We start from the raw sequence: 144,179 nt of genomic DNA, 5'->3' as shown, positions 1-144,179 counted from the left end.
TTAAATTATAAAGTATTATAAAAACCTTTTGCTCTTAGCATTAATTTTCTTAAGCTCAATCCCTTTGGCAAGGAGAATAAGAAGCAGAGGTATCACCTGGAACAGGGAGGGAGGGAGCCATCCAAACCCATCTTTCTTTGGCATATTGATGTTTGGTAAATTTGCAGGAGTTAATCTAAATCTTCTTGCTTAGGTTACCGTCTGATTTGATGCTGTAGTAAATGAAGAGGAACAATTTAGGCTGTTTCCCCCTCCATGGTTTTTTGTGTGATGCATCCCCTTGAGATGCCTTGCAGTCATTTAGGTGGTGTGGGATCTTTCAGAATAAAAAACAACAGGAAAAAGAAAAGACTGGAATAAAAACATTTTGTTCTGTAGTTAGCTGAAGGATTGGATAGGAAAGTTTGAGATATTAGTAACCTTCAAAAAAGTATTAAAATCAAGCAGGAGGGCCTGGAATCAGCTGTGTGTGTAATGTAGCAGCTCACACAGCTCTGCAGCTATCAAAATAGCTCTGTATATACTTGGTTAAATATTTTGGTTTAAGTCTTCCTCGTAGCCATCTACTTACAGAGTGCTCCTTATTCCTTCCTGTCAATAAAAGGGGAAGGGAGCCCCGGAGCACAGTGTGCATCTCTGTGGGCTTTTCCAACTGCTGATGAAAAGACAAGCTTGTACAGATGTGGAGTGAAGGGGAAGCTGAGCTGTTCCCCCAAAGCACAGCCTCTGCTCTGTGGTGTTTTTCACCACAGTGCCCTTATTGAAATTTGTGTGGGTGGTGTCAGTTTAATAGGCTCAGCACTTTTAGGGGACATTGACAGAAACTAAATTGGAAAAATGCAGCAAATGTTAGGTTTTAGCAGAATATCGACTTAATACAGATTGAACCGGGAAGAAAAATATTGTGTGGTGTGCAACTCGAACTTCACATTGTCTCATTAAAGAGCCTGCAATGGATAACACTGCCTGCCTGCCTTGCCCTCAGCTGTAGACCCAGCAGATCATTCATGTAAGGAGTAATAATACACCACTCCATGGCACCTCTCTGCAACTGCTATGAGGTATTTTGAAGATCTGTTTTTATTACTTACCAAAATCTACACTCGATTTATTTCTGTGTAACTGTTTTCTTGCTCCCTCCCCACTTCTGCGTGTCCCCACATCCATTTCTTATTCATTTGTTTGACCCTAATTTCTTTCTCGTGTACAGCCATCAATCCCTTGAAACTCTCAAGTCCCCAAACCTGGGTGTGTATTAAGATGCATTTGCATTATTTTTCCCCCTTTAATGGTGTACCTACAAAAAAATGAGACAGAAGAAATATTAGTTTCTATCAATGAGAAATTTTGCCTGCTGTCTGGAATAAGTGGATTGACTGAAAAAATTAAAAACTGGGCAAATCAACTTAGATTTTCACAAGAAAAAGCACTAAATCTCACAAGATAAACACAACATTCAATTTTATTTTTCAATCTTGACGTGTTTTATGTTATTAACTATGAGTATCGGGTTTAGAAACATATAAACTGTGGGTTGAGGGAACATCACTTCTGTCATTGATGTGAATCAAAGGCAATTGAATCTGATACCAGTAAAACACCAGTTAAGCACATAGTAGCAAAGGTGGCTTTGTCAGATGGACAGCTGATGGTTTGGGTGGTCACTGATGGACAGCAAAGCCTGTGGCATGTTCCACTTGGCTGTGGGGCTGCAGGGGATGAGGAAGTTGTTCAAGAGCAATTAGTTTGTGGTTAAGTTTGTTGGGGTTTTTATGGCTTTTTTTCCTCCCCAAAATGAATTGCTTAATATAATCCTATTGTTTACTCACCAGAGAATAAAGGAGATGGTATTTACCAACTGTGCAAAGAGTGGGCTTTCGGTGGGAGGGACTTGTGATGTATTTGTGGCCTGAGTCCCACAGTGGACTGTGACTGTGCAATACTGATATTTAGTGCTTTCCATTTCCTAAGCAATAATTCCACAGGACTCATTATTTATATTCAGCAAGTGCCAAAAGCTTTTTTTTTCTTTTTTTTTTTTTAATGGCTCATAATATGAGTTTGCTCAATAGCCTCTGGAAAACTGAATTTTATCCTTTCAGTGCAGGAAAAGCTGTTTGTCTCCTTTCAGAAAGCATCCAGGTTTGACCCTTCATGGCCAAAATATAATGTGAATGTTAAATTCCACAGAACCCAGAGAAAGAATATTAGTATTTCTCTCCACATTTCTCTTTTCATGATTGCAACACAAGCACTGAATGTCATTTTCCTGTCTTGAAACAAACACACCAATAAGTCTATCTGGTCTGCCAAGAAAAGATGCAACATCCAGACAGTTCTTTGTACTGTCAGATGAAATGAGGCTATTTTGACTAGTGTTTAGGATATACAACATATGGCATGCTGCTGATTTTTGCTTCTGAAGGATCATATTGGATTCACGTATCTGATGGTATAATTCTAACTGCGCCCCACAAAATACTGAAATGGCAACTCAGCATGTTTTTTTTGAAGGTGTCAGAACCATAAAAAGTTGTTGCTGGCTCAGTTCCAGCACTTTCTTCTTTTATTAAAGCTAATTTCTTAGCTTTTGACTAATCACAGCTGTCTTTGAGGACAACAAAATATGAGTTAGGCAGATGGGGAGGTTGTTTTGTGTTTAGCCTTTCTGCTCCCCTCAGCAGACATTGACTGTGGTTTCAGTCTTCTGATAACTGACCTGAAACCCCACCCAGAACAGCACCCCCTGAGTGTTGGGGAAACAGCTGCTCTGGGACTCGCTGCAGAGCAGGCTTTTGGCTGGTGCTGAAGCCTTTGATTCCCAATTGCGCTGGTGTTCAAGGGCTCAGGAGAAAATCAATCTGCTCTGCTCATGTTATGTCATCATTAACCTTGCAGCACTCATCCAAAGCCACTGCTCCTGGGTTTGGGCAACAAAGAGATCATGGGTGGTTTATATCTTTCATAAGTCATAGAATCATAGAATGGTTTGGGTTGGAAGGGATCTTAAAGCTCATCTCGTTCCACCCCTTGCCATGGGCAGGGACACCTTCCACTAGACCAGGTTGCTCCAAGCTCCTGGCCTTGGGCACTTCCAGGGATGGGGCAGCCTCAGCTTCTCTGGGCCTCACCACCCTGACAGGGAAGAATGTCTTCTAATATTGAATTTAAATCTATCCTCTTTCCATTTAAGGTGATTTCCCCTTGTCCTGTCACTACATGATTATATATTACAATGCTTTACTAAGATTCGTATTTTTCTAGACTCAGAAGGTAAACAAAAGTGACATATATTCATTGTATCTACATGATTTTCAAGCTCATTCCATGTTGGGCAGGTTGTCTTTTTTGGCACATGAACAATATGATTTAAGATGTCTAAAACTGGACTATGAAGTGTGGCTTTGTGGTTAAGGAAACTCCAGGCTGTGATGTAGTCTTTGTTCCCCCTGTTCCTGTGGACTTTAAACCACATTTTTGTTGGCACGAGAAAATATTCAGGGGGCTTGTCCAGCTCTCTGGTGTAGCTGGGAAAGTTTCATAAGGATTCATTTTCTTTACCTCAGGAAAACAAATAAAGCTGAGCAGCAGCTGAGCTGTGTGAATTTTGTTCTTAGAGAGACAGTGGGCACCAGCCTAATACACACATTTGGACATCTGTGTTGATCCAAGTCCTGTATCTCTGAAGAGCATTGTACTGCAGCCCAAACTCACCCAGCAGAGGCAAATCTGGTTTGGATAATGCCCTTGTACAGAACAGATTAATCACCTTAATTAGGTGGCTTTTTGTTTTTGTTTCTTTTTAATATCATTTTGAGGTACCAGGCATTATGCATGGGAGCACTTCCCCTGTGCTCTGGTGTTGATGGTCACAAACAATTAGTGCTTCTTTCAAGTCACCTGTGTGATCTAATAAACATATGTGATTCTGCCCATCACTTGTCTTCTTACACAAATTTAATATTCCTGCTACAATATTTTCTTGCGGTCTCATTTTCTGGTAACTTTCAATTTTTATAGGCTGAAAAGTACCTCAGGGAAGGAGCTTGCTGATTGTTTTTTTGACTTTTTTTTTTCCTTGTAAAAAGCTATTTTTATAACCCCTACTGTTTTTTCTCTTTTTTCAGTGCTTGCTTTTTCAAAAAGAATAGCAAATTGACTGTATTTGAGAGCTGATAGGCCGATTTTGCTCATAACTTTTAGCTGCTATTTCCTTAGAAATTTCCTGACGATACATATGGTGTGTATGAACAAGCTGCCCTTTCTGGATTTCTTTTTATTTCCTTTTACCCAAAGGCTTCTTGTTCCTAAAATTTTTATGTAAAAGCATTTTTTTTTTGTTTGAAATCGGTCTCATTCTCAGATGACCCCTAACTCTGTTTGATTCAATCATTAAATTATAAGGGGCCACCTTGTTATTTCTGTCATTTCCTCGCTGATCCACAAGCGCACGACCTGAAAGTGAACTTTCACCTTAAAGTCTTTTGAAAATATTTCTTCTTGGGATCTGCTGCTGTAGCTGGTGTCTGACATGAGCTGCTGCTGTTCTTCCTTTGCTCCATTTCAGTGTGGCTGCAGGAGCAGAACCCACTTGGGTGCCCATGGGGGTGGGCAAGAGCTGCACCAATTCCAACCTCTGGGCGCATGAGGATGAGATTTTTAACAGATATTCACACATTTGTGACCCCACTGCTACCTTCTCGATGAAGTTTCCTGTCCCAAATCATATGGGATTTGGGCAGGTTAAAAACATACTAAGGGAAATTGAAAATACTTTGTATATATATATATAAGTATAATTTTTCAGGACCTTTCTCAAAACCAGTCCCTGGCAATGAGACTGCCCCACTATAAAAAAATATTAGGCTGGGATTTTCTGGGGAAAGTGCTAAGACTTGCAGTGGGATGTGTGAATTTAGGCCCATGCTGTGGTATCAGGAGCCTGTGACTTCAGCTGGCTCACAGGAATTAGATAATTCAGACTGAACTGGTGACCAGCGTGGGGCAGTCTGGATTGTTGATCGTCTCTGCAGCTCTGCCCATGAGAAACCTAAGGATGAGACAGAGACATCCCAAATTAAAACACAGGCTGGGCTGTGCTTGCTGCTATTTGAGCTGGATTGCTTGACATAATTTGAGGAGAATATTTGTTTGGGTGTTTTGGTGTTCTCCTTGTAGATTTTCCCTAGTGTGGTCTCCGCACATATTGCCAAGATATTTTTAAAGTAGCTAAATTGAGTGAGATATATAGAAATGAATCTGAATCAAGCAAAATTCAGTGAGTTCGGCAATAATATTTCTGGCAAATTTATCTCCATGGAATGTGAGGGTTGGTGACAGGCAGACAGACTGTTTTCACATAATCTCTGCATCTTTACTCTCTGCCTTCGAGTTTTGAAGCTATATGGCTGCTGTGTATTAAGAGTTAAAGAAGAAAAAAAAGATTGTTTAGTGGTGACAGCTGTGACTTTAACAGCTTGAGCTGGAAAGGTGAGGTCATAAAAAAAAAAAATGCAATGTCCTTATGTCTGCAGTGCTGGCCCTTTGCACATAGTCTGGAAGCCTGATGGTAATGCATAAAAATAATGGCTATATGTGACAGTCTATTTTGAGGAACTTCCTATACTTAGTGACCATTAGACAGTACAAAAATTATTGTTAGACTTTTCTTGTTTGTGCTAAAACAGGATTTGGAGAACTGCTTAATGAACATTTACTCTTTTACAGCTCTAAAACAACTGCTGAAAATGTATTCTTTCTCTTTTTGACTTCTGCCTCTGCTGGTTCCCTTTGGTTTTGATGTTATCTATTTAAAACTAAATCTGATAAGGGATAATGGCTGCATTAGATTTGAAGAACTGCTTTGCTTGATCCGTCTCCAGCGGCTCTGGAGCAAGGTCTAGGGACTATCCTTTGTGATAAACACTGCCACAGACAATCCCTTAATTTCTCAATCAATTTACTAGTGAGGTGAATGTTTCCAGCTTCATCATTTCCTGGACCAAACTCAAGTCTGAGGATATGTGGGCTGTGAAAAGAGACACAAAGAGGTTAAAGGAGCAACCTGCCAGAGTCAGTGAGGAGACTCACTGGGGGCTGATCCTTGCCAGGGAGGGAGAAGCAGCCCTGCAGATGGGGAGGGAAAGAGGAGGAGGAAAGATGCCATTCAGGCTTCTGCAGGTACTGCAGCAGGAGCTCTCGTTGGTACAGCAATGTTATACCTGTGTGCCATAAATGTGGTGTCTCCTTCAGCCATCAAGGTCCTTCATTTACTGACAAGTAACTGCATTATTTCCTTATCTATTTCACAGCTATCTAGATAGGTGTGTATATATATATATATATATATATACACACACTTATCTATGTTTACACATGGCAATATGTGTGAAACTGATCTTTATACAAAATATAGAAAATCTATGTATAAATATATATACACATAGATACCTATTTATAAAAATAGTAGTTGTGCCTCCTCTTTGCAAGCTAGGGAAAACAAATGTGTATGTCCAATATTTATTGCTGGGAATAATGACCTAAATTATTTTCCTGTTAGAGTTCAGATAGCTTCATTATTATACAGTTTTCTCAGAGCAACTCTGAAGAGTTTTTTGTATAAACTGTACTTATTTATCACAAGGCTCTTTATCTGTGTTGTAATTACAGTATGCATACTGTTTTTAGACAGCAAGAGAACTAAAGCTGTTAAAAGAGTAAGGATAAGTCTAAAATAAAAAAAAAAAAAGGAGCCACCAAAAAATAACTTCAGTAATTCATCTCTTAAATCATGAGGTTCCTAACTCACAAGTTCTCTGTTTCATAAATCATAACTTAGGAGCAAACCAGTTAGTTAATGGATGGGGGAGAGGGCTCATCCTTCCCCCTCCGCCACAGTGCGGGGCTCTCCTGCATCCCACTGGGAAGCGGGAATGCCTCAGCAGTCCCATAGGATTTGCTTTAGAATGCTTTTTGGGCAAACTGAAATGCTGACACTTTCCAGCTAGGAAGAGTGGCCTGCACCCTTCCTGTGGGGCAGCAGATCCCTTGTGCTGTCCTTGCACAACCCCCCGTGTGCAGGGTGACAGCAGGAGGGGACAGTGAGGCTGCAGTGGATGGTAGCTCCACAGTGACCTTCAGCCCTTCTGGGCCATCGTGTCCTGCTCCTGCCTGCCCCTTGCCCTCGCCTGGATCACCATCAGCTGAATTATGGCTCATTGAGGGAACAGTCACAATGTGGTCTTTGTTGTTGTCCTCTCAAAATTAGCTATAGATGCTTATAAGATGTCTAAGGGGGGTTTCTTTAGGCCTAAAAACTTATATTGTACAGTTTTGGCTTTTTTTGAAACACTGAGGTTCACCTGTGAGTAATTATCTGATGAAATTAATCTAACTTTGATGTTTGATATTGTATGATATTGAAGAATTCAGCCTTTATTTATTCCATAAGCGTTTTAGGAAGAATGTCATGCCAACAGATCTAATTAAGAGGGAGAGCTGCTTTATGCTGTGACATTACAAGATGGAAATAGAATGGAGTATGTGGTAATTAAGGTGCTGATGGCTTCTCCTAAACAAATTTGGGTATATGGTGAACTTTGAATATAGTCCAGCCTTATTGTTTGATGGAACTTTAAATATACATCTGTGGCATGATGGCATTAAGCTAGGATATGACAAAGTAAAAAATATTGACTCTACTTGTATTAATGCTGTACTGAAATGTACTTTGCACCAGAACTGTTTGAAATGAGTTCAGTTTGCTAGCCCACTGTACATATGACATTTTTCTAATTAGGGCAATGTTTAATTTACTGTCTCATGGCTTTATGAATAAATATAAATTGTCATACTAAAGTGACAGGTGTAAAACCCTGGGTAGCTGTGTTAGAGAGGTTAATTTGCTCTTAATCAAATCAGTTCTGCTTCACTTTCTCACGGGGAGTGAGAGATAATAGGCCTGTTTAACTGGAGATTAGGCAGCCTTTTCCCTGGAATTCCCAAAGGGTTTACCTGAGACTTATTGTGTCATATTCTCTATAAAGATATTTGAATACATCAACATTTAAAGATGTGCTACATCTACTCACAAGGGTATTTTGTTGCCCGCATTTGACTCAGCAGCACTGAAAGGAGACCTAGGACTAGAAGAGCTGTGGGAATGTGGTCCTGTGGAGAGCTGCATTATGCCACCTGAGAAGGAACCCATCCCCTCCCCAGGTTTGGAAAAGAGAGAGGGGTCAGGTTTCTTTAATTATTTCTTTTTCTTTTCTCTTACTGAGCTGAAAAGGGAGAAAAATCCTCACCCCATCTTGTATTTTGCAGTGAGAAAGTTGTCAATATGTACTGCTTGAGAGCTGATAAAAGAGCTAAGAAACACAAATGAAAATGAGCAACATGGGAATCCACTGGGGGAGTGTGTGAGCATAGGAAAGCAGCTTGGTTTGTGGGATCAATAGGTGAAGGCTTTGTACCAGAAGGCCAATTGCTGCAGTGCCTGCCAGGATTCGGTGGGAAGAGGCAGTCCCCAGCGAGACAACATGAGCATCGTGCCATGGGGGGTGCAGGAGGGGCCGTACAAGCTGAAAATCATTCAGCAAAGGAGCTTGGGGTGGTGTGTTAGGAGAGAAATCCAGTGTGTTACAGAATATCTGAGGCTAGGGCTAAGAGCAGTCTCAGCTTTGATTGCCTGCCATCTCTGGGATGAGAGTTTTCAGCATTCAAGGCAAGCTGGCATCTTATTTTTACGATCTTCAGTGTAAATAACTCCACTCACAAAACGGAAATGAGGTGGTCTGTAGACTGAAGTTGTGATGCTTCCTTGTCACAATGTTTTAAAGCAGTCCCATCTTGTCTTGTGCTAGCAGTAAGGAAAATGAAATAATCACCCTTGCATGGCAACATCTGTGCTGAGGAGAAGCCAGAAGCACAAATTTTCACAGCTCCTTGTGCCTGGTGAGCGCAGCAGGCGAGGTTCTCTCTGCTTTGCCAGGTACAGCGTGGTGGGATCCAACACAAGGAATGGTCTTGGTCCTCACTCTGCTGCAGCATCAGGGAAAACCATCCTAAATAACATTAAAGTCTTTGGGCTGTAAAGATAAACACATGACAGTTGGATCTGGAATTGCTCCACTGGGAGACAAAGGAATGTCTTGACCAAATGAGTGCATCAAGGAGAAGCAGGAAAAGGTGATACACCTCATACAGAGGTCTAAGCAAATTCCTCCCTACGTTATTGCACATGAAGAAGAGCCATCTTCTCTTTAATAATTTAGGAGGTAGGAAATTAATCTTTTGTAGTCCCTGGCCATAGATGAATGGTGCAGTAAATTGAGACTGATTTTGCTTGTGTGCATCTTTTGTTCCTGAATTATCACGTGCACCTGTGACTTCTTTTCTCTTTATTTGAATGGGCTTTGTGTAAGCTAAGTACTGAGAGAAATGTACCTTTTTGATTTTTTTACATAGCCTATATTGTATGTAAAACAAGCAAATCCTCTGACATGTTTAGAGTCCTGTATTCTGGATGTGCTGGGCAAAATAATAAGAAGGATAGATACTATCACTCTTCTATTATTTATGGGCTATAAAGTCTTTACAGTGGCATTGACAAAGGGTTTATAGTCAGTACACAAGCTGGTTATACCATAAATTGTAATGTTATATGATAAACTGGAAGTTTATAGCAGTAGTAGATATCAAAGAAAAAAATGAATTTTGGTTTGAAATGATCTATCATGGGATGGAGTTGCTACACGTTTAAATATTCAACCATTTTTGTCTTCATTTATTTTGAAGCTACTGATAATTCATGTGCTACAGAACAAGGATTTATAGGTTTATTTAGAGACTGCTGTGGGGGGAGGTAGGAATAGACCCTTTAAACTCAAGAACAACACATTCTGGCAGGGTAGCTGAGAAACACTGATGCAATTAAATTGATTCAAGTCTTTGGTTTCCAGCCCTAGAGATGGCAAACAGACCTGTTGCTACATATTTGGTCTGTTGCTACAGGGCTCCCAACAATGCAATAAAATAGTTGGATTACTATTTCTAGGAATGTAAATGGAGACTACTTACAGCAAAAATGTCTTAAACATAATTTAATTGCGTTGAGTTTACATAAAGACTAAAAGCAGGAAAATGTCAACAAATGTTAGTTCCTCTTCCTTTGTGAGTTACATTCCTTCCTTTAGCTAATGATTCTGTAAACAAGAACCAAAATATTCTTAGTGTTTACTTACAACACTTTAATTTAAAAAATCTCATTGTGATTTTTCCCCTTGCAAGGAATTACTATGTATTAAATTCTTACTCTTTATTAAATTCATAGTTTCTCACTGCTCTTTTCTCTCTTCAAAGCTTTTCTGGTGTGTAAGTACTTTGTAGATGGAATGGCACTGCAAACTTAGTTTTACCTGCAAATTATTAGTTAAGTTTCTTTGTTTTATAGTTTCTAGGACTGACTTACAATTATCTCAGTCAGAGCATGGTGCTCATAATGCCAAGGCCATGGGTTTGTTCCTTGTATGGGCCATTCATTTAAGGGTTGGACTTGATGGTTGTTGTAAGTCCCTTTTAACTCAGACTATTCTGTGAAGCGTAGTGGACCATAGGAATTGTCAAGCTTTGAAAACCAGTCTGCTGTCTTAATTTTGTAATGTGCTCAGCACTCAGGTACAGCCAGGATTTTGGGAAGCTTAAGATTAGACACAAAACCAGAGGGAAACAGCTTTTTCTGTAAAAATGAGTGCTGCTGACTTGTCCTTGGTGGTGACTGGCATGTTGGCAAAACAGAGATTTGCCTAATTAAGCAAATATTGCTGTGTTTGGCCGTGAGCAGGCTTGAGAAGGAGTGGCTCAGGTGAGAGTGTGAGTCCAAACAGAACAGAAGGGATGGGTTGAAGCAGGCAGCATGTTGTGAGCCCAGAGCATTGAGGTGCAGGGCCAAACCAGCCCCTTGTGGGCTCCTGAAGCTCCCTGTGCCCCCTCCCAGGAGACGGGCATTTCTTCTGGGTGTTCCCATCCCTCTGTGTGGCTGACAAATGCTTCAGGGATGAGAGCGTGTATGTCATGAAGGGAGAGGCTTGAAAACCTCTTCACCAGTCAGCAGAATGGCATAAGAAATTATGCTCAGGGAGTAAAATATGAGCAATATTTCAGTCTGTCCCTACTGCCAGGGGCCCAGGTAATGTCTGAGTGTATGCACAGCACATCCATGGCTTGTTTCCAAGCTCTGCTCCAGTCTGACTAGATAATGAATATGCATGAAGGGGAAAAGAGGAGGTGGGGGAGGGTTTGTCTATTTGTTGGTTTGTTTTGGTGATTTTTTTTGTTTGTTTTTTGGAGGGGAGGTTTATTTGTTTAATTGTTTTTCTAAAGAAATATTTTTGTTTCTGGGGGGGAAAAACCTAACTGCTGTTTACCCCTGAAGTACAAGTTTTGCACTGTGTACGTTGTTAAAGTGCAACGCTAAGGATGAAAAGATGTATCTCCCCAAGCGATTTCTTGAGTTGTTTTTCATGCAACATAACAGTTTTCAATTGTACCATGTAGCAGTCAAGTGGTCTTGTTTATTTTAGTTATGCCTAAGGAATTCTTTGAAGAAATTAAAAAAAAATAAACCAGCAAACCATTTCGGGGTTAGACACTCTGCTTGTTTTTAGCCTTCTCTGGTCTTTGACACCCCTGCTAAGAGATTGAAAAATTGGGATTGGTAACGTTTCCCCGTCTGCAGTGGCGTAAACAAGCACATATCGTAAGGCCCTGCCTGATTTTTGACATCTGCTTCTTTATCACTGATGCTTTAATTATGAAATAGTTCCACAGGAATTTCAAACAGCAGAGCTTTATGGGTGCTTTGGCCAGTGTTGTGCCCCATAAATGCTAATAAAGTTGTCATTAGTGTCTATAGGATGGGTTCTTGCAAGATGGACATCTATTTTAGTCTTTATGGTTGCCACTGCATATCAGCCCTGAATGTTCACGCGGGACAAACTGATTGTGTACCAGAGCACTGGTGGAGAATTGTGGGCAGCTTTTGTGGTGGGGTTATTGATGGGAGAACAGCCCTGCAAGGATCAGCTCTTCCCTGAGGTGGTCACAAGGGCTGACCCCTCACAGACTTTCTGGGGGCCTGTTCAAACCTTGTCCCTTAATTTTCTTCAAGGCCCAGAGAGTTCTAATGAACCTTTAATTGCTCCAAGCAGCCTCACTTGCTTTTGTCCCACGGCCCAGGAGTGGTGTTTGTGCTCAGGTGGGCCTGGGACAGAGTTTGCTCCCTCCTGTCACCTGCCCTGCTGCATCACCCTTGCTCAAGTATCTCTAGACTGTGCTGGGGTGTGGGGTGGCCTTTGGGACCAGTCCCAACCCATGCCAGCTGCAGTGGGCATTCCCAGCAGAGCTGGATTTCAGTGTCACAGGAATTGTACAGGTCTTGTGCAGCTTCCCAGATGTGCCTCCTCCCCTGCTCAACGTGCTGATCAGTAATGGGGGTTTCAGGTGGCTTTGCAGAGTAGGGGTTTTTTTTTGTTATTTATTTGTTTTCTACTGAAGTTTCTGCCTGATTTGTCCAAGAAGTTGCATAATTCATCTGCAGCATAAAACTGCTCCCTTTGTACAGCACAAAGAATGACATTTTCAGTTTACTGAAAGAAATAAAAAATAGGAGAGGGGCTTGGGGGGAGTCAGGGACGTGTTTACGTGCCAGTGGCTCTTGTTTGTGCCTGGCAGGTAAAGTGAGTGAACTGTTAAATTACTGTTGTGTTCCTGTATGAAGTCATCATTGATTTCTATGAAATTCTTTAATGTTCTTACTAACTCCTCAAATCTATAGCAAATACTCATTGGGCCATGTATATTTCTGAGGATTTATGAGCCGTTCATGATTCATTCAATCACAAACACAATATATATCACCAAAATATGAAAAATTCTTTGGGTGGTAATTTTTCCTTTTATATTTCCTGAGCAGAGGTACACCCTTGTAAGCACAATAGCTGTTTCAATCTATCACTATTTACAGTAAATAACTAAAAATGAATTTAAGTTTTTAGCCTCTTATGCAAACTAAGATAACCTTAAGCCTTTGGTATCTCCCCAGTATATGCTTGCTGAAATGCTTGTTTTAATACAGACTTTTAGCTCTGTGTAGTGCTTTGATATCCAGTATTTGCTCAAACAAATAGAGTTATATATTCTAGATAACTAAAGGTACCTCCAAGTCTGGACTATTGAAATCTAGCTGGTGCCTTGTCCTAGTCATGACTATTTCTCCTCATAAATACGGTAGAGTTCAACTGAGTTTCTGTTGGGGAGTGCCAAAATGGAAGTATGTATTAAATCTTCAAGTGAGGTGAAGAGATGTTTTGTACTCTCACTGTATGTGGAGCTTGCCTTGTGTATGGGCTCTTTGGAAAGGAAAGGGATTGGTGATCTGCCTGTGCATGGCTGGAGCCTGTGCATGAGTTTACTGCCCGGAGTGCAGCATCCCAAACCCTGCTGCAGTGACACCTTTCAGCTGTGCATAGCAAGAAGGATGAGCCTCTGCAGCTGCACAGAGGGCACTTACAGAGATTCTCCCACTTCTCATCCCTCACTTTCCAAGAGCTGTCTTGACACACTACTTGAGCTGGGATTTTAGTGATGCAGTTATGCTGTCAAAAAGAAATAGGAATTGTGATCCATATTGGAGCTGTTTATATTTTATTTACAAAATACTGTATTTTTTGATTCAAGTCTAGACACATATGCACTTAGTAGAGTATAAGCAGAACTTAGCCTTGAAGAGACATGATGTTAGCTTACATTTTAAAATGAGAGTAAGTGTTTGCCAAAGATATGTGCATGCTATACCTGGAATGCACGTAGTTCCTCTTAAGTCTTCTCGTAGTGATTGTGGCTTACATAGCTCAAAGCTAATTTTGCAACAAAATCCTGCAAATGTAGTATTTGGAAAACCAAACCATGTTTACAGGCAGAAATCAATCCTGGCTGTGGAAGGTCCTTGGTACAACTTAGGCTTTCCATTAGCAGCTAAAGTGGGGCTCCTGACTTGGAGGTAATTTCACACCAGTGCAAGAGTACTACGGTGAGAACAGCCTAAGCAGTACAAAAGGGGAAAAGCCTGAGCAGCCAACTGTTTCTGATCACTGCAAGAGCACTGTGGCCAGCCCATCACACAGAGCTCAGGTAATGCAGGACCCCTGCTCAGAGTAAGAATCCAACATTGATTTCAAGACATTTATTTAAACAATTTCTCTCATTTTTTTTTTTCCTCCTCATCTCTTATTGTCTACAGTGTTCCTCCTTCCTTCCTGAGGTCCTAAATGAGTCCTTGAAATAACCAAATGAGTTGTTCCAAAATGGAAACACACTTATTTTGTGCAACTATGGCACACATAGGGAAACTTATTTGTAGGGAACAAGCTTTCCACCAGGTTTGTCAACACACCGTTCTTGCTCAGACTCTTTGTAGAGATGATTCATCTACATGAATCATAACTCATAGTAGGGATAAGGTAGTTATAGGTGGCTTCTGAGCTTTTGTCTACGTACAAAATAGATATTGAAGAGATCCAGCTGCATCTTTAAGAATGAATGGCAGTACAGTGTGAAGTTCTGCACCAGCTCTGAGTAGCAGAGCAGGAAAGATCACGCAGCCCAGAGGACAGGTGGCCTCTGGACCTACAGTCATCTCACTGAATCAGACTGCTGAATTCTATGTAGTTCTGCATTATATGCAGCATGATCTTGATTTGCCATCTTGTTTTTGTCTCATACTCTTTAAGTTCATGAATTATTTTTCTGAGCAATCAGACTGTTGAGGAATGCTTGCAGCACAGATGTGTGATGGTCAGGCTACTGTTATGATCCTTTGAGCTCCAGTTGTTGTTTGACCTACAATTACATTTCTAGTGTGTTTGATAAGAAGTAGCCAAGAGCATGAGATTACAGATGTGTATGTTGCTGGCATTATCATAATTGAGACATACTGGCTTGTTTAAAAAAGATGTGGTGAATGTGCTGGAGCTTTCAACTGCCATAACACAAACGCCCTGTGTTTACTTTAAATGTCTGCATTTGCATCTTATGAAACCTTGACTAAAAATTCCTACAGTCTTCATGTTTTTGGATTCTTACTTAGAAACATTTCTCTTCATCTATGCTAACCTGCTGCCTGAGGCAGAAAGCAGATTTTGATTCTGTCTGTATTTTGCTCATTAGTAGAGGAAGCAAGATCCAAGCCCCTCTTGAGCTAATACCTCAGCACGTGTCTGGCCTTAAACAGTGATGGAGGCACCCTCAGCCCTCTGAAGCAAGTGGTAGCTGAACCAGCACGAGGAATAGAGAGAGCAGGTCTCCGTTTACCCCTCAGGTGAGGTTGGAAGCAGTGCAGAGGTCTGTGTGCTCTCCCAGAGCTGTAGGAAAGCACACAGGCAGCCCAGGAGGCTGAAGCCACGAGCAGGGATCTCCTGGCTGTATGGCAACAACTGACTTTCAGCCTATTCTCTAGGGGAAAAGAGACTTGCACAATTCTGTTGCCATTTTATCTGCCTGTCTGGCAGATTTAGTCTTATAACCACGTGAAATATATGTAAAAGAAAAATTTCAAAGAGAAATGGAAGCTTATGATTTGGGGTGAGCACATGGTAGAGGAGACCCAGGGAAAGAATAACCACACAAGCTTGCTTCTTGCTGGGATCAGCAAAACCACATGAGAGAAATACTAGAAATGGCCAAACAGCAGGATGCTGTTCCATCAGAAGTGACAATGAGCTTCCACCACATGTCAATCAGGTTTCATTATTCATGTAGTTTTGCTGTCTCAGTATCTTCAATACCGAGATGTACGATTTAGAAATCCAACCCAAAAGCTTGCTCTTTGTGGGTTTGGTAGCTTATTTCTGTAGCTTTCGTACCACTTTGGGGTTGTTCAGTCAGTCACACCACCTACACGTTGGAAGCTTTGCACTGTTTGGGTACTTTCCAACTATCACTCTCGTTCTACCTTTTCCAGCAGTATAAAAAAAATGGTTATGTGATTTTTATTTTACTGCTTTGTGCTATGCTTAACAGCCTATGTGAATACAGAACTTGATATAGGTAAGGTAAAATAAAGAGAGAATATTTCTCCACAATAAGTAAACCAGCTTAGCTAATTATCTGTTTTGTAATCATTCACCACTCAGCATGTGTGCATAATTTTTGTTGCCCAAATTATCCAGAGGTTAAACTAAAGCTTATATATAAATAGGAAATATTTCCCATATTCAACTGTGCAACTCCCTGCAAGGCAGAGGAACACAAATGTGCATATTTTACAATACCACAGAGCACACATTTTTCATTCTTTTTAAGTCTCTGTCGGTTTATGTGGCAGTGACCGTGGGCCTTTGATCAGGCTGGCTGTTTGAAATCTCGGAGTGGCTAATAGCTCCCTGTTAGCGAGGGGGAGGAGATGAGCACTGAAGCTCACAATCACAGGCAGTCACTCGGTGAACTCCTGAACTGGAGTGTTTTGGAGTGGTTTTGAAAGCAGGGGTTTGAATTGACAGCGTTTGAAGTTTGCATCAATATCAGTGCCTGGGCACGGAGACGATACAAAGGCTTTTCCATGGAGTGGGCTAGGGATGGAACTGGAGAAGTGCATAGGACACAGACGTGTGGAGCTGTTCAGGTCCACCAGAAAAAATTGGTTGTGTTGATCTCTGCAAGGGAGGTCCTTATTTGAAATATTGTGCTACTGAGGGTGGGAAGAACCTTCTGTAACTGTCCCAAGCCCATAGAACTGCCCCCTGCCTACTCAAAGGCTGGGAGCTGCACTCAGCCTCGAGGAGAGGGTAAGGGATGTGTTTAGTTAACATTGTTCTGCAGCATGGGGTAACTTGGAGGGATGTAATGTAAATGTTGGAAAGAAGGAAAAATCCAAGTAATGTTTTTAAGTATCTTTTCTTTAAGATAACTGAGATGAAACGTGAAAAGTTGTGAATGTAAAATACTGGTATGTTATACATGCTGCTGGTTTTGAGAGTTGGTGCTGGTGTTGTAGGGGAAAAAAAAAGGTACTGTTCAGGTGGCCTATAGATCAATAAAGAAGTGAAAACTAGCTTCAGAATGGGAAAAGTGACAATAAATTAATACTTATTTTGAGTAAAAGCATTGGTAATAAAAAAAAGGGCAAGGCTTACAGAAATAAAATTATTGCATACCTTGTATCCCATCATTAGAAGGCTGGTTCATAGAGCCCTAAAGTCTCTTGCTGAAACAGGTGACAGGATTTACATGACTGAAATGTTAGAAACCAATAGCTAGGACTTATTTAGGAGGGATTTGGTGGGCATAGAGAGGTAAACAACTATTGTAAAAAATCGTATTTCCAATTAAGATATACTGAAATAAAATTATCCTGAATGGATATGAATCAGCAGCTTCTCAGCTGATGCACTACCCACAGTTTGTTTAACAATGGCTGAATTCCAAACGAGAACTGGATAATTCCCTTCCTACATTTACTTGCAATCCTCACAGTGGAATAATTTGCGGAATAATTATAGTGGCTAATTTGTCAAATTTCAGTTTAGACAACGCTGCTGGAAATCAGTGCTGGAAAATGGATACTGCTGCAGCTTGTACTTGATTATATCTATCCTGCATCTAAATATGAATTATCTTGCCCAAGCTCAAAGTATGAAGTTGTTTGGGAAGTCCAGCTTGCCTTCCTGGGCAAGCTTGATTTTCCAGCTTTTCAGAAAGGGTGCTGAGTGAAAGGGGAAAAGGCAGAAAATAATCACCTTTCTCTGAAGGCTTTTTCTATGTTTTCCCCCAAGATCTGTATCAGTAGAGGGTGTTTTGCTCTTGGCCTGAAGCAGGGTTTTCATTTAATTTTTTTATTACTATGTAATCTTAATAAAACCTCAGAATGTTCAATATCTTTAAAACCAGTTTGCCAAAGAGTTTCTAGGAAATCAGTCTGTTTTAAGACCTTAATTTAATATTAAGGTATGAGAAACCAGTAAATAGATGCAAGAAATGCTTTAGAGGACAGTGTTTTCTGCAATTCCACAGTTCTCATTATCTCCCCTTTAGCGATGCATCCCATCCATGACTGTCAGATGAATTGGATCTTGCATCGCAAGAGGCATTATCTCCCATTGGGATAAATGTTCAGGAGGCATCAAGGAGTACTCTGAGAACAAGAGCATCATTTAAGCAATGAGTAGCTGCTGACTCACCAGAAAAAAATTCTGCAGAGGCAGCTAATTTCCACGCAGAGATGCTTAGCATTTGTAAACAGGGCCGTGCATCTCCCGAGCTGTGCAAACATCTAATCACAGATCACTTACACAGATTACTTCTCTGAGCCACTTCGGACTCCTGCATTCCCGAGAAACATCATCCAATCTGTACTCTCGATTTCACTTGTTTGTCTTTCCTTGAAGAAGTTTTTCAGGACAGGAAAAGGGAAGTAAATGTCCCAGGATTTTCCATGTTGCTTGGGAGAGTAGGGATCCAAGTCCTACTGGACAACAGAGTACCTGAGGTCTCAAATGCCTCTGAAAGTCACTCCTTTTAAATTAAATATCAATCTCACAGGAGATGATAACAGACATGTCTGTATTTCTGACGTGTAAAATGTGTTTATCACTCTGAGATGCCCTGTGGTGTTTACAAACGCCTCCAAGAAATGGTTGGGCTGAGAAGGGACATGCAGGTTGAGGGCCAGTTGAGGAGAAATAGACATTTGCTCTAGATTTGCATTGATATTGCTCTGTAGATTTAATACTTGTCTTTTCAACCCTTTGTTAAATGATTCATGTTATAGATGGATGAATGAAATAGTCAGAACTTTTTAGACCTTTTCATTATATTTAATATTATCTTAGACCAATGAGGCTTAAAAGGAGCAAAATAAGAGCAAGAGCTGAGTACTTTTTATGTCGTTTTCTTGATGCTCAAGTTAAACTGAACTAGAAATAAAAAGACTACTTTACTTTTAAGGTAATTTGCCCCAGATTTGGGGAGGGCATTAACTTGTTGTATTTGGCAAATTAATTGCTAAACACATAAATACATACCAAACATAAATACAAACCTGGGTGAAGAATTGGTGTTCTTCCAAGTGTGTGTCTATATATATTTATTCATAATGTGTGCCAAGTGTGTGTCTATATATATTTATTCACAATGAGTGTGTACCCATATGATGTACAACCACTGCTTCTTTCCTTCTAATATAAAACTCAAATCACCAACAGTGTGCATGAAATACAACATTTTGGTTTCTAGTGTTTCTCAGTGAGTTCTGCCTTTAAACCTGATGTATTTTTTAGCAGCTCTGATGAGCAGGGCATTGGATTAAGTGCCAGAGATTCTGGGTTGGATTTTGGCCTCAACCATGATCTTTCATACATTGTTTTTGTTATTAAATGATGGTTTAATACAATGCCATATATTCCTGAAAATTAAATCTTAGCAACAGATTAATAGCATTTAAGACTATAAGTGTGCATGTGTATATGAAATTAAAAACTCCATAGTGTGGAACAGTAAAAATGGAAGGGTCACAACGAGGAAATAGATTAGCAGAAGAGTAGCATATAGCAGCTTGTACTAGTAGGTATCAAAAAAATGCACGTCTTGACTTTATTCCATTTTCTTCTTCATAAGCAGAAGTTGGTAATAGACTATTTTAATACTTTTTCAAAAGCTGCCTAGGAACCCTAGCTACTAAGCCATAAAGGGAATGGGTAAGTCCCCAGAAGGCTTCCTTTCTTTTCTTTTATAAATGTGTAGGGGGAAAAAGCAAGATATAAAAAGACGCCCAGCTTCAAAGTTAGATGTAAAATAATTTTCCTTTATCTATTATCTTGCCTAGTGCAATGTACTAAAGCAGTTTTCTGAATGTCATGGAATTAAACGTTAAACAAAAATAAGCAGAAACAGAAATCTGTTTTAATTTCCCTCTAATTACTTCCTCAGAACCAATCAAGCTGCCAGTCAGGGGAATTGAAGACAGCACACAGATCAACACTTTACCATCTTTGTTTTTACAAAACTTAGTTGCTTTGTTAATGGAGAAAAAAAGAGTTTGTTGAATTTGGTTTTAAATGTAGGTAGCTGATTATTTCTTGAAATAATATTTACATGATTTTGTTTCAAGTTAATTTTGAGATTGCTTTTTTCCAGCACAATCAGTTAAAAAAAGACACCTGCCAAATCTCAGAGAGCTTCTTCTGAAGCTGCTGAACAAAAACCTAAATTAAAGTAACAGTGATAATACTTCTATTTATTGAAAATAAGGATAAGAATGCTGGGCGAAAGAGCCTTTAGAACAAATACATTTCTAAAGATCAGAAATCAGTTTGAAACTGATTTCTTTTGCATCTGCACTTGTGTAGTCTTGCACACAGCACTAAAACTCTCACAATTTCTCCTTCTCATGTAACAGGAAGCATGGGCTTAATGTTTTCAAAGTGTTACCTGTGCCCATAGGAAAAGTACAATATATGCTTGGATGATTGTATTTCTTTATGCTATTGTATTTCTTTATGCTGGATCTGGGAAGCATGTGATTTGTTTTCAGAGGAAACTGTACTCCTAAATTCCTTTGAAAAATCTCTCTCACTAAATCTGTTATCACCCTAATTCTTTATACAGATAACAAAAGGCATCTGTCCTGTCTTTTCTTTGTATGCTTGACAAAAATAGTTTGATTAATTCTAAATGACAGGCATGGTAAAAGAAAGTGATATAATGAATCTGTAAATGGAGAGGTTTTTGTTTGGTTCTTTCTTTCTTTTGTGTTTTGTTTTTGGTTTTTTTTTTCTTGGATTTCTTTGTTTGCTTATTTGGGGAATTTTGGGGGCTGGTTTTGGTTCCTGCAGCTTTAATAAAGTAACCTGCAGGTAAGGAAGGGAGTGGTTTTTATTTACGGTATTTGTCTGGAACACAGAAGGAGTTTACATCTTTCCCTGCCTGAGATGTTTGTTTCTGAGTTGGATACCTATTGTTAGGTTGGAATATTTCTGCAAAACACTGAAATCGTAACATTCCTGAAATTCTCAGAAATGAAGATGTGGGAAGGAAAGCAATGCCTACACAGCACTTCAGTTTTTGTTTAATTTCTTGTCAAATAATGTTTGAGTTATTTTTATTAAGACCAACAAGCAAAACAAAACAAGGAACAGAAAAACTTCAAAGTTCAGAGACCTCAGCTTTAACCCCTTTCCACTCCCTTAATTTCAAACTCTTATGTAAATAAGGATGCACTTGACTTGTGGAAGGATGCCTGAGGCCAGGATACAGCTTCTGGGAGAGGTGGGGAGAGGAGGGAAGGCCCTCTGACATTTACTTACACGTGGACTGTAGCCAAGTAATTATTATTTTGGTTTTTTTCTTCTTATTGCTTTACTGCTTATTTTTGTATAGCCTTTCTTCCTTGGACAGTATTCATCATTAAGTTGAACTTAGTTGAACATTTTAAATAATCTTTTTCCAGTTTATGATTTTTTTTCATGAAAAATTGATTTTCCTTGCTTACCCTCTCTTTGGATGTGGTTATTTAGCTCACTTGGTGATGAGTTCTGCTTACAGACAGAATTACTGAAACATCTGTGGAAAGGAGACGTTCAAATGGCAGCACAAAAGTTCTCCTTGTGAACATGAGAATATTTACATGGGCATGAGAGGTTTCTGAGGGCCCAGAAGGTAAAGCTTTGTTGTGCAAGCTCATGGCACAGAGAAAAACTTTATTTTTCTGCAGCATTGTAGTTTTGTTTCACTGCTTCAAACCCGTATTTTTCTTGGTTTCCAAGTCCTGAGCAAGAACTATAAATGTCACAATATGCTGAGTTAATGAGGGAGCACCAGGCTGGGCTCTCTGCAATACTTTGCTTTGTGGTTTTAAATCAGAAAATCAGAGCCTTAAATTTATCTGAACATAGCCTCCTTTTTGCCTGTGTGGTTTAATGTGGCTTAATTAACTAATGTCTGAAGTGAGGATTCAAGTACCCATGTAGATTAAATGAACCAATTTAGGATCCTGCAGGAGCTGAGTCCCTCTGAAAATACATCTCTTCCACAAAGGAATACAGAAAAACACTTAGGAGGCTGTATTGGTTTAGCATGGCAGGGGGGCTGTAAGGATTGTTTCTGTGAGAAGCTGACAGAAGCTCCCCCATGTCCAGCAGAGCCAAGGCCAGCAGCTCCAGGATGGACCCACCACTGGCCAAGTCTGAGCCCAGCAGGGCGAGGGCAGCACCTCTGGGACAGCAGATTTAGGACTGGGGAAGAGCTACTGTGCAAGGAGAAATTGCAGCCTGAGAGAGGAGTGAGAGCTGTGAGAGGAACAGCTCTGCAGAGCCCAGGCAGGGCAGAAGGAGAGGCAGGAGGTGCTCCAGGGGCCGGAGCTGAGATTCCCTTGCTGAGCCCCTGCAGTCCATGGAGGTGCTCCAGGATGCAGAGATACACCTGGGGCCCGTGGAGGACCCACAGTGGAGCAGGTGGGTGTCTAAAGGAGGCTGTGACCTCCTGGGAAGTCCATGCTGGAGCAGGCTCCTGGCAGGACTTGTGACCTCCCAGCTAAACTGCAGAGTTTGTTCTTGAGGGAACACCATGGGAGGGTCCCTGTGCTGGAGCAGGATAAGAGGGTGAGGAGTGATCACTCCCTCACCTGGTCTCAACCCGTGAACCTTTCATTACACTATGATGTTTTCTCTCCCCTGTCCAGCTGAGGAGGGGAATGACAGAGCAGCTTTGGAGGGCACCTTCTTCCAGCCCAGGGCTGCTCCCTGTGAGTGCTCCGTGAGGGGAAGGTCAGCCTGAGTGTAGCAGCTGCTGGGCAGCACCAGGAATGTCCTTCACAGGGCCCAGGTACAGCCCCACCGCCCCAGACCTGGGGAGGAGCTGCCACAGACAGGCAAGAACTTCTGGAGAGGGGCTGGGGCTCCCCAGGGCATATCCCCTGTCCCCCCAGCAGCCCTGACATCACCTGGGGATCCCTTGAGGAGTGAGAAGCAGAGCTGAGGTCACAGGTAGAAGCCAGCAATACTTCTGTGTATCGATTTGAGGAGTGTTAACCCCATAAACATCAAATGTGAGTTAGCTCGGACAGTTGCACTCTGGAAACCTGGCTGAGCAGACAACAACTTCTCGGGTTCCTGTCTCCTCATGCAGTGCATTCCCTGTTTGCCTTTCCCTGGATCATGGTCCAGCCCTGCCACACACCATCCCAGCAGGGCTCCTGCTGCCTCTTGCACACATCACCTGCAGACAGTGTCAGGTGCTGGTCATTGTTTAACATCAGAGGAAGTTCGCACTTATTTTCTTGTATGTGTTTATTTTTACATGGTTGAACATTCACTGCAACAGCAAAACAATCTGTTGTGCTAAGAAGACAAGTTCTGCACAAATGAGGACACAGCAGAGTCAGACTTAAGTAGAAATTCTTTAAAGAGCTAATTCAAAGGAAACATCTTGCAATGCTTAATTTCCACAGGTATACCACACAAGACAAAGGAGAGAGAGAGAGATGTACTTCTTAACAGTCACCATAAACAATCATAATAGACGCTGGATTTAGAATAATTGAGTCATTAGAATTAAAGCTATCCAAATCGGAATCAGAAGACTTTTCCGGATTTAGCAATTCAGATAATATTACTGTTGAAATAGGAATAGTATTGTATTATAGGAGTTAAATGGTAAGCTCCCACGCAGAGAACAATTATAAGTTATTCCAAACTCTATCTGCACAAGGGCATTTATAAAAATGCAGAGGCTCATCACACCTTGTATAGACTCTGAGGCAATTAATGATGAAGGCGTCTGGAAACAGAAATGAGACTTGATAAGTAATTGCTAGATAAACATTATAGAAATGCTGAGGTCCTGGGTTTAGAAGTGAGAAAGGCTTCTAAATGTCTCGGATGCTCCTGTGAATGTTGCTATTTGTTATATCTCTGCAGCATTTCAGTGTCTAAGTGCCCATTTTAAGATACTTTGGGCCTGATTAAAAAATAATAATGGCTGAGCAGTTGAGATACCAACACAATTCAGTCAAACTGATGCGAGGCTGGGTTGTGTTATGATCAGAGTCAAGACTCAGTGATTAGTTTGCCAATTGGTATTTTAATATATAAATAATAATTAAGAGCTGTTTTTGTGGCTACTGAGGCTTTTTTGCCTGAGTGCTGCTTGTTCTGCCTCATTAGAAATGGGCATCCCAGTGCAACCTGGCCTCTGGAGCTGGGCTGGCCACCACGGGTTCAATTCCTAGATGAGAAGTGCTTCTTGCTGCTCTCTGAAGGATATGGATATGCTCTTTGGTTTCCCCTCTTTCAGACTCTTCTTTTTCTCCATGATGAAGAGTGGAAAAATGTTTTAAATTTTAGCATTGTTTATGATACAAGAAACTGCTCCTTGCTCTGCTTCATTTACAGCCATAAGAAAATAATAAAGTATTTTGGTGGAGAAGAATTGGTACCCTTAAAACATTTTTAGAAAAATATTTTTCCAGACCATTAATACAAAGAATCAGCTTACATGGATGTTTATTGTGAATGTTTTTGCATGTAGTTGTTTTTATGAAGATATTTTGGTGTTCCTGAATGCTCCTGCACAAAAGAAAATATTCTCATTTTGTTAGTCACTACTTATGAAAATTACTTTATACAACTTATTTATAACCTAAATATGCAGGGTTGTGACTTTATCTTGAATGTTATGCCCTATTGGAGTAAAAATACAGTTATATACAGTTGTACTAAAGCACCAACAGAGGAAAAAAAGCCTGTGCTTTCTGTAGGTTGCTATTGCACTCTCTATTTTACTGAGTTGGCTTACAAGACAAAAATGTTCATTCTTTATTTGTGTGAACAGCCAACTGTAGCAGCACCAATGTCTGTAACTGGATTTCATTATGGAAATTCAGCTAAAAAGGGCCACAGGCACAAAAATCCATTAAAATGTTTCTATTGCTTTACATATTCTTCTGTGATAAAAATAGCCCTATATTTGAATTTAAGAAGCTTTAGCCTAAAGGGTAGCAGATGGATATTAAGGAGATTATAATAAAGAAGGGTATTATAAAAAAAAAGGCGGATGGGGGAGAACCATTCTTCCATATTTACGGAAACCATTTGTTAATAGCAAAGGTATTGAGAAAATGTGATCTGTTCATCTGTTCCTTGGTAATCAATAATGACTTGTTGATTCTTTATGTTTCTCTATGAGGTCCTGATATAAAAATAGTCTTGTTTTGTAATAAATTGATACAAATGACAGCTAAAAAAATTAGACCTATCTAGGGCACTTGCATTGTCACTGTAACAATGTAAAATATGACGAGTGGCTGCCATCTGAGCATATTTTGAAATAAACAGCAAATGCTCTTTGGCTTATTAAGAGTCTTAAAAAGCAGCCTTCAGAAGTTTCTGAGAACATGCAGCCTTTGCCAATTCTAGACCCAATTTCCTTTCCTGTAAATCTGCTTTATATCTGAACTTTTTTCCCTATCTCTGCAAATTTGTCCTGGCAGATTTAAAGGTTTTGTCAAGTTTCTTGAACATTTCTGGTCCCTTTGGAGTCCAGACAGAGCCTTCCAGCAGCCAGATCAGAGTTTCTGCTTCAAACACCTAAGTTCCTGCCTCCTGTGGGTGCACAGCACACCTGCAATGAACAGCTCAATACCTGTGTGTTAAGTTTGAGACACATCAGACTGAATTGCCATTTTTTCATAAGGGAAGAGTAAATCCATGGCATACCTGGTAGTTCCCAGGGTTGTTGGATTGAAACATTAATGATGGACAGGGGCAAGGCTACAGCCAAACTGTCCAGCAGCACTGAGCAGTACAGAAGTGGCTTTTCTCTTCTTGGAAGCAGACAGGCTTCCAGTAGTTCAGCAGGCTGTGTCCTGCATCTCTGCCCTTTGGAAAGGGGTGATTCTTAAATTGCCAGGGTTGCTGCATCACTGGATGTCTGTGATGAGAGGTGGAGGAGCTGACAGGAGGGGGAAAAAAAAAAATCCCACGTGTTTCCTCTCAAGCTCTCTGGTGTGCTGGCTGGAGGTGGCCCACTTAAATCTGATGGGATTAACTGGCTTCAGTGGGCTTGACATCTGTGTGAGTAAGGTTAGACTTTTCCTTCAGTTTAGCTGGCCCTAATAACATTTCAGTGATTGCATTCCCATTCTTATACTTTCCATGTCTCGGTTGAATATTGTGAGCTGTGTTATAAGGATGGATTTGTTAGCTAGTGCTCATGCTCTTTGAGTGAGCCCTGGGACTTTTCCAGCAAAAGATAAGGGAAGAAAGGAACAGGGGGGAGAAAAGAAACAATTGCAGGTCTTAATAGCTAAGAAGGGTTAAACAAAGAGATAACTGCTGCAATGCCTAAATGTTTTTGGCATTGCTTTAATGTGAAACCTTTTCATCTGTGTTACACCTTCAGAAGTCAGATCCCGCTACACTCCCTTTGAGTTCTGTGCTTCCATTTCTGGCCTAATTACCTCTCTCAGAGTGAGATTGCTCTTCTGCCTTAGAGGAGGGGGATTTTTTAATGCAGTGTTGTATTTTTAATGTATAAATATATATATGTGTATATATGTCTAGAGAAAGTCGGATTCGAATCTTTTGTTCTTGGCACTCACCATATGCTACTGTTTAATATTTAATCAGCCCCACCTCATCAGAAACACTGCTGGCCTCATTAGATAATTAATGGCTGCCTGCATCTCATTTGCTTCAGTTGATACATCTGCAGCCAGTAATTAGAGCAGGAGTTTATTAGTTGCACTGGCTTAGTTTATTTGTGAAACAATCTCTCCTTTGATTGAAGCCGCTGGGATTGGCATATGTGGACAGCCTGCCTCCCTGTTCAGTAGGGCTCTTTTGTTTACATTTTTGCTACAGTTTTGCAACACTGCACATCCTGGCAGTCCTAGGAACAGTTGGTGGCGAAGATTTGCCTTTTATAATTTAGAAGATAATTGGGTAATTCAATGCAGTAAAGCTACTGCAAAGCAATTCTGTAACTTTGGGGGAGGGGTGAGGAGGGAAATCTGGTAGACAATTTGTTCTCTTATAGTTTTCATTTTTTTATTATTATTTTTTCAGACATCTTGATACAAATCCTCTCTATCTGAAGGATCTATGTGCATAGCACAATGTGTTTGGAAAGCTTTCAATTCACAATTTTTTTCTCTTGATATATTAGCTAAAATAAAACCAGTATTCTTAAATATTGGTGAGTGATGACATGCCAGTGTCAGTAACCATCCTCCTTAATGAATTCCCATCTTAAGCCTCTCTCCTTGGTCTGTCAACTCATTTGCATTTGTATAAAATGTACTGTGGTATTTTCTTCTGGCCCTATGAATTTATGACAAGTCTCTCACTGAATAGTCTGAAGGAAAACCTTTGTACAACTGACCACATTAAAATAATGAGACGAATTGTTCTTGCCTCTGAGAGAAAGCACCAGATCTCATCAGGATCGTCTCTGAAAGATCCTCTCCTATCATTATACTCTTAATCCTGATTAAGCGGGGGTTTTTTTCCCTGAGAAAATAAGTCTCTATAGTTCTTTCTTTTTCTTTTAACAAGATTCCTGTACCAATAGTCATCTAGCCAGGCAGAAGTTTGAATGGGGAATTCTCCCTCCTCAATGCCTATTTTTGTTTTGCATGTTCACTGACAACCTTGCGTTGGCACTGCATTTGTGTGCAGAGGTACTGCAGAATTCCACTTTGGAATGGCAGGCGTGTGTTTGACAGCCTCCAGCAACACGATGCAAGAGTTAACTGTTAATGTGGGGAAGAGATCTACGTCAGATTCAATTATCTTTACCACTAGAAAGGCAAGCTGAAAATTGGTGGGGTTTTTTGCATATTTATTCTCCAAAGGGCTAGGTCAGCCCTGCCAGCGCCGATTTTTTTTTTGAGATGGGAAAAGGTGATTTGGGCTGATGACTCTGACTCTTCTTTGTCCTCAGTGAGGATTCTCCTGCAGTGAACATTTCTGGATAGATCTTGTTCCAAGATTAACACATCAGCCATCCTTGCCCATGTGCAAGAATTCCTGCAATTAAGAGTAATTTCTCTTACAGTATCTCTATTTCTACCAGCATGTGTGCTCCTGAAAGCATATCCTAAATATTCTATATTCTGGGATGCTCTTTCTTCCTTGTTGTACCTCTCAAAACCAGGGGAAGGCAATTGTCAACGATTTTTGCCTTCAGCCTTGCTGCAGAAGAGACAGGTTCTAGTCAAAATTAAACTATACCTTCTTTCAACCTGTCTGCAAACGAGGTAAATTTACTGCAGGTTGGAGGAATCCTCAGCCTCTAGAGGACTGGGTTAAAAGTAATCCTGGCTGGGTTGTTCTGGTAAAGACATAAACTGACTGATAAGACCTGGGGCTGGCAACTCCCCACCCTTGTTCCCTTCCTGCAGAGGTGAAGTGGCTGTAGCTGTCTCTGCTGGGATGCCTTATTTCCTTTATTGTGTGCATCTGGGTGTGTTTTTTATTGTTTGTTTTTTCCCTATTTTGTGAGCCACAGTTTGTACTTGAGTCACAGAGCTGATTTTGTTCCCCGTTGTTTAGAGATTTAACCCTGGAGAGGAGCTAGAATTTGTGATAACCACATCTTTAAAGGAATGGTACTAGGCAGTCTGGCGGCACAATTGGAAGGGGTGTCAGCCAGCAATAGTTTTACTGTAGCTCCAAGCAATGGTTTCCTTATCAGTCTTCAAAACGTTAAAAAGTCTTTTCTTCTACTAGATAATCCTTTATCATGCCTCTGTAGCTCCACTTAGCCTACACTGGCAGATGCAGTGTGTTTTGACAGTTCTGACCTGATGAAAAAGCCTGCGCTATGTTTGTAATTGATTGTACCCATAAATGACTCACGGACTCTATTTTGTTTCTGTTGTTCACTGTGTCACTTGAGCTTTTTGTTTGTGTTTCTCTGGTTCGATTTCTCCACAGTGAGAAGAGCTTTGCAGAAACAAGTTTAGATTCTCATTCACAAGGTGGTGTTGGGCTGCCTCTGGGAAGAGGGCAGGAAGGAGAGACAGTCATCAGTGTTTTCTGAGCACAGAGCAAGAGTCAAATGCTGGCTGCTGTACTCCGGGGGAATGCACAGGCTGCCTGGAGATTTGGATCACACCAGTTGGTTAATATGCACTCCTTCCTTCCGACTTTTCTGTCACTGCTTTTGATCAGTTTTAAGTCCTCATCCTAGTAATGGTTAACTTATTCTTTCCCGTATGCCTGGTTACAGGCACGTCTACCAAACCACATTTGGGTTAAATTTCTAAATAGCAGCACTAGATGTGCCTACACAACTAATTTTAATGTGCATTTGGCTAGAACAGTAGGGATCTGTATGTCTTGCCTGTACTGCTGCATGGATATTATATAATTGTGTTAGTTGTGTGTTTGCAAAGTTTTCCAAACACCAATTTTTCTCTCTGAATCTTCCCAATGTCCTATGAAGGGTGCTTTAAATGCCAGGTTTCTGAAAACTGATTATTTAAAGGTGTTTTATTCAGAACAGCATGTGGGTATTTAACTTCCCAAGCTGCCCTCAGACATCACAGTTTTATGTTTTGAGTCCTAAACCTGAAGTTTTAGAGTTTGTGTCCGGGATTACTTTTCTATGTTCAGAGGACTCATTATTGTGCATGTATTCTTCTATATCGTGACTTTTTTTCACCTTTGTATGGTGAAGTCTGAAGTTAAAGACAAGGGCTTATGTTACTGATTGTTCAGAGAGCCAAAAGTATTTTTACTTTTTTCTTGTCTTTTGTTGTTGTTGTTTGTTTTTTTTTGATTGGTGTGGTTTTTTTTTTTGGTTTTTTTTTTTTTTTCTTTTGACCACTGACACTTTATGGCAGCTTACCCTTGCACACCATCTCTTCAGGTCTGGAAAGTGTGATTCACCCATTTAATACGGAATTTACAAGGCTACAAAACAGTTCTTAAAAAAATCATTAGAAAACGAAAATTTTCCAGACTACCACAGTCTATCAGACAACTCATTAAAGTAATAAATAGATGAAACTTGTTCACATAAGCTGAATTGTAAGAGAAATTTAGCTGATATATATAACAGTGAAAGAGACGCTGGAACACACATTACTTGGATTGCAAAATGATGAAAAGTTACAATAAATCTCCCTGTATATGCCTTTTCTTTCCCCTTTAAACATTCTAATGTCATTGTTGTCAGGTTTCTATATTCAGAGTCTATCTCCTTTCAGTAATCTCGGGCTCGCCTGCTCTCCAAGGGACACAATTATGTTAGCTCCAAATAAGGGCTCTTTGATCTCTTTTTATTCCTCCTTTGTTTCTGCACAATGAAAGCGAGAGGAACTCAATTAAAGTGACTTAGTCTGGTCTCTTGACAGAAATTGTTACAAGTAAAGGGTTTGATTCTCTCCTCAGTTAAACTGGTGTTTTGCCAGTGTAGCTACATTGACACTATCAGAGCTGCATTGATGGAAAGCTGCTGCCATGGAAGAAAGGATCAATCCTCAAGTTTCCCCAAATAGGCCATTTGAAGGAACTAACACTTGCTTTTTCTCAGCTGAATTGAAAGCAATTTAATTGGCTTTCAAAGTAGGCTGCTCAGTGAAAGAAGCCCAAACTGAAGGTGACCATGATGGTAAAATGAAGGAGGCAAACATCTTGTGATGAAACTTTGTTCTGTATTAAAGTCTGGTAATCCTTTAAAAGCAAATCTTAAGAATAATGTGCCCATGGCTGTCATTGTTGTCAGACGTTAAAGGAGGCATGTTGCTCAGTATTTTTTCAGAATAAACTCATGTCTTGAGCTCCCTTACCACACACCACATGTTTACCATTTCTTTTTTTAGGAAGGCATAAATTCCAGCTAGTATGTACTCAGCTTTTGCTTTCAGTCCAAATAATAATTGCCATCCTCAATATGTGTTTTAGGTCTTAAGTCAGTTTTTCTCTTGAAAGATCCGGAGATTTGTTAGAGCCTGCAGGGATTATGAACACTTGGTAATTGCTACAAAATGAGATTCTTCTATTGATAAAATGGAAACCTTAAACATTATTATACGTGTTGCTTTTCAGAAAGCAAGTTCGGGACAGAAAAACACCACTGGAAACTTGAAATATTCCATTGAAAACAGAGTACGTGGGCTCTTTGCCCTTTGTGAAATATGGTCATAAGTGTTTTATGTAACTCTGGGGCTTTTTTGCATAATATTTGGCTTTCTTTATATTTGGATAGACCATCATGGTTAAAAGAGCTGTGTTAATACCACAACGGATATTGAGTATTACTTCTCCTTTGCTGCTTTTATTTTGAGCCATTGTTTCCTAAAGAAATCCTTGACGGGTTTTTGTCATTTGGTGGAGTTATTCCATGCTCAGTTGTGCACCAGCCTTATTCATCCTCTAATGCTGCTGTGAACTTTGTGGTCCTTGAGTTTTCCAGCTTGTTAGAGGATCCTTGTCAAGCTTTATTTGAGAAACCATCTGATTTGGCTTCCTTTTCACTTTTGTCAGGATTCACTTATTCCCAGTGTGCAAACTGTTTAAAGCTGGTTTTCCCATTAGCCCTCAGAGGTATGAGAAATGTAGTTCACAGAGTCAGGTTAGTTACTGTCTCTGAAGTCACTCTTCTTCTCTGCACCTATTTCCCACTCCTGGCTTTAACCCCTTTTTTTCTCAGCAAATCTTGTCCAGCTGGAAAGTCTCATTACACTGCTTTGTGGGGCTGCCTGTCTTGCCAGGAGTGAGGGCACATTTTCTGACACAGAATATTGAGGTAGTAGTGGAGATTGCTGTCAGAAGACAGTCTCAGAAACATAAACTTTGTTTTTCTGAAATAATTCTTTGCTGCTTCTCATGCTTCTAAGCAAAAAGGATGGAAACAAAGGCAATGTTTTTGTTACCCAGAAGATGGAAATTACAGGCAAGCCAGAGATGAAGAACAAGCAAAGAATGCAAGTGTGGGAGGTATTGCTTTGCTCTCCAGTGTCACAGACAACCTGGACTTGTCTAGAATGGATCTAATGATCTCTGGGATATTTGATCAATTCTTATTTAAGCAAATTCTCTCCTTGAATTTAGAGGTGATTCAGTGATTAGGGAATGCTGTAGACATCTCTATTTCCTTTGTGCTTTTTTTCACCGCATGAAATTTTTTAGTGCCAAAGAAGAATGATGGTCTGCTGAGAGATGTTATTTAGACAATAAAATAGGTAGACAGCAAAATTAGAAGTCTTCCAAAAGATATTTTACAATGATGATCCACTGCTGGATCTGGCTGCTGTTTCATGCTGTACCTCATGCTCGGGGAAAAAAAAAATAACTAAAGAAAACGTAGGATACAAGCGTTCCTGAAAAAAGAATCATACCATAGGTAAACCTGGCTGCTATATAACAAGACTATTGCATTTTGAACATATGGAAAAAACCAGAAATTGATCAGTTAGTGATATTTTCCCTGCCCGTAGCTGAAGAACGGTAGACCAGAACGAAATTCAAGGGCAGGAATTCTTAGAGTGGAAAGAAATTCAAGGAGTGTTGGTGTCTTATATGGCTTGTCTGCATTCAGAGCATCCTATATTAAAATACAGCTGTGACTGAGATCAAGGTTAGAGAGCAGAGCTATTTCTAAGACTTTTTGATTAATACTACTTAATTAAAAATTGCTATCACTCACAATTTGGGTATTTGGGGAGATGGGGGAACTTTTCTGAACTCTCGTCAGTTCTCTTGCTGGATTTTCCTGTCCAGGTTTCAGCACACTTAGGGCCAGGGCACAGGAGTCCCATCTTTGAGAAAGACTCTTAGGAACTCCACTTCCATCATCTTAACTAACAATTTGTGCCACTCCTTGGACTGTGCTGATGCTTTCAGTGTGCTCACCACTCAGAGACACTCAAACTTCCATTTTTTTTTTTTACACAAAGAAAGTAAAAGAATATTTTTTTTTTCTCCCTACTTTTGGAAATAATACTGCTAAATCCTCTTTTTCTATGACAAATACTTTTATAGAGAGCGAAAGTCTTTTGATGTCAGTCTTTTAGGTGACCTGCATACTGAGCTTTGACTATCTAATTTGTTTGCTTATTAGTAAAATCCAGAATGAGTTTTGTGTTCCATAATCCTGCGTTTTCAGTAGGGCAGGAAAGTCACCTGATTGCCAAGATCTGAATCTGATGATATGTAACACTGGAGTGAAAGACTTGTGCAGTAGAAGCAGTGCTCTGTGCTAATTCTGCTCCACTGATTTCAATGGAAAATACCAACCTAAAAATGACGACAAGGAAAAAGATGAGTTATTACTCAGTTCTGCATATGTTCTTCCATATGCTACCGAGATGCAATTAGGTTGAGGTGAAGCCGAGGCATTATTTTGTATCCATCTGATTCTGCTTCTACCCATTCACCTGAGCAGGGTGGGGGTTTGCTCTGTCCTTTCTCTTTATCTGCTATGCACAGTGTAGGTGCTGCTACAGGAAAAACACAAATCTTTTTTAGTCATGTGCAGCCTCCCATGTATTTGGGCCTTACTGTACAACAGTTTTATCCCCTCCACACATACCCTTGGTTTTATCAGGCTCTCGAGAGGAGGTTTATCTTAAGCTTGGTGTGAAGTGGAGGTCTAAATGCTGAGCTGTCTCTAAATCAATTCACTCTTCCCTGGTAGGAAGAGTGCTATTCATGCCTGGAGTGGAGATAGCAGTCTTTTCAATATTGGTTAAATGTTTTATCCTTATTTATCTTATTTTAATTCAACTGCACTAAAGAGCTTTTTGAAGTAATCAGGTATGACGGTGCTAGGGTTAATTAACAGTTGGTGTGCTGCCAGCAGCTTCCCCGTGATGGTACTGATGATGATACTGATCTTATCTGATATGCTTTGCTAGGAAAAAACCATCGAGAAAGAAGCAAAGGCATTATGATATGAATATATAAGGACAGTAGGTGTCCTTCCTGCCATTTTATGGATGCGTCTGAAGGATTTCCTTTGTTAGAGAACAGAAGCTCAGCCTAACCCTTATCTGTATTACACCACTAAAATCTATCTTCAAATGACATCAAAGCACAAAGCAGAGAAGTTAAAGCACAGTCTGAAAGCTCATCTTGCTGGTGGTGCTGAAGTAGTATGTCCATGTGATTTTGAAGGTCATGAGTAGCTTGTATCCATGGGCTTTGAACTTGCCATGTTTTGGGTTTCCAAGTGTCAGCTCTACACGTATACAAACACAGAGACATGCCAAGGCCTTTGTTTTATGAATCTGGGAATTTTGCAATGTCTGTTTGAGGTACTGCTGTCTGAGAGGCACTTTTTTCTTTTGCAGTGCAAGGTTTTGTTTGTTTCTGTTTGCCTGCCACGAATGAAATTGAAACTACGATGCCGATAAATTCTCTAAGAAATTTAAAAATGAACAGCAGAGAAGTCTCACAGAAATACATCACTGTGATAAATGCTTGTCATGCCTTTGGGAGAGATAGGAAAAACTGAAATCCCACAGGTGATATTGGATGAAACCAGATGGCCCAGTTAAGACCATGCTTTTAAAACCAGTGGTAATTAGATTTGCCAAAAGCAAACTGCAAACTCATGTTCCTTTACCAGTGCTCAAAGTCCTTCTCCAATATTGACCAGCTGTGTATAAGGCAAACAGTCTGAAAATCCACACATTTTTACACAGACTACAAGAACTAATGTGTTTTCATGTAGTCATCAATCAAATTTATGTACTGGGCTCTGTGTGTTTTCAGGGCCGTGTAAAGGAGGAGTCACTCCAGACTACTGGAGCATTGTCACTTGGCAGAACTATGAGGATGAAAAGTCAGTGTAAAAAGGCAGGTGAATACACAAGGTGTTAACCTGGCAAAAGTTGTCATCATTTTCAGGTTCTGACTAGTGATTACTGTTTGAGAACATGGTGAGAATTAGAGTCAATCTGATTTTGCTCCTTAAGATTGCAGTAAAATGAGTTCTGCTCTCCAAAGGGTTTGTAGTTTGGAAAGTAAATAACTTACTTTGAGATAGCTTTGAATTTTTTTTTTCTTTTTAACTTCAGCCATGTAATTGAGAAATGTTGGTTGAGTTAGATGATGATGAAAATGGATAATAAAAACTTCATTCAAAAAGTAAGGCAGAAATTTTTTTGGGATCTCTGGTATTTCTGTAAATACTCTCTTTAAATCTGCCAAAACCCATTCTGTGTTGTTCCTCTCACTTCGAAGATACAGTGAAAATCTTGCAGGTAAGGATTCCAAATTTTTCATAGTGTGATGACTTCTTAAACTGACAGGGATGCTGGGGAAGCAGTTGGACTGAATACCTCTACAACCTACCAGTTCCTGCAATCCAGTCCTATGAGAGCACTTTATAGAGTATTAGTCCTGGTTTCCTTTCTCCCAGCTGAGACCTGTTCTTTGTGCTGAGTTGGTGTTGTTTAGGTACTGCTCAGATATTGTGCAAATCTTTGGTGTGCACCAAGGTGTGTGTAGGTCTTGAGTTGGCTGATTGGTGTGTGAGGCTCATCCCACTTCATGGCTTTAGCATTGCACAGAGCAGCCACTTCAAACAGGAGTGCTGTGTAATTGGTCTTTGAGAGAGTATTATCAAGATATTTAATGCGCCCAATTAAAAATAGGAAAATAGAAAGAATTTTTAAGAGCTATAGAATTACCTTTAAGTCATTGTAATTATGGTTTTTTTCTTCCTATGTAAGTGATAATGTCTGACCACAGGTCAATGCCCCTGTTCTGTTCCTAGTGATTTTGTTGTCAGCAGTGATCCAGGTAGCTGATGATCTCTAGTAGGATGTTCTTTGCTGTCATGGAGATCTTCACCCCCGTGCTCTTTGTTTAAAAGAAAAAAAGTCATATCTGGTGGCAGTTCGTGCCTCAGTATTTCCATGTGTACCTGCCTGCATATTTGGGCAGAGTGTGACCTTCCAGAGCTCCTTGGGTCATGTTGTTACTTTGTAGAAATCATATTTTTCCTGTTTGTGTTTCTGTGTGCATAAGCAAAGGCTTTCATATTTGTTTGAGCAGAGGGTTGTTAAGAAAAAGAGGTGGGTTTTTATGCAGTTATTTCCTTTGTTAGGCATTGGTGTTACTACTCATATCAACATCGTTTTTGTCCTCTTGAACAGCTCTGTAAGCTTTGAGTTTTTAGGGAGCTGTGGTGCACTTAAATTTTGCTGCGATTTTGTTGTGGCAAACTAACCAAATAATCCAACTTCTTTGGAGCAAACCAAGCATTTCTCTTTGGAGCTGCAAAACTCTGTGGCAAGATCAGTAAAGAAGGAATTTGTTTGACAGTTTCTTGTTACAAGGTTTTTTGTTTCTTGGGGATATTTTCAAGGAAATGGACAAAACAGTGGTTTTTCTGAAGGCTTAGTGTAGAGAACAAGTGATAAAAAGATTAACTAAAACATATCTTGAATTCACTTATGGAAAGTTTTGGCAGTAGCTTGCTGTATGATTTCTTGGACTCTAAATTTTTGGGAAGCCATTGCATCAAGGATTTTGTTATTTCCAGGTTTCAGTCATGCAAAGCCTCAGAATGCTGTAGGGCAATTTGATATATTGATGACTTTGGTCCCAATGTGAACTAGGTGAGGAAAACAGGAGAGATGAGCGACACAGAAATGAATTAGATTTGACTCATATTTTTAATATCTTATTTGCACTGATTTGTTTTGTGGTATTGGTTTAGACCATCTGCATTTGGGTGGAACAAGCTGCATAAAGCAAACAAAATCTTGACAAAAGGATACATGGTATACATAGTTTTGGAAATTTAGTTTCAAGTAAATGTACTTCAGCTTTAAAGGAACCTTTTCTTTTAAAATATCTTTTCCTCTAATTTTCTCCAAGTGTAAGAAAACAAGCTCACTTTTTGCTCAAACATACGGTACTTTATCAAACTTGTATATAAATTACTTGATTCTTCATACTGCTGATATTCTTACAATTGTTTTAACAGACCATAAAAATGGTAATACTGTGGTAAACCATTAAATGCTTTAGCCCAGCAGTATTCCTAGTTTAATAGTTTTACTCATTTAACACTTACGATTTGTAACCGAGTAAATCTAATTTTAAAGTAGGTTGAGGAAGTTAAACCACCTCTGGGGGATAAATCTACACTCCCTTACCTGGAGGGCAATACTAATTGCTATCCAGACCCAGAACAGGCTCAAATGAAGTCAAGCTCCAAGGATTACTAATGAGTGAGGCTTACATTGTGTGAGCTAAAAGTCTTTGAATGCTATTTTTTACTTGAGAAAGTGGCTGAACAAAAGTCTGAGAAAATCCATGCAATCAGTAAGACTGCTGGTGCTTTTAAGTATTAGTAATTATCAGCCTTCCTCCTTGGGATGTTAATGATAGTGGTTTGACCTTACCCCACTATCTCTATCTAAATGTGTAACTTAGCCATCAGTTCGCTTTAAATCAAGCACTAAATCTCTCTGAGTGCCATTTCATATGGTTATTAAAAAAGCATCAGGGTTTACTCGGCTTCTTTTGTCAGCTCAATCTTGGACAATTGTACGAATAAATTAATGGATGAAACTGACCTCCTTTTAAAAATTGCTGTATAAGTTCTGTGTCAGTGTAAGTGAGGAGCGCATCTCAGTAGCTGTTTCAGTGCAGAGGAGGTATTTGCAGGCACTATTAAGGTGCATAATCATATCAGTGGTAAGATGAGAGAGTTGTTTTCTGTGGAGATCTTTAGCCTTTCTATCAGTTTTCCACCTTACTCATAAATCTTGATTGAGCTTTTTCTGAGGTTGTCCTTTTATTTTTCCTCCTTAACTTCTGTTCCCTTTGTTCTGCTGATATATGGCAATGGAAATATCAGGATTTGTTTAAAACCCTAACAAGCTACATTTAGGTCTTTTCAAAACAAAGTGTGAAAGTGTTTGCAATGATTAGCTAGACACGTGTTAACATGAATAAATTGTAATGTAAAACACTTTGCAGGGCATAAAAGAATGGGAGGGAAAAAGATTAGGTCTCTGTTCCCTCATTTAAATCCTGTTTGAGCTCAGAGGGTTTAATAGGTACCTAAGTGGGGCCTCAGAGAGTGGGATTGAGACTTACAGGAGCAAATACCTTCATCTGACTTTCTGCTGCTGCTGAATTTTGCCCCCAATGGCCAACCTTAGTAAGATGCAGCTATTTTCTTTGAATAATGAAGCTGTGGAAAATCCAGCAAGTACGTGGAAATCAGAAGTGGGAACAGGCTCTAGAGGATTTTTAACCTAAATAGAAGAGGCTGTATCACCAGCTCTGAAAGCTGTTACTGTTTCACTATTCTTTCTTTTTTGCCTCTGGGATATTCCTGAAATGTGTGCATCTTCGGTTTTATGAGATGTACTTGCCTTCCTTAGATGTAGAGAGAAACAGGAGGAGGTGGACGATGGCATGGCCTCCAGCACTTTGTTTATGAGAACATCCTTCCAGCAATTTTATGTCTGCATGAGGCAGAAAAACCATTTCCAATGTGCCCTTGAGCTGTGGATCAAGCATTTTACTTCTTACTCTTTTCTGCTTTAAAACTTGATATCCCTTTCCCAGAGTCTTTAGACAGATGAGGTTTTTGTTATTTGCAGTGGCTGAAGCACTTTCAGCTCCCTTTCTTTTTCCCAGCCCTGTTTCCCAGCTGATTGAGCTCGCATCTTGCGTTCCTCTCCCTGCAAAACAGCTCTCCTGGGAGCAGGCCTGGCATGCTGTCTGTGCTTCAGGATACCTGTAGGACAGTGTTATGGTGCAGCCATTGCCTCAAACTTTTTATTGCAGCTCATGAAATGGGGCTGTTTGGTCTATTAGGAGGATTCTGTTCCCGGGCTGTATTCAGTGGGTTTGTGTACAGAAGGCTTGGGGAAATGAGCTGACCACTGGCTGGCTCCCTCCTGGGAGAAAAGCTGATTTACTTGCTCATTCTCCAGTCTTCCTGCTGCTAATGCTTGAAAAATCCTCAGTTTCTTGCCCAAAAAACTCCAACAAACTGAAAACAAATACTAACCTAACTCCTAGAATTGTTTATTTCTTTTTTTCTACAAATTAAAGTAACCTGACGAGTGATCACGACACTGGGGATCATTTAGTCCCAAGGAATGTGCAGGGCACCTTGGACTCTCAGACCCAGGGCCGGGGCACCTCCAGTAAGGCAGCACTGCTTGCATGCAGACCTCCAGCTTTCTGGCTTTACATCCAAAGTACCACAGACAAAAGCTGTATTTGCTCCTGGAAATTAAACATAGTCCTTTGAAAAGCTGACGCAATTATGTATGAATAAAAATAGATTTTTTTCTTAGGAGATTTATGTCCTCTCTATGTGGTGAGGGGATTTTCTGAGTCCCATACTCTGAGGAGCTGCAGGTGCTGCTCTGCTGTAGCTGTTGATACCGGGTTTAGTTCATATAGCAAGGCAAAGGAAAACCTGTTGCTCAAATAGCAGTGTGTCTTCATCTGGCAGTGCTGGTTCCTGCACAGCCATGTCTGTATAGAAAACAGCCTTGTTTATCCTATTGCTAATTTACAGAAATAAATTTCTTTCTCCACTGAGCGTTGAGATACACATGTGCAATTCACCAGTTGTAACTTGTGTTATTAGCTCTTATCCCTCCACAACAATTTGCCAAAATAATTGCCTCACCCACAATGACCTTGTTATGTGATGTTTCTGAGTAAGATGTGCAACAATTTATTTCTTACTGGAGCTCTCTTGTTTAAATTAGCATAATTTCTTCTTAAAAACAAACAGATCCGACTCCTCCATTGAGCAGAAGTGCAGAGGGAAATTGTTTATGCTGTTTTTACTTTGTTGTTCTTTTGGGCTGAGTTTTTATTGTCTTGTGGAAGAGAACTAATAATAGATTAGGAGGTAAACAGCTGCTTTCCTGGAGCCATGTTGTCAGCATGTAGGTCACTTCTGTTAGGATTGCCTTTTAAATATCAGTGTCAGAGTGAAATTGATAATGAGGAACACTTTACTTTGGGGTTGCTTTTAAAGAGCCTATCTGAAAATCTGTGCAGACAATAGCATACACATAAGGGCATTTCCTAGCCTTAGTTTCCTGTCTTTTTACCAGTTATTAATCTCCAAGAGAACTTTTCTTCCTGTTCCAAGACCAGTCTTCACTGAAGGACTGTGTCACAAGTTTTGGGTGGGGGGGGGACAGCAGTGCACTCTGTTTGTGGACTGCTCCTTTTGTCACTGCTTTCACTGGGAGGCCTGGGGAGCCCAAGTTCCCTGCAGGAGGTTGATTCTTCCAAAAATCTTTGACTGATGAGGTAAGCATCTTAGTCTTTCATTCAGCTTTCTACCAATATTCCTATTCCTGAAGTCAGAGTCCCTGGGCTCTTGATACTGTGTTTATTATCTTTTGGTCTACTTGTGTTAGCTCTAATTTAAATTGTAGGCTGCAAACCACAATTAGATAATCACAGATTTTATACCTGAGATGCCTTGGAACTACAGGGTGTATATTATGTGTTTCTATTCATTTTGTCCATTTATTCTAAAAGCTCCTAAACAGGTTAGTTTGAGGGAGTATTTTGTACTCATCCTATACAGAGAACCTCTTCAGTCCCAAACACCAGTAAGGCTCTCTGTTGGAAAAGGGGATGCGTAGGAATCATTCAATTTGCCTTCCTTCTAAGTTCTTCATGTACCATGTGCTCAAACAGGCTGGCTCCTTCTTATGGGTATTTGAAATCTTGGTATTTTTAATCTTTAGCAAGTTACTTCATGAAATCTTATGGTGGTTTATTTTATTTTTTTTTTTACTCCTCCCTGATTCTGATTCAACGTTAATCTTGTCAGAGTTTGTTATTTTCAATTTTTTCAGGTATATGCAACTTCTACCTTTTGAAAGATGTCTTTTCGTGTTTAATAGCCTCTTTTACTCCGCTATTTGAGTACACTGGTATTTTTTGGAAACCCATTTAAAATTATTTTTGAATGGTATTATACATGTACTATGAGCTTTTACAGTGGTGCCTTTAAAGATTCTCTATGCCAGTTTATATAAAAAGAAAGCTTTAAAATATTTATATGAATATTTTAAAATTTTAGCTGATTCTTTTTAATTTATTTTTAACTAGCTTTTTCATATTTGTATCATTCTTCTTTTTCAAGTTAACCAAGTTAACCTTTCAAGTTAAACCTCTTGTGGATTTCCTTTTGGGCTTCTTTTTGGCTTTTTTTTCCCCTCTCATATACTGGTTTGGTGTCTGAGTGTGGAGCAGTGTCTTTTCCACAGTTTTCCTTGGATAGCTTCATCTTAAGCCTTGAGCTGATCCAAGAATTGCTTCTCATCTTGTGAGTTTTTTCATTAGCTGCTCGCAAAAGTGGTTCTTTTAAGTTGAGGATGTCCAGCAAACGTGTTATGTCACCACAGTGTACTACGTGGGGGCAAAATAAAATCCTGTCACTGTTATTGTGCTTTGTCTTCACAGCTTTTCACTCTCCCTGGAAAATCATAGCTATAGTGGTCCTTGTATATTTTAGATATATTTAATATTTCTGTTTTAGTATACCTTGCTTAGGGTTCCTAGTCTTTGTGGGGAAATAGGAGAAATTCCTCTCAGTCCAGTGACAAGATGTCTTTCCTTCCCCTGCAACTCTGGATTGCACAATCTCTTGAGTAATTGAGGGTTTCCAGCTGTGTTTTGTTCTCTCAATAACTTTTCATCTAATTATACCAATTATATTGGTGCTTGGTTTATCCTGCATGGTGGTTCCACTTTTTAGATCTTCTGTAACAAACTGCTTGTAAATTGCTCTGCTCTTCCCCTTGAAACCAGGTCAGTGGGGGTGGTCAGGACTGCACCTCCAAGTGGAATGCTATACAAGTCTTCATGAGTTTCTCCTAAACAATGAGAGAAATTCTTCATTTTAGGTATTTCCTACCATCACTTTTAATCACACAGACTCTCTTATGGGTTTGTCCATGCAAAGCTCTTTTAATCTGTGATGATTTCTCTTTTCAGTTGTGTCTTACTTTCTGGACTACTTGAAATACCTTATCCTTTCCTAGCACTTTGTTTTCTCTACTTAATCAGTTGAGCCATTTTCTCAAACCTACTAGGAGTTCACTCTTTGCTTTCAATCCTTATGTTCAACATGGAAAATTTCTTCTTCCCAACTATACTTCCTCTTTCTGAACTTCTCCTCAGTTACAACTTTATATGGCAATTGCTCTCACTCTAATACACTATGGACTGCCTCACCCATTGTGTGCATGACTCTTGACTAATTTCAGTTAATTGCAAGTTAATTACTATTTAAGAGGTTTGGTTTTCTTCATTATTTGCTGAGTTACATATTAAATTACACTGTCTTTCTGAGGAAGTAACTTTCCACCATTACAGATCTATGCCCTGCTCAAACCATTTGGCACTGTTAGATGTGGCCATAAAATTTTGGCTGATGTTGCTATTTTGTTTATTAGAAAGCACAGTTCTGGAATATCGATTACTTTTTCACTCTGATGCTGCTGCTGTGTCTAAGAGTACAAAAGGTTTTCCAAGACAATGTCTCTAGAAACTTCATTACAGACATGCAAATCTGGGAGAAGTATTATATGTTTTCTTCTTTCTTGTGCTTCCGTCTAATGGCATTATTTGCACTGTGGCCAAGTAAACTTTTTCGTAAAATTGTGCAACATTTAAAAAAATAAAATTGAGATGGACTACCCCGCATAGGTAGCAAGGAGCAATGTTTTACTTTAGCTTTTATAGGACCTCTATTTGATGGTGTGATTCCTGCAAAACGTGGATCACTGAAAATATTGATTAAAAACAGAGACATCGTCTTGGAGTATATTTTGTAACTGAAACTGATTTTGTCTTTAAGTACATCATGAGTGCTTGGTTAGCACTTTTAATTGTTGTGTTATGAAGAAAATTTTTGGTGCACAAAGATTTAAACTGTTTTTATAGAGGATCCGTGTCATTAGATACTGAAAAGAAAAAAATAAGCTTGATGTGATTACTCCAAAATTTTTGTTAAAACCTCTGCCTCCTAAAAAGAAATTTTTTTCCTTGTTGGTTTGGTTTTCTGATGTTTGGTTTTTTTGTTTTTTTTTTCTCTCTCCTGCAATCAAAACATGCCCATTAACCTTGTCTCCTTTTTTGTTTTTCATTTAAGTCGAGTATGTGAGGCAGTGTTAATGATTCAGCTACAGTTTGATGGAGCTGCTGTACTTTTGTTATGTAAGTTTATGGCTAAGAAAATTCAGGGGTTTTCAGTTAATTACTTTTCTCCTGAAAACCCCTACATTCATTCCTCGAAATAGAAGTTCAAAACCCATGCATCTTCTCCTTGACTGCAGCCTGCCTCTTGTTGTCTAACATTTTTAGCCATTAGATATTGAAAATCTATGAAAATTTGCTTAGAGGACCTATCCGGTCCACTTTTTATCACTGGGGGTTTTCCTCACATGCTCTCATTTAGTGACTGGCACCTGCAACTTATAAACAGCCCTGAATTTTGGTCTGTATTTAATGACAGAATTAACTTTATTATGTAATTTTGAATCACTGGCTGAAGAGGCTCTCCTATATTTGTGCTTTTGAAGGAACAAGGGTTTCTAAGACTTCTGCTCTTTTATTGAGCCCCCTCCTGCTCCATTCAATACCTGAATGAAGTCTAGGTAGGCAAGCTTTCCTAGGTGCACGGTGATCTTCTGTGTTACTGAAATTAAAAAGATGTAATTTGGAAAGAAGAAAGCTTGCCTGTGGTAGTATATTAATTCCTTCTGATTGTCTTTTGCCTCCTGAAAAGGCGAAAGTAGATTTTTCTGTGCTGTGAGCTCAAACTGTAACTTGATCTCTGCATGAGAGGTGAATGTTTGTGGTAAATGTGGCTTTCCTAATGAGGACCTGCTGTTCTGCATGAAACACTGTCACAAACAATCATAAACAGCACCCAGTTTCTGCCTCTGCTGTAGGAATAAAAACTGGGTAGTGAATCTTCCCTCCACAACTGTGTCAACAGCAGGTCCTCATTACCTGTCCACGGCTGCTGAAACCTGATGGTCAGAATGCTGCCCAAGCTCCTTGTTTTTGGTGAGGTTTTTTGAAAAGCAGAAATAAATATTTTCCTCTTTTAAAAGGGTTTTGTTGGCACTCCCTGAAACTGCTTTTGCTGCTTCCAATCCATTCAGTTGTTAATGGCCTTTGTGGACACAGGGCCTGTGAGCTGTAGGAATTGCAAACACACAATTCCAGCTGAGCTCCTGAACTGACAGGTGATCATCTTATTAGGAGCTGGGAACTCACATTGTGATTTCTGCCAAAGAAGATTTGCCTTATTGTTCCTGCTTTTGCAGTAAATGCCTAAGAGCCTACTTTCTTTGCGGAGAATACGAGAAGCTCTGTAGTTTAATTATGAATAATATCACTTGCCTCAGTTTTTTCATTTTCCTGTGTGCTGTTTTCCTCTGGAGCAATCTACAGTTACTCTGCAGGAAGGGAGCATAGGAAAAATAGTGGAAGAGCCTTTGACTTAAGAGGAAAGAGCAAATCGAGGTCTGGAGGGGGGTAACCACTTAAAGGAGGTTACCGTTTTAAAGGGAATAGAGATCTTTAGTAGTGAATGTTTTGTTTTGGTGATGTCAAAGAAACAGAGAAACCAGATAGGAGGAAATTGTCTCTAATTTATCTCACAGTTCAAGGTAGAGAGACACAGGTCTTCCCACAGGTGCAAGGTGAGACAGCTCGAAACAATGTTTGGGCATGTTCTTGTTGCTCTGAGGGATCCTTCTGACTCGTGGAGTAGATAAGCAGTAAGGACAAACCCTTGTGGCAGAGGGGACTCCGTGTCACTTGGCCACATTTATTTATTGCACTTTGCACTTCTCTCGTGTGGTCATGATCTCTAAACAGAGCGGAGCTGCTACTGAGGCCCCTGGGGCTCCTCCATCCAAGGCTCCAGCTTTAAGTTGAAAGATTTATATCCTTTATCTGACTCATGGCTGCTGCAGGCTTTGTGATGTACTCAGAATCAAAAACCCCTTCAAGGCCCAAACTTCATAAATCTTAAATCCTATAAACATTCTAGTTCCGGGAGTACCGATTTCAGGAAACACTACGTTACAAAAAATGTGAGTCCAGTAGTCCTGTTTTCCAGCAAGGAAATTTAATTAAAAGAGGAGATAATTAGATGAGAAACCTCTGCTGGGAGTAATTAGAAATATTTCTGAATGGGTTGAGTTAGATGAGTAATCCACTAAAACTATGCAAAGCCATGGCTGTCCAGCTTCCAGCAAACTGAGTGAGAAAGGAAGTGAGAGACTCTCCCCAGAGGCAATTCCTTCTGGAAGAGGAGGGAAAACTTCATGGCTGATGGAGTCTGTTTTGTGCCATTCCTCCTCTGAAAGGAGTATGTACCAGGCTATGGTGAAAAAATACTGCATTTCTGCAGCAAATTGTTGCAGCAGCCCGCACTAGAAGGGGGGAAAGGATCTGATTCTGCGCCAGCTGCCGTAAGATCTGAGCTTAGTCTTTACCACCAAACCCAAACTGGGGCAGTGCTGTATGCTGGAGTGAACACAGACTCAGGGACAAGATAAACATAGTATTTGTGGTTTGCAGTGGGAGGATTTGGAGTGTGTTTTTACCTTTTTTTTTCCTTTTTTAAAATTGAATTTCAGAGAGGAACAGAGAGCTTTATGGGAAGGTATATCTGTCTTTCTCCCTCACCTTTTCAATAAATCCAAAAAGAAAAGTTTCTAGAGATATAGCTTAGGATGAGAGCAACTTGAGAACGTCAAAAAGTCTCAGTTTGAAATGAAATTAGGCTTATGATATCTATATTCTTTTCTTCTGGGCTCACTGTTTTGGGAGGACACTTATGGCTAATAACTTTTTTTGATGCTGCATGTGAGATGGTTGTAAGTAGTTAGAGTGAGGGTCAACACAAATACAGCCCCCCGGTTCTTTGACAGTGATCCAGTACATGGATTTTTGCACAATGTGCAAATGTTGTTAAGGCTCTTCCTCTGTTAATCTTTCATGGCATCTTAGTTTCTTAAAAGCATCTCAGCTGAAAACTTCGTTTTTATTTTTGTATGTTTCATGATGAAAGTATTATCTGGTGGTAACTCAGACTTGCTGTGATCCCTATTGGCTATGTTCATCTCTATGATGAAATTGGCTTTACTATGATTATCTTAATCTTTAGGGGGATTTGTGTAAGCATGAACTGTTCAAATGAACTGAAATTCAGAAGAGCTTTTCATACTTTGCTACTGAATTTTTCAGGGAACTGGACTCCTATCATTTAATGTTTCTACTTCAGGAGGTCTTGCTTCTCCACCAGCAGAACTTAAATGGAAAAGCCAAGACTTTTGAGGGCTCATGTCCAAGACTTACCAGTTTGATTAGAGGTGTAATAAATTCTTAGCTTCAGCTCTTCACAAGGGGATTATCCAAACTTCTCTGAAGCACTGTACACCTTTTGCTGAAGCCAAGGCCTGGTGTATAAATATTCTTCTCTTTGGATCGTGCTTTCCAGTTTCAATTTCTCAATGTCCTGGAAAGCTTACAGTTTTCCACAGAACTTCAATTCTGTCTGTCACCATAAAAAATTATAGTTATGCCTTTATATATACATATAAGAGTGGGTTTGTTTCTTTTCAGAAACTTGAGTGTTAAATTCTCGGAACTGGAGCAGCTACACAAGATGACCAGCTCTTGATCTGATATTTTGCATATGTGGATTTCCATAACTTAATTCATCTGTAAGCTCCTGTGGCTTTCAGTAACCTGCAAGGTGCTTATTTAATTTGTACAGCAAATAGAGAAGTATCATTTCTGCAATAGAATAAAAAGCAAAGCGACCAGTCTGGAAAACTCTGTTGAAAGCTCAGCATGTTTTATGAATGTTGGAGAAAAATGAAAAGTAAAATTCTATTTTAATATCTTAATTACCCACCCTGTCTTTGCAATATTATGCACAACAAACAGTGTGAAGTCTAAGGAGGTTGTACTTTGAGCACCTGTACAGGAGTTTTTCAGAAGCTGGAGGAGATGGATTTTTTGTGAGGCACCAGATAAAACTTGAGCTCTAGGCTTTGCTTTTCCAATCCTGCACAACTTTAAGCATTGGCTTAATTTCTGCAGACTTTAGTGCAGTTCATTACATGTGCAGCTTGCATATGTAACTGGCAGAAGTTAGAGACAGTTTTTATTAAATATGTTAATCACCTAACACCATTTGGCTTGCAGCCTCAAGTATAAAGAAGCAAATAAGAGGGGGAAAAAAAGTTTCATGCAGAAAATATAGCACATGAAGTAAATGGAAAAATGCAAAGGTGAAAGATCAGTTGTTCTTTCAAATCCTTTAAATTTGAATAATTTGTTTAATACCTCAGAAAAAGAAATCGAGTCCTTATATGCCATTTTTAGCTGGATTCTGACCATTAAAACACTTCTGGTGTCTGAGAAATTCTCATTAAGTTTACTAAAATAACAGTATATTTCCAGTCTATTTTGGTTAAGATTCTGCTGGCTGGACTGTTCCTGTGCAGCATCCAGCGAGTGTTTTTGTGTTTTTGCACCAGTGTAAGGGATTTGCAATAATGGATGTCATAACCCTCTGTTGAAGCTTTGGAAAGAACTGGCCATCAATCACAATGTACGGTCTTTTCAATTGTAGCTCCCAGTAAACGTGTTTTCTTCATTTACTTGGAAGCTATTATGCTGTCATTTAAAAGCCCAAGAGGAAAGGGAAAAAGCCCTTTTAATGAGACTTTGTGCACTCTGTTTTTTTAATAATAATGGCTTGTTTCATGTTAAATTTAAAGCATGTAGGTCCTTAGCAAATAGGTTTTTAGTTGGTTCACATAATCAAAAGCAGTACAACTGGCATATGAGCACCTGCTCTGATCCCAGCTTTCAAACACAGCAGAGAGAGCAAGCATACATGCTTTCCCTATTTCAGACTTTGAAAAGTCAAAACTTTCTTCCTCGTGTAATTGCCCTAACAGATCTCATCAGTGATGGTTCACAGGCTATGTTTCACAGGTCACGGACGTTTCAAAGCTGGTTTGCTGATGAGGAAGGGGTTCTGTAGCCACCAGCATCAAGCCAGCCTGGCTTCCTGCTCCTCTCTAGCTCTTGCTTTATTGCTTTCTCTCCTTTATTGCTGCTTAACTCTCCAGGTTGGGTTTCTGTACTGCCACATAAGGCCTGGGCATAGAGGAGAAAAGTTGTTGTTTGCCTTTTTTTTCTTTTTCTCACTTTCCAGGATGAATCCACAAGTCTTTGAGGTTATTTGTGTTTGCAGTGTAACAGTTTAAAATAGTTTTTAAAAAATAATTCTTTTAGGTCACCCAAATGTATCAATATAATCAATATTTTAATATGTGAACCAAGTTGGAATACTATATAAATATATAAATACTATATAAAAAGTGCAATCTTTAGGAGGCTTCTAGCTATTTTAGTATGTTTCTAGATTTATATTTTGTAGAAAAAAATAATTTAAGGCATTAAAAGAATCTCACCTTCATAAACACAACCACATCCCTGTCAAGTGTGTGGGTTTGATTAGTTGCAATGTTAACATCTGACAACGTTTCCACAATTTTCTTGTATTGAAACAGGTTTTATTGGTAGTAGTTCATAGTATTCAAGAAACTTCAATGAAAGGATCATTTCATAATTATTGTACCTTACGGTACAATCAACAAATCAAAATTTTCTTCTGATAAGTTTACCTCAGGTTCACTGAAAAGTGCTTCTCTAGTTTTGCATCTGATTCTTGTTTAGGAAACAGCCACACAAATCTCAATTTGCAAAAAACTTCTCTTTTAAACCATATTATAAAGCTGTAGAGTGGCAATTACAGCAATGTTCAAGAAGTTCCTTCCATCATGTTTTTCTTAGTCTTGAATAGCTGAAAAAAAAGTAAAGAATTCAGTGCTTTGTGAAATTTATTAACTACAAATGCAAGTACAGATACTCATCACTTTACCTGCAAACAAAAGAAAGCAAATTGTATAACACTTCTTTTTAAGTGGGTTTTCCTTCTGAAAATGTTGAAAAAAATTATATTAATAGTGGCTTGTTTCTTTCTTTATCTTGAGTGCAAGTTTTCCTTGCCTTGTGATATAAAGGTAGCCATGGCAACTTAACGCTTTAATCACTCCTTTGCAATGCATTTCTTAGGTAAAGATTATGTAGAACCTGCGCTTTGTGTCTGAACTAATTAATTCTGCTTTCCTTTAGATAATATTTCAAGATAACTGTTCTTATTTAAGTAACTGAAACGAAAATGCCCAATTGTCAAGGAGAGACAATAAATTTGCACTTGAAATTTTGTTGCTGTATCCGCTGACTGAAAGATAGGGATTTGCTGTGTTTATAAAATCCTTAACCCTCCTGCAGAACAAGGGAATTCCCATGACTCTACGGAAGTGCTCATATTTCATTTAATTTTATGTCAGAAGCAGTTCTGCAGGCACTGGCCTTTCAGCACTTGCAGTATCTCAGAGAATGTTAAAAGAGCACTTAAGTTATTTGTTTCTGGCTCTGCAACAAGGTGTATGGCAGGCTTTTCTCAGGCTCTCACAGGTTTTTTTAGGACAGAATGAAAACAAATGTTGAACTCTTTCCCTAATCCATAAACAATTTTTGATTGCTGTATTTATGTGGGAAACAGGCATCTGTTTGTAGTAACAGTGTTGGTAGTTCTGTGCTAGGGGAAGCTCGTCAAGTCTGAAAATGAACCTTTTGCTGTTGAATCTTGGATTTGTGAGTGCTCCAAACCATTGCAGGGAGCAAAGCGGTTTGATAATGGGCTTTACCATTAGTGGTACTTTGGGTTTGTACTTTGGCTGTGCTCCTTGCCAGGTGCTAACTTATTTAGCTGTGCATTTGGATATTATTCTTGAAACTCACTACTATGAATATTGAACGCAATCTGTGATCCTCTAATCACTTAAGCAATCCTTTCAGCAAACTCTCTGCTCAGAGCTATGGCCCCACATGCTTCACGTTCTGTGACTGCAGTACACTGGTGTGATTGTCTCCCTAATAAAAAAAAGTCATTTTTTTTTTCTTTAGGGTAAAATTTTAATTTGCCTCCCTTCTTTTTTTTTTGAAGTCCTAAATCAGAAGCCAGGAGCTGGTGATATCAATGAGTAGATAAGGATTTTGAGTTGTGTTTATCTCATGGATGGTGAAGCCGACATGTGCTCAGCTGGTTGCCAGAAAAGGACACTGCAGTTTCTTTGTGTCAGATTGGTACTAAACTTTTTCAGGACAGCTGTAAACCTCTAGTAATAAATTTCCTTGCAATGATGTTCTTAGGAATTCCCCAGCCTGGTTTTTTTGGATTCCACTGGAGCTAGTAAAATAAAATTACCATGGTAGTTTTTTTGTGTATATTTGGGAAACAGTTGTAAAACCCAGTTATTTCACAGCAGTTATTAAGAATTGAGAGTCTATTTTTTTTTTTTTTTTAAGAATTTTATTCACACTAATTAAATGAAAAAAAAAATTCATATGGAGAGAGCTTACTATATCGGAGTCACAGACCAGCTGACAAATATTTTTGTGGCTCGTTGGTGCTTAATTCATCTTGGAGCTATGTTCTTGCTGTATCTCTGCTATAAGCAGAGGAAAGAATTTCCAGTTCCCCTGCTTGGGTCTTGCCAGCCTTCTCTGCCTCTCTGCTGGAGCAACTGCTTAAGCAAGAAAAACATTTGGAGTGAATCCACCTCTGCAATGACAGAGCTTGCTGTAATATGGTGCTTCAGCCTTCTCACCCAGTGCTCGCTGCTGTGGCTTTGAAGGGAGGGCGAGGAGGCAGGAAGAGGGTTAAAACAACTGTGTGGCTCCTGTTTAGGAGATGTTGTCAACGGGTAATAATTTAGTCAGGGGTTGCCAGTGGCCTGCTGCAACTAATGGAAACCTGCCTGAAACATGTGTGGAACGAAGGCAGCCTTGGGCATCTTGTGTGTTCCGTGTGGGGGGATCAGGAAGCAGCTGGGGTGCACAGCACTCCATCTCTCTGTGCTCGTGCTTTAAAGGGCTCACTCAGCCATTCAGAGAAGTGGAAGGATGGGTGGCTTCAGAGGGGCACAGCTTGCTGCACTTACAAATGTCAAGGCAGAGATGTTACTTCAATTGCAGGCATTTGGGAAGCTGGGAAAGATGGCTCGTGGCAGTAAGCACAGAGACTTAGAGTAACAGAAGTGCTGGATGAGGGTTTGAGTGTGCAGAAATTGGGAAGGCAAAGGTTCTATGCACCTTGTATGTCTCTTTCTGTGGTCTTACGTGTGGAATATATTAGCATTTGTAGGTGTTTCTTGTACATCAACTGTCTGGAAAGAACTCAGTTCGTTATTGCCGATTGGGCCCATGCAAGGAGACATGGATTTGAATGGGGCAGCAAACACAGCAGCACTGGTACTTGATGATTTTCTTAATACACAAGAAGAAATGAATTTGGTCCGAGCCTTCCCCATGCTCTCTGGACAGCCTGGCTGCGAGTTGCTGTGAGCTCTGTTCCGAGCGCCAGGCACCGAGCTTCCCAAACTCGCAGAGCAGCTGAGCAATTTGACTGTGCTTTTCGCAGCCCGGCTGCCTGGGACAGAGCCAAATTAGACAGCCAGTTCCTCAGTCTTGGTATGTAAATGAAAGAGGGTTATGTCCCTAAGTATCAACCCCTTAGACTGGAGGGAAAACAACTAAGAGGGGTTAATGAATGAATTCCCTAAACCACAGTGAGCTAGAAAAAGGGGCAAGAGAGAAGAGAATAAGTTGCCTTTTTAATTTTATTTTTTTTAAGGGGAGCAGGCACTCATTGCACTTAATCAAGTGGAGAATAATCTGAGTCAAAGGCCTTTAATTACGTTTTCATTTGGTATGATTTCTGTTTGTCTGACAGATCTCCTTGGCAGCCATGCAAAGAGGTTCTGCTATGTTTAGAGCCATTTGTATTCGATATATGAACTGTTACCCACATCTTTACTGAAAGAGTTCACACAGAGAAATGAAAATTCACCTGCACTTCTCTAAGGTGATGGACTCAATCCCCAAATGGCTGCAAACTGTATGTGTGTATGAGAACTTTGGATTGCAGAGCACAGCGGTAAACGCTGAATGTGCAGAATGGCTTAATTTCCTGTGCGCAGGGCTGAGCAAGGTTATTAAGAAGCCCTTTCAAGTTTAAGGTTTTCCCCAGGGAAACTCCAGAAACACAGCTGCTTGAAAGGAGAGAAAGAGAGGGAGGAAAAAAGTAAGAATAAAAAGGAACTGAAATGTGAAGATGCTGGCTGTGTGCTGCAGAGAAGCTGGAGGCAATATTTTGCACAAACCTGAGATGCGGCAGGATAGCAGCAGCAGGAACAGGAGGAGGGATGGGGCTCTCAGTGCTTGCTCTTCCTCCTTGTACCTTACTCAGACATGTGGCAGGTGTAGAGTTGCTGACACACAGTGGAATAAATTCAGTGAGTGCTGAGCAAGCGTTGAATCAACAGCTATGGATGAGAAAAGGAAGAGAGAGAAGAAAGTATGGGTTTGTTCTGATTGGTTCCGTTTTGGGGAAACTGTGAAACTTTGGTTTGGTGACTTTGCTGTATCATCGGAAATATCCATGCGAGTGGAATCTTGTGCTGCTTCCTGGTGCACCTGAAGGGATAGTGTTCTGGAGAAAGCAGCAGCCAAAGTCAAAGAAATGCACATGGGATAGACAAATCGTTTAACAAGATAACATTTCTGAGAGGCTTTCTAGAATTTTTCCAAAACAACTCACGAGAAAAACCTTAAAGTGATGCAGAAATTGAGGAGAAAGCAGCACAGGGATTGGGATAGGTGTAATTTTTGAGCTCTCTGAAGCAAATTGATTCCGTAACACTTTGCAAAGTAAACATTTGCTTTCAGTAGTGTCATCTGTGTCCCTAAATAAATCCCATCTATTGCCACCCTTGCTGTGTTGTTTTGGGGAAGATGGTGTGTGTGTATCACACAGCTGCTACGGTGAGAGTCAGAATGGCTCTCCTGTGTGTGATCAGCATGGGAACACTAACACACCAAATCCCCGACGCTGGTTTGAACTAACGTGTGATGCCTTCCTACAGTGGGGTGCTCTTAGAGGAAGGCTCTAGCACGAGGAGCAACTTCATCTAACTGCATTATGTCAAAGTCTTGGCTGACTTAGTTCCTTGGCCAACTTAATTATTTTTATGAAGAATGCCATGTAGTGTCAGAAGCAATGAGATGCTGGAATCCTGTATCTAAAATGAGTTTAAACTTAGTTATTGCTATAGTGCCAGTTAAAAAAAAAAAGTCCCAATGTCAGCAAGTACCTGAGAAAAGAAAGTGTAAAATAACTAAATATGTTTGTATAGTAGAGCTTGCCAGTTTCAGCTTCCACAAGTGACTGATTTTATTTGGAAAGGGTAGGAGTATTTTAGGTTAGACTCTTTTACATTCTAGAACTGGAAGGTTTCATAACCCACACTGTATTTTGAAATGTGTATCAGATGGTATAATTAAAAAAAAAAAATTAAATTCCTCTTGTCTTCTCATACAAAGAATACAGGCAAAGGGATTATAGAATAGAGTTATTTCAGCAGTGGCCAAATAAATGTCTACCTGGAAATGTAGAAGAGAGACACCAACACTATCACAGTGTCTTTGTGCAGATAGTGGAACTAGATGATATTTGTACTAAGGCACATTACTGCTGGTTCCATATGTTAATGCTGACAGCGGAGGATGAGACCTTCTTTAGTGTAATTCACTTTTTTAAATCGCCTCTGTGCATTGTGAATTATATTGCAGGTGTCTGTACTTTGACATGCATTTCACTCAGCTTAGGTTGCATATAGGAGAAATCTTTTTCTTTCACCATTAGTATTCAGAATCATATTTATTCTTATTTAAACCTTGTTGAATTCTTTATCAGTGCTAAGTAGACTGAAAGGCAAGTGTGCAGCCTTCAACGTGATAAATTTTGTGCCTCATTTTTTTGGGTACTCAGTAAGAAATGTCATGAAAAGATAGAATTTTTTTTTAAATTGGGTTAGTCATAATGAAGTATTTTCATTATTGGGTTCATTAACTTATAGTTCTTTAGAAGAATAATTAACTGAGTTTCATTTAAGCCTGGAAATGCCTAGAACATCTGGAGATGAATGAATCTTTCTGAGACTTCCAAACTTCAGTCTGAACTTTTCTGGAGTAAAAATTTAGGTGTCTAATATGTTTGGAAATAAACATATTTACAGCCCCCAGTTTCATGTAGGCAGTGTGCTGTGGTTACAGCCTATAGAACCATGAGAAATATTCCTTCTTCCATTCAAAGACACATCTGTGTATCATGGAAAGGGTTTTTGATCTGTAACAAAAGTCTGATGATGGCCAACTTGCTCATCAAAGTGCTATTACAGGGCACAAGAAAATGCCCATGTTGGTGTTTGAAGGTGCAAAACTCTTCCTTGTAAAGGGCAGCTTCTATCCTAGTGGGCTGTTCCATTTCTTTTTGCTGAACCTCAAGACAGATGTGGCAAATGACATTCAAAAATCACCAGCAGTGGCAGAAGCAGCTGCTCTGAGCAGCAGAGATGAGCAAACAGGAGCTGTTGTAGAGCGAGGAGTTACCTGCCATAGCAGTGACCTTCAGCTTAATATGCGCTTGTCTGTATTGATTTTATCTTACAGCATGTTATTGAACACAAAAGCAAGATGAGCCAAATCCCCCTCATTGTTCTTGAATGCTGCAAGACTCCTTATATGAATAAGGGGACTAGGAGGTGACTCTATAAAAAGAATATTTAGCTGGGTTTTTAGATCATCTGCCAGATTCTAATCTCTGTAGGCATAGAAACAGGGTTTTTTTCTTTGACAGCCACGCATCTGAAATTAGCGTCTAACTCCTACAGTTGTCAAAATAGATTTTCTGTGGTTTCAGAGCTTTTTCTAGCATCAAAAGAATATTCAGTTTAAGTTTCATCCCTGTCTTATGAGGACTTAGCTTAGATTTTTCTATAGGGTGATTTTTTGTCCTTAGTTACAAGACCTGGTGCAGCTTTGTATGCCCCCAATTCGTATAATTTCTCCTAAAGGAAAGAGAGTTTAAAACCTGGCAGTTTGGATGATGAGGGCCATTGGAGGTTATGTCTGCACAGTTGTTGTCAATCAATGCCTGGAACTCTACATATCTATTTGCCAAATTTCAACCTAAGGACCGCCAAGGCTGTTGAAAACTTCCAGGCTAATGGAGATCAGAATGAAGATTTTTATAACAGGAGGATCTACTGCTCAGCCAGGAGAAATTTCCAGAGGTGGCCCAGTGAATTTATGATCTGACTACGGCAGGAACTTTGCCTATTTTTTTTTTTTTTAAATCCCTTCACAATTTCCAGCTTCTTAACAGAATACAGCTCAGAAATATACTTGGGGTTTATTGAACAAAAAAATTCAATCAGCTCAGCTATGACAACGCGAAACACTTTATTCTCAAATTTTAACCCACGGAAAGGAAAAACAGACACTTTGTAAATTCCCGTTTGGGACTGTGCTATAAGTTTGGTAGGCAGAGAGATAACAGAGAGAGGAAAGACTATATCAGAATATCATAAGAAAGAAAGAATACCCTTGCTCTGAAATTAAAATTTTTGACAATAATGGCCTTGTAAAAATGTGAGCAATACAGAGTGCACCAAATGTTATACAGCTACAAGTGTGAAAATAATTTAGGCAAAATAGGAAGACCTCTTTTTTAATGCCTTTATCCAGGTAAATATAGGAAATTGTTCCATTTTTTAAAAATTTTCTGGATACCTTCTCTTTCCTGCAGTAAAATATTGTGTTAGTATTTCTTATTCCCCACACTCTAGGTAGCTGAAATTTTTGCATGGAATTAACACCACCTCTCACATTGGGAGTCTGTCCATTTGAGATCCTACTCAGGAAATTAATTTTCTGTTTCAGAGGTAGAAGAGCAGGTAAAGATCTCAGTCATCTGCTCTGCCATCCTGCTTCAAAGCAGGATCAACTGTTCCTCTTTTCATCCCTGGCAGATGAGCACATAACTGCTCCTAAAGATCTCCAGTTATGAAGTCTCTGCAGCATCCTTAGGGAAATCTATCCTGAGCTTAAGTGTTCTTACAATTAGAAAGATTTGCCTAATATCTAACCTAAATCTCCTTAGCTGTAAGTTAAGCTCATTAATTCCTGTGATATTCCAAGTAAAAATACTGAACAGATTCTTTCCTTCCTTTCAGTACATTAAGACTATTATCAAATCTCCTCTGTCTCTGCTTTTCTGTAGCCTAAGAATCAACAGTTTATTAAAGCTCTTCTTCTAGGAAAAATTTAATACCTTTGGTGTTTTTTTTTTTGTTGTTGTTGTTGTTGTTTTTTTGTTTGTTTGTTTTTGGTTTTTGTCTTCAATTTTAAAAAATTACCTTCGCAAATTGTTTAGCTTTTCCTTGGACAGCACTGGGATACAATATTTCAGGTGATATCTAGATGAACTGTTATTCCTGGAACAAAGTATATTTTTATGCCTCAGAGGAAATTGTTCCTGTTCTTGTAAGGCTGTGACATTTACTGAGTCATAAACAACTTATGATCTGCTATAGCCTCTGACCAAGTCTTCAGGGTTCCTAGTTAGCTGACTATTCACCATATTTTCTTTGTGCCTCTACATTTCTTTTTTCCTTTTTTGAACTGCCTTCACTTTTCTAGATTACTTCTCCAATTAGTCATATTTTTCTGGGGGCGTTTGTTTTGCTCCGGCTACTTTTGTGTTCTTGTAGAACTTCTTGTGCTCCTTTATTCTCTTCACAGAGAAGTGTGTGCTCTCTAATCCTGTTCCTGAAACCATCAAACAGGGCCAGCCAAGGGAGTCACTGAAGGAGCCTGACTTATTGTTCCTTCTCCAGTGGTGGGCACCTAACAAGTGTACAGAATTTTCCATCCTTATTAGTACTGCCTCGGTAGTAGATTAATCTAATCCACAAGGGTTTTAGTTCGGTGACTTTTGTTTGTTGCTTTGTTTTTATTTGCCTTTTTTCCTAAGCTCAAAAGAATTGCTCAAAAGAATGTCAATGAACTTACAAGTATCAGGAGATTTAACATATGTCTTTTTCCCCTTCTTTCCCTTTTCTTTTTCCTGTTTTTTGTATTTCCATTACCTTGTTATAGACAGAAATTAAATGTATTTCTGGTGACTACTTTTTGCCAAATCTGTTTCTCATCATCTAGAAGCTGACAACTAGTTTGATTAATTTTCTCAGTACTTTTCCAGGAAATTAATCACGTTTTTCTGGAACTGTCTGACCCTTATTTTTGCCTCCTGGTTTTCATATGCAGCTAGAAACAACATTTTCACCTTTTCTGCCTGTCCAGTACTCCACCATTGTCATGAGTTGCAACTGGTAATTAATTTTGACATGGCCTCAGTCAGATCTGTAATGAAGTAAATCCACTCTAGCTGTTTTGAAATTAAATTTAGCTTCTCTAAATAGTCCTAGATTATTTTTCCTGTGTTTTTGCCCTGATTCACTGGTATTAGCTGTACTGGCAGCCTGTTTGCAATTACGTCACTAGTGCAGACTGAAGCAAAAAGATACTAAACCTTTTGGCCTTCTCGATTTTCCTCTTCCTAGATTTTTCTTCACCATGCAGTAGCAGATCAGTTTTATTATTTCTTTTTTTTCATCCCTTTCTCTGCAGATGTGTGTCCCTCTCATATTACTAATACACTTTCAGAATCACTTCAGTTAGCCTGGTGTGTCTGTTTGCTCTTAGGTTTTACATTTTCTGTAGGCACTTGTGCTGTTCCTTTCTACTTATCTCTGGTAATTAAAAACCTTTTCAAATTTCTGGCCTTCAAAGTGAATAAATAAATGTGTGCCTTAGTGAAGTGACATCTTGATGATCATCTGTTTCACACTCAGATAATCTGTCTTTAACTGTCCTATTTTAGTAAAGGAACTTCTGGTTCTCCTTTATCTTTCCATTTTTCTCTCTCTCTCTACGTGTGTTCGAAGTGTGTTGAATTCTGATTTCATGAAGTCTTTGGTTTCATTTAGTTTTATTCTCTTTTCATTCCAACATGACTGTCAACTTCACTTTTGTGGTGACTCTTATGGGTAAATAAAAGGGTTACTACCACTGCAGTGATGATATTGAGGATATAATTTTCTCTCTCTCAAGCAACTGGAGATGTGTGGACTTCAAGGAAAAGCGTGAGTGAAGTGATTTCTGTGGAAATGGAAAAGGTATCAGGAGAGGAGGATCTTACAGACAAACTTCGGCAACGCACATGATGTGACAGAGCTTGAAAACTGTGATGTTTGTATCACCAAATTAAAAATAGATTTAAGTTTTGTATTGCATTTCTCTTGGGAGATAGTTTCTTCTTTTTTTTCCTTCTTGGAAGCTTATAATATTTCATTTGGGTGTTTTTTTTCCCCTCTTTGAATGTGAAACTTAATTCCTCTGCAGACACTACTGTGTTGGCATTGTATCATAGAGGAAACTGCAAAAGAAGGGTGAAGGGAAAATATCAAAATAATATCCACTTCTATGAGAAACTACTAGGTTAATTATATGATTGATCTGCACATGTTTTAAGGTGGAGTTGGCTTTTTTCAAGGTATTCTTTTGATGATTGCTGCTACATCTGACCCAACATCATATTACATAATTAAACTAATATCCCATGCTACAGAGGAATTCTTTCTGGAAAGTCTGGAGGTAAAAAGCAGGACTGATATTCTTGCTTTAAGAAGCCTTTCATTTCAAGATCTTGCTAAAAAAAAAAAGATTACACACACTGATTTTCCATTTATAAGTGCATAATTTAAATTTTCTTGCCTCAGAACAATTCCATTCCCTTTCCCATTGGAGTGTCTGTAAGATATGTTAAATTAGATGGGTAAATGAGTTGGCAAAATTACTACAGAAAGGCCACTGAGAACATACCAATTTTGATCATTACTTGTAGTGTGTAGGAGTTTTAGGAGAACACAGTAGATGTTCTCCATAAAAGGTGAAGGTTTATGTCACAGGAGTAGAGGTTTTTTTGAATGTTTTATGTGAAGTAGATATTCAAGATATTTGTTGTATGGAATATAATTTTAAGTCTCTGTTAGAGATTTTGTTCCTCACTCCTATGTCTTACCTGCATCTGCAGAGGGTTGTGAAGTTATTTCAGTGATAGAGAATTCCAGAAAGGACTGTCAGTCAGTCATTCCTCCCTGAACCATTTGCTTATAGTAAAAGCAATAAGTGAACTCAAGGAGTTTGATGGGTATTGCAGGTACTTCATTGACTTCTTGCTTCACACAGGGAATGCCATGTATTTTTTTCCCCTTATCTTTCATTAACTACAAAATTGAAGGAGATCTCATATTTTAATTTCACAATGATGTCTGCCTTGTAATGTTTTTCTGTGCATTATGTACTGTATTATCTTTAGATCAATGAATTTTCTGTTCTGTCCTAAAGTGCTATGTGCATCAAAGAAGTGACAAAAGTGGGTTTTGTGCATATTTTAGATGCCTACCACACCTTTCATAGCAAGTAAGGTTATAAGCATCTGAAAATAGTCATTGACCATAACTGGGGAGCTCAGCTGTAATGGAAATGCACCATCTTGAGTAGTTTTATAAGCAAAAAATATTAACAAACCATCTGTGTCAAATAACAAGTTAATAACACCTCTTGGTATATACTCTGATGCTGTTGTCTACTGCTGCCACTTCACTTTGTGTTTTATATAAAATAGTTTGGGTATGGATATTCATCCATTGAAAAATACATATAGCATCCACGTTAAGAACTTTATTTCTTGTCTGTGGCAAGGACAGGTTCAAGATGCATCAAGATAAACTTGCAATGTACTCAGCACACTGCACTAGGTTCCTCTATTGACAGTAATTTATTCTAGTTTCAAAAAATAAGCAACTTTTCACTTACTAATACATTAAAAATGTGAATGCAAAATATCCTGTAGTGCCATCATCTTTAGCTAGTTATCTCATACTTTGGAAATTTGTTAAATTAGCGGTGATATTCTGATGGAACAAGCCTGTGTTAGGTGTTTCTGCTCTTTTAAAAAAGCCCTTTTACATGTCTGTTCTCTGTAAGGATCATTTTTACCTCAGAGAATTCAGGGAAAGTTTTTTCTGTGTTGTGATGGCACTCTATAAAGCAATTGTCTTGTAGAGGCCAGGCAGTAGGGAAAAAAAATGAAAGAAGAATTTACCTACCTTGATATACTTACAGAACTGGAGGGAAAAAAATCTTTCATAAGAATTTATGTTTTTATAGAAGGACAATTAAAAAAAAATAGAATGGAAAAAACGTGGATTGAAATTTACTTCTGGAAAGAAATGGAAGCTAAATTGCACATCCAGAACATAGCCTGAACAAAATGTTCCTTTATGTACTGAAAAAATCTCAAGATTCACTGTGTATTTTCACCAGATATGGATTTGAGTCAGGCTTTAGTTCAAATAACCTTCAACTTTATATAATTTTATCAGGGAGTCAGTCTTAGGTGGGAGTTCTGGGGCACTTTGTGTGGGTTTGGGGCTGGTCCAAGGATGACACTGACAAATGTGAGTGCAGTGCAGGGTTATCTGGGTGGTGGGCATGCAACACAGAATGTGTGAGCAGGGGCTGAGAGAGCAGGGTTTGTCCAGCCTGGAGAGCAGAAGGGCCAGGGGAGATGTTCCTGTGCTCTACAGTGGCTAAGGAGGGGCGCAGATCCTGCTGGAGCTGGACTGGGTATGCAGCAACAGGTCCAGAGGTGTTGGGAATATGGCAAATTCCAACTGAATGCAAGGGAAAAAAAGTCATTGTAGGAGTGATAAATTTTTGGGATGAGGCTCACAGAAGAATGGAGATGCTTAAAACTCTCTTGGACACAGCCTTTGACAGTCTGCTTGAACTGCACTTGCTTTGTGCAGGGGTTTGGAGCAGAGACCTTGGGAGATCCCTTCCACCTTTCTGTGGTTCTGGGTGTCGCAGTCCAGATACAATTCATTCAGTTTTGTCACATCTTTGCCTCTGTTAGTTCAGCTGGTACTGGAGAGAGCAGTGCATCTCAAAAGACCTTTAGAATGAAATATTCAGGAAGGTTTTTCAGCCAAAAACTTGAAGAATTTCAGATAGGCAGACTTTTAAGTTCTTCTAAAACCCAAAACAAACCTCAACACCTACACTGTTGCACTCTGTCCGAGTGTTCCTGAACTTACCTTTTAAGTGCCCCACCAGCTTATTAAATGAATTTTAGATGGTGAACCTGACTTCTAAGCTACAAAATACAAAATGAGCCAGACTGTGCTCGTAACCATATTAGTAGAGGCATTTGTTACATGGTGATGAGTCCCAAAAGGAGCGGCATCTTGAAAACTGAGTTGTCTAACTTCTGGATATTCACTTTATCCCTTTATGTGCTTGATTAATATCTGCACACCTACTTGTCTATATGTACCTAATTTTTTTTTTTTAGTAAAATGCTACAAAATATGAAAATAACATTGTGTAATTTCTGCAAGGTTATATGCACCTATTATTTTTTCTAATCTGTTGTAGACAGACAAGAGGGGTTGTGGTTTTTTTCCCTCCAAAATTAAATAAACTTTTAATTAAATAAAGATTTTTTTTTTTCTTCAAAATGGATTCTACAAATATCTAATCCCAGAGCTACAATTTCTCAACCTTCCTCTTCTTCTATGAGATGTTGCTATGGTTATTACCCTGCTGGGTAGTGAAATGCAGTAATTTGTTTAGCAATTCCTTTTCTCCACAATACTGTACACACAAAGAGGAGGCTTGCATTTACCAAGTGCATCAGTGTGACAAGTCTGCTGTTTTTCACAAATCCTTCTAATGTAAGTCATGGTTTGTAAAGCACACATATTTCGTTAGCAACTGAAATTCTTATCCCGCAAAAATAAATTTCTCTGGTAGCAAAAATAAGTTTATAGAAAGCTGTTCCAAGTGCTGACTGACTTTTCTCCTCTCTGCAGACAACATGAGGACCCTAGAAGGGGCAGCAGATGTTATGTATGATATCTTTTTTGAATTTGAGGAGCATTACTAGTTAGATGACTAAATAATCAGATGCTTGAAAGAAGCTTGAGTTGTAATTCAGGTTTCATTAAGAGCAAGGGATTTGCACTAAGATCTGTTTAAGAAAAATGGTAAGAATAAGAATATTCTTGATGCATCTGTTCTGTTTCAGTATGATCTGGCTTGCTTCAAATCTCGAAGCACAACTGTAATATACGTGGTAGTCAATGATAAGATTTGTAAGGGTGTCTTTGAGCAAGGCTTGAGTCTTCAAAATTGCTCAATATCTGTAAACCATTTAGTTGATAGACTTCTTCAAACAGTTGGGCTGCGTTGAACACAAAAAATTTGAAAACGTAGAAGGTTTTGTCATGGCAAACAACCAGTTTGGGGTTTACTCACTTGGTGGTGGTGCTTCAGCTACAGAAGACTGTGATCACTGTGTTAAGTAAAGAAGGTGCTGCACTGCAAGGCTTAAGTGAGCAAAGAGAAAGGGAGTGACAGTCAATTAAAAGATGCAAGGAAATAGGTTGCAGGCTGAGAAAGGTGGGTTTTATTTGGACAGAAAACACAGCAGATTGATGTTTGGAAATGGCTACTGTTCTGGTTTACCAAGCCATGAGGTGGCTGCTCTGTGTGGATTCTCCTTGGTTTCATTCAGTCTTTTCCTAAAGTTTCAAGTGATGAAAACTCCACGTCCTCCTTCGGGAGACAAATTGTTCTGTAGTCTAATTAATCCCACAATCAGCTTGTTTCTTCGTATTTATCAAAATGTATATTCTTAATTACCCCCAGCCTGTCTCGCTTTGCATACTCAGCAGAACACGTTAGAATTGATGGCCTATGGTCATTTTTGCTGCTTTTTGTATGTTACAGCAGCTACCTCTTCAACTGATGTCTGGTGGGCTCTGACTTCCTTCTTCTAAATCCTGTTGCTCCTCACTGCTTGCTGATATTTGCAGGATGGGAAAACTCTGGAGTCCATTTGCTGGCAGGAAGAAGTGAGGAATGGCCAAAAAATAGTTTAAAAAAAAAAAAAAGAAAAGTAAGGCATTAAGCTCTTATATGCAGTTTACGAAAGCCTGTGGGCTGATTCTACCAGGCAGCAGTCAGCCAGCTAGCTGGATTTAGAGCCCTAGCTAGTTCCATGTAATTTGGGAAAGAAACCCAAGGCAAACATGATTCTGTGACTGAGGGAGGTGATGTCTGTGTCCTGCCCTGTAAACCTGCACCCTCACTGGGTTATGTAGTACAAACACTGCTGTAACCACCCCTGCCCAGCAAGTGAGGCAATGGTCGTTGATGGGTTTAGATACAATGATTGCATTTTGTTTCAGTGCCAGATCAGATGAAAGTTTCAGTAGCATTTCATCCTTCTCCCCTTTCAGCTGGTTGCATGTTTTAGTGCCATCTTTCAGCTCCCTGCGTTGCTAGGGTTTCAACACACTCCTCTGTTCAGCTCTGGAGGATGAAATAAGTGTTTTATTGCAGTTGTCTGGAATTTTCTTCATTCAGTCTTGCAGAAAAAGTACATCTGTCAAATGCACCTGTCTTTCTGCACTGAACTGTCAAGAATTGATGCATAACTCCCAGAAGTATAGAGGAGTTGTTCTCAGCACCTTGACTTTTCATTTCTAAATCACCCAAGATTCTCCTAACCTTTTATTTGCCTCACAATCATACAGTAAATTTGCAGTAGACTGACTTCTCACTCAGCCTTCCAGACTGTTTCCTCCATTGAGGTGTTTCTATTTTTCCACTTCATCTGCACCAGCTTAAACCCATGGGGTTTTTCCCAAGGTTTGTGGATGCTTATTTTATCATGCATAATATTACAGAATTTGAGGTTTTGGGGCACCTGGGCTAGTATGACAAGTTTTAAAATGGCATTAGTTTCACTTACTTGATTTCTCTAAAACTCATTGCCATTGTCTGTGCCTTCGCAGACTCCTCCTCATTTTGGCTTATCCAAACAAGGTCAGAATAACTTGATCATGGGTGTATGTCCTTAAAGGTAAGGAATTCAGGGAATAAGTTCAAGAGAATGACAGATCTTAAAATATGTTCTCCAAATTTTGGATTTTACGCAAAGCAGGAAAAGTACTAGAGATTCTTTCTTCCGAAATTTTAATAGCAGTTGTCATATAGAGGAAAAAAAGCTGACAGCACTCAACTAGTTACAGTTGTATTGATGTTATATGTTCATTTTGAAATCCTAATCATGTTGATTATTATAATCAATAGATCATGGTTGTCTTGAGGATGTGTTTTTTGAGGTCACATGTGAACGATGAAACCAGAATCACGTCAATGTTTAAAATCAACAAGTTTTAATTATGTTGTTTGAAAATCAGTTTTTTCATGGCCTTGAAGATGAGCATGGAATATCTCCAAGGGTAGAGATCCTTCTTTTCTCCTCACTTCAGCCTGGCTTTGGCATCTCTATCTCTCCTAATTCTACCAAGCAGAAGGTCCCTTCCTGCCCCGTTAGCTCTGAGCATTGTGTGTCTTCTCCAGGTAGAAGAAAACAGCTCTCAGCCTCTCTGTAAGGTTATGTGCAGCAGTCCCTGCCTGTGCTGGCAGCTCTCCAGTGAGCCCTATCTGGTTTGAGAACATCTTGGATGTACCCAAGGTCTCGCATCTGTCCCGTCTCACTGCTTGAACTCATGCGTGTGTGTCCAATTTGTTCAAGTGTACCTTAGTCATTCTGTCTTATGGATAGTTCCGGTCTGCCTCAGGAGGTCTGTGAGCATTTGTTTCCCTGAGCCCTTCCTGCATCCCTCAGCACTGCATCTTTCACCTTACTGAGCAGTGGACCCACATTTCCCTTGGTTTTCCTTTTGCTGCTGCTGGACCTTTCTCACCACCTTCCCATCCCTTGCCAGTCATGTTTTTCCAAGCTCTGAGGATGTGAGGCATGTTTGCCCTGGGAGCAGCACAGCTGGGAGTAGGGCCCAATGGGATTCGGGGTGTATTTGCCCTAGGAGCAGCATAGCTGGGAAGCAGGGTACAATGTGATTTGCTCCATTTTTGTAGTCAGAGCAGCTTCCCCAGGACTCCTTGTGAATCAGCCTTGGCAGTGAGCAGCTCCTGGTGCAGAGGAACCAGTGTGTACGTTAAAGTGGATCACGTCAGATAATACAGCAACGTAAGACCTATGATCAAAATCCAGGAAACTCTGCATTGTTTTCTCCAAAATGAATTTCACCCTCAGCATGAAGCTTCCAGAAGGGGGGTGTGAGATAAAACACAGCTTTGCAGCTGTAAACCCAGGATGCCAAGGCAGAGTAACTCCTTCAAACTCTTATTCAGCAATAAAACATTAAAAGCTTGTTGTTTCATCTATTCTTTTGACAACCATGTCTTAATGACCCAGAAAAGAAGTATCCAAGCAAAAACACAGTAGGATTTTAAAACCTTAAAGGAACTCAGTCACTAATGCCACTTCTTAACTGGTATCTAGAAACAAGGGGGCTGAGTTTTGTTTCCTATGGAAAAGGGCCAGCGTTTCTGTCCAGGTGTCACCTCCTGAAATTGCGAATGGTGCCGGATTTCTCCCAGACCAAAGCCACCAGCAACTGGGACTCTGGCTGCCCTTGAAGTGCCAGAGGCCACCTCTTAACTGGGGGGCGGGGGGGGGGCTGAGGTTTTTTTCCTATGGAAAAGGGAATTGTCTCCAATTATGTGACTCCCACACATGCTGGCCTAATGTATTCCACGGAGAATGTGTTGATGACTTCACTGGCAGTTTCACATTAAAATCACTGAGCAGAGCATGGAGATTTTTTTTTCACTCTTTATGTGGAGAAGTAAATTCAATAAATATTTTGTGAATATAATTATTTTATGTTAACTATATTTATATTGGCATATATCATTTTAAAAAGAACTATTAAACTCGGCAGTAAGAAGTGAGAATATCTGTATATATATACATTTCTGCTCGTTAGGAAGGGCTGTGAACTGACTTCATCATCAAACTAGAGGTACATAAATGGAGAAGATATGCTTGTGAAATATTTTACAATTTCAGTGTTCTCATTTCTCTTAGCAGAGCAAATCTGACTTTTTTTTTTCCCCCTCGGTGAAAATGAGGATAAAATTCTTTTTTTTTGCCTAGATTGAATTCTTTATCCTTAACTAAAATGATAATGATTAATAGAAGAAGGGTATCTTATAAATTTGAAACATTTCAAGTTTAAACTGAGGCAGTTTTCCTTTTATAATATTTTTAAGTGATAACTGAAAGATTAAGCAAACTTTGGTTGTGGTGGCCTTGTGTCATTATGAAATCTTACTGTATAAACAAAAAAGCTTTAGACCAGAAGGGAGGTAAAAATTGTTGGAGAGACTGTGCATAGTATTTCTATGTCAGTATTTCTGGTGTCTCAACATTGTTGCAAATAAAGTCAAGAAACCTGTTTTAAATTTTCACTAATTTTTACTATAATAGTTCAGGAATTCAAGTCGAAATGGGTAGGCCTTGAAGAAAACAGACATTCTGAACGCTATGAAGAACTATCAGTTGCTTGAGGGAAAACTTGCTGGAGATCACAGAAGCATATTAATATTCATTGAAATCAAAACTTTTTTTTCTTTGACTGTCTTAATGAATTAGGGAAAGAAGAATTCCGGGGTTTTTCCAGAAATCTAAGGTGTAATACATTTCTGCTATTTAATGTCGAGTACGTTAATGTTATGCCTCAGTTTCCCTGGCCATAAATGGGGATAATGATACTTATCTCCTGTAAATTGCTTTGGGAACTTTTGATTATGAAAGTTGAATATGATTATTCATTATGTTTGCTTCCTATGAATATTCTAGTGAATGTGTTTCGCAAGGGGATGATTAATTTTCAACAAATATCGGAGACTTGAGAAAATGAGTTTATGTCCTCATAAATATAAATGTTCTGTTTCAGATACTGAGGAAATGTGACATATTTGTATTCCATACAAATGAAGCCAGTATTCTCAAATGAGGAACACTGAGCCCACACGTGTTAATCACATGTTCTTTCATGCCAAGAGCTATCAAGCTTCCCTCACGCCAAGAGGGAACGGTTCTGAGTAAGGAATACATATATATATACTTTCAGACAAAGTAAGGAAGAGATGCAGATGCAAAGTTTACTGAGATATGGTTATTTCCACATGTTACAGGGGTAGAACACATGGGGTGCTTTCTCTGACAGGTTTTAGATATGCAGAGAGTCATTCTATGACTCAGACTGTGTCACGTCGCACATGTCACTCCAGCGTTAACTGTAGGGAGGTCACTGTTCAACAACTATGTATTTCAGAAAGGTGCAAAATGCCAAGAGATGGGATAATCTGGGACTGATCTTCATAGATTTTTATAGTGGTCAGTCATCCTCACGTGAGGAACGTTTGCCTCGCAGCTGAGGTTCTCTGTCTTGTTCTCACTGCTCTCTCTTTGTGAAGCTGCTTAGATGGTGGAAATAAATAACATCAGACATCCCTTTCACATAGGCTGAAGAGATCAAGTCTGTCTACCGATAATAAGACACGTTTTTCTAACCTTGAAATCATACTTGTCATGTTTACACTTTTCCTGTAATTTCTCAGCTCTGTTTGGTTACCAGATGCTGTGTAGTCACATGGTCTGTAATGTCCTGTTCTTACACTTTGCTCATTCTTTGTCAGATACTGAATTGGGGTTTATTTTCATTTGTACCCAGCATCCTGAAAGAGTATCTGAATTAACTTTCTGCTTAATCTCCACTTCCTTGTCAGAATTGCAGCTTTTTTGGCTTCAAGCTGTCATTGCCTTGGTAGGACTTGTGCTCTGTGCTCCCTGGCCTATAATTCTGTTCAGTACTTGTTTCAACACAACTTTTTCAAGAGTTAAAGTCTTTCCATATGTTTTTTTGCCACTGTTTCATCTAAAAATTTTAATAGGAGTATTTTTATTGGCATTCAACTGTGCAATCAAAATGATTCTCATTCTGGTGATTCTTTTATTCCTGCTTCCTGCTCTTTCACAATTACACTACAACCCACCAGTCATCTTTTACCAAATAACAGTTTGTGTGTGTGTGAGCATTTAAAAAAAACCTTGGTGTAGGGCTATTCATAATTAGAAAACCCCACCAAACAGTTTGTAGCTGAAATGCTTAAATCTAATGAACAAAAACAGAATAGTATGAGAATGAGTATCAGTACTGTTATCTTCATCTTACTATTGAAAAATGGCATGTAGGCAGTATCTTTTTTAATTATTTAAAAGGCATACTTGCCTAGGTTAAATGAACACAATTGTGCTTCACTTTGAGGACCAGGAGCTGAGAAGCACGTGAGAGCAAGAGCAACCCATTTCCATCCTTGCTAAAGAAAAACCCTTAAAACTTTTTACAGCTTTAATCTCTGTGCACTGGAAACAAGGACCAAAACAACAGGACTGGTCAGGAATGAGCTGTATCAACAGAAGTGGGTTTGGGGCTGTCCCTGGACTTAGTTGCTGGTATTACTAAATAACTCTTTTCATCAACAATGACATTTCAACCCTCTCTAGAAAGGCATAGGTAAAGCTGCTGTGTCAGGAATAATTTCCATTTCTAGAGATTAAACTCTAGAAGCATCACAGGGATATGGGGACCAGGAGCCAAAGAAAGTCTTCAGGTAGCCCAAAACAAAAAAGGCAGAAACTGAAGAGTGTTCATGCAAGACTTCTGTAGGATAGCCTTAAAAAAAGTTATTTTCACTTACAAGAGCTTAATTGACTAATTATTGTCCTGTGGGCAGAGCACAGGTCAGCAAACATTCACTCCAGCCCTGTCTAACAATCTGAAGATTAGTTGGAGCATTTAGTAAATGTAAACAAAAACCCTAGCAAAAGCAAGCCAACAGGCCAGAGCTTTATAATTTTGTCAACTTTTATTTTATTTCATTTTTTTCAGAGGTGTGAATAGATATTGAATTGTGCCTGAAAAGTGTGATTGTTTAGTCACTCCCACTGCACCAAGGGATTTTTATTTTGGCAGTTATCGTTAAGTAAAAACTGCCAGTGAAAGAGTTGAGCTAGAGGAACATATTTGAAAGATTCCTGCGCCAGTCAAACTCGCTTAGCCCCTTAATCCCTTACATTGGCAGTTGAATCCAAGAAAAAATGTAGCAGTGCACAGAGGAGCTATAAACAAACAAAGCTTGAAGCTCTTGGCACCTTAAAAAATTGCCTGTTTCTCGTAAATACATTGCAATAAAACAATAGCTACTGAACATTAGTGGAGAAAGAAATCAGCCATGAGGAACTCAAAGTAGGTGGCTTTCCAATTGCGGGGAAAAAGCATCAAGAAAGAGGCTAAAATAAATCCTGCAAATACCATGCAAGGTTTCTGAGGACTTATTAATAAAACACACTGATAGAACACATGCAGAAAACTAAGTTAGTTGATGACTTGAATGGTAGAATATTTGTCTTAGGCCCTGAGGCACTCCATTCCCTGCAATTTAAACAGCTTTCTTTGATTACCCATTATAAGCTTGCCTTACCACCCCTTCTTAACCTCAATCATTCACATTCAGCAACATTTTTGCTATAGAATATGGGAAAGGAATAAAATCAGATGTCACATTTGTAAAGTGCAGTGATAACAGCAAGGATTCATTCTCGTAACTAAGAACATTTCACTGTGAATAGTTTGAGTATCCTGTTAAAAATGCAACGGGAAGAATTTTTGTGGTGACTTAATGATGCACATGCCTACAACTGAAAAAAGCAACATTTGAAATTGTAAAGTTTGGATTGAAAATCTATGCTATTAATATCACAGTTCTGTAAAATACAGACTGAGGTAGAAATACTGAATAAAATACGAGGCAAATTGACAAAATCAAGTTCTATTTTGGCCACTTTATGTATGCAGAAGGTTTTTATTTTTGGCAACACCTATATATTTCTGTAACTGTCTTTTTGGTAGGTGGAGTGGACAGGTAAGGAATCAAGAGAAAATTGTAGAAGGACATGAAACAAAATAATTTTAAACTGAATTTGCTTGTTATCTTTTGTTCTGTAGTTTCTTTCTTTTCATTTTGCATCCTGTACATTGCCCCTTCTGCCATTCAGGTCTACTCAAGACCTGAGTACACTTTTACACTATTTGCCAGATCTCACACTGATAAACCAGCTGTTACCAGTTGATGGACACACTGCAAAAATAGATTTTCCATTTTGTCTGCTTGTGAAAATCTAATTATGAATGCCTGGGATGCATTTTTATCAGCTGAAAAGTTTCATCATGATGGGAGTTCTAGTCTGCCTTCTTTTTGCTCTCACTTTTGCAGCGATTGGTGTGAGGCAGAGAGGGCCATGCAGATGAACTGGAGTTTAGCCAGGTGTTTTCAGTAAGGAAACAAGGGCTTGCCTGAAGAAGTAGACTAGATGCCACATCAGAGGGAGGAGGATTCTTACTTGTGATTCTAAGAAGTAGAGGGAAAGCCTCTAGAGAATAAGATGGATATATCTGGGAGTGTTGCAGCATCTTAAACCTTAAGTTACTCCCCTATGGTATAGTAAACTCTGTGTGGGAAAAGCAGGAGGTGCTGTGCTTGTGCAACTCACTTCATTTGTATGAAGGTCCTCCTTGGAGTGGTTAGTAAAACATATGCTGGTATGCCTGTGAGGTGAGGATTGCAAAATCATATCCCTGGAGAGTGTGTACTACACACAGCCTTGTTAGCAATAGAATTTAATAAATCCCACATCTCCAGGCTGCCCCAGGTGAGTTTGCATCCCGAGCTGCAGCATTTCCAGAGCGCACTGCATCCTCCAGCACAGACTGCAGGGCAGGGGAGAAGCTTCCTTGGTACGCCCTCCTCCTCCCAGCTGCCTGAGTGGCAACTGGAGGGTATGAAGGCAGCAACTTTTGGAAATTTTTCTGCCTTTATAAATTGTGTCTGATAAATCTGAGCAGTTTGTGGGGTTTGTTTAAGCCTGGAAGTAGCACTGACAGCAGCAGCGGTTTTAAATGTGTGTGTCTGTTCACTGTGTGAACAAAGCAGAGAGGGCTCTGATACCCTGGGACCTTTTGTATGGTGAAGGTGCTCAATATCTAATAATGCTATTTGATGTCACCCTTCAAGACAGAGGATTTAATTTTGTTGTTGTTCTGAGAATGATCCCCACAGAAGTCAATACTAACAGGGAGGTGTTGGGTTGCTGCTGCAAGAAACTGAAATCCTCCCAGGCAGTTCTCATGCAATACAGGCACCCCATCAGTGGTGATTAATATACATAACGTATCAATCATGTGCCTTACTGCTATCATCTTTGGATAGCAGAGAAATTTTGGCTTGTTGTTCAAGTGTGAACTAAATAGATAACCCCTGTTTACTTTGTAATACTTGGAAAGCCTTTAAGTCAGAATAATATTTTAATTGTATGGTTTCCATCAACATCCAAGATTTGTTCACTGTTTTGCATTCACTACATCATAATTTCTTTCTGGAATTCACAGGGCACTTACTTTCACTTACATGAAGATCTCTTCATGCTGTTCTGTCAGTGAAAAGGGGACTTAAAGAGGGAGTAAATTACACTAATATACGGTGCTTTTATATTTTCAAAAGGATGTAAAGCAGTGTTATTGCAATAGAATATGATGTCCATCTGCTCACTTCAGTTCTCAACAAAAAGAAATTCTCTCCTAACTAAAAAGGAAGTGGTGAACAAACTAATTTAGATTAATAGAAACGGTAGTAGCCCTTTTTGCTACACACCTGGTTTCAGCCAGTAGAAGAGAACCAGGTACCGTTACCATTTTCTAAGTGATGATGTTCCCTGGGATGACTGTGACCCAGCTTAGGTAAAATCCAAAAGAGTAAGAATTGCAGATGCTCTCCTTGCTGGTGTTTCAGAATAGAGAATATTTGTGTCTGCATGGGCTGACAGCATGTGAAAAATGAATTATTACCACTGAGCAATAAGAGTTTATTAAAAAGAAGTGCTTGCTTCAGATAGAGATAATCACAGAGTGTTTCCAGTTGAGTTTCTTAAAAACAACCAACTCCCCAAAACCACAACCTGTCAAGAAAAAACTTAATGGGAGAGACCTGTAATGCATTTTTAAAAAATGTGCTTTGGGATTTTAGCACTACATGATTACAGGAGAGCTGTTTAAATCCACTTAGGATCCTCCTACCTCCTGGGTTTCAGTTTAGAATTCAGTGTCATCACTAAAGCACAAGGAAACTGTTCTTTCTGGCTTTAATCTGTATATTCCACTGGGTTGGTTTTCATTGAAACCAGCAATATCTTTCCTTTCATGAAGGATTCTTTTACGAGGCACACTTAAAATTTTTGATCTTGATTTTTGGTACTGCTGACTGATAATCAATCTTTGTTTTATGAATAATATCTTTCAGTATAAATATTTTAACTAAATTTAGCAGGAGTTATTATGAATAATATATTTTACCGTCAAAAGCAATCACTAATACCGTAGTATTTGATGTTCTGGATTTTCTTTACCATATAAAAGCCCTCTCTATGCATGTGAAGTTACATTAGCCACTTAAAAATATAAATACATAAATCGTGGCTCTAAATATTTCACTTTATCTTTTGTCCTACACATTATTTCACAGACCCATTGCAAAGTGAACATGTGGCTTTGAAAAATTCAAAATAATTCTTGGAGTGAGTGTGTGATGTAGCTAGCAGTGATGCTAGAAATTTCCAAAGCCAGCTTCACAAATGAGTCTGACCAGAGCGGTGTGAACTCCAAAGTCAGTGGTTCTTGTTGGTTTGAGGCTGGCAAATGTGGACAGTGTTAGATTAAAATGTCAGTTGTGGCTGCTTTTTTGATGAAGCATTCACGAAATAGAAGATTCAGTGCTGGCCAGCAAAGCTGGGCTCCTTCCATGAGTGGCAAGCCCCAAAAATGGCCCAAAGGAGGAGGCAAAGATTGGAGGAGATGGGGTTGAGGCCTGGCCACACAAGCTCAGCTGGGGTCACTGCTCTGTACAGGCTCTGCAGTGTTTGGGCCTCTGAGCTTTGTCTTTCTGTAACTGTGGCCAAATAGGAATAAAAGGGAATTTGCAAGTCCTGGATGTGCAGCACAGCAACTCCTTTTGGTCCATGCCTTTTGTTGGTGGCAGCTTGAAATTAGGATCTCAAACTTAGCATACAGAAGGAAAAAAGTAAAAGGGAAAGAACAACTCCTGTTGCTGTTTTATTCACTAATTGGGCTTAATTTCCAACATAGCTGGTTTGGTCCATTAATTTCTGGCTTCATGCTTCCCTTGTTTATCAGAAATTATCTCAGCACAGCTGTTTGGTTTTATGAGTAGGCATTTTTTGGTTTGGACTACTTAAATCTTTCTGTCTTGTGCTTTTAACTTTGGGGAAATGGTTTTATGCATCACTCTGAACTCTTGTTTCCTTGGACAACTAAAGTAGATTTGTCTGTGGAACAGCAGGTACAGAAAACAGTACCACTGTAGTGTTTATCTTCCTGTCACACACTTGCTGTTTGAAGTTGTGCTTTTTGCTGCTTATTTCTTGGTGAACTTCAGGAAACCAAGAAGAATATTCGCCAAAAAGAATATAAAAAGAAAAGCCAGCTCAGGAATATATGAACCTTACTTTATATTCCAACACAAATTTTAGCACCCTGCTTAAGAAAAAATGTGGAGGAAGATTAAATTTACTATGTATTCCTAAACATCCCACCCTTCCTAAGCGAGGCAGTGGTGCTGAGAGCCTGGTTGTTTGGGAAGCAAGCATTTGCCTGCCTGCAAAGTGAGGGGCGGTGCAGAGGGAACACCCTACATGTGAATGTCAGGCAGAAATGGAAAAGGGGAGTGAGAAGAGAGACAATTTTGTGCAGGCTAAAAGCAGCTAAAGCTCTCCTAAATCAATAATTGTTTGCTAGAGATTTACGTTGTTTTCAATAGAAAGCCTTGCAATATATTTCTGTGATTAGCAGTGCTACTGTAACATAAAACTCAATGGTCATGTGAGACAGTATAATGTCATTGTTCACAGATTCCACTTGAAGCTGTAGGGAAAATACAGAGCTCTACAAATCTATATTTTATCTTGTATAATGTTCACTAAAGCTTTACAGCAGGCTTAATCAGTTGGACATGAATTAATGATGGTTATCAAACAAAAAATAATGAATTCCAAATAAATACTTATTGCATAATTGAAGTCACAAGAATTTTCTATGAATAAAATATATTTGTATTTACGATGCATAAATTCAGTTGTGACACTGTTGGTCATAAACAGCTTTCTGATGGAAGTATTGATGAGCCATGTTAAATTATTAATAGCTTGAATACATTTCTTAATTATGTCGCCAACTATGTGGGCAGGAATGTTGTTTGAAGTGAATTGGCTGCCATTTATTTTGTCTGTACTAGGAGAACAAAATAGTGGGATTTTTTTATTTTTGAAATCTAATATATACTCAAGAGCTTCAGTTGATGATAGAATGTTTTGGATTAGCCTTTTTTGTTCATGCATGCAGTGCATGTTACGTAGTTTACGTCTGCTTTGCCGAAGACAATTCAGATAATTTTGTCATCGATGCAATAATTAGCACAGATCCACATGAGCTGCAGAAAACATAAATGTGCTACTCTGGGCCTTCTCAAAGAGCAAGGCAGAATATACCAGACAGCTGCATGTGTGTTGCAGCATTAACAGAAAACTCTTTATGTTTTAAAAACAAACAAGCAAAGAGTATAATTGGGAGATACCTGGTGGTAGCTGTTGAGTCATCAGAGTAATCCTGTGCAACAGAGACTATTGATATTCAGCTTTAAAAAATGGAAGGCTCAGAAGAGTAGCAGCTTTGCTGTGCCCAGGGTTCTGTGAGTTCATGTTTAGTGACCAGGGAGAGAAGTGATTTCCAGACCTAGATGTGTTTTGGTACTGGTGGGTTAGCATGGGAACTTTGTAAACCACATCATCTCTTTGCACATCAGTCTCCTATTCATAAAACGATAATAGCTCTCTTACCTACACAGCCGGGGCTGTGAAGTTTATATAACATGTTAAGCCATCAAGATGAGCCGTCCTCAGTCATTGCAGTGTTAATTTTTGAAAGATGATTTGAGTGCTTCCAGTTGAATTAGCATCACACGTTTCAATGGATGTGAAATTTGGTTTTTAATGAGCATAAACCACCCCCTGCTTTGGAAGCAGTGTTATCACTATTGCTCTCTTATCTGAGAGCCCTGGTTATGGCCATAGTAAAATCCTTCTTGCAAAGACTTCTGAAAGAGAAACAGATAAATAGAAAGGCAAGGAAGTACAAGTTTATGATAGGCAGAAGCCTTAACATGTCAGCAATCTTACTACCTTTTGCTCTTCTTTTTCCCTCAGCAAATGGGAAGTTTCAGGAGATAACTACAGAACAAATAATGAGCCTTGTCAGCATTAGCCACCCCTAAGAGAGAAGTACAAAATTGTGAGTGTTCCAAGGTGCTTGTTAAAAAGTGCTAGTGAGATGGGTAAAAGAAGGTGGGAGGAGCATGAGGAAAACTGGGAAATGAAGAGAGGCTGGGACCAGAGGAGGAAGTGTCAGAGTTAGAGCAGAAGTGCAAAGGAACTTGTATCTCAGACAGAGACTCTGCTGGAGTTGAAGAACATCTTCAGCTTGAAGAATATAGACCAGACCTTATGTCACCTGCAGCAGTATGAACCTATGTTGACAGAGGGGACAAACACACACCTTTGTGAGCCCTGGGGAACAGGTGATGTCCTGAAACTTCTAGCTGAAATGCAAGGATTGATTGTCCTTATTGCCCTCTTAACACTGAGGAAAAAAAATTCTGAAGCAGAAAACTGTCGGGAAAAAAAAATGTATTTGAATGAATGAAGGGCAGAATGAAAAACTGTTCCATGGATAAAATCATTATTTCCTGATAAAGGGTCCATCCTCTTGCAAAATGGGGTCTGATGCTCCCTTGGGCTCCTCTTACCAAGCTCGAGTGAATTCACTGCGCTTGCACTAAAATCCAAATGGGTTCACTTGTGATTTCTGAGAATTGTGACCCTCTCTCTTGAGAAGTTGAAGCAGTAGAGCACCCTCTGCAGAAATGTTGAAATGCTTCAAGTCACAGTTCTTCCTTTGGTCTACCAAAGATTTTCTAGGTCAGGTCTAAGGAATAAATTCTCTTGAGAAGTGATAAAATTCTTCATCTAACACATTTAAAATATACCAAGATAAAATCATAAAGAAACCTATCACGGAGGGTAGTAGTGTGTTAGCACAGGTGGTATCTCCATGTTTTTTCTTTCTTTTTTGTATTTTATAAATGCTTTTTAAAAGCATGAATATGCTTACTGACTTCATCTTTATTTATGTTCCACTATTAAGAAAAGTTCAGAAAGATAAAATTCAGAGCGTTTTGTTTGTTTTTCTTGGAATAATGGAGAATTAGAATGAGATTTACAGTGCAGTCCATACCCCTTATCCACCTAGTCCTGGATGCTATTTCTGATAGAGGCCAGCACTAGGTGCCTGGTGAGAGTCAGAGAGCCTCCCACTCAGCAGTTCTAGTAAAATCTGTTTTCTAAATAAGTACTTTAATTAATAGAGCCAGCTCACATACAGAAATGGCTTCATTTTTTTGTCATGAGATTTGCAACATTTAGGTCATACTTAGACCAAGGACAAAGAAACAGTAAGATTTTCACTTTATGGTCCCTATTTCATCAGTAGCAGGAGTAGGTCAGAACAATTACAGTACATCTCATAAAACTGTCTGCCTCCCTACCCTGCAACTTGATTATTCTGTATAAATTTTCAACTGAAACTGTAAAATCTGCAATATTTATACTGTGACATGAAGCTGTAATGATGTGAAACCTCTCCATTCACTCATATCTGTCCGCAAAAGTGAGATTTGGAGTAGATTTTGCTGGTTAGAGTCTGTAGGAAAATAACACAGACTTTATCCTTTAGAGATCTGTCTTGCTGCACCCTGTTATTTCAAAGTTACATAATTTTTTGTCATACCCACATGAAAGAAAAATTAAAACAAATTCCAGCAATATCTGTGGGTTAGATTTTTAAGAGAAAAATGACACCACACAAAATATTCTTTAGAACTTAACAAGAACACGACTATTTTACAACTTAAAAAGAGCAAACTTTTACATCCTTGTGGCAGTGCCAGTTGTGTTCTCTTTTTCAAATGTTGCCAAAAATTATAAAGCATAAAAGCTTTCAAGCACCGAAGATTAATCCTCCCTCCCAGAAAGATATAGATTGTAGTCAAATTCTATAAACCTCATTTTGCTTCTAGCTACATATTTTTAAGGATAATTCTGAAGCAATATCAAAGCAGATGGTGCAACAGCAGCATTGAAAAAGCATTTGGTGTATTGTAAGTGTCAGGTTAGAATTCACAACCTGATGAATTGCCCACAAGTTCAGTGCTAAAATGGTGCCATTTCTGTTTTAAAATAACTAAGTTAGAAACTATTTTCAGAACTAGAATTAAAATAAAAAAGAGAATAAATAACCCATATGTCCCTTGTTGTTTTTAAATATTTAAGTGTCAACTGGAATTGTGAAAGCAAGGGTTATGTGTATTGTATTGCTATAAAACTTTCCATTTGTTCAGAATTTTCATGCTGTGTGAACAGTGTTTTCAAAGACCTTTGCAGCTGGTATTGCCAGCATATGCAGCAGATTGGAGTTTTACATAATACTTCAGGAGCAAACACTCTTGGCTTTGAAGGAAACTTTGTTTTAAAGGTAGCAAATTCTCAACAATATCACTGGCTGGAAGCAAAGAAATTTTCCTCAGGTGATGGATAAAAATTGACCTTTCTAACTATGAATAATGTCAAGTGCTGAAGCCATTAAAGTTCAGTTTCCTCACAACTATAAGACTACATGATGCTATTTTATATTTCTATTCAGGAAAAAAAAAAGATTAGGATTTCTTTCATACTATAGATAAGAGGAGACAGCTCCCATTTAGCTGGCAATTCCCACAAAGAAATTTGAGGTTTTATACCCCTATTTCAGTGCCAGAGGATTCATAGACCTTCATTTAGAAGCTGAGAAGACAGAGGGCTTTAAGAAACTCTGGAATAAGAAGTTTCCAGAGAATAAGAAACTGCTTATTCTGAAGTTTCTCTGCTCTCCTCGTTAGGCAGAGAATCCCCCCACTGGCGGCTCGGTGGCAAGAGCCCTGTGCGAATTTGCCATCTGACAGGCTCTGACAGCATCGGTTACCTTGTCGATGATAACGCAGCTAGGAATCGTCTTTGGGAGGAGAGCCAGGCATTGATTTGTTTCTGGAGCTCTGCTGGCTCATTGGCAGCCCTGTGGGCTTTGGGAAACTTGGAAAAGCAGAGCATAGTTTGTTTCTAAATGCGCTGCCATGCTGGAACAGATGCTTTGGTAACGGCGACCAGCGCACTGTGAGACCGGGGCGTTCGATGCTGCTGGGCTCTGGGGTGTGGTGATGAGGCCATGTGGGGCCTGAGCCTGCATTTTCTGAGTTACTGCCATATTTCATTGTGCCTCTGCTTCTCCCCTGTACAGAGAGCTCTTGGAGGGCTTAGCTGTGCGTTTTATCTTTCATTATTCAGATTTTGATTTGCAGACAATCTTTGAGGAACACAAGTGCCTTTTTGGACAGAGTAATCAGTAATATCTGGGGCTCCACGCACACAAAGCCACCTGCAGTAATTAAATTTTCCAGGCAGAGCTGGGAGTTTGGTGCTCCTGCAGTGTTAAGTGGAAAGACGGTGGCACTACAAGTCACCAGGTGTAACCCAGATTTGAGACTCGCCCGTTCTGCTGCAAGGATGAGAAGCATCCTCCTGTTTGGTTTGGTATGGTTTCCAATAGACTGATCCATGGAGAAGGCAGCTGCCTCTCTAGAGACTATAAAAATGAGATGCCTAGCTAGAAGCGCTCCACTGACTAACAGGTTTGTGGCTATGAACATATCACGTGAGGCATATTGTTTTAAAGGTATCCAAAATGCTATACTGAAAAAACAAATCATGAGATTCTGAGGTGAGGAAAGTACAAAAGGGGGGGCTCTTTGTGCATGAGTGAGTTTTTTCTCCTGCTATGAACCAGAGCTGATGTTTAATCAAAACTTCAGTGAACGTAATATACACTGTACGTGTTTTAGTACCTATAACCTTATTTCTTGCTTGGTTTCTTGAAAGGAAAATAACCTCTCCTAGGATTTGTTTTTAATGAAATGCAGGTAATGTGTTTTCTGAGCTTACAAGAGTGATGCCATGAGATTGTTCTGGGAGGAAGCATGGGGAGTCCTTTCCCATTTTGCCTTTAAGGACACTGGCCTTGGAAATCACCCTGCAAGCAGGTGCCTCTGTCCAGGTCTGTGCTGCTGGTGGCTCTCAGGTGGTGACAATGGTGTGTGGTAGAGTGTGCGTTACCCCAAAAACTGCTAACCACAGGGCAAAGAGCTGTTGTTTCTGCTCTTTCCTCTGGGATAAGTCAGTGCTTTCCTAATTAATTAAATGTAGCCTAACAGGTAAAGCAGAAATGTGTATTGTTCATTCCTGTGCAGCTGTGAGCTCAGAAGAGATGGTTTTCATATTTGTGCAGGAAAGACAACTTTCTATTTTGCAGAAAGACTTGGCCTGGGAATACCAAAGAAACTTATTCTTAAGGTTTGGCCTGTTATGGCATGAATGTTCAAGTAGTATAATATAGGATTTGTTTTACTTCTAGCTTAAATAGCTGTATTTCTAATGGAATCCTGACGTTCTAACCTTTCCTGGCCTTCTGAGGTTAATGTTGAAAACAACCTTAGCATTTACAAAAAGCCTACACATTTTCAAGTGAATGATGTGTTTCTTCAGCTGATATGAAAATGGGTAATTGTTTGGGCATGTTTTAGAGTTTCTATAGTTATTTCCCCCCTAATTTAGATATGTTTGGAAAAAGTTGCTGTCTGACAGCTAATAGGTTGATTCAGATGAGAAGACAAAGCTGACACCATACTTGAGAGGATGCTGCTGCTGTTATGTCTTCAGATGATGTTAATAGGTGATATCTAAACCCAGACTGATTCTGTAATCCAAGACCAAGGAAAAGCAATGCTTCCTAATACTCTGACCCTATGACAAAATGAAAATATTGAGGAGACTTTGCCTAACTTCCCTCCACCAAGTGTCTTACACGGCTTCTGTGCTCGGGTTAGTTGCCTTGGAAACCAGTGACTGTGTACATGCAGCGCAGAGCGGGGCCGCAGTTTGTGGACGTGGCCCTTGGGGACCCCATTACAGAATTTCTTATGTTTAGAAATACTTTGTAATAAGGCCCCTGGTGTCACTTATTAGCAGTAAAGTGTAGGGCAGCCTTCATCAGCATCAACTGCCAATTTGTTTCTTATGGAAATGAATCCACATTGATGGTGTGTAACATTTTTTGGAGATTTTCTGCTGGAACAGAATTCTCACTTGCTCTTTTTATGCTGCCACTTGACACACACTTCTCTAATTTGCGTGCTTTTCTACTCATTATATTGATTTCAGCCTTCTCAGTAAAATGAAGTAACAACTTGCAAGGGGAAGATGGGCAGAGAGAGAGGAAATAAACTCATAGGGAAGCATTTTGTCTGCATCATGTTCTGCCTTAAATTACAGTGTTGGAGTTGAAGCAATTTTAATCTTCACTGACTAATCTTTTTTTTTTTTTTTTCAAAGTTTTGTGCCTTCATCTTTGCTAAATGGTGTTTTGATTCTCTTTAAAATGCAAGCTAAAATATTAACATTTAAGGGAATGTCATAGAAATGAATATATGCTTATCTCATTTTTTCTATTACCTATTTTATTTTTTATATTACATCTTAGGAAGTACAGAGATGAGTAAGATATCTAAAAGGCTATAAGCTAGCCAGACATCTGATGTAAAAACTCTTTCAGTTACAAGGCAAGTTCTGGATGAAAAGCTCAGGTCCAGGGCTGTGCAAGACTTTTCTTTTGTGGATTTTTTGTGGGTTTGGATTGGTTTATTCTGTTATTATGGCTTCATTTTCCTGCAAATATTGCAAAAATGCCTGTGTTGCGGGAGAATGTCCCAGAGAACCTACAGCCTCTGTTTACTGCGATGGTCAATCCACAACACAACAGGTCCCCACCCTCTCCATGACGGAAATGCATAAATTCCTCTTCAGATCGGACATCCTGGTGTGCTGGTAAAACAAAGAGACAAGAGGGAGACAGAGAAAGGCATTTCACTCTTCTTGTTGAGTATGTTGGTCTCTTTCACTGACAGTTGAGAGATATTTGATGGTAAAGGCTGAACACTACTGGAGGAAGCAGGCAAATATGAGAATTTAATCTAAAACCCAAAGATCTTTTGGTATTATCGTTTAATTAAAAATCCCAGAAAATACAAGCCTGAAAAGCTGAGAGAAATGAGTAGTATATACTCAAGAGAAGGCCTTTTCATGCAATCACAATTTGGGGTATTTAAGAACCTCTTTGCTTCATGGTTGAATTCCTATAATCTAAGCTGCGCATACACTCCTATACACAAAGATCAGTACCTTTTGAGTAATCTCCTTTCTTGTCATTAATGCTTGACATTTCTGTTCATTGTGGCTGCCTCACTGCAATAAACTCTCCTTGGAGGATATACAAACTCTATTTCCAGACGTGAATACCAGGAAGTGGCCGTGTATGAAATAGGGAGAAGGAGTTACTCTTGTTCACAGGGGCTGACTGGAGAGGCACACAAGTTACTGACATATCCTACTCATTTTAGACAGGAGGGGATATATATAGAAATCAGAGAAACAGGGTGGACTGTTAAGTTTTTGGTCTTGTGTAATGTCTCACTATGGCAGGTTTGTTTTCCTATGGAAAATTCTCTTCAATTTTCTGCAGTCAAGTTTTAAAAGTCTTTGGTGTTAGGGCATTTGATACTTTCCTTGTGAGATTGTACCAGAGCCAGGATGTTTCATTGATAGGCTGTCTCCTAATATGCTATTAAAAGTAAAAAAAGTTTCTCTACAGAGAAATTCTAATGAAATACTGCCACTGCTAAAACTGAGTCTATAAAGATCCCGCAAGAAAAATGAATGGCGAAACTCCGAAGACAGAATAAAAAGATTAAATTCAACGTGGCAAACAATGGAAGAGAATCCTTTAACAAGAACAAATCCAAATTGCTTGAACTTCATTGTGCAAAAGGTCTCAATTTCTGAAGGCTGCTTTTCTTCCACTATCATCTCTTAATTACAGTGGAAACATCCTTTGAATGCCTGGCATCATTTATAATCAGATCTCATTCATTGTTGCTGATGATACTCTCATTGTTAAAATTGTTATTTATACATATGTGCATATAATTAATATTTAAAAACCCTTTGAGTTGCAAACTATAAGTTGTAATTTACTTTTTTTTACTTCCAGTTGAATGAGAATATGCATAATTATCACTCAGAATTGCCCTTCCCCCCAAAAAACCACCCCAACACCAGTAAAGAAGATCATAAAAAAATCTTCAAGTTGCATTTCCTGAAAAGAAGAGTTAGGTTTAGGTTTCAGTGGGATTTCACACTACCCTCTAACCTTTCCTCTTTTATTTTAATTCCCTCTAAGTTGCAGTTACACTTTTATCTATCCCCTATGGTTGTCACGGATGTTGAAGCAATATTTGCTTTCCCAAGGCTGCATCCTAAAGGATAAATCCTGGCCACTGGGGACAGAAAGTGGGTATTTGCTGCTCTGCCCATCAGAGATGACTTTGGCATGAGGGGAAGTAAAATAATCAAGTTTCCTCCTTTTCGTGCTTGGATCTTCCCGCTGTACCTCAATCTAAATGTTATTTAGATTGAAGCAAACTGTTGCTATTCTAGTAAAAACCATAAGAATTTTTCTTCTTACTGTTCTTTTTAAAACTCTTGAATGCCTGGAGCTCTAGTTACTTTTCTTTGTATAATAGTTTCAAACTAATGTTAATAACTGCATTTAATTTTGTACTGATATTTAGCTAACTAAGGAAAAGCTGAAGTGGTTGCCATCTCTAAGTTATGTGAAATACTTTTTCAGTGAATCTTCATTACCTTGGAAGAACTCTTTTGCAATGGCACTGTAATAAAAGTGTTCCGAGGGAGGTCGAGCTCAGAAGTTGCAGTAGCTGCTCATGCTGTGTGTAATGTTCTTTGAACCAGCAACCTTGTAAGTTTTCACCGAGCACAGAATATCTTATTAATTGAGAGGGTTATCCCATGAGCCACTCAGATACACTGAATCCTTGTAATGTGTTCTTCTGCATTAATTGTTTCCCTCAGTGGTGGCTGAAACCTTCTCAGTTAAAAATGTCAAAAAATGGTGTAATGGGGAGTATTGTGGGCTCAAAGGTGTCAAAGTGGGGATCCTGACATTTTCCAGTGACTGCAGTCAGTCTGAATGTTTTGCTTTTGTACACACAGAAATGCTTTCACAGGGCTGAGTGTTTTGGAGACTGAGGCAGTCAGATCTGACTGGAGCAGACACTTCTCCAGCTGAGCCTCCCAAAGGGCTCCTCCTGGGTGGTATCCTCAGTGTACACTTCTGCTCTCCTTATCACCTACAGCTTAAAACCAAATAAAAATGGATGCTACTTTATTTTAAAATTTCATAGGGGATATTGTTGATGCCTCTTCTTTCAATGTCTGTACCATTAAATGAAATTTACCCTAAGTGTAGGATGTCTGAAAATTTGCATTTATGAAAACTCACAGACTTTTATAATCAGCACGGTCTTCCTACCCAAAGCTGTGGCATTGCACATTGAGAATCAAAGTTTGTGATACCATTATCAAGTGAATGACACTGCCCAGAAAAATAAGAGCAAGCACACCACCCTGTCAAACCTCCCTGGCTTCTGAGAGTGCAGTGAGATGAAAAGGACTTGAATGTGTCTGATACCAAACTGCTCTTCCTGAGAATACCTTCAGGTTCGTAGAGATGAAAAGAAGCAAACAAACAAAGCCACTAGATCACTTTTCCCACGTGCTCCAGATATCTGTGGTAGAATTGTGAAGGCTCAGAAGGGATGTCTGAAGCCAGAGCAATGTGATTTAGTGTGAATTGCCAGCTTGGAAATTGAGGACTGACTATTCCCATTCTCTCCCTGCATCCATTCAAGCTCTGCACAGAACCAGTTATGGCTGCTGTTTGTATTGGGGTGCAGTGATCTCTCTCTGAAAATAACTCCTTCTTTCCAAAGGCTCTAAGCAAGCAACACTGGCTGTTTCAGGCATATGAAGGAGTCATATATAAAAGCAGGGATAGATGCTTCAGTTAACAGCTTCCTTGGAGAAGAATAAGCACACCCATCCTGCCTCCCTCTAGTCTGTCTGCTGTCACAAGGGCCCTGACCCAAGCTTTGTTGCTTGGTAGGAATAATATGTCATCAACTCTGCCTTTTCTTATGTGATTCTTCCTCTCGTTGTCTCCTGAAGGAGCTTTGTCTGTCCTACACATGATGTGCATCATTTCTAAAGCCAGTAACACGTGGAATCCTCTTCCAGACAGGGCACCAGTTTCATTCCATGTAGTTCAAAATGGATCTAAATCAAAGTGATGTTGGCATTGCCATTGAGAGCCTGAGTGAAGCTGGATCAGTAGTAGCAGTGGTGGGAAGATGATGTCCTCTGGGGACTTAGATTCCTGGGGATACCTATGGCCCCAGGCAGAGCAGCTGCTGCACAGTGTGCTCCTCCTGCATCCTGTTCCCTGGGGATTGTTAATGATGGCTGCAGGAGTCTTGGCCAGGACTTTTGGGATGATTTAAGCCACTTTCAGGCTCCTCCTTTGTGCCCCTCCAGTTTGAGTTTCTGGTGCAGCCCTACCTGTCTCTTACATTTGAAGAACACAATGGGCTTATGTTTGGGTGATATTGATTGGCTCACTTTGGCTGTCAGTCTTTCAATTAAAAATATAACAAGGATCATTAAATGATTCTAAGTTCCCTGTGCAGGTTAAAACTGTAAAATTTAAAATGAGAGATTTTGTGGGGCTAGGGGCTGATTGAAACATGATTTTACTAAAGCTGCAAATTGGTGAAAAAGAGCACATCAAGGTTACAAAATAAAAATGCTAGTTTATATTTTTGAAACAGACAAGTTTATTGGGGCAAAGTTATTTATTTGGATACTTTGATCTTTGGCAGTAATGCAGTGAAATATTCTAACACAGACTCCTATTTTTCTTTTTAAATATTTATTTCACAGCCCTATAAAAATAACAATCTCATTTTCAGAAAGGATTTGGTATAATCACAGGGTGTTTGCAGTTACGATTAAGGTACGTGTGGCACTTGCTGCCAATTAGTTTAATTGATGGGAAAGTCTGAATACATCTTAAGAGGGCAGGATTTCCCCACCTGAGTTGAGCTTCAAAGACTGGTAGGAACCAGTGTGGAAAGAGGGAAGGAGAAAGCCAAGTACAACAGAAAGTCTCTGTCTCTAAGGGGACCTGAAATAGGACAGAACTGGATCTTGGGGTAGCTAAAAAATATCTTCATCGTCTTGAATTTCTTTTAATTTTTTTTTTTTTTTAAATTAATCTAATCTCCAATTGACCTCACCTGTTCCCTTAATAAGAAAAAGCTTTGCATTAGAATTTTGGCTCAAATGTTAAAATTTTTATGATTTAAATTAGATGCAGTGTGGGCCCTGAGCCAGTTCTGTTTCTCCTGATGACACTGTCGCAGAAAGGAGAGGAAGGTGGCAAGCTTAACCTGTTATGCAATAGAAGCTGCTCCAAAGACTTTTCCTTTCTTATATTTTTTTTTGCAATACAGAAGTAGCCAAGGTGTATTCACTCCTATAGGATTGCAAAGGCAGCCTGCTTGACTTGTCCATGGTCGGAGCTGTCAGTTCGGCTTTCTTGGTGTAAAGGAAGGGTTAATTTGGGGAAGATGATTTTCCTTCAAGCTTCTGTCAGCTCTGCATTCAGCGGTGTCTGTGTCCTGTGCCCCCAGTACAGCTCCAGTGCTGGGAGAGGGGCTGCGGTGCCGGGACTGAGGTGCAGCACTGCAGCTCCTCCCCAGGTGGACACAACCTCTTCACTTCTGCTTCGGGCTGCAGCTGCCAAGCAAGGAGGGCAGTTAGGAAACCAAGACCAGCAAAACAGATGGGGAAGGACAAAGGAGAATTTCATGCTCTGATGGCTCATTTGGCTGTCTGCATTTTGGGCCCCTCTTTGGTACTGTGTCTGTATTTCCCCACTACTGGCCTGAAGCACATGTATTAACTGTGAATTCCCATTTAAAAAGGGAGGCAGGGGAGAAAAAGGAGGGGAAAAGGAATCACTTTAAAGAAATTAAACATTTGAAATTGTAAAACTGCACTGTTCCCTTGCACTATTAGATGATTCCTTTATGCAGTGCTATTTTAGATTCCCTGTTTTTATTTTTATTTGGCTCCATTCTGCTTGAAACTGTAATCCTTTAGGAATTCTCTCTAGTAAACTCCCATTCAAACCACTGGGGATTTCAACAATCTGTTGGCACAATCTTTCACCATGTTTTTGAGTTATTTATAGATATGGTCTTGCATCACTGAAATATTTTTGCATATTGTTCCAGACAAAGCCAGTAAATTTAACATGTCACTGTGTATCCTCTGACTTGCCTCCAAGGCCTTGTTTTTCACAGAGCAGAAAAAATACTTTATAGAAGAGTGGGAGCTGTCTGACTGCGAAATGGGCTTGAATAATAATGCCAGGCTCTCAGATGAAATTTTATACACTAGATGAATCATCAAGTGCTCATTAAACATCTATCTACTCCAGGAAGAGATAAAAAATCTTCCTCTTGATGTTACCCTTAGGATCTGGACAAAAAATAATTTTATATTGGAACATGAAAATGGCAAACTTGACCGAACCATCAGCTACAGTAGTAGTAGTTTCACTTCCATTTGATTCCAACCTGAGAAACCCTTGCTGTTATAGTAATACCAACATAAGAACACTCGTTATTCTTAGAAGGACTTGCAGTGAAGCATGGAAAGGGCTGTGTTCTACTCCATCCTCTTTGGAGAAATTATCCTTTGGCTCAGATATCAAAAGAACATCTCTTCACGTGAACATATGTAAGGGCATCAGGGCACACCATGAAACCCAAGACATCAGGCAGCCTTTCTTAGGACACCGTTTTAGTTTTCATCTTTCTCACATAAACTCAGTTTCATGGCAGGAAGGTCACATTTTGGAAAAGAAATAGGAGTAAGGACTGTGGTTAGGAATAAGGTTTTGTCCTCTTAAACTCCATTGTAGGAATGGCAGCTGTGGATCAGGCTAATACTTTGATTAGCTCTTCACTGCCTTCTTTATTTGGCATCAGATTTCTTTGCAAGTAGCAGTTTTCCTGGGCTGTGCAATGACACTGTATGATGCCACAGTGGAAGCTCTGCCATGATATCACTGGGTTTTAATTCCCTCTTCCCAGTGTTGTATGACCCCTTATTTGCCCTGTGTTCAAAACGTGCTTGGCAATGGCTACAGCAATTCTGTTCATGCTGCAATCTCATTGCATTTCAATCACATTTTATTTTAACCCAAGTTTAACTTGTGTTGCAAAGCTATACACTGCTTGATGTAACAAATTTTCCATTTCATGTTTGCACAAATATTATTTTTAATTTTTTCCTAGCCTACTTTATCTCCAGTCTCAGCAAATAAAACTTTTGGATCTGGAAAATCATGCACTGTAACTGTCATGCGTATGATTTGCTTTGCTTTTTTCATTCCCCATTTAATTGAGAAGCCACCAGGAACAGTTTTTAGCCTTCTCATTACTTAATCTTAATTGCAATATCTATTAATTTATATTGTGTTAGTACTTTAATGATATGAGAGTCAGTAAGTGGCTATTGTTCATTAGCCATATAAAGGCTGTGTGTTTGAGGTTTAGGGGATCTTTTTTGTTTTGCTTTTTTTTTAATCCACCTGACAACCTTTTTGCATGTGGAATACTGTAAGGGTGAATGAGGTAAAGATATTTTCATTCATACCAAACTAAAATATCTCCAAAGCGATCTCAGTGGAATCATTAATTTGCTATGAACAAATGTTTCAATTAAAGCTGCTTTTACATTTTCTCATCATTCTGTTATTAACTATTATAAGGTGAACTTAGATTTAAGCTCCTTTGGCAGTTCATGTTCTGTTTGCTGGAGAAAGCTTGCTGTCAAGTTTGCATAATTTTTGGATAAAAAGGCCAACACCGAGTGAGGAAAGGTGGCAAAACACCTGGATAAAAAGTGATCTGTCCCGTGTTGTGTCTGGCATTCGTAGTGTGGGATCTTTTCTGTGAGGGTAAAGCTCAGCTGGGGCAGAGCAGCAGTAAAAGCACAGGGAGTAGCAGAAGCCAAGGATGCCAGGAGGTGTGTGTGTATGGATTTCTGCCTTCAATTCGGGAGAGCTGTGGTTTGCACGTTTCCTGTTCAAGGGAGAACAAAGCAGGAATGGTGGAGTGACTGACATTGTGTGGCTGCAAATATGGGTTACAAACCCCTCAGCCTTTTCACACTGATTGGCACACCTCTCCACACAAGACTCTTTGAAACTGATCTACTGCTAACATGGTGTTAATTTTACCCTGAAAAAATTTAATAAGTGAATCCAGCAATTATCAGTAACCCTGGAGCTTGCTTAACATTGTAAGATATTCAAGGTGTGTTGGATAAAAATTGAGCAGTAGTCATTTTTTATTGAACTGTATGGATTTCAAATATTCGAGAAAGAGTTCTGCTTCAATGTCAAAAATGCAAGGAATTAACAGCAGAAGCCTACATTTTATGTGAACAACAGTATTTTGCTGCCAACTTGCTTTTGTTGAATACAAGGCCACAAAAGGAAGCAGAGGAGAAGGAGTTGTGGCTGTGCTGAGTGATGATACTTGAGATGTCAAAATTGTAGAGTTTATGGGCAGCTCCACTGTTCCTCACTTGTGCATCATCCTAGAAAAAGTGCTAAAACTTATCTTTATTTAATGCTGTTCAGTCCAGTGTGTAATTTGCAAGAGCACGAGGTGGTGGGGAAAACTCAAGAGGGCTTTCTGTAGGGCAAGGGGGTGGGAGGCATCTTGCTTTTCCACGCTTGGTTTGTACAAGCAAGCAGGAGTCACGATGAGCATCTTTGAATCATAGAGGATATTGCATTCCTGTCTGGTTTTCCTGACCTACAAAAGAGACATAAATGGCTTTGTACAGCCTTCTGTTTGGTGTCTGGAAGGAAAATCAGACTGCAAAGTAATTTAAGGTTGTTGTTCCTTGAATTTTAAAATGGGATTTCTTGTGTTGTGCTGAGAACTGTTAGACTGGTGCTCTGCAAAGTTTCAGGCTGTATGTGGATAGAATCATAGAATACAATCATGGAATCATAAAGGTTGGAAAAGACCTCCAACATCATTAAGTCCAACCTGTGTCCAGGTTGGTTGCCCCACCTTGTCACCCAGCCCAGAGCACTGAGTGCCACATCCAGTCATTCCTTGGACACCTCCAGGGATGGGGACATCACCACCTCCCTGGGCAGCCCCTTCCAGTGGAAGATTTTTTTCCTGATATCCAACCTTTACCTTTCCTGGCACAGCCTGGCCATTTTCTCTTAGCCACTCTCTTATTCCCTGGGAGAAGAGAGCACCCCCCACCTTGCTCTGACCCTCTTTCAGGCAGCTGTAGAGACCTATAAAGCCTCCCCTGAGCCTCCTCTTTTTCAGACTAGACAAGCCCAGTCCCTCAGGTGCGCTATTATCATCAGGTGTTGTGGGCTAACTCAAGTTTGTTGTGGAGCTCTTAAGTTCTCCCATATATATCTGCTTATAATTACTTTTATGCAAAATTTGTCTTAAAGGTCCACCAGCCTGATTGCTCAACTTGACATCAGTCCTCTTGTGTTTGTTTACCACTGCCATCAAACCAGAAGGGATCCATCTTTTCCTGTGCTCTCCTTTGAGAACATCCAGAGAAAGTTTTTGCGTGGATCTTTCAAGAGACTGAGCCTTCCAGAGGATGTGTTTGCACTTGTTGGAGGTAAGAGCTCCTTGCCAAGCCCTCATTCTGGAGACTTCCCTCTGCTCACAGCCAGTCCTTTTTCTGTTAAATTCCTTGTAAACCAACTGAGAAAAAAGTAGCCTTTTGAATACAAACAGCGGACCTCTCATGCAGGCTGATAGCTCTCCTTACAAGAGGGCACAACTGCAGCAAAACAACCGAGTAAAGGACACAGATAATAAACCCAAAGCAGTTAATCACCTTCAGCATGCCCTTCATCGAAGGCAAAGTGCTGCCCTCCACCTCAGTGTACTGCCATCCACCATACAAACAAACCCTACAAAAATCTAATTATCTGAACTGATGCTGACTATTTCCAGTGCTACAGTTGCAGGAATGTTCAGTTGAAACAGTCCTTTCCCTGGCAGGTTCATTTGTCAAAACCAGAAGGTGTTGTAAAATGTTTTGCTAAGTTTCTGGTGAAATGAGGGTAGGTCTCTCAAAAATCCATTCAGCAGGTGCCTGATGAGATGCTCTGCAGACCCCTTAGGTTACTGTTGGTGCAGGGGGTCAGAGAAGTGTTTGGGGGACGTAGCATTCCTAGGTGTGGGCTAGGCGTGTATAAAGCAGAAGTTATGGATTGTGTTTCTGTCTGTCTGCACGAGCAGGTTGGATGCCTGAAAATACACAGCTAGAAGTGTTTGGGTGGCTTGCTGCCAAATATAACAATCATTCTTTAAACAGTTTTAAACTTTTCTTTCACAGAAAACTCCAAATTGTAACTCTTTCTCTTACAAAGCTCAGTTTAGAAGAGAAAGAACAACTCTTGAGAATTGGAAAATGTGTGTTGATGAGTGTAGCTTTTTGTTACAATATGTTGCTGAATTTTAGATGTTTGTAATGCTACATTTTGGAGGTAATTCCCGGATTCAAAACACCTGTTTGTACCAGAATGTTTTGGGTTTCTTTTCTTTTTTTAACCATCTTGGCTTTTCCAAGATGAAAAGAATGTGTCTGGTGTGTAAAATGCTTTGATTTATCAGAGGTAAGCCCTGCTGTTAGCAGAGATAAAGGACCTTGTTTACAAGGTGTCTATATCCTTAGAAAAAAAGGAGTTTCCAATAATTGAATAAGGTGTTGTGAATCTATAGATTAAACTAGAAGGCCAACAGCAAACATGATGAACTTCAAAAGAACAGCTTCTCATCTCTCTGGGGACCTTCATTAACGAGTCACCAGATAGGCAATTACTGTACAGTTCTTATAATGACCGGGATCAGATACAAGCAATCAGCACAGTAGGCAGCAAGAAAGCAAGCAGAAAAAACCTGTGAAAATATGCCATTAAATCTTAATTATTCTTCAAAAGAAAACAAGCACGACTAGGGGGCAAATAACTGTAAGGAATATACAGAACTGTATCCAAACCTGCTGGCTCAGGGCAATGATATTTAGTTATTAGCAACATCAACGTTTATTTAAAGCTAAGCATTATGTTCACAGACCATTCTGAGGTGTATTTTCCACCTGTTTGGCATAAGCCTGAGGAAGAGCTACTGCTTGCTGCCACGGGATTGTTCTCCAAATTAGGACACGTACTCTGTCCCCCTATTATTTTGATCTCTATTCTACTACTGTCTAGAAACAGCAGCAAAGCCTGGGGCCCCAGGTGGATGTAGAGAAAATGAGAGACAGCTTTTCCCAGAAGAATGACTCAAATTGGTAAAGGAGGACAGGCCATTATGGGAGAGTAAAGAGGTCATTGGGCTGCACAGCACCACCAGGTCTGATGAAGTCTCAGCCCAACATCGCTACAGGATTTGTATGCAGCAGCTTTATTCTGGGTCCGTGGGGTTTATTTACCAAGGAAGGCTCCCCAGGTCCCGGATTGCATAAGTGGTTCCTTTGCAGCTAAGCGGCCCTGTTTAGCTCGCTGGAATTCTCTGGGGAAATCCTTTAATGATTATGAGAATATGGGTTTCTTGACTCATCCTTCTTTGTAAGAAATAATTATGAACTTATAAATAATATAGGCCCCATGCACTCACTGTTATTGGGGAGGAGAAGGACTCAGAAAAAGAGGTATTGCACAGTAGCTACAAAGTTCCACATCTATTATCTACCCTGAACCGCCTTTTAAAAAGAAATCTTATGCAGTGGGCCACAAAGGTCATGCTCATTGCTGCCTTGCAGCAAACAACATCATTTTTCTGTCCTCCAAATTGTCATTATTCAACTCACTTTGGTCTGTCTTAAAAGATGTGAATAATCCAGTACAATGTGAATTTATTACTTCACCATGTATGTGAACCACCCATGTGTCTTTTTTTTTTTGACGTGTGTAAATTGAGTTAGTCTTTCAAGAATTAAAGCTGTTTGGCATCAAGAGGACAGAAAAGGAACCCCCAAAATTGTCATACTGTTAGTACAATATTCATTTGTCTGAAGTCCAAACTACTCCAAGGTTGAGGTTTGGGAAGTGGACTTGGGATTCTTTTCTTTGTCTTGAAAAGCATATTAGCAGGAAAGACAGTAGAAAGAGAGAAAAAAAATCCTAACAAAGAAGTAATGGTGTTTCTAATGGCAATGCAAAATTCATCTGTAAGTTCTATGAAATTTACTGTCTCCCTCTACACCTGGGGAGATTTGAGCTCAAAATTGATAACTCACTTAGGCTAACCTTCCTTCAGAGAAGTGCATGGAGGAAGTTACTTATTTGCACAGTTGTGTGTATTTAGCTCCAGAGTATTGTATGACTAATTGTCTAATGACTTTTTCCTGTTTTTCATACTGCTCCATACTTTCCCTGCAGAAAGAATAATTATGTAAATAACTATTATCAGAACATAGTGTGCAGCTAAAAAGTGTAAGATGCATTGTATGCTCACATATTTGTATAATAAGTCTGGCTCTGTGAAAGATAAAAGTGAATATCGAAGCTGTGGTAGTTTATTTATATCCATTTCTGTGCACTCATCACCTAAGGTAGTTTAACAATTTAAAGATTTGTTCTATCTGATAGGGGCTATTCAATGTGGGAAACCCCCAAAGGAAATAATAACATATTGCATTCAGAGCTCCCAACTATGGGGGCTGGAACTGGTGATACATCAGAGCTTTTGAGTTCGGTGTTGACTGTCACAATGATAATCCTCAGTAAGGATTCCTTTCGTTTTCTCGGGAAATCAAACAAGATAACAGGAATAATTAATCTGTTGTTCTTTTTAGAGTTACTGATCCCTGAAACACTACAAAAAATAATGTCCTAATCTTTCATCTCTGTGTATTCTAAATCACTGTTTAACTTGGTTCTTGAAAACAATATTTGGTTATCAGTCTAGAGTGTGTGATATGTCCTCAAGTTAGTTGGGAGGAAGAAGTATGTGTTTGCCAGCGTTCTGCTTTCATCAGCAGCTAATACTGAAACCTGCTGCACTTCTGCAGTAGTGGATAGAGGATAAGTTGCACACTGCTGCGTATCCAAACCTGTAACTGTTACTTCCAGTTTCTGTGTGGATCTATGGAGCAATCAGGGATGAGTGACTTACCCAGGTCACCTAATGAGCTTTCACTGCTGGTGTTAAAATTCAGGAGATCATGGTTCCCCACATCTCCATGCAGTTTATCATCAGAGATATAATTTAATTGTTACAGAGTCTTTAGTTTTGCATTGGAATGCTGTTGTATTTCAGCAATTAATATTGACCATCCCTCCTGCTTCATTTCTGTATGAGGTTAATAGATAGTTATTGTTAATTATATTGAGGATGTGACATGAGTTCATGACCTGAACAGAAAGATCCTCTATGGCAAGATTTATTTTTTTTCTTCAGACTTTCCTTTTTGTTACTTCTTTTTTTTTTTTTTTTTTTGCTCTCCTATTCACTCTTTTCTATTTTTCTTGATGCCTTTGATGTCAATTGGGCTGGCAGGTCAAAGTGAGCAATTGCCTTTCCGTGTCTTCAGAGGACACGGATCACCTCTGTAATGCTCTTAGATGCTGCTGTGACCTGGGGCAAACCTCAGTTCACTTCTAAATGCAGATCTTTGGAACTGGATTAAAACCAATCCAAAAGTTTGTCTTGCAGTCTGTGTTACTTAGAAGATGGTTTCTAGTACTTAACTTCAATGACTTGATTTGTTTCATTGCTAGTGGTGACTTCCTAGTTCTGTTTGTGTCAGATTCCCGTTTGAAGTTTCCTCTCTGCTTTTGTGTCAGCACCTGAGTTCTGACAGGTTTCTGATCATGGTCAAGGGATGGAGTTTTTGTTGCTGTTTGGTGAGGTTTTTTTGACTGAGGATTTTGTCCAGGACAGGATGCATGACAAAGATACGTGTTGCTGCAGAAGTCAGACTGTGCATATATAGTTTTGAAAGCAACTGAATTATCAAGCTGTACCAAATTTCAAGAGAAATCTAATGGGGAAAAAGGAGGGAAATGTGCAAGGTGACTGCTCAATAGGGTTTCTTTCTTTATGAAGTCTCGGTTTAAATGTAAGATGAGTAGGTACTCTCCAGATGGATACCTACTAAAAGCCAGGGCCTTTAAAAATACCTATAAACTTTTAAATATCTAAATTCAATGAATATCCAACTTTTATCTTAAATGAGTTTTATTTCCACTGGGGTATATTCTCAGCAAATCAGATCCTTTACAGGGTTCTGACAATAGGTTTTGGGGATTTTGGGGCCTGGCCTTCGAGGTTTAGCAGCTATCCTGCCCCTGAAGAGAGTCTTGGATTAGCCAAGTTTTACAGAGCTGTGTATTTGGTGTCTCCAGGTCTGGGAGCTGCATGTTGGCAGCTCTCTTCATAGAGGGATCAGCAGAAGTAAGAAGCAGCAGAACAGGAGGTACAGGCTGAATGCTTAAATAATATCAAATCTCACAGTTGATTTTCCCCCTAGAAGTTCAAAAAGAGTTAATTGCTGTGCATTTCATGCTGTGCATGTGTGTGTTATTTTGGAGCTGCAAGGAAGTCCAGGTTGGTTAGGTCCTCAAAATACTTCACAGATTTCTTCCTTTCCCTAGACAAAAGGAAAGTTTTTTCCTGGTTTCATTCCACTCTGCCTGGCCAACTACCTTAACTTTACCACATTTAATAGGGTAAATATTTTTTAACAGCTTGCTTACCAGTTTTTTTTAATCTAGGTTCATCTAAGTTGTTCTCTTTTATTGCCTTTTCCTAAACCAACCCATAGAGCAAATGAAGCAACCCATAGAGCAAATTATTGTAAATATTCTCATGACCTGGTCTAACCACAAAATATTATTGGATTAATGAGGATCATTCCCATGTCCTTCCATTCTGTTTACATCATTAAAAGTATGTAAGTAGCAGATAAAGAAAAAAAATCTAGGTCGCTCCATCTGAAAGTATTTAAATTTAATTTAGAAGATTAAGCATACCTGTTTCAACAACAGAAAGCGTTTTGTAGAAGTAAGTAGCAATAGCTAGAGAAAGACCAAAGACAACATTTTTTACTTGATTCACAATGAATAATTTTGCCTTGCTGCTAGTTTTCTTCTTGAAATATAAGCCAGAGATATATTTCATCATTAACCTTTTGAACTGGGCCAAATATAATTGGCAATTCTCCTGCCACGTCTATTTGTCTGTATTATGCTGTTCCTTTTATAGAAGAAATAATTGTCTTTTTTTTTCTGTGTACAGTTTTTTTTCCCAGCCAACCTTTGCAAGGATCAGAAGTAGTAAGTCACCAAATGATATCCTATTCTGTCTAGGTTTACCCAACAACAATTTGTGGTTGTACATAAAAGGATTTCAATATGTTCGATACGAAAGAGGAGCGCAATTGAGAAATTCTGTTGAGCAGATTGGATTATTACCCTTGCCTCTACTTAAGTCTGGCAACAATGTTCTTGGAGATGATTTTGCTGTCTCTTGACATGCTATAACACACATCAGAAGCTTGCAAGCCGTGCCAGGACACAGACCTCTCTTGTCTGAAATCACCCACTGTCAGTAACAACGCCCTTTGTTTACTGAAGAGCTAATCAAAAATTTGGCCAGCTGTAACTGGGATTGCCTTTTAATATCTTAGCTGTCAACCTGCAAGGATGTCTTTTTGACATGATATTTGCAGGAATATACATTACATAGTAACAGATAACTGAATAGCCTTAACATCTGGAGAAGAGACTACCTTCAATCAAAATAAAGGTTGATCTGTTTCAGTACTTTCCTGACAAGTGGGAGATTTCAGAGAAGGGCTACACTCAGATTTTTTAATGGTCTTTACTTACTGAATCAGTATCTTTTTTTCCCTGTTGGTTGCTTGCTGATTGCTGAATATTTGCCCTTTGCCCCTAATCATTATTTAATACATTAAAAAATACACCATCAGGGACATAATTTTTATTTCTCCTATTAGTAATGCATCTGCTGAGTGCACTGTTCACTAGTGAGTACTAGCATGCTGTTTTACAGTAGAAATGACACAAAAGGGGCACACATTTTCATTAGAAAGGCAATTATCAGGCTGGTGGTTGGTGGTTTACTGCTCCTTTGGCCCACGATTTATTATGTAAGACAGAAACTGGAGTAATATGTTTTCATACATCTGCCTCAGTCCAGCAAACTTTTAAAGTCCATGGGTGTTCCGCCCTTGACCTCCTCCTGAGCTGAATGCAGAGTACTTGGCTGGTGGAATATCAGTAGCATCTTGAGATCTACAAATAAAAGCCATTAGAGAGGGATTGGATATTATCACTTTTGGCTTGGCTTTTATTACTCAGTGAAATACTCTTTTGGTGATGTATCTGCCCAATTTTGACTTCTCAGATCTCTGAATTGAATCCAGGCTAAATTGTCAGTCTCAGAAAGCAGCTGTTATCAAGACAGTGTATCAGAAGCCTCTGAACTTTACAATTTTATATTAAAAGCCTACAGTGAAGTGATTTAGTGCCCCATAAATCTTTCAGATCGAGAAGCTTAAATCTTTGTACAGTTTCTTCTGAGGTTTGGGGTTGCTTCCCAAAAGAGAATATATGCATAAAAAAGATGAACTGTTTTGTCATCCCAGACTTTCAGTAACTGCATCAACAGGCACGAGGTGTAAGGGATGGGAGGGGGTTTTTTAATCCATCCAATTATGTTCTTTTTTTTCTTTAAAGCTGTAACGTGAATCTATTAGGAATTAATTTCTTACATTAATAGATATAGACTTGCAACATTTTTATGACCCTTTTTTGAAGGACTTTGTGTTTTGTAAATCACATTACTTCTGTCTATCTTTATTAGAGAAACCAGAACATTTAGATTTAATAACATTTTTAAACACCTTAGATTAGGAATTCTAGATTCTTAACTTTTGATGACTCATTGCAATAAATTTCCATTCTCTTGCCTTGTGTAATTCCAAAGTTTTATCAGGGTCTTATAAATTAAACCTCTAGACATTAAAGCACTATTAGGCCAATATTGTTGAGAAAGTCAAAGGCCAGATTGAGAAGGGAAATTATAATCTCACTTGTGTTCAAACTACTTCATTGTTGTTAGAAAACAGTTACATTACTGTTGAGTTCAGCTATATCAGTACAAGAATGATACAGCTCCACTGAGATTATTAATTTAGGAGGCATCCACATACCTGCCAACAATTAGTGCTTTATGCAAATGTAAGTCTGCAGGCAGGAGTACCAGGCTGCTCCCCTGCCTCCTGGAACAACCCTGTGCCCCTCAGCTGGGACGGGCTCCCTAAAACGCTATGATAATTTCTCATTGTGTGACTTGACAAAGGCAGAAAGAATACTTCCAAAAAACACTTTAGAAGGTCTTTTTCAGTATGTTTAGTTCTGAGACAGCATTAACTCTGCTGAATAGTGAAAGTAATTGGGATCACTCAGCCTGCCTTAAGGCCATGGCAAAACTCTAATCTGTTTGTTGATAATTCTGCAGCCCTGTGAAGTGTTCTCATTTGCTCCATAAATTGTGCTGAAGAATAGCCTTTTTTGGAATAGCAATATAGTAATTTCTCTATGTTTACATAGGGTATAAGTAGTTAAAATGGAAAATAGCTTAAATCCAATAGCTTCTTAAGATATTGCACACCCATCAAAGTGAACTGGAACCCAACAGATCAATAGTTAAATACCATTAAAAACAGTTTTGAGAAAAAATCATAATTGACTTTGCCATATGCTTCATTTTCTTACTACACTATCTTCAGAGTGAAACACAATCACCGATCATAGAGAAGCTAATTATCCACTGTCAATTAAGCCCTCAATAACTGATCTCTTGACAGCTGGTAATAAGTCCCAAACCCCATTGCAAATTGCATTAAAATACATGTTTACCCACTGGAGAAAGATGGGGAGCACAGCTCACGTGTTCATGAAATTCTACAGCTAGAAACCATTGCCTTCTCTGAGACAGCTTTCCTTGCACTTCAGCTTTGGATTTTCCTCTTTTCTGACTTCTTAACTCTTGCACATTTCAAATGGCTTTTGCATGCTCTCTTCAGTGAGCATATGAAACCTGGCAGTTTTTGCCTCAATGTTTGTTTAAAGTGGCCCTTTTTGTATAGTTTCACTGAGAAAGTGCAGGTGTTGACTAAATTTTGCATTTGTTAAAGAAGGTAGCAAGGGATGTGGGAAATGGGAGAAGAACTGATCTCCAAGTTTAATAGCTCACTGGTATCAACTCCTGCAGGTTATAAACTGTTCCATCTTAACGGCTGAGACCACAAAGAATCAATCTCTTTCCCAGATGAGCTGTATTTCACCTCCAAACTTTGTTCCCTCGTGCTTTGATCTGCCCTGAGGGCCAGTATGTGCTGTTCTTAGAGCTTTTTGCCGCGTAACTACTGTAAGAATTACTTTGTAGATGAAGATTTGAAAGCCAAAACTCATTAGGTTTTATTACCAAAAAAACCCAAACAACCTAGTGATAGACACAGAGAGGAAAACAGAAATATGATAGGAGTCTTATGGCTGTTCTTAAATATAAATAAATATATAGTAAAAGTGCTTGATTTAGAAGAACAAGAAGGACAAAATCATGTCATATTAATTACATAGGATCATGTGATAAAGGAATAGGATAAATTCTATCTATGCAAGCTTTAAATGACAGGGGAATGTGGCAAATTTTGGTCAACTTTCTGGTGATTAGTTGTATCTGTTCCTGCAGTAATGCATTTACTTAATAAATACCCACCGCTGAAAGGGTTCCTCATTGTTACCTTCAGACAGTTCCTCATTGTGTGATCTAAAAACAGATCTATTGCCCAATTCTGCAACAGCTCAGTAGAAAATTTACCCTTCAACTTTAAAGGCTGAAGAATCTAAATTTCTTTATGCCCTAATTTGTTCTTTTAAAGATTTGTTCTAACATTTTCACAGGGATAGTGTGAATTGATTAATAGGTACGAAGTATATTTGTATCTTTGCATTAAAAGACCTGCTCTGTATCTGCCTATCCTGTTCTCCATCACAGAAGTATTTAAGGTCTTCGACGTTATTATTCACAAAGGGGGAAATTAAAATGTTTCTAGGGATTGTTCCTCCTTGTTAAGCATCCACATTTTTCAGTGCTTTTGGTTGATGATAAAGCCTGTTGTGTAGCAGTGAATCAATAGATGACTGGTGCAGCCTTTTCTTTTAATTGTCACCATCTCCACTATAGAGATCGAATCTTTTTCCTCTTTTTTTTTTTTTTTTAAATTTCTTGGCAATTAAGAAAGGAATTGTCATGAAAATGGAACAGTCTTTAGTTCACTTCTTTTTTTTTTCCTCATCACACTGGCATGCAGATTCATCTATCACTATTGTAATGCTCTTTTGAGATGTAAAAGGCTATTTAGTACATCTTATTAACTACCTCTGCATAATGGCAGCATCAAAATTGAGAGTACTTTTCATTCTCTGAAAAACTGGAATGCTTCTAAGTAGAGAAATAAATGAGTTCTGTAAGCAAGAACATCAGAAGACCCAGATAAGATAGTGATATTATAAGAACCTTGAAAATAATTCTCTTAGCGCTCCTTTTATATTTCTTTAATTAAACTTTACATTCTGATGACTCTAAATGTTCAAGATCTTTTTAAATACCTGCTTTCATGTTTTATACATACCCCAAAATCACATGTTTTACTTGTCTTTGTACCAAGTGCTGTGCTGGAGAGCAGATTGTAGATAGCAGCAATGTAATTCCTGCCATCTTAAAAGGTAATAGCAAAATATCTCTCTCAGTTAAGTACTGGCTTAACAGATTTGTCCTTAAGATCCAGATAGTTTCTAATAATTCCTCTGGAGCAGCATATGCTTCCATATAAGATCAAGTGGGCTATCTAATCTTTTCCTTTCCATGTGTGATTCAAGACCCACTTTGCAGCGTGTGTGGATATATTCATGGAGTGCTGTGTGTATACAAACGGCAAACCTGTGATCTTTCTGTAACAATTAGTCTGTGAAACCAAACACCTCTGGTGACGTTGCCAGTGTTTTGCTCTGGGCTGTGAGTGAGGTCTGTCCCCATCTCAGAACAAATGGCTGCATTGCCCAGATTGTGCTGAGCCATTTCCCAGGTGGAGCTGTGTGGGAGGGCAGGGCAGCTGAGCTCCTCAGAACAGTGCCAGCAGCAGCAGGGACAGGAGGAGAAAAAAGAGCCCTTCCATCACATGAGATAGGATATGGGATCTGGACAGTTGCTATGTGCTGAGGATTTAGCATTTTGCTAAGGGTGCTCTTACACTTTCTTTTTCCCTTAGGGTCAATTTAAGATGAATGTTATGGCTAGAAGGAAGCACCTTTATTCCTGAGAACAGAAGTTCAACCTTACAGTCATATGTGTTCCTCATTTTGCACATTTAGTGCTCTTTTCCAACATTTGGGATGTAACAGAGAAAAGTCCCGGGCAAAGAAAATCTGATTCTTTAAAATATATTTCTGTGACCCTATTCTTCCACAACTGCATGATTTCCCTTTCTAGCCAAATTCCTTTGTATTTTAGTGGTTTGTGCAGTTTCTACCCCTATTTTATCAAAATGATGATCGCTTCCTGCGAGGTGAGACTTGGCCAGCAGAGAGGAGAGCCTGCGTGCTCGTTCCCAGTGTGGCCTGCCCAGCTGGGTGTCTGTGGGCAGCACCACCCTGTGCTTAGCCACAGGAGGAAAAGGACCAAATTTAGAGAGACTGGAGCTGCCCAGGTGTACTGGAGAATTTAGTGCAAGATAATGTGACTGCTGCTGCCAAATGTAGTCTTGAACTTCATCAGATTCTTCACCCGCCCAACCCTGATCCATTAATCCTACCCAGATCTCTTTGTTCAGCCATAAGGGGAGGTTGCTCTGCTTTGCTGTTTTAGTCTCAGTCCCACTCACTGAAGTGCAGAGAGGTTAAATCCCTTCCAATGAAAAATGCACTTGGTTCAAGTTACACGCCTGTGACCCGTGCTTGGGTAGTAATATCTTACATTTTATAAAACTTCTTTCATCTGGGAGGTTTTGAAAGCAGCCACCGTCATGAAGGCTGCAAATTATTTGTAAACAAGACCTTACCACTTGCAAACTTCGACTTTTTTTTTTTGTAAACTAAGATAGATTGAATTATTACAGTCAAATCCTTAATGTTACTCTTGTTTACAGCACACTCCCCTTAACAATAAATCTCCAAGCCCGTGGGCACTTTCAATTACTGCATCTTCCTTGCTTAGCAAAGGAACTCATAAACCTCTCCCTCTGTCATACCAGTTTGAAAGATCTCCCTGTAACAAAACTGTGTTGTCTGACAATGCTTATATTAAGAAAGACTTATTAAAAGCATAACTTGTGTGGTTCCCTGTGACCAAGGGAGAGAAGGAATACACAGATTACTAAAGTTAATGTGTACTTTCCTTCAAAATTTATTCCTAAGGCTGTAAAAAAATGGCTAGGAAATACGACAGAACTAAATCTTTAAGTTTTATTTCAGTTTTTTGCGAAGTATAAAAGAATTATTCTTGGTATAAACTCTTACAAAAGTACAGCACCAGACTTCTCAGTATTTCAAGTTTTATGAATTTTAGAGAAACCAGAAGATGCAGCTGTAAAGGCAGAGATATTTCTCCTAAGGAGAATTTTATGGCATTATTTGAAAAGGTGTCACGTTTACACAGTTTCTTGACCTACCCAGAGGTCAGAGGAAGATTCACTCTGATTTTAGAGATGTAAAAATGAGGTGTGAGAAGAAAATAAAATTCAAATTTCCCAGCTGCCCTTTTTTTCTATTCACATGAAGTAAAAGTATGGAAAATGTAGGACTCACAGCTGAAAACTATTTACAGTTTGTCCTTATCATCTGTGTATCTTCAGTATAGATGAAAATTGTAAGAGAGGTATTTTTTAATAGAAATCATTATCTACTCACCACCGGTGAGTTAATAGAAAAAAAAGTGCAGGGTGGGGAAAAACCCACAACACCTAAATACTGAGCAACATCATGTCCAACTTTTGTGAACACAGATAGCTAAAAGTAATTTCTAAAATTTGTGCTTAGAGGTATGCACTGGTACAGTAAATAGACTGAGTTCCTAGTGGAAACTGGAGATGTTCATCATCTCTGAGAATTGGTCCAGCTACCCAAATGTCTGTTAGAAAACTAATTTTAGGAATGATAGTGGGGAAATGTTGATGAATATTGCCAGTGTCATATTTAACTGTTAAACAAGTAATAGCATATAATCTTTTATGCCTCAGTGTAAAAATATTCTTTAAAATAAATAACAATAAAAATATATGAAGCGTACAACTCTATCCTGAATAACTGTAATCCCATTTTGTAACAGTAATGAATACACTGCAGCAAGCTTCACTGATTAAAAACTTTTCATGCCAAGTTTGTTTGCAGTTTATCAAACGGGATGTAAGATGCAGACTACCTTTCTATATGGTGTATTAAGCTTTACTTGTGGAAGGCAGTCCACGTCGCTTTATCAGCTTGAGCTTCGGGTTTGAATTTGGGTCACCAGCAGAGCTCTGACTACTGGGGGTAGAAAAAAACAGAGCAAAAGGCAGGAGGTTGCTGTGCCCCACCATGCACTCACTGAAAGAGTGAGCAAGGTCTGACACGGAGCGTTGGTCACAGAAAATAGGGCTCAGGAGGCCACAGAGTCCATTCCCCTGAGGCAGGACAGAGGGCACAGGGAGTCAATAGCTGAATTTGTTGTCTTCTTTGCCATCCCAATTTCAGTGGTGCTGGATAAAAAGGTTTTGGTTTCCATGGGGTTCACTTTTGCACATGATTGTATTTTCCAAAACGTGACATGTTTTGAGGTTTGCCATGTGCATTTCCTACTCTGACCCCTAACATACTGCAGGTGTTTCCTGTGGTATTAGGAAGAAATGGTGCATTAGAGTAAAGAATTACAGTGTTCTGTCAACACTGAGAAAGGAATATTCTTTGCTGAGACAAAAAAATAGAAAAATGAATATAAATGTCTGGGATCTACAGAAACAGCAATGTTTAGAGTCATGGCAGCAGTGCATCTGCACTTCTGCCATGTGGAACTGTAGGACTTTGCTGTGCACAAGGCTTCTTTTAACATTTGATTAACATCAGTGCTTCATTTCCCAATTCTCTCTGTTGCGTTTTTGCAATTGAATTATATGGACAGAGAGCCTGTCCTAGTATCTACAGGCTTCACAGAAACCCAGAGTATCTCAGGTTGGAAGGGAAGCATAAAGATCATTTGATAACTTAGACCTGGAAATCTGAGCCAGACGCTCCAAATAAACAGTTTGAGTTGAAATATTGTTCAGATCTTCCAAACTGTTTGGGAGGTGTTAGAGGATGTGGAGGGGAGAATTTGAGAAAGAATGTGGCTCAAGGGGCAAAGAATTTACAGGTCCTGCAATTAGCTGTGGTTGACAGTGAACCTGGAAGCAAAAGTTGTGCAATGTAAGAATTCAAGGAAGATGAAGACCTGAAGAGAGGTTTGTCTTGTAGGAAAATCAGGCTGCTGATAAAGCAGGTTTTTCATGACTGCTCTGGTGTACATGACTTATTTGTATTCTTCCCCTACCTTGCTGTGCTACTCTGCTGCTCTGCTCAGACGTCCTGACAATTAAAATCTAACATCAGGAGAAATTCTGTAAGTATTGGGCCACAGTCCTTTTGTCAGTTATTACCTGTATTAGTGTTCCAATGAACTGAAATGAGGAAAAATACTCTCTCCTCATGTCTTAAGCAAAGGTGTCAAATATTCAGGGAGCCTCAAGTTCGGGCCTCTGATGAAAATCCATTTCAGAGGGGAAAATGTTCATACATTCACTGCCACCTTACAAGTAAGACTATGATGAATTTTGTCTTTTCTCTCTTATTTAAGAAAATTGATTTTGTGTGTAACTAAAGGTGTTTTATGGAATTATTCTTTGTCAACAGAATAACTCTTACAGTACATTATCTGAATTATATAAACCTGCTATTTTGGGAGTCACACCAGTCGAAATGCTCTCCATCTAAATTCTTGGATGAAAAAATTGCTATTTTTCTAAGGACAACTATATGACTTGAGATGTAAAATTCTCCCTAGTTTGCAGACTACTTTATGATTGTAAGTCTTGAGGGCATTTGGCAACATTTAGAATTGAATGGTAGAAGAATTAAAATTACTTTGACATTAATTTTGATAAGATGGATAATGATCTATTACCCATGCTAGAAAAAAGTTTAAAAGACGGAAGGTGTTATTCAGTGCTACGGAAAACAACACTGTATTGCAAAACAAATCAGCAGCCTGGACAATAAAGAGAGGGGAAACCCCCACAAACTAAGTCTGGTTTTACCAGATAAATTAAAATTAAGAAACTTTTGACGAAAAAACATATAATCCATATACCTTGCAAGCTTTGTGTTCATATTTGCCCACAGGTTGCTGCTGCTGAGAGACACAGGACTAGAGTTCCAGCTGTAGAAGGCTGAAGTTAAGCCTTCATGAAATCAAATCTTAGCCATTTCTTCCTCTTAATACCCTTCCAAGGAACAGCAAGACATTTGCCTTTTAAAATAACACTCAGATCCAATTATTTAATAGTAAGAGATGAAAAAGCACTAAACAAATCTAATAACTGCCAAATTAATGCAATTTCCTACGCTTGTGTTTGGTAGCTGAAGACAAGCTAAATGACTAAATAGCTGTCTAACCTAAGGAGCAGGAAAAAATAGTGTGCAAAAAACACCCTTCAGAGAAAATGTCTCTCACCAATATCAGAGCTAGCAGTAGGTATCAAAACTGAAGGAACTAATTTAAAATACCTACCAATTTATTCATATTAGGAAGTGAAATGTTCTTGGGTTTCAGGATTAAGGAGCACCTGAGTGTATGTGTGGTCAAAAGCAATTTGCTGTTGAAGTTGCTGGATCAAGGCAGTTTTGAAGTCACATTGCATCTTCTTTTCGCCGCTTTAGATATCCTCCTAATGACCAGCTATAAAGTGCACTGTGGAATTAATTTTATTTTTGATTATGCAGAAAGAAGTCAACTCAGATGTGCTGGACTGAAATAGCTGCAGTTGGATTTAACCATGTGAAATCAGGGGGCCTGGCAGGGTTGAGGGAAAAGGCTGCACAGTAGTTTGCCAGCATCCTTTTTCTGCTAGAGGAGCTTTACATGGTTCTGGCCACTCTGACATTCGCATCCTTATCGGTCATCTCTCTCAATAATTGTAGCTGGAGGATAATTTTTTTTTTCCCCTGCATTATCTGTTAGCCTTTGAAAATGGGGTAACTGTATTTGATGGTGTTTTAGGATGAAAACAAAATCATCCTAATTTCTTAGAGTTGGTCTAATTTGTCCTGACTCAAACACAATTGCTGAGCTAAAGAGGTAACTGTGTGGGTCTGAATCATTAGCAGTGCTCTGGACAATGCTTTCTCTGATTTTTCTCCAAAATATGGTACTACTACCTATGGGGTCTTCCAGCCCAAATTTCTAGTGAGATATGGAACGATACACTGCACAAGGAACTCTTCTTGAGCAATAACATTAAAAACATCCCTCTCCTCCAGTGAATGGATGCAACGTAGACAAATCACCAAAATTTGAAATACAGCCTCTTTTTCTGTAGAGCATTTGAAGTTATGCTACCTTCACAGTGCACTAGTGTTAATAAGAGAGCAAAATCAAGTTTTTTTTTTCCCAAGTTGGAATCCTGATAGCTTAATTTGGCTAATTCTTTTGGGGAAAAGAGTTTTAATCTTTAATCTAGTACACATTCAGTTCATTTAATTTATTGTGGTAGTACACAAATAGAATAAGACATTAATACTGCTATGCCATGTCCATGTTTTGTTGCATTGTGTATATTTTGACTTATATCAGTAAATACTGCAGTAAATATAATAACCATAAAGCATTCCACAGGTTCACAATCTTATAATGAACTTCTTTAATATAAAATCAAAGCTAAAGCTCAGTGAACTACTCATCCAGCAACAAGATCATTTCCAGGGGCAGTAAGATACACATGATTAACTCTTTGATATTCATTTGATAAAGGATCTGTTTTCATTTTGGACCGTAAATCTCTTATCAGCCTTCTCAGAGAGAGCACCAGGGGAAGTAGGTAAATGGTCTTGTAGGACTTACACAGTTTTGGCCCCAAAAATCCCCATGGGAGGAGGTTATCCAAAAATCTAATAGCTGAAAGCAAGAATCTAAATCAGTCACTCTTTGTTGCTTGATCTTTGGGTCTCCTGTAACACAAGCCTGGGGAAACCAAGGAGAACTGGGCAGTGCCAGTACCTCCCATTCACAAATTCCCACTCACCCCCAGTTTGGGCAATAACCTGTGGATTACTCTTTTTTCTTTGGCTGACAATTTACACACTGAAATAAAAAGTGAGGCCATCATAGAAAAGAAACAAGAAAATAGGATAATTTGTACACTGACTTCCTGGGCTGTACAGGAGCCTGTCAGCTGCTCTTAACCAAGTAATAAAACTGGAAGATCACTTGACTTTTGGGTGTGTGTTATCCCCGGGCAAAGCATCACACGTGCATTCAATTAGCTTTTGCAGCTCACTAATTTGAGTTTATGAAGCATATTGTCCCCACAGCGAAGAAATGCTGCAGGGCTATTGTAGAGGAGTGTGTACTGCAGCCTTACATGATTAATGAGTTTTTATTATTACTGCCAGCCTACACAAGCAGATTTACAAATTATCCAGATTCAAGGTCTAGGTGGCCAGTTCCTCACGTGCTTTATGTCAACGCTTGAACTTTCCTTTATGTGAAATATGAAGATTATTTGAATAGAAACCAACATGAGCATATTGGGACAAAGGAAAACATAAAAGAGCTTGGTGTGAAACTTGAGAATAGACAATATGTTTAATGAAAAGGATTCTACAAAAGGTGCAGGTTTTTTACTCAGAAGAAAAGGTATAATTTTCATTAAGCAATTCTGTATGATGGGATTAAACCTAAGGAAAAACTCTCAATATTCATTGCATTTATTTTCGAGTGATAATTCTTACTGTTAAACTACTGATGGATTTCAAGATTTATTTTTTAGCATTTCATACTCACAAAATCTGTATTAGGAACATCTTTCTCTTCTACTTTACATTGAAAATATAAGTTTGAGATATAATATTTTCTGGCGTTTTTAGGCAAGTGAAGCTAATTTCTTACTCCTATTCCTGAAGTTTTTCTTGATTTCAATACACAAAGGTCATCCAGGCCCACCACAAGAGGAGTCCATGCAGTTTCTACTTGTAATAGAAGACAGCATTTCCTGTACTCTTACAGCTGCTGCTTAATATGCTCTTGGTACTACTATAACCAACTGGGCATCCTCCTCCTAAGCTCAGATCTCTCTCTGGCTCGGGTTATGAAACTTTAAATAAAATATTAAGTATTAAAGGATAAATAAAATACATGCTGGTTAAGTTCAGCAGTCACTGAAATATGCACAGCATCTCCAGAAATTAATTTTTATTGTATGAAGGCAAAGTATGACAAACTCAAAATATAACTCAAGGAAGATCCCAAACTCTGCAGTCGCATCACCAGCTCTCCCGTACTCCAAATGCTGCCTTTGCTTTTATCATCACCTTTTCTTGCAAACCAGTGTGAAACTAAAGCTAGATACACAGAGTAATATTCATTTTCTCTATTATTTTTCTCTTCAGCTAATGAGAAGAAGGTAAAGTGGTGTTGAAGCATAGTTAAATATATTGATATAATTTAGAAGTAATATAAGCATAATATAAACTGAAGTGTAATGTAGAAATATGTTATGCTAAATATAGTTTAAAAGTAGGCAAGGCTGAGGTGGACTGGGAGATAAAGACCTCTATTGTTCCAGGGAAATCCATCAAAAAGTGTTTTGGTGCCCACCCAGGGATGCCCTGGGTTCCTTTCCAAGGACTTCCCTGTCCCTGAGGGGGAAGTGTAGATTACTCATGTGTAGTTAATTTACAGTGTTTCAGAGAGTGGTTTCCTTCACTGAAAGCTTCAAACCACCTGAAAGTCTTATCCTTTGTTTTTTGAAGTCTTGCCATTGATTTTAGGGATAGCAGTGTCAGGTCCTCAGCAGACATCTAACTGACGTAGTTGCTCTGGCATTTATTTCTTCTGGCTATGTTTTGGAGCCAAGTAAAAGCCAATCATGAACACAAAAGGAAAAAAGAGGAAGAGAATGATAAAGCCTCCATGGTCCAGGAGAGACAGGCTCCTAGCTTTGAGGCTCAGCCTGTCTGGAAATGGAATAAAAGCCAAGGACTTGCCCATGTTTACGGGGTGTAGATGCCAGAGTGCCCTTCTCATCCCAACTGCGCAAAGGAAACAGCTCATCAGCAAAAAGCCTCCTAATAAATCTATAAGGGCCTCGCAGACCTTTCTGTTTTGTTTCAGTGATTTTTCAAGCTATAGGAGCTCTCTGAAGCCTTTCCCCCCTCCCCTCTTGTAAAGCAATGCGTAGCAGGGAGGATGCAGTTTGGTTTGCAGCCTTCTCACTGAGGTGTGAGTTGACTAAAACAGAATTCCCACTTCATTTGTCCCAGAGGTTGCTAGTGCAGGCTGGCTAATCCATACCTTGGATTAGGTAATTCCATTGCAGCACATTTTGTCCTCTGTTATAGCCTTATTCTTTCTGGTTTATAGACTATTGCTCCCTTCTTTTTCCCTCCTTTCCTCAAATCTTTCACATTTAACTGGTTACACAGCTATGAATATAATGTTTCAAAGATATAAATAATAATGAGTTCCTTTAATAAAATCAGACGTAAGTTATGCTGCAGATGTCAATTATAATGGATTTTAAAGGTTTTGATCTAGAACCTGGGTAGCATTACATTTAGACTAATAACTGTAACTATGATTTATGTGTTTGCAACTCAAATGGTTTCAGTGCTTCGATATATGTCCAAAGTAAAATTTATAGTCTGCTATAGAATGTATAAATAATGAACAGCCATATGTCATATTGCATTTAAAAATTTGACTTCTTCCACAGCCAGCATAAGGTAAAATGAATTAAAATTTTAAGTTCATTTGGGATCAAGTTACTTTAATACTTTAAAGCAGCTCCACAAATACAACATTGATTTAATTACTTTTGCTGCAGTAAAAATAAAATACTTTTAAATTTGCAGTTGTATTCAAATTAAACCATGACAAAGGGTAAAGTATGTGCTAATAAGAAAGGAAAATGGTCCACTTTTCTCTCAAAAATGCTTATAACTAATTATTTGTTAGATAGCAAAAGTAGGATAATGGGTATTGACAAAGAGATGCCGCATGTTTATTATAATTTTAAATTAACCCCCTCCTCCAAATGCCCATTTCGTGTTGGAAAAAAATCTGTAATCTATTTTTAGTAACATGAGCTGCATGTGAGTATATGAATGCACAAGGCAATTTTCCAGTTGGCTGTTTGGAAAGTAAAAAAGGCACCTGACTAATATTTGTGATCTGTTTGCAGCAGAAAGACACCCACCTCCCCCAACCCTCCCTTACAGAGGAGGCTGTTTTCCAGACTGTACCAACCTCTTCTAAATCTTGGTTTAAACATTTTAAATCTTGCCGGCCAAACTAGGTTTGGGTTTTTTTCCCCTTCTTAGCTATCTGTTGAAATTTGTCATTGTCATGGGCAGACTGTGTACAGAAATGGGATGACAACCACTATTTTGTTAGTAGCTTATAAGGTGCTTTCCATTTTGCCCATAACAAGAGGCGAAGCATAACAGGATTTCAATCCTATGGGAAACAGGACGTGCTAAGATTTCACTCTGGGAGCCCATTCCCTTTATGTCATCAGATCAATTTTGCACCAGTAAATGTTTCTCAAAGGTTTTGGGTAATTTTTCTGGTATTTACAGCAAGTGAATTGCTGAGTGTTCAGCATGGCCCATGGCTTGAGGCTTCCCTTTTTCTTTTTATACAGGAATACTATTTCCTTTTATTCCCCGGAGTGCTTGTACCAGGACTGAACTTAGCGAGCTCTTCAAGAAGCAGAAATAAATAAATGAGAAATTTGCAGTTAAGCCATCAACAGAGATGACATCTATTCCTCAGCAGACCCTTGCTTTATACTATTGGGAAGTTATCTAACTTCCCATAGAAAATGCTATTGATTTTTAGCCTGTTTTGTCAACTAGTCAATAGCCACACACAGAGGCTACTCATGATACACGCGTTTTTTTCCCTCTTAGAAAAAGAGCTCCTGTTTGTTGAGTTCCTAATGTGGCCAGCCCAGCTTGGTGGCTTTTTCCTCATGAACTTTAGGCATTCATACATGTGTTTTATAAATGCCAAAGTCTATTTTGTCATCCCTCTAAAACGGTGTCTTAGCTGAGACAGATGCTTTTGCTAAGAAATAATCCCTGTATCTTACAGCCTTTGGGCTCTGCCAGACACTTGGCAGCAGAGTGAAAAGCAGGCGTGTGGAATGGTTACTGCTCTCACCTTGTCTCTCACAGATTTAGTTTGTGTTTGCTACCCCAGCCTGAAGCCACAGAGCTGGTTTATGAGTACTGCAGACTCCCCTCTCCTCAGAAAAGGCAACATCTGTCATAGAAAGGCAGGAGACCTGGAGAGGAAATGAGGAATGAAGGCACAAGAAGTTTCAAAATTACAGATGTTTTTTTAATATTTTTTGAATAACGTAATTGGACAAGCGAAAACATCAATTGTTCTAATTCTAAGATTCTGAATGAGCAAACCCTTTTTTAATATTGAAATATCCTTTTATTTCAGTTATCAGACGTTTAGTCCCAGGGAGCATGGCATTCCAAGATCAGATTGCCTATAGTTATTGAATATTGGGTAAAAATGTGGGTTTGCAGTTTTCAATGGGAGAAATGTAATTCAGATTTTAAGAGGGAAACAGAGGACTGTTTTATTTCTGGATGAAGTTATGGCATGTGACCACGGGAATGGATACTCTGCTCCATAAAATATTAGTGATGAAAAAATTTGAAAATTTTCTTTCCAAGGGTGGGATAACATCAAACAATGAGTGAAATGTGTTTATTCAAGACAGGAAACTTTTGCATCATTTTGACTTAACCCAGTTCTCCCTCTGTCCTTTTTTCTCTTAGTTTATCTCTCCAATTCTGTCCTGCCATAATGGCAGGTCATTTTGGTCAAGACCAAAATGCCGTGATTTTCCTGTGCTTTGGAAAGTCCTAGTGGAAAAGACACACAAGAATCAGAATTTAAGGTTAACTTGTGGATCTGTGTGTGTGTGGGCATCTGTTTCTCCTGATATCCAACCACGAGAGACACGTTGCTGGTTTTCTGTCTGTGGGAAAAAGGTTTTGGAAGAGATTACACTTGCAAACAGATAAGCCTGCGTTCAGGTGTGGCTTATCAGAAGAGGCTGCTGCCATTGTCTGATGATAATCAAGAGCACCTTGTCTGAGCAGGAGCTTATTTGTCTCCTGCTCCTTATGAACTCTTGCCCCAGCTTTTCAGAGAAATGGTTGCTTTTATCTTTTTACAGTTTTTCAGAGATTTGTTACTAGATATTAATTTCAGCACAAGGTTGTTTAGGAAGTCAGGTGAGCTTAAGAAAAGGTCAGGAGAAAGAGCACTGGAGACTTGAGGAAATTCAACAGCAGGCAAGATCTCTTCTGATTTATTTAGTTTAATGGAAGTGCAAATAGCTGGACTCACCTCCTCCAGTCCAGACATTTTATGACCTAAAAGTAAAGTGGTAAGTTGTTTGGTTTTTTTTTTCAAGGGTGTAGTTGTTGCTTTATTTCTATGGTACAGTGTCCTTAAATAAATATGTAAAGAAAACTACAATTAGTAGATATGGTGTTTGAGAGAAACCTTACAGTAAATCCTGTGGCAGCTCTACTTGCAGTTTCTAACCTGTATTCAGATTTGTTATCCTTCAGTATCTTCAGCTTGAGAACAGCTGTTATCGTTGAGTTGAACTTGCACATTTTGTATATCTGTGTCTTGAGATGTGTCATTCTGATGCTTAGAAAAGGGGTAAAAAAAGAAATATCTAAGCCTATTTGTGTCATTGGGAGACAAAACATTATCTCTTTTCACCTGTTGTTGCTACTCAAGCAGTACCAGGCTTTAAAACATTTTTTTTATCACCAGATTTACCCTTACCCTTCAATCAGTTATTAATTAGTGACTTACAAACAGTTAAAGGATGGGTTTGGGGGGTTTTTCTTGCTGTTCGTACTGTGATGACTGGACTTAAAATTGTCATAGAAAAAGAGTATTGCACTAGTTCATTTAACCTCTGCCTTCCCCCTTCCCCCCCCACCATTCAAACTCAAAAGTTTGGAATCTTTTTCTCTTCCTTTTAATAAAGTAAGTAAGGGTCTTCAGCTCAAGAATATCTTTGAAGTTGCTTTTCAGATCCTTGATTGGGCTCAGGAGACAAATTTCTGTATCTCATTGGATTGGAGTTGCTGGTTTATATCATGACCTTGTGAGACGGGTACTGAAAGCAGCGAGATGAATATCAAATTATTTCACTCCACTCCACAAATTTTTGAACACTTCAACACTTTTCATATGAAAAAAACCACTCAACAAACCCCTAAATTTCTATATTATCAGGTACTTAAAGAAATGGAGAAAATGGTAGTTTATAGGAATTGGCTTTTAATATTGTGATGTTACTTTGTCTATGTTATCATCAATTGTCATTATTGCATTACCTAAGTTATGGGCTTCAAGACTCATTAAGAAATTAGTATGGTTTTTTTTTACACCAGCACTGTTGAAGCTGACAGAGGGAGAACAAGCCCTTGGGAGTCTTATTGCTGGGGTGGAGAAAGTGAGCCTTCAAAAAAGATAAAGAAAGAAACAATAAAAAGTGACCACACATTTTGGTTAGAGTTCAAGTCCCCAGTGAAAGATTGTCATCAGAATGTCGCTTATATGACAAATTAATGCTTTGTTAAGACATTACATTTAGAGAAGAAATTACCATAAACATAGGCTTGTGGTTTTCTTAATTTCCCCTCTTGGTCGGTGTTGCTTACAGATACCTTCTTCTGGGCAATTATCATCAAGCTTGTCCTTACTTAAAAAGCTCATTTTATCCTTTTCATAATGTTTTGTGGGACGGACAAACAAACAAAGTCTTGCTTTCAGTCTTACTTTCCCATAAGATTTCCTTTTGTGATGTGATACAGCCACCTCCAGAGGATTTTGTGGTGTGATTTGATAGCTGTATTGCTCTATGCATGTGAAGACTCAGAAGGATTCTGTGGGTGTGGAGTTTAAGCTGCTTTAAATCCTGCTAATTACATGCAGCGTTTGCAGGAGTCTGATGACTTCACAAATGTGTGAATCCAAGTCAAAACTGCCACAAAGTTCCAGGGATTTCAGAACAGTAATTCTTATTCGGGCTTATCTCGGGAACAGAGATGTGTGTTCCCAAGGAGAGAGAAGGGGAGGTGTTGATTCTTTTGTTCCCTCATAATATTGAAGATCCAAGATCTATTTGCAAAGTTTTTATTGTGTTTTGCTTATAAAGTATTGTGTTTCATTGTATTTATCCTTGAAAATAGTTACATTTAAGGAACAAGTAGGACTGTGAGATATCAGTAACTAAAAACTGAATCTTGTGATTCCATTTGAGAAGGAGATTTTTTCGGTATGATTAAAGAATCAGAACCCGTGTTTTTCTGGGTTTTTTTTTGTTTTTTTTTTCTTTGTTTTTTTTCCCAATAAGCTTTTTACAATGAGATGGTATAAAGTCACTTTCCAGGCTCTTTTATGCTATTTTAAAACCTCGTATAGATTAGAAAATTTTCATCTCCTAGATTTGAGTTCTCCAAGGTGTCCTTAGCAAAACCATGGAAAAAAAGCATAATGCACTTGACATTTCTAAAGTAAGGTGTGCGTAGATGATTACATGAAAAGAAAGGTGTTTCTTGAGAGGGTTTCAGGCCACTTTTGACCTCCCAAAGAAATGATGATCAAAATTTTCTATCAACTTCTCATGTCACCTTAAATTAACATCTGGTAAATTTTAATAAGACATTAAAAGTAACATTTGTTTAGTGCCTCTCACTGACTAAACCCTCTGGGTGTTACTGTGACTCACTGAATAAAAACCCTCCCAGGGAAGGAGGCTGGGGGGGGGATGTGCAGGGTTTAGGTGCCCATGGAGCTTGGAGAACAAAGCAGGGCGTGACTGACTACACAGGAGCTGCTAAAGTGTTTTTCTTTTAGCTCTGCACAGCTGGGTGAGAGCAGGAGGTGTAACTGTTCCTCCCTGAGCTGGCCAGACCGGCGTGGGGAGAGTGAATAAGTAGTTCAGGCCGACAAAGAGTATAAAACCTCAGCATTTAACAAGGATTTTGGAGGGTTTTGAACTGGCTTCAACCTAAGTGCTGTGTAGCATCAAGTGAGTACAGTTGATACTGAACTTTACACCTTCCGTGTGTGGAACATCTTCAGAGAACCTGGTCAGGGGGTGCTGGACTCGGACCATGCCCCAGCTTCACACACACCTGAAAGAGGAGAAACTCTCACACAGAGACAGCTTTTCAAAGGCATGGGAGAAGTTTAGCTCAAATTCAGTTAAAACATGATAATTCTGCTTGGATCAGCAGTGCCTCTCTAGAAGCCAACTTGGCATTAGTCATACAGCAAAAAAAAGCTAAATCAGCATTTCAGCCTCTGTGCTGAGGGGCTGGAAGTTATTCTGGTAGTGTGATTGCCTTAGGGAGGTCTGACATGCCATGTGGGAGGCTGCACCAATATTTGAAGGCTCCTGTGCCACAGACTATGACTGGTTTACAGTCTGAAATACTGGTTTTCATCCTCAGGTCAGATCTTTACAGTGACTCACAGTCCTTAGAGTGAACCTTTGACTTCAGCAAGATTATTTGCAGTAAGAAAAGGGTTTTTTTAATAGATTTTTTGTAGACTTATTATGAGTTAAATTACCAAATTGAAATAAATATCTTAATAAAATTGTGAATAGTTTTCAAGTGTAGTTCATTATGTTAATTTGCTTAAAAATTAAAATGGTGCTAAAAGATTATTAATGCAGTATTAGTGGAATATATGAAAGTAGATTTTGCCAAAATGAGTAGAAAATAATAAATGCTGTAAAAGGGATTCATACAAAAAAAAGATGATATGAGGTATATTGTATTAATGGACAATTGTTTTGGACATATTCATTAATTCAGCTATGACTTCTGATTTTATTGGGTGTTGCTAACCAGGTTGTTTGCCATGGGTGGGCCATCCCCATCCCCGGTATCCTCACCGTGTGATCTTACTGGGCTGTGTGGCACAATCACCATGTTGAAACACTGAATCCAGGAGTCCCCGAACGGTGGCTGAGCACCTGTTTTACCGTGGTATGTGTTTGCTCCATGTGAGATAACCCCTTACACATTTGGTGTTGTAGTGCAAAAACTGAGCTCCTTGGATAAATTGACGTGGCTTGAGTTGGGAGATCCAACTGTCTGAAAGACTAGAGGGTTATTTAATAAATGTGCCTCTCCCAGGCACAGAATTTTATTTTTTTCTAAGTGATTATGTCAGCATTTGAGGGCAGTGGATGTTCCCAGCATTTCCTAGAGAGTAGTCGGGGTTTAGGTGACAAATTCAAATGTTACAGTAAGCTTTGGTTCCCTCTCAAGTTAGCATGTGTCACCAGCTACTACCAGACAGGTGAGAATAGCTTCACCATCAGGGGCTTTTACCTCCACAGCCTCCTTAAAACTTGGGTGTTGTCCCTAAATTAGATGGGAAGCGTGAATAGAGTAAAATTTGTTATTGCTCTTTCATTTCCTGGCTTAAACTCTGCTACCACACGTGTTCCATGGATACTATCAAGTCTTCCCATGCTTGGATTGTCTCAGGGATGCAGGCAGACGATACAATGCTTCTTGCACAAGCAAGCTACTTCTAGTGTAGCTGTAGGTTATTGTTTTTCCTCTTTAAAAACTGGTTTTTGAAGAACATTAGAATTGTGTGCTGATGGTAGATAATCAAGAAAATCCACAGTTTAGGGGAAACATGCCATATGTCTTGTAATTCCGGCACACAATGGGGTCTCTCCTTAATGACTTCCTCAGAGCCCCCAATTGTATCTTGGTGTTAGAAGACATATGGAGCCTTTTCCCTTTAACTGTGAATTTTCTTCCTGCCACTGCTTTTTCTTACAACCTTAATCTGCTTTTAATGCACTGCAGTTGTCTTTTCCTGCCAATAATCTTTTATCCCTTGTTAGGCGACTTCATTACAAATGACAGAACTAGAACTCTCACACTTGGAGTGAGATGAATGCTTAAATTCAATTTTATTTCTCAATAACTGAGCAACAAGAGGTCTTCGAGTTAAACCTGGTGTCCTGTGTTAGGCTTCACTCTAAGATCTGTACTTACCTGGTTGCTGGTGACATAAATGTTTGGTAGCATTTGCTGTTCTGCAACCTCTGTATGTGTGGGTGTATACCAGGCTCCAGTGTGATGCCAGCTGTTGTTTCTGAACAATTTGTGAAACCTGACATATAGAAATACCCTTATATGGCAGTCTGATATATTTTGATAAGTTTTAATAATTTTAAGGGTTTCTCAGGGTGCAGTTTGACTCTGGCTGTACAAGAAATGACACGAGCTGCAGTCCCAGTTTAAAGGATATCTGTGTCTTCTAAATCTTTCATATTTTACAGAGGTGATGTACAGATTTCTTTTTGAATGCAAGTGCAGCAAACTGTGTGGAAAATGCAGAAAGATCATAAAAGAATTTTCATAATTTTTTTCAAATTAAGGAGAACATGGTTCATACTCTAATAAATTTATGAAGGGCTAGTCTTACTGATCTGGTGTGTTTACATAAATATTTTAGACAGAAATATTTATAACTGGAAATATCCTTGCTTGATTCAAAGACTGAAAAGATCAACAAGACTTTCTATAATGGTTTGAACGAAGATTTTAAATGTCATGTAGGAAAAAAGATGGAAGATGATTTACATTCTGATCTTGAGAAATCTTGTGGTACATGAGGGCAAGAGAGGCAGTGCAGCCATTTGCTCTTCAGGGCTTGGGAATTGCAGTAGAAACCATTGTCCTTCCTCCCAGATGGGGGAGGCCTGACCCTGGACCCTTTATTAAGCCAAGGTGACTTGAGAACAACACGCACTAGAAGCAGAGCTGGCTTAGGTTGCTTTTCTACTAGCTGGACCACCACTGGAAATAAAATGATGGCACTGATTCACAGCCCAATTGACAGTCTGCTCCTGAGAAAAAGCAGATTTTGATGTTGCACGGTGCTGATGCCAGAGCTACAGTTTTGCTCTTAAAACTCACAGAAATACGTATTGATTAAACATGAGAAAATACCTGTTAGTTGTTCAAGGTTTTGACTGCTTTGCAGGGAGTGCATTCCCAGTGAGAGTGTAGTAAGATTTATTCTTTAACCTAAATTTGAATATTATGGTTGCAGTTGGAAGTTATTATAAGCAAATCTGAGGTTCACTGTTGATGGAGTTTGTAGGAAAATTTTATGATAATTTAATTTTTATCATTTATCCATGATGGATGAAGGCTTGTTGTGAGCCTGTGGTGGTGGAATACACTGAGGAACACTTCATTTGCAGTAAAGGATTATCAGTAACTGTAGGCTTGCTTTCAGACTTAGAAATAGGCTAATTTTTCAGTTGGTGAAACTCTTGCAGAAGAGAATCTGCCCTTTAGCTTTTTGCATAGAATTGTCTGATTTCCAGCCACACCACGGAAAAAGCCTGGTCTCCTGAACTGTGTGAGATTCCAAAATGCAGCAGATGAGGGAGGGTTGGTTGTTATCCAACTGTGGAGTTTGGAAGGCTTCCTAGTGGTCTGCTGATTGCAACATTTTTAGATCAAAGCTGGGGAGGGGTTGGCAGGGGGAGGTGATGGTCCATGAAAGTGGTAAGCAGAACTGTCTCATAACCTTCTCCCCTACTGCCAGTAGAGTGTTTGGATGAAAACAAAGAACTGAACAAATTCTACAGATGCTTGAGAAAAACCTTCCTAAAAATGTATCATTTATGAGAGCTCATAAATGAAAGCTTGAGTTTATAATATTCTTTGTGCAAGGAAATATTTCTTGTTGCGTCTGTGTTAATAAAGTCTCTGTGGGTTGGTTGGTGTTCTGTTTTTTTTTTTTTCTTTCCTCCTGCCTTTTTATGTTTCTGTCTTTAGAGTGATATTTTTAAATGGGGGTGATCAGTTGCTTGTTGTTCACTGAAGTAATGTTTACTGAAGAAAATATATTTTCCTCCCCTCACAGTTTCTGGCTGGACATCACAATTACCAGATGCCAAGCTATAGAACACAGTTTTCCAAAAAATGGCATCTGGCTTCCTGGCAGAGTCCACAGGCACTTGTGTTGATGGTTTTGGAGATGCAGCTGGGTCTGGGTGGCTGCTGAGGGAGTATATGGTCCACCCTGTCATTCTAGATGCTATTTACCTTTGGCTCACCTTTGATTCAGAATCATTTAAGCATTTGTGCCTTTCCCTATTGCTATCAAACATCAGCCTTTCGAATGGCTTTATGTGGATCTGTTCACAGGCAGGAGGAAGAAAGCCATTTCACACCATCCCTGATTTTCTGCATGCCCATGTAAACGATAAACCTTCTTGTGTACCAGCAGGAGGTTTATTTGTGTAGTGCCAACAGGGGAATAGAGCCCTTCATTTAAAGGGAAAGAGCAAAGAGGCAATCCAATAATCTTTCCATGAATGCAAACATGTGATCACACCTGATGATGTGCCACAGCTAAAGATGCAGAAGGCTGGAGTGTGAAAACACTGCTGGTGCCACTGTGTGCCATCGAGGCACAGCCTCCATCTGGGAGCACCTGCATCCCTTGGATCTGGTTGGTGCCACACTAGGGCTGGGTGAGGCATTTGCCGGTGTTTTACTCTTTCCTGGGATGCCAAATCCCCTCCAAAACAGAAGCAGCTCAGTAGTGGTCAATAAAATGAGTTCTCCGGCTCCAGCTGCCAACCTCCTGTGCTGTGTTAGGGGAATGATCATCTCATTCACTGTATTTTGCTTCCCTGTTTGTCTGCATCTTTTCACACATCTTGGAGGCACTTTATGGTAGCCCTGGTAGGCACCACTGGTGCTGTAAATAGTACTTGTACAGAGCAGACACACATTCTGGAGCCTCTTTCTACTGGCAGAGGCATCTCTCTCTAGCTGGAAGACCAGGATTGTATTTCTGCCCTGATGCTGCTGGAGAAACTCAGCTGCACGTGACTGACAGCACTTTACTCTTCTTTTTCAGACTTGGGACTACCAAGTTTCTGCTCATGATCCATTCTTCCTTTCATTTGGTCTGCATGACTGGTACCAGGAAGGCACCCCCCACAGTGATGTTGATGTGTGAAAATATGCAAACAGTCCTCGTTCTGATTTCAATGAGAGCAGCTCAGATGCAGAATCATTGCTATTATGTCTAATTGCTAGTCCACACTGTGGTATTTAAAATGGAGTGGTGGCAAGGATTCAATGTACAAATCTATTTATTTATAACTGAGTGACCTTCTGTTCAGTGATATTATGGATTGTAGCTAGGGAGAAGGATTCAGCCCGCCTGCAAATGTCTGGCTCAGTGTTGACTAGAACATGGCTTTTGTTCCCCTGCTGGTAGTGACAAAGCCTTTGACAGCATCCTGGGGGAGCTTGTGCATGCCTGAATTCAATTTGCTTGATGTCCTTTGACCAAGCTGCAATTCACTGACTGGGTATAATTTTTGATAGGCAATGGCTGGGGATAAAATCCCATATGGCCTTTTACATCATTCTGTTTGGTACCTGGGAAAGCAGAGGACTATATCAGTAAAAGAATCTGAAATGTTCTGAAGAACATGAAAAACATTAGAAATGCCACACAGTGGGAAACCTTGCAGTGAACTTAACAATATTACATTCAATTTTATTTTTCTTTGTCTTCCAATACACACACGATCTTATTAGGTTTCTAAACATAAACATATTCCTTTTAAAATACATCTTCAAAGTATACTTGAATCCCAGCACTATAGGGACTTGACATATCAAAAGAAATTTGCTGACATAAACTGGTATGTAGAGCTTGATCTATTCTAATATATGATTTTAATGTTTCTCATTTTCTTGCCTTGCCAACTCACATCTATCACACACTGTCACATTTAAGTTTCCTAAATTACTGCTTTTAACTTTTTGTCACTTATTCAGCGAAGAGATATATTCTAAAGCCCGGCTCAGCTTTTTTTTTTTTTTTTCTTTCTTGTGATTGTATCTTTATATTAATAGTTTGAGGGGAAAATGGAAATTTTTGCTCAGTTAAGGAGACAGCACTTTTTGATAGATTTGGGATTCAATATTGTCCTGGCTCCAAATTCAAGACCTGATTTAATTTCCAAGCAAAGCACAGAATTCAGTGAGGCAAATGGAATAATGGCATGTGCAAAAGGGGAGGATTTTCTGAGCATTGTAATTATGAGCAAGACAAAATATATCTGCACTACATCTGTTTATCAGTGATGGATAGATAGATTCATTTCCTATTGTTTGTAGTACATGTGTTGATGACAAAGTGTTCTGGTAAATTCTGTTGTTTGCAGGATAAGAGGAAATAATAATTGCACTCCTTAATCAAACTGCTTTGACCTCCAGCTGACAAAATCAAAGTTGCTTCTTTCTGTGCTCACAGCTGATTTTAGGCACCCCAGTCTTTTAGCCAAGGAGTGTATTTTAAGAGCTACACACCTTGCAGGATTCGGGAAATATAAAAATTTTGCCCCTCTGTGCCCCAGTGAGAGCTGCTAATATAAACATCTTCCACAGAAAATTGAAAAGGTGATCAGCCCAACCCTTAGCTGTCTTCTGGGTAAACTGGGAGAGTTTAGTTTTTTAATCCTCTGATCACCATATATTGTTTCCAGACCTGATTGCATTGTAATTGCACTTTTCAGTTTATCATCATCTTAAGCAAAGAGTCAGCCCAAAAAACTGCTTATCTTCAGTTTGGATGAAAGCTCAGTAGGAATAGGTTAGGTTTCCGTAAGATACAAAGGAAAAACAAAATTAAGTAGATGGGTTGGAAGATGAAGAAGGAAGTAATTCAAGGTTGTCATTTGTCTGACTGCAAGAAGATGGAACTTATTTACAGGTTCTGTGTCTGGATTATTTAAAGGTGTATTTTAAAGCAGCACAGGAGGCACTTTTATGAATATTGATTTAAAGCCTTTTGGTATTCTTGGAGCAACATGTGATTTGCCAGCAATGGTCATGGTACTCATAGAGATTATATCTTTTTTTGTTGTTAACTTCACATGTATCCCTGCCTGTATTAATGTGTAAGGAATAGCAGTATTTGCAGCGCACATGTGAGGGGTTGCCTGGTTTGCTTTATAACAGATCTATAGATGTCAGAGGTCCATCATTTGTAATCAGTTTTACGCTGTCAAAATAGGAAAGGTATCTGTGATGGACAGGAAATAAATCAGAAAAATGGGTGTCTGAGCTCCTGAAAAATCCTTTGTCATAAGAAGTGAGAAAATACATTGTTAAAAATTGTAGAAGATATCTTAGTTTCCTTTTTAAAAATGAATTTTTTGCTGCCAAGCAACTGGTTTTTTACCTGTATTTAGATGGAACAGCACTTAACATTCAGCATAGTTAGTTTTGTTGGATATCCTCTGCTGCAGTTTTCTTTTTCAAGGGTATCATTCGATCACCCAGAATGTGAAGTGTTTGTACTTCTGTTCTTTAAGGGGAACAACACATCTATATTACACGGAAGTCACACTTCAGTGATTTATTTTCCTCTGCAGAAGTGTGTACGCAGCACCAGATTAGTTTGCAATAGGATGGTCTCATCTTCCTCTGGTCACACAGGGCAAATGCATATGCATTTGCTAGAAGAGGAATAGAAATGTAACATAACTAATCTACATTTAAACAAACTGCCCAGCCAGCCAGCAGGACTGGGCAGAGCTGTGACAGGGAGCTGGGGCCTGGTTTGCCTTTTCTTCCTGTGAAGCACTGGTTATGAATAATTCCTGTATTCATTCCTGGCCCCCAAATGCACTGTGCCAGGAAGGTCAGCAGTTTTTCTGTGCCGTTGGCCAAGAAATCCAGGATTTAGCATTTAATTAATTTAGCTTGGTAACAGCTGTCAAGACAAGAAGGTGACGCTGTTTGTTCATCACTGGTGTAGCAAGGTAGAGATGGAAAGCGAGTAAGATGGTCTATGGGTCCTGTGTCCTGTCCTTTTCTATTACACAATTCATTGTGATTTTTGGCAAGTTCTGACATATTTCAGCTCTTTTTGAAATCAGATGAGTGTTCAGTTCTGAGGGTGTCACTGCGTTTTGAGGGTTTTTTTTTCTTTTTAATAAAGAACTGTAGAACTCAAGTAATGAAAGATTAGGCAATAAATGAGGCTGTATAAGTACATTGACTACTGTCCAAAACGTTTATGTCCTAAACTTTATGAATCTTACATTGGAAAATGTTCTCGATTCAGGCTGGATCTTCTTGTGTGTTCTGAAGGTGGAGTCACTTAAAATCCTGTCTGCCATTCTCCCTGATTTCCCTTTGAAGTTCACCACTGCAACTGCATTCACTTCAGCAGGTTTTCTTCTGATATACTCCTCTGTAAAGAGGGAAGTGGATCTCCAAATTTGTTTCTGGTCTTTGAAAGAGATTTAAAGTTATCCCCTGGGAATGTCATGATATCGACTCCAATGAAAAACCTGAAATTTGAGACTCAAACCTACAAGACATTTAAAAATTTTGAGGGACAAGAATTCTCAAGCTTCTGAATTAAAGAATCACGCTCGAAACAAGGTTATTGCTTTGTGACATTTTTGAGGGAACAGAATTTATTTAGAGTGAGCTGAAAGTGTAGTGAAACCCACACCAGACAAGAGGTAGAAATCACCAAAGGCAGTAGCTGCTGGACAATTAATACTGAAAATGCAGGGTGAATGTTACGGTGGCTGCCAGTGGAGATCCCTGTTCAGTGCTGGATCAGAAAAATAGTGTTGATAAAATGCAGTCCTGCATTGAACAGCAGTCTCCAGGCCCTGTGGGTTGGAGTTGCCTTTCAAATGGTTAGTATCACTCACATTTTCTCTGTTCCCTTGATATGATATATCAGATATTGTTGTTTTTTTTTCTCTTCCTAATTACTTTTCTTCCTCTTATAACATTTTCTTCCATGGAACTCCCCATGAAGGATAATTCTTAGTTTTGTGGGAATGCAAATACCTGAGGGGTTTTCTGTGTTTTGTACTAAAAAGCAGAAAACAAGATTTAGATTTAGTAGGTGAGCAGTGAGGCTTTGGATTTAATCTCCTTGACCCTTTAGCTAAGCCTACGTAATCTACTAAGTTTCCTACTGCCATTTCATTGAGCAAATAACCATGTTTGTGTCAACCAGGACTTAATCTCTAACTCTTTTTGTCCCATGAACTTTACCATGCCTTCTGTGATTAAAGCCTCCTACTTCTTACCAGATATTTTTTCATCTTTACTAACAGTATAATATGATGTAATATGGGTGAAGTTCAGTCCAGAGTTCCTTGATGTATTTTATGAAACATGCCACAAAGTAATTAATTTTAACTTTTCCTTCCAAGAGCTAATTTAATTTTGACTTAATTAATACGATGCATTTAATTAATATAAAATTATAATAGAAAAGTGCAAATTAATTTGTAATCCATCACTTGAAAGTTTGTCTCAATTAGAAATGCATTTACAGTTTCATGCAGATTGAATGGCAGTGGACCTCTTAGTAGGAAACTTCTTTGAGAGAAGGATTGGAGTGAAATTTTCAGAAAAAAGGGGTATTGAAAATTAACAGAACTTTCACCAGTTCGTACAGAAAGCCATTTTTGTTGTGGGCCAAAAAAAGAGCAGTGTTTTGGTTTTTTGGTTTTTTTTTTTTCCCTTTATGAACACAGAGCTATATATAACAAAAGGCTTCAAATTTAATGCTTTTAACGTAATGATTGTCTGGTAAAGCTGCAAACAAAAGCATTTTCATTTTAGTTAAGTGCAATGGTGTTTGTTTTCTATTGCCACCTGTGGCCAGCACACTTTATAGAAGACTGAGAGCTTTTTGATTTGAATTGCTCTGCTGGGATCTGGGGGCAAAGGGCAGGGGAAATAGGGCAGACTGCTGCAACACCTCTACTCCAAGTCAGAAGATTTTTCTGGAGCTCAGAGGACATCATGTCTCCTGTAGGAAGAAAGAGGCTGATATTGAGGTAAAGGGATATAGCTCCTTGATTCTCTAATTTGGTGAGATGTTTGCATATGAGAATGTTAATTGACATTTCACAAAGGAATTACTTCTAATTGCTACCACTAAGCTGGGTAAAGGCATTTGTCTTTAACCCTAAAAAGAGATCTGTTTTCCCCTAATAATGAAGCCTGGTCCTCCATCAGTTTAGGAAGAAATGCTCATCAGCTAAATTTTGGCAGTACTAGTCCTAAAGTGTTTAAGACTGTGGAGAGCACCACCCACATATCTTGCCTGACCTAGTTACCTGAGTCTCAGATGTTTTTTCTAAGATGCTTTCAACAGTGTTTCTTCCCTTTGATTTATTACTTTCATGACATCTTTTGGAAGGTAATTACAGATCTGTCAATGAAGTCATAAAATCATCATGAAAATTCTCCTGTGCAAGTCAGAATAAATACCATGACCTCCTTTTGCATTCAGTTCTCTGAACCAGTTCTCTGATCAGTTATATGGACAAACATGTCTGTGTGTTGGCCAGGTAATGGTTTGAGTGAACTCTAGTTCAAACCATCATTTAAAGTCTCCATAATTATTTGAGAGATACATACATCTGTCAAAACTCCTCACAGGGTTGTTCTTTTACCTCCTTCCAATTTTTTTCCATCTATACACTACTTCATGTATTTAAAGCTGCTGCTTTTGAAAAACATGCCAGTCACCTTTGTAGATTTAGGAACAGACCTAATTAAGGTGATGTGTGTTCCCTGCTGATTCCATTCTGACAAAAGGTGCAGAAGAAAACAGAAATGAACTCTGAGACATCAGTTGAACAGATTTGTCTTGAGTTTCTTTTCTATCAGTGATATTCTTGTAGTGTTACCAAGCGAGCCTTAAAAAAACCTCTGGTGTTTTGGCGAGAAAGTAAGAGATCATTGTGTTGCATCATTTGTTTATGTGGTATCTGAGCAAATGAGGATAAGTGGTTTCTTTTTTACTTTGTATTTTAATTTCCAGGGGTGATAGACTTTGTTTTAAATAGTTGGCTTGCGAGATAAATATCTTGGTGGCAACGTGCTTTTGATACACAGCCTGATACCTTCACTTTTTAATTAAATTAATCTGGGCTGTGATTGAGTTGTGAAACTATAATTCTGATGGAAATTACACAGATGAAGTAAAATAAAGCCAAAATACTGTGCAAGATAAATACAGTGCAGTGTGATTTCCTCCCACTTGTAAACCTGGAACTTCAGGTGAGCTCTTCGTTTGAAAGTGTGGGGTGGGGTTTGGGGTGGTGGAGCCCAGATGTGGCAGTGCTGCCCATTGGATAGCAGAGCTTTGGAGCTGAGCTGCTCCTGCTGCCTGGGGAGTGTCAGCAGAAGGGGACAGAGCACAGCCTGCGCAACATCAGATTTTAAAGCATTCTCTCCTTTTATTCTCTCCTATTATTGCCTGATTGCTTTCTTCTTCCTCTTATCAGTAGAGTTGGAGCCCAGATACTGAGTGCAATTTTTCTTTAATTAACGATAGTTCCCCAATATCAGCATTGCTCGAGGCTAAATGATTCATTTTAGTAAAGGGTAATGTCAGTATGAGATTAAATAATTTGGCTAATTTTTCAGAACTTTGCTCTTTTTAAAAAGAGATCTTTTCACTCACACAGTAGAAAAGGATGGTTCATTTACCAGCTTTTACTTGTGAAGTGTTTTAAAACTGTAAACAGTTCCTCTCAGTGTCAGCTTAACGAAGGAGATGACAAGAAAAGAGTTTGAAGTTTGGGATCACTTCCATGCAAATGGCGTGATGTTACACTCGGATGGCTCTTTGCAACACAAGGGCAGTTAAAGGTTCATGGCAAGTCAGAGTGGTTCAGCACTCTACACAACAAAAGGATGACTGTGCTCTTTAAATCTACGTACAATAAACAAAAAAATAATTTTGTAGCCTAAGTGTTTTAACGTCGGGACAAGTTTTTCACCTGATTGCAAAACCATAACTTGGAGAGTTGGGAAGTTTTGGCACTATTTGCATAGCTGTCAATACAGCAGCCAGGGAAAAAAAGTGTACTAGAAGAACATATCTCAGGCTGTAAGTGTAGACGCTAAAAATTTTTTTTGACTTAGAATATGACTTAAAATACAAAGAATAAAAAAATCCTATGTTTCTAAACTAGTCTAGAAAATATGGAGAGGAAATGATCCCCATTTCTTATCTAAAGAAGCAGCTTCAGACGTGGGACTGGAAGAAAACCCTATGGTTTTCTGTCATTTCTCGAGATGTCCTGAGGACAGTTCAGGCTGTGCTTGTAAGTGCTTCTATAAAGGATGCTCAGCTGCCCACATTGTAAAGAACCTCTGCAGTCTGGAGATCTCAGTGGTCCTGCAGTCACACCTGCCTTAGATTGAGCCTTTCCAGGTGCATCCCAGCATTCTTGCTGTGAGCCAGTTGAAGTTTTGGAAATTGGTAGTAGGTAATGAATGGATTTATTTATATTGCCTCAAGACTACAATAACCTAGTGTTATTTTATTTTTAAGCAAGAAGACGGCTAAAAAAAAGAGCATTCTGTCAGCAAAAGCCTGGTAAGACACTTTAACTTTTATTAGAAAAAGAAAAATCACAACCCTTTGTTTTGGAACATCATTCTTCTAACCCTTGGAAAGCTGCCTTGGGCACTGCAGGAAGAGACCTTTTATCAGGGTATGGAAGTTACCTCCTACTAGGTGCACACTGAAGTTTTATAGCTGTTCCTTTACAGATTCTATTTCTGCTTCTCTTAGCCAGATAGTTAAAACTTGTTAAGCATCTTCAACTTAATCAGGAATCACATATTTTCTTTCTCCTTTGAGATGGGCTACAGTCTGATAGATAGCTGAGCTGCCATCTCAGCACTAGTGCTAGATGATTCTGTAGTAAGAATCAGGAATTTAAATGTCTGGGTTGCAGTGTAATGTCCAGGTCGAAGTGAAGTCGTGTTCTCTTGAAGAGCATCGCTTTCTGACTGTGGAATTTAAAGAGAGATTTTTGTTATGCAAGCATCTCCACTAATATATAAAGAGCAATACCGAAATATTTCAGGCTCTGTTCAGAGAGCTGGGATATTTTTACATTTGATGTGACTACAAAATATTTGTTCTCACTGAAGTCCTATCCATCTGCCTGTGGAACTTAAGGGCAGAACTCAAGCTGGGTGGGATAAAGCCACCCCTTCTTCCTCTCCAGCTATTCTGATATTTTAATGGGACAGAAAGTGGAAACCAATTGTTCTCCTGATTTCTGAGTCTTAAAGAAACTATGGTTCAAGACTACAGTATTCAAATTGCTAGAAACTGCATGCAGCATAAACAACAATGCCATCAAGTCATCAGTTTTCACTTTCCAAGCATGTTAAGGACGGGGAATCTTGGACACTTTTAGGAAATAGAGAACCCCAGACAAACTGATGCCCATGACTTACTTTTGTGTGGTTATCCATACATGCCAAGAGTGTATCTTTACTTCAGGTGTGAGGCAGACCTAAATTTGAAGGAAATGGGGCACGTCCCAGCGTGACCTCTGCAGCAGGCTGCAGATGAGCAGCTGTGAGGGTGATCTCACACTCTGAGTGTGATCCTGGCAGCTCCTCCCTTGGCTATTGCACTGGGGTACAGCACAGTACGAAACCAGACAAGGACTGCTGGTGAGAGACAGGGCAGGAGAGCTGAAAGGGACATTTCATCATCTTGCAGGAAAGGATAGGACATACACCTTTCTGCCTTTGTAGTCTGGAAATGGAAAGAGTTTCTCAGAAAAAAAAAATTCCACCTTCATTTTCAGGCCAGAAATATGGCCCAGATACTGCCAGAAGATTCAGGTGGCATCCTGGGCATGGGGAAGGACAGTGATGGGTCTCATTGCTGTGCAGTGGCTGAACCCCTGTAGCTTTGCTATTTTTGTCTTGTATGGTGCACTCTGCAACTTTTCAGTGACTTCTCTGGGAGAACTTGATGATGAGGAAATGATGATATGGTGTCTTTAGAAAATGCTAGTGGTGCTTTTTATTGTTTTTAAGTTTTTCTGGGTTTCTGAAAGCAAGGTAGTATAGGACAGGCTGCCCACAGCTCTTGCACTACTGAACTGATCTTAACTCATCTGTTGTCTTTACCAAATTGTAGCACCAACTATAGACAGCATAAAATGTTTCCACTTGGTGGTGGAAACACATGACAGCAGAGACACCTCCTTGTGTGACTTAATGATGAAGTAAACATGGGAAAGCTGACAATTTACCAACTCTCAACACAGAAAGGAGCCTTTTTATTTTTTCCTTAGCCACTATGATGCAGTAGGTAACCATTTTGTTTGAGTAATAGATGAGATTATAATAATCTTATGCAGTCACTCAGTTTTAATCAGCTGAGTGGGAAATCTTGGCTTTCTTATCAAAGGGCAGTAGATAAAAAGTGGCGCCTTTACAGATGGTTTTGAAGGGACCACTCACCTCCTCTCTTTCAAACTGGAACTGCTACTGAGGGACTTACCTACTGGGTGAAAACACCTTGATTAAAAGAGGGTTAAATCTAAATACAATTACGTATCAGGGGGACGCAGAAATGGTTTCTGTTCATTGGTTTCCATAGCAAGCGCATAAAGTGAAACAAAAACAGTAGGAAAAAAGCTGAATTTCCTGATGAATCGTTCAAAATGACAAAATAAATCTGTTCTTACAGGCACTGCATGGAAACTTTGTCTTTTTGGGATGTCCAAACAGTCCATGCAATTATAAAAACAGCCCATTAATGCAATCTGTGCACTTGTTCTAGTAAGGAAGAACTTTCTTACCATGAGATTAAATATTTAATTGATGAAGGAAGAGAGAGATCTTTAAAATTAAAACTTTGTCTTCTCATAGGCATAAACTGTATTGCAGAACTACTGCCTATGGCTATTCTGTTCCAACACAAATCTGAACATTTGCATCACATCTTTGCTGTTAGAATTGGACAGTCAGACCTCTACAAACTCTGGGGTCTGCAATTCAACGAATGCTGGGATAAAATATTCATTTAGAGAAGAAACAATATTTTGGACTGTATAGGTTAGAATACGTGCATTTCACCATTCATTGTGGTGGGAGAGAGACACACAGCCTAAATCCTGCAAATGTAGTGGGTTTAAGCCCATCTCTGGCCACTTTCCCTGCTAAATAATGACAGTTACAAATATCAAGCTCAGTACCAAATGTTCCTGTTCAACTGCAGTTTATCAGTGATGATGTGGTGGGTTGACTCGAGCTCTCTGCCAGCTGCCCACACAGCCATGCTCTCTATTCCTCTCCTCAACAGGATGGGGGAGAGAAGGAGAGGGAAAAGCTGGTGGGCCTGGGCAGGTTCTGTCCTTTCTGGAGCACGTTCTCCGTGAGGTGTCCCAAGCCTTGGTGAGGCTCAGGGGTGACCAGGGTGGGCTGTGCCTGGCACAGGGCAGCTCCAGGCTCCCCTCACAGAGCCCTCAGCCCTGCTGCTGACATTTAATATTTCTGTGGCTTGTGCAGATGTTGTCAACAAGTTTTGTAGGTATGTTCTGGAATGCCAGAGGAGTCACCAACCTTAACAGCAGAGCCCACCATCTTCAAAAGGAGAATCTGAGACCAAATGTGTCTTACTCTGGCTTTTCTTTGTGCTGAAAACCAGCATTAGTGCCTTTTATGTGCTTTATTGCTGTAAAGATGCTTATTACTGCTTGCTGTTTGAATTGCTACAGCACCTTCAGATAGATGACAGAAATAACTGTTCCAGCCATTAACTGGGTGGGTTAATACAGAAATTGAAGGATGCTGCCCCACAATGCAGGGCCAAGAGCAGCCTGCAGAGAGCTGCCCCAGTCCTGCAGGGTTTGAGGTGCTGGTGCTGCTGCTCATTGTTTATGGGCTCTGATTCATTCCCTGCAAGGTCTGGATGCAGAAGCATTTCACTTAATGGGCAGAGACGGATGACAGCCTTTGGGGCTGGGGTGGGAGACTGCTATTATGTAGTTTACCAACAGATGCACCCTTCTTGCTGGTGATAATTGCTGAATGTTTCTGCAGCCTCAGAGTGTAGTCATTCTGCTGCTACAATAGGGTGTCATTTCACTGTAAGTGGCAGGGTGAATCATGGTAAGTACAGCATATCCAGCAGAACAAGTAATTTGCTGACTTAGTGCTATCTATGTCTCACGATATGCAGGTAAGTAAGGCAATTTTTCCTAAAAGAAGGAGTAAAAAGCTAAAATTGCTTTTTCTTTATTCCCCTTCTCTCTGTCTTCCCTCCCCCCTGCTCCCCGTGATTATTAGACAAAAGCCAACTAAAGGCAAGGAAAAGAATCATTTCTGGTAGACTTAGTACTGCCTGAGTCATCAATCCTTCACAAAGACCTAGGGCCCACTTCCTTTTCATTTTATTCCTTTGGCTTTTAGATTTATAATGTTGTTAGGAAAAAGAGATTCAGTCTCTTGGTCTATAAGAACCTGTTTAAACATAAAGAGGCATTTACTTACAAATAGCACCGTATTGCCTATGCATTTATCTTGACAGTCCAGTTTAATTTATAAAGCATAATGTGCTTGTAACTCAGCCTGAGAAATGTAGTTTAGCAAGCACTATTGACTTACTAAATCTCCCTTCTCCCTCTTATTGTAAATCTGATAAACCTAAAGAAGCATTCTGGGTACTAGAGAATCTAAATAGTAAAGTGGGGTTCTTCAAGATGATCTTGATAATACTTCACTTAAAACTGCAAGTTGAAGCAGTAGTTTATCCTATTGTGAAGTGGTTTAATCTTTCCTTGATCATTTCTCAAAGATGTGGATGTGCTGTACAGTAAAATTGCCAGATTTGTGCTGAATTGCAGCTTTAGAAGCCATTATTCTGAAAAGGTTATCTAAATTGAATGGCTTTCAGATGACTTGTAAAGTCATTAGAAGACTTCTAGCCCTTTATGTGTTTGACCACACAACCTGCTGTGATTCATTTGGACTCTGAGATGCAGCTTTAAATCTGTTGTTTGCTCCCTGATTTGCAAAGGGATGTGTGTGTTCTCCCATTTCTGACAAAGGCAGTGTAACATTTTATTTTAGCTTGCTGCTTATACAGAGATCAGTCATGTAAATCTCATAACAATGATCTATTTGCCATATAAATAGTGCCAGGAAGATAGAAGGTTGAATCACAGGTTATAAGCTTGAACACAGACTTCACACTTCCAGTGCCTGGAATCCTCTCACCCTAATGCTTTAACTGCTTGTCAATTCTCAGAGAAAATCTAAGTTCCAAGTTTCAGAAAAATCTGGCTCCATAAAAATATATGTATTTTCTACATTTGTTATATTACTTGTGGCAACTTAAAACCTGTTTTAGCAATAGAGTTACACTTTGTTATGGTTTTTTTTTTTTTGTTTCATGTTTTTATAATATGCTTAGAAGTAGCTTAACATTGCTGCCTTCTCTTATTCTGCTTTGTGATATGGCAGTAGCTAATGACAGCTTTTTAATGAGTGATCCTGGCAAATACTTTGCTCAGCTTTTCTTATCAGGTCTTATTATTTACACTTTGATAACTTTTCAAAAATTTAAAATATATTTTCATTTGGGGTTTATTTTTAATATTTTGTCCATTGGCTAACCAATATGAGATAAAGCACTTTTTCTGGGGTCAAAGACAAATTTCCAGCTGTACTGTCTCATATAAATATGTTCTCACTCTCTGAGTATGCAAGAGATTAGGGAGGCACTGTTTGCAACTGTCTCTACATCCTTAGCATCATAATATTCTCTCATGTGAGTGTCTTCTCTCTTAAGATTTGCTCTTAATAACTTTCTTCAACCTGACTTTTATATTCAGTTCTTCCAGTCAGTTTTTCATTACCCACCTTGATCTAGCAAGATGTTGCAGAGATTATTCCAGCACAAATGGGAGAGGATGCTATCTGTTCATGGGCAGATGGCTCAGCAGTCCCCTGCACTAAATAACACTGAGTCCCAAGCCTCTCCTTTCTCCAACTGTGCACCTTCCACTAGAACAAAGGACGAATTTATTTATTACCTGTATTTACGATGGCAATATCTTTTTCATGTTCAGGTAAAGCTTTTTTCAGCACTGTGATCATAGAGAGAAATGGCCTCACTGTTGTGCACGGTTTTTATTCAAACTGTGGCGCCTACAACTTTAAAGGGAAGAAGCAATTAAAGTAGAGTGATTTTCTGGTGTTATTTTTGGTTAGATTATTGTAAATTCTGAAGGAGTTGAAAGATCTTAGATGTGTTTTTCATATTTGGACAAGTGGCAGTGAGGATGAGGCTGGACCTTGTGCACTTGATCACAAAAGAAAGTCATGTTCTCATCTCTGCTATTGATTTCAAGCACATAGCAGCCAGCTAATTTATAAATATTTTTCTTTCAGGAGACCCTGCAGGTCCACATCTTTCTTCCTGAATCAAGTAAACAGTAGTCTAATTCTCACATAAATCCTGTATTGTGAATAAGTAGATAAAAAAATCACAAGACATTCAACTTTATTGGTTGCCCCAGTACTTTTAGGGGAATTTGAGATTTAATTTTTGTGTTGATTATAATGTAAGGAATGCTTTGCAGTATAGAAAGGGTAGTTGCAGGTAATAAGAATGCCATGTACAAAGCAGGACTTCCATGAAAATGGATAAAACCCAAGGTGTCTAAAAACCTGAACAAAAATCTCTAACTGTGGTTTGTCATCTCAGTACGGGAAGGAGTAGTTCTTGTTTTTGTTCTTGAAGTCAGTTGGGCAGAAAAAGAAAGGTAATGAGGAAGTGATTATTCAATTAAAAGTTGTCTTAGAGGGAAAAAAAATCAGCACTTTGGAGAGGCTTGTAATTTCTGAATTCCAGATTCAATAAAATCTCAGCAACTTCATTATCAGTAAAGAACGGTTTAATGATTGCAAACAGAAAAACAATTTAAACTCAAACGTTGCAAAACGTAGAATGGAAGTCTGATCCAATGTGACCTGAAGCATTCACTGAGATGGACACTTGCAACGGGTTAAATGTGACTTGGATCACATCCCAGCCTGCAAGAATGGTTCGCATATCCAAACCATGTACTCTCCTCTCTGGCTATCAATAAAAGATGAGCTTGAGAAGAAATGGGTATGAAGAGTTTGATGTTAGGCCGTTTGCAGGTTGGTGTCACCCTGTCCCAGCCCCTCAAAGAAACCTCCTTTTCAGCAGACCAGTTCCCTTGTATTTCCCCATCAGCCTCTGCAGGGAAAGGAAGAAATAACTGAGATACCACCGTGATTTCCTAACACAGCAATTCATGTACGCAGTGGGTATCTGGTACTCTGTGCTGGCTGTTAGGGGTAGAGCAAAGATGAGGCTCTGGCTGGATATTTACACAAGAGTTGGTCCCTGGAGGCTCTCATTAGGCCATACAACCTGGGCAGGCTTTTGAAAGCAATCAGCTGATGCTGAGGGGACTTGCGCATGGAGCAGAGATAAGATTGACCAGAGTTAGCTCTCAATAAACTAGTTCAGGTGCTTGGTTTTGTGTGGGCTAATTGAACAAGTTAACAGCTATTGCTTGTGGAGCCCGTGGAAGCTCAGGTAGTGCTGCATGGCACCGTACCCTGCAGACATCTGAATGAAATCAATGTGTTTCCAAAAGAGCTCAGTGGCGAGGCCAGCCAGAGCTGCTGAGTGCTGAGCACTTAGGGAAATTTGGTCATTTTATTTTAATGTGATTTATTGGACTTAAGATCAAGATATAAAATAAATCACTTTTACGTTTCTCTAGCAGTACAGCTGGAATCTACTCGTGCATGTTATCTGTGGCTGCTTTCTGACGTTTGTGTGTTTATTATGCGCAGCAATTAAACACTCCTTTTTCCTAGACAAATTAGAGCTGTGCGAGTTTGTGATTCTGCTGGCAGGCTTACAAATCTTGCTGTGCAGAGCTCACAGTGTTTTCAAATTTTTCTGTGTCACGATGTATCTTGTATGACTAGGGTTGTTTCATTTTCATAGCAAAGCTATAACGATTTCATACTGATTAAGTGGAAATAATGCCAGCTTCTGGAGCTTCCTTGCTTAGATTTCAGCATGCTGCACTGCCATATACCTCATCTTATGTAAGAGAGGATGAAATGTGTTCCTTAAACTTATATGCACACATGTGTGAGGGTGTGCATATCGGCACAGGTTTTGAGCAGTATCTGCATGTATACAAGCAGGCTGGAGTACTCAGGTAATTACTGTGAGCTGCTAATGCTAATTAGTGATGTGATCTCTTCCACCATGAGCACCCCTTTCTGCTGCAGCCTCTGCTGTGCAGTTCTCAGCACAGTTCCTGGCAGGGCCTGGAGCAGAGCAGGACAGGTCTGTGTGTTGTGCCCAGTAAGAATAAGGGAGGAACAATGTGTTTTGTTCCCCTGTGGCTGAGGAGTCACGGTGCTGTTGGCTCCTCGCATGCTCTGCAGGCTCTGGAAGGCCACCAGGTAGACAGCTGTTGGGCTTACACAACAGACAGCCAGGCTGGCAGTACATCAGGGAGGAACTGGGCACATTTACAGGAGAAACCCATCAAAAATACATTGAAATCAACACATTCCCACCAAATGTTTTGATTTTTACATGTGGAGTGTTTTTCCATCAGAAAACCCATTGGAAGGTTTCCAGTCTTTTTTTTTTTTTTTTCCCCTCAGTTAGATTCCCTAGCAGAACTGAAGTGAAAGTAATCATCATTTAGTGAGCGTTTTCTGTGATAAAGTGTGAGATGCCTCAGAGGGGAATTCTGTGAGCTATGGAACAATGATACTCTGGTATCTCTGATAATCCCTTTGCAAGATTTCAGTATCTCTTTGTGGCCACTTTGCATGCTCAGTTCCAGAACTTTACTCCCATAACCGAAGAAATGTGTTCTGGTAAAGTTGGATGTGCATCTCACGTTGCATAGGTGACTTAACAAGAAGAAATTCCATGTGTCACAATAAGACGTTAGGTCCTCCAACCCAAAGGATGGATTCAGCATACCCAAGATGTTTTCAGAATTTAAATTTTATCAGTGTGATATGTATGCTTATGGGGGTTATCTTTATCTTATAAGACTATAAGTGAGGAAGACTAGAACGAAAAAGCTGCCAATGATTTACTGCAAAGATGGGAAAGTCAAGAGAAAACAGATGTGAATGAAAAGGACATTTTCCAAAGTAAAAGTCTGAATGCATTTATCTCTTTGCCCCGACTTCAGGTGCACTTGAATTAGAAAGTTTTGCAGAGAGGTGAGCATAAAGAGTAGGGGTTCTTGTAAGATGAAAACAAACACAAAAGGACAGATGAAAAGGGGCAGGAACTGTACCACCACCACCAATTGCATCCAGGAACTAAGTTCATGTTAGTTTGAAATTCCAAGAGGCAAATTGGGAGTGAGGTGCAGTCGAAGCAGCAGTGGAAGGGCCAGAGCCCACGTGGGTAAAGGCTTGTGAGGAACATCAGAACCATCAGCAGAGTTTCTCCTTTATATTCTTTCGCAAATATAAAAGCCAGAGGCAGAGGGAGCAGAAAATCTTCCCCAGGCTTAATGCTCTGGAGGAAAATATTATTTTCCTTTCTGTAATGCACCAGCTGAAAAGCTGTTTTTCTTCTCTAAGTTGTAATTATATATGCCAATGTTACAGCACATACCAGAGCCTAACTGAAATGTTTTGGCACCAAGCACTGTGACAGGATGTCAGTTTGGCAGGCTCTGTGCTCCTTCCAAACCAGGCTGGGGCCAGATCTGTGGGGCTGGGGTACTCCTGGATGGGCACAGTGGAGCTGGGGTGTGGCCACCCAACCGCTCAGCATTTGGCCAGGGTGGAGTGGGGAAAGGTGGGTGTTGGACATGTGTTTCAGAATAATGGTGCTTGGCCAAGGAGCTGTGGGAGGGGACAGCGCACACCCAGGCTGCCCAGGAACAGAGTAACTCATGGGTACCTGCTCCTGACAGAGAAATGACAGGTCCAGAGCAGAGATCTCTGGCCTGCTTGGAGAAAAGAACTTTCTATGCTTCTGGAAGATCAGCCTTTGGCAGAAATTGGTTGTACCAGGATGGTCCAACCTTACAGTGGTGCCCCTGCTGCTTCCCTGCCTTTGGCTCATGGAGAATTGCTGCTGCTCTTGCTGTGGCAGCATTTTGCTGTCAAAATCACACCAGAAAAGTGCAAAGGAAAGGGCACGGAATGCTTGAAAACTTGAATTCACTTAGGGACTAGTAGTAGCCCCCAAATTCCCTAAAGTCTGTGATAATCTGATTTTTTAGGTAAAATTATGGTTTGGTATCAATATAAATTCCTAAAATTATCTGTTTTTGTTGAACTGCTGTTTATGGAATTAAATGAAAATCCAGAATAAGGTAATGTAGTGTGCCACAGAACTCCCAAGTGTAGTTATAACTGAGGTGACCGTGAAGTTTATAAAAGTACTTGCTCACTTCAATATTTGTTAAGGTTTGATTAAGGTTCACTGCATTCAGAACCACAATTTGGGTGTGGGGCAGCGGGGTTACAGTGTTACTTTTCCAGAGAGCCAAGGCAAAGACTGTCACTTTTACTGCCACAGATTCCTTGAATCCCTGTTCCTCAAACCCTGCAAATATCTAACGTGGAGCTTTCCAGTTTGCAATCCTGCAATCAGATGAGAGTAAGCTGCAGTGGATTCCAAATCCAATGAACAAATATTTTGATGTGAATTCAGCAAGTGTGAGGGTCATGTTTAACCCAGAATGTTTTTTCCTTTCACTTTTGCCCAGTGTTGTTTTGAGGTTTGGCGTTTTGTTCAGAGATGTTTTTTTTCTCAAAGGCGGTGGAATGTGAGCTTTTTTTTTTTCCCTCCCCCCGCTTCTTGGAAAAAGTGTTTTCTTTCAGAAGAAACATTTAAGCTTTCAGCTAATTCCCAGGGATACAGAAGGATATTCTGTAATAAGCTTCCCTCCAAAAAGGGTTGGCTGCTGCTGTAATATTAAGAGCGGCAGGATTCCTTGGCTGTGGGGAAAATGAGATGGTCCAGCTGATTGAGGTTATGACTGAGCCAAGATGAGTCAATTACCTCGATGTGCTGAGCAGCCATCCAGGGGCCAGCGGGGAGGAGAAGTGCCAGGGCTTGTACTCTGACAACAAACAGCTGCACAGAGCTGGGGCTGGGGACAGAGCTGCCACCGAGCTGGGGCAGCGCTCACTGTGGTTCTCTGTACCAGGCTGGAGCTGCTCTGCTTTCAGGTCTGGCAGTAAAAATTTGGAGGAGGCATTTGAAAGGCATCTATTTTCCCAGTGCCTTTTCAAATATTTGTCAGGCAGGGCAGAAACTGCGGGTCGTTTGCTGACATGGGAGATGGCACAGATGCAGGAGGCCTTTGGCACTCACCAGCAGCAGTAAACTGGAGCTCTGAGAGCTTGTGCCAAACCCTTAATGGGTTCCCTTACAAAAGGGGGTGTTTAACAGCCTCCTACTCTGGGGATATTTTCTCTCTCTCTTGTATGGACTTGAGGCAGGCTGTACAATCATGGCTTTGATTCACATTTGTGGGACGTGGGGTGCACCCAGAACCATCTGCTGCCTGCAGTTCACAGTGGTATCATGCTCTGTAGGATTTCACCTCCTTTGGTTTGTTTTCTGAGCAGAATACAGGCATTTTACCTCCCATTTTATCTCTTTGTACTCACCCTTGCAACCATTGACACACATTTCTTCTGACTTCTTGTGCAACCTGAACCTTTTGCGTATTTTGTCTCATAAATTTAGCAGAAAAAAATCACACTTGTCCTCTGTACATAACTCTTGCCTAAAGAGCTTTTTTTCCCAACTACTGTAGAAGAAAAATAACAAATGGGTGATTATAATTAGTTTTGAGCTAATTATATAAAGTAATATTTTTATTTTTACCTGTAGGATGGAATAACTGATTGCTTAACCATAAAGCCATCAAATCTGGTTTAGGGTGAAAAATTGCTTAACAGAACTCTGGGATTATAAAAAAAAAAAAAAATAAAGTGTAAACTCACAGTTCCACCTCAGTTCCATGGGAATTATGATTTTTACCTTCCTTTGAAAAACAGTTCAGAATTGTGGAAAACAAAGACTAAAGCATTGCAGTTTACTGAACTGAAAAAGCTTGAAAATTAAGTTAAAACTTGATACTTTAAAAAATTCAGCTCTGTATGACTAAACAGCCCACGGGTACTTTTTTTTTACCAGCTTAGATTTTCTTATCCATCTTTGAAAGTTAATGCTGACTTCCCCCTACCAGCTTTGCCAAGCCTTGCATTCTGTCCAGCAAAATACTGAGCAAATATCCCCATGACTCGGCGTGTTCTTGGTCAGAAAGAAAAGATCTTTTGTTTCCACCCCATCTGATGCTGAACCAATGCTCCTATTTTCAGATTTCTAGTCCATCAATCTAGCCTGGCCATTGTTACCTCCTTCCTTAGTTTCAGGTATTCAAATAGTGTGCAGCTAAACCTTCGGCAAGTGAGATTTCCCCAGTGCTCTGGCATCCTTCCCTCTAGCTCTGCCTCCCGCACAGGCCTTTCAGAGACCAGTCTGAAAAGCCTGTTGTTAAACTGATAACAGCATTCAGGTTTGCCTTTGGTGGGCTGCAAGGCCTGAAAGATGGTTCTTAGTGTGAGAGAGAAACTTTTGTGCGTCGAATCATTTTGGATCCATGCTCTTGCAATGGCTTTAGGATAGTATTTGTCTCTGCAGTGTCTAACTTTCTTCTGCAGTCAATAGATGCCAAGTAGAGCAGCAAGCTGCATTTGTCTCTACATTCTCATTAATGTGATGGATGTTACATAGGTGTATTTATGCAATTCTTCTTGATCTTGTTTTTGTAGTAGTCTGTAGAGTATGGTATCATTACTCTAGGCGTTCATGTCGACACCTTTGCCAAGAAGATAAATACTGGCCTTAATCCTGAGTACAAACATCTTTTTCAGCTGCCACTGTGCTCTTTTTGCATACAGGGCTATTGAGCAGGTCTGCAGGCCTGCCTGTGTGCTTTAGGAATGTAGCACACAAATCCCAGCTGACAGAGATCTTCCACAACAGAAGAAGGTTCGTATAGATTTAGGAATGGCAAAATCCTTTTCCACTTTTCCTTGGCATTGTCTGTATCCTTGCAAGTGCCTGCTGGTTTAAATTTTCACAGTCTAACATAAACAAGGCACAGGTATCAAGAATTTTATTCCACTACAAACAGTGAGTGAGATTAAGCATTTGTTATTTACAAATGTTTGGAATATGCCTGCGTCCTTTGGTACTTTCCTGCTAGTGGAGGAATAAATAGTCTTGGTAAAGAGACAAGTGGATCAGTTTATAACCCTGCATTAACCTGTGCTCGTGTGGTTTGACAAGATTCACCGTTCTCTCTCTTCGTGACCGGAATAAAATCAATACTTAGTAAAATTCCATAGCTGTACAATTAAATGATGGAAAATATTTTCCATCATTGGATCATCAGCAGGACACAGACACGTGCAAGTTTTTCTTTTCATTGTTGAAAAGCTGTCCCAATATGCAGGAGAAATAGCTGGGTTTCAGTAAGGAGTGGAAGAGCCTCGTCTGTGGGAGGGTAACAGACTCTGACACCTCAACCCAGAGCAGAGGGGTGATGTTAGTCCTTCATGGGCCGTTTCCTGCTTTGCTTGGATCTTTTGGTTGTATTGCTCCAGTGGAAGCTGCTTTTGGCAATGTTTAGACTTGAAATGTTGCCAAAAAACACCATAGTGTTAAATACTAAGAATCAAAGGGCTTTGGAGAGCCACTTCCACATTTTGTTGCAAGCTTGTTGATCCAGTCTAGCTTTTTCAATTTTGTTTGTTTTTTTTTAATCTGGGATGTTTTCCTGGATATAAAATAGTGCAATTTTTAAGGAGTTATTTTCTAATAATCTTGCTTCCAAATAAAAACATCAATTATTAAAAATCATTCCTGAAATTAAAGAGATACTTGTCTGACATTATGCATGTGATTATGGCTGTGCATGTAAACATGACCATACTTAGACTGAATCATACATAAATATTTGCAACATGCATTTGTGCGATACAGGATAAGTTAATAGCAAATTTCAGACATTCAAACAAAAATCATTAGATGGGTACAGAGACAACAAAGCTTAGTGAAGAATAAAGTAGGACATGCTATTTGCTGTGTATTTTTGAGTGGTTTAATCATATATATATAGTCTTATTCTCTGAGAACTGGCACTTTTTAATGAAAGTTCAGAATTGTGCAGTATCTAACTTTCAAATGAAAGCCAGCTGTTGTGAAAGTTGCCATAATGACGACAGATGACAAATGTGGATATTTCACATATCACACATTCTATGTTGAGCACTCTTATTTAAATTTTGATACTATATGTAAGGGAATTAATAATTGGTTATTACTTTAGTACTTCAGATTTTTAAATGAGAAATGAAAAGATGAAAGGTCACATCACTTCATAGCAGATGGTAACTATATCTGATTGGGAGAGGAGAGAGAGAGGAAGAACCTCAGGTCCCCTGTAAAATCCAAAGGCAGAAAGCTGAGAGAAAAATCTAAAAGTTGAGCACTCTTGCCTTCTATCTGTGGGTGTGATAATGGCATATGAGGTTCCTATTAAACTCATGTGAAAAGTGTGGAAGAGATGGTGAACTAAGCTTAGTTTTTCAAAATCTAATTTGACTGTTTGCTGCCTCCTTATAAGGAGCAGAGCAGAGCTGCCTGCACTGGCTGTGCCTGACACAGCACAGCACCAGGCAATGTTACCCGTGCTGTTCACAGGCTGTTCGTGCTCACCCTGCACCAAAACCCACCAAGAATTTTTTGGCTGCTTCAGCATAGCAGGACTGCACCCCTTGCTGAGGATCCTCGTGCCTCATGAAGACTGCAAAGCTCCATACTCGTGCTGCTTCTGGCTCTAAATCTTTTTGGTGCTGTCTGTGCTGTGCTCTGTCGTACCCAGCAGAAATGCCCAAAGTCTTCATGACTGCTGTGCTTGGAAAGAGAGGGCAGGGGGAAGAAGAGATTTTGGTGCTCAGATTGCAGGTCGCCCTTCAGAAAGCTGTCACCATATCCATGAATCTACAGCCATCTAAGGAGAGTGATAAAATGTATTGATCAGTACTTCACGCTGAAATACAAATACCAGAAAAACAGCGTTTCTCGGATTTGGGAAAGCATCCATTAAGCTTATTTTGGAATAGAGCACAGTTGAGAAAATAGCATAGTATAAACTTGGGCTTTTCATAAATGTCCCTGTGTGACAAAGTAAAAATGGATATGATTTCCTTTCAGTCAGGGCAATGCAAACATGAAACACTTGTGCTGCTTCCTTTACTAGAGCCTCAGTAAGCAGATGGTGCAGGCCTGCCAGTGAGTACTATCCATCCCAGGTGATATTTCAGCAAGAAAGATCTGTTAGTCAAGAACATTCTCTTTCCAGTCTGTGGGGAAGAAATTTATAGAGCAGTGTGTTATGGGACTGCTGATTTCTGAAACAGAAGATGGCCTTTTTATTTATTCGTTTGGGATTCTGCTTTTATAGCTTTGCTCGCTGGCTCGTCTTGATGCCTTTCAGTGGAGCTGAGGCTCTGGAACAGATACACTTTCTGAATAAGACTGTCTGGTTAGCTTTTTTTATTTTTAATACTTATGGTGGCACTGAGATTTTTCTTCTCAGAAAAACACACGTATTCCTTTCTGCTGATTTATTTCTGACTTCTGCTGTCATAAGGATTCTCCCAGGACATTTGTTGTTCACTCAGTAATTTAAACTTTGTGAATTTCTTTAAACTTTGTTTAAGTTAAATCCCAGTGTATTTTCCTCTGAATATTTTTTTGTACTCAATCCCCAAAAAACAGTTTGTGTTTTATTTATTTATTTACTGCTATCTGTTTAGTTCTACTGACAGTTTCCCAGCTCTTGCTAACAGCCCCCTGGTCAAGTGTCCTTGGAGAAAAGCAGAAAAAATATTCTGTACTAGAATATTTTTGAATCTGGAATCACACTAATAGATTTGAAAATTTAGCATTCTAGGGAATGACTCCTGCAGAACTTATTTGAACATGCTCTGTTTTCAATACCATTTTCCAAGTCCTTGATGCTGCAGTCTCCATTTATTGCACCTACACCAGTGGAAAATACTGTGGGAATGTTTTATTAGCATTTTGGTCACGCAAGTGAAACACAATTTTGCAAGCAGGAGGAAGACTTCAGTGGAGAAAGAGCTTCTCTAATGTATAACTTACTTGGAACACAGCAGTCAGGACAGGCCCATTCTTCCTGCTGGAGAAAAATTCTGCATGTGTTTGACACTGAGTCTGCTTTGATGCAGGCGTGCAAACAGGAAACTTAAATGGGTTTCTTCATATTGTTATTTGAAAACATCATTAATAATCGAATTTGGCTACTAAATTATGTTAAAATTGCTAAAATCTTGCAGCCCGTATGTCACAGCCAGATGTGTATTGAATGTAAGTGGAGAGCCCCCAGTCAACTTTGGTCCCATGGGACTTAGTCTCTTTTTATTTCTCCCTGGATTACCCCATTCAGGGATGCAGAGGCAGCTCCTCTCTGTGCTCTCAGCTCCCAGTTCTCCCAGCCAGCCTGGATCGCTGGGCTGTGGGAGTGTGTGGGTGCAGGACTGCAGGGGCACAATGTTTGTGTGATGAGAAAGGGAACTCCATCCTTCTGGGCCTTAGGTGAGCTGGTGTCAGTTTATGCTAAACCTTACACTGGGTAGTATCTTTGATAAACCACTGGAATGAGAGAAATGAGAAAACATTCTGTAGGAATTAGTAAAGTTTGTGAAACCCACTTGCCCTCACACCCTCGTAATTCCTTTATGGATGTAACCTATTGATGTTTCCTGGGTTGTGGAAATGATGTTTCTTCAGGGCTTGGCAAAGCTGGGGAAAGTTATGAAGAACCTCAGAGGTGGGGCAGGTGGTGACAGTGGTGGTTTCACACTCAGCTTTCATAACATGGATGCAATATAGAGCAGATGAGCAACAGACGTGAAAGGACTTGCAGAGGACAGGATTGTATTGATAAGAAGTGGCAGATGATGGTAGTGGAGATAAGAAACATAAGTTTTTTTGAATGGGAACATTTTGAGTTTTGTTTTTAACTTTCCTTTTTTTCCTGTGTGTACAGGAAGACAGAGGTATTGGATCTTTTAGAAAATAATGAGTGATGCTCTGATTGGGTTTGGTCATCTTGCCTCCTGCAAATGCTGACTTTATAAATGGGATGGCAGAGATGGTTCCAGTGGTATCAGGAGATATCACAAAATCTCTAGTTAAAGTAATTTCCAGAAACTCTACCACTATATATAATTATATAGTCTTAAGTAGAAAATACTATAAATGCATGTTAATATTAAATTATATGTCTGAAGGTTTTTTTTCAATTAAGCATACCCACAAATTGAA

Source organism: Corvus cornix, chromosome 14 (genome assembly GCF_000738735.6).
Source record: "Corvus cornix cornix isolate S_Up_H32 chromosome 14, ASM73873v5, whole genome shotgun sequence".
NCBI classification, from domain to species: domain Eukaryota; kingdom Metazoa; phylum Chordata; class Aves; order Passeriformes; family Corvidae; genus Corvus; species Corvus cornix.
The sequence above is the reverse complement of the archived record's forward strand: the minus strand, read 5'-3'. Positions refer to the sequence as shown.